Source organism: Saccoglossus kowalevskii, chromosome 22, assembly GCF_978046115.1.
Source record: "Saccoglossus kowalevskii chromosome 22, keSacKowa6.1, whole genome shotgun sequence".
In the NCBI taxonomy this organism is placed as follows: Eukaryota; Metazoa; Hemichordata; class Enteropneusta; family Harrimaniidae; genus Saccoglossus; species Saccoglossus kowalevskii.
This window is the reverse complement of record NC_140662.1, coordinates 4075184-4219362: the sequence shown is the minus strand read 5'-3', so window position 1 is coordinate 4219362 and position 144179 is coordinate 4075184. Positions and strand designations below refer to the sequence as shown.

Below are 144179 nucleotides of genomic sequence, written 5' to 3'. Positions count from 1 at the left end.
TTTTTTCACAAATTCAAGACAGTTTCCAGACAGGTTTCTAGAGTTCTACGGAACTAATATTTCATTGGATTGCGACACTAATAAAAGCAAAAGCGTTCGTAAAGATTGGGTTAAATCAAACAATGAATATTTCATAGAAACATTACTCATTTTGGGATATTAAAATAATTGATTAAACTATCAGATCGTTCACAAATATAATGCATGCTGTAAACAAATACTCTCCCTATATTTAAAAAAAAAATACAAATTGTTTTTTCCTGCATATATCACTATCGTTTGACCAATATGGCTTCAGTTTTAGAATATGACAGTCACTCTAATAAACGTCGACATTAGTATCACCGTAAAAAAAAAATATGGATGAAATTATTCACCGTCAAATTAATACAACGATACAAAGTACCAGCATTTCAAATATGGAATATTGATCTTTCAAGCATATATAAGCTTCAATCCATGAAAAGACAAACCCCATGTGCTGGTTTAAAACAATTATCTACCCCAATTTCCGTCTGTTTTTGCATTTTATTATAGTATTTGTTATATTGTATGGATCCAATATTTCTGTTAAACTTTACTTGCAATTTGACAATAGATTTGTTCATCATACCCAATTTCAATTTATAGATTTACAATTTGTATAAATCCGACGCTTCTGGTATTTCCAATATTAAAAGCTAGTGTCCTCTCTTTTACATTAATTTACTTCGATTTCAATATTATTTCAACTTAGTCAGAATAATTAACATTCGACATTGACATGTACATACAGTAATACTTAAAAACACATAGTATTACAATGAGCGTAAATTCGTATAATTTTACTGTAACTACTATTACATATTTCCCACAATTGCACCATTGAAAATATACTAGATATTTCCATATTCGACATGCCAATGACATTAATGCACAGTGCATACTCACAGTTCAGGCTGCAACAGGTTATAAAACGGTGAAACCAAACACCAGCACCGTTTCGAATATGGAATATTTTTAAGTTCCAAGCTGATGCTTAACCCCATGAAAGGATTAACCTCATGTGTTTGACGACCCCTAAGGCTGCACACAGTTCAAAATGCGGCGATACAAAGAACCAGCATTACAAATATTATCTACTATTAAATATGTCCAACCATTTATTTCGTTACACCTTTGACAATATACTCAGTATATATTTCCATCTGTACAGTTGGTTGAATCAATTTCAGATAACAAGTGACCGTGACACTATGAATAACTCTCACCAATAACTCTTGATGGCGCTAATCACCACATGTCTTGATCAATATTATATAGCATAGCATGCAGTAAATACAGAAAATAAAAAGGTTATTAATTTCCCAAAATGTTAATTTGTCCATAATATTGCAATATGCAAAAATGAGTATACATTTTCTACTACTATTACATATGTCCCGCCGTTTACTTTGTTGTACCTTTAAAAATATACACAGTAATTCCATTTTCGACATGCAAATGAGTAAAAAAAGTAAATGAACCCAAACGCGAATAATGTTCATCAATCACTTTCAATACACACGGCGTTATAAATAGTTCAACAACGAAGTTTAGTATCAGTGTATCAGTAACTCTTCTAGTAAAAGCAGATGTATAATGTAACATTCATTTTCCCGCCTTGTACAATTTCAATTAAGGGTTGAATCGTGCTATTTCTAATTTCTAATTGGGTTGCGAAGGTGGTACCTAACCATTATAGAATAGCCATCCAACATTCAGTCTGTTTAATAAATAATAAATAGGTTTTTCTCTATTTATACTCAGCAAATCTAAATTATCGATTTCAGTTTTCAATCTTAGCAGTAAATTCATGAGACAGATCTCCCTAATAAAAACTACATTACACTATAACACAGAAATGCCGAAAGATAAAGTGATTTGTATTCATCGGAAATACTAGTTAGATAGAATACATGACAATATGATTAAGATAATAACCTGGTTGGCCTAACTTTTTCAATTTATTTAAAAACAAAATTATTATTATTGTTTTTATTAGTATTATTTCATTCATAATTATTTATTTCTTTATTCGCCCTTTACAATAAATTTGCTGCAGCGGGATCTGAACAACTCGCATAGGAACTCTCGTTATAGTTTATACATGTGTAATATAGGAGGAAAAAACAACAGCCAGTTAAAGTGTCTGTAACATGTGCAAGATTACGCGACTGCAATATTTGTACTTTCGGTGGCCATTTTGTTTTTTAGTCAGCGAGAAGATTTCGGAGATGTTATTGGTAAATATATGAATGTATAGATTTTTTACTTGGTAAAAAAAATTGCCAACGTACAACTTTAATTAACCCGAAGTGCATGTATGATATGATAATGTGAAAAATTTAAAACAATTTTGTTTGTATTAATTAGTATTGATGGGTCTCAATCAATCATCTTTTGTAATTTTGCGTCGAAGTTACTATACTATACTGTACTATATTTACGAGGTTATAATTATATAAATTTATTTTATTTCGTTTATTACATTTATTTACCCTAGATTATTTACGCCATACTTTCTGTCCCGGAATTAATAGGTGATTGAGTGTATAATCTAATCGTTTATTTGTATAAAGCATTGTAGAACTGTGCTTTATAAACACTTTTTGGAGGAATTAGGCATTTGTTACAGTGTAAGGGATTTATTTGATGATGAGGGGCAGCACGATAAATCAGCAACAAAGGTTAAGCGATGCAAAAGAGTAAACTACTGCACGATATTATATCTTTATCCTAGAGGGAGGGAGGGGTAGTCGCACAGAAAAGGTGTACAGAGTATACAATTTCAAGATTTTGTTTGCGAACTTCTGAAATTGATTTTATTCGTCCTAAAAATTGGATTCATTCTCATAAGTTACAGCGTGCTGTGATTTTGTGGAAAGGGATTAAAATATGTTCGTTTTGTTTCGTTAAGCGATATGCGGTTGATTAAAATGAAATATAAGCGGGACATTGGGCGAAATTAGTAATAACTGTTGGGTGGAAAAGATGGCCGACTTCCGCCCGTGGCCAGTGCCCCCAGTCAAATAAGCATCACAGTATGTGTCATAGAGAATGCATTGCATCAACATATATTAAAACAAAATTTAATTTTGAGTTTATATTTTTAATTTTTCTACTTCTGTGCTTCGCGAAATTCCACGATTTCGATATGTTATAGATGTTTACATTAAAACTTCACCATTAATTGCCCAACTTGTCGTAAACCCAGATTATAAATCATACACTGGCCCAGTGCATTACCAATGGGCCATGTGTATTTTTGTGCCAGACTCTATTTTTAAAAATAGGAAAACGACGGGAGGGAGTCCAGAGAGGGAACAGCCAGCATCTCTTTTACGGGGAAAACGAGAAATCTCGACGGACTTTTTTCTCACGTGTAATATTAGGTTTTGAGGGCTTCAGAGTTTTATTCTTATAGTTTTATTATTTAGTCCAAAAAAGATGACTGAATTAAACCCAAAAGCATGCGTTTAGAGACAAACCTATGCAGAAGTTGGTTTGCCCGTACTTAATCTATTTTTAATACCTAGGCTACTCTATTGACATTGACTGTTTATTTCATGGACTTGGCACTTGAGATGACTGATAGGCCGTGTCAAAAACGTGCACAGAATGACCATTTTCTACACGTTTTTGACACGGATTAAAAAACAGTTGTAAGCAGATATTTTCATATGAAGAAGTTCGCTGATTTGCTGATTCGCTGACTCAGTTATTACGCCGTCGCATCGACCTCCGCTGCTCGTCGGTCTGTCTTCGTTCATACTTTGAGGTATCCTCGTATAACCTCATATGATGAATTTCAGATATGCCTACAGGTATAGATGTCATAACTGTAAGATGATATATAAACATTTTAACGGTATTATTGCCAATCAGATAACTGGCCATACCATAATATCAAAGCCTATGCAGAACATGTACAAGGAAATACGAAGAAGAGGACTTATTTGATTCAGATTAATCAGTTGAAATGTTTTCAATTGAACCTGCTGCACCGCAAAATCAAGTACCTTACAGTTTGTGTACATTTACATATTTGCTTAAGTGCTAATGAAGCACACCACCTTACTTGTAAGAAAACTGTAAGTGTTAGGGTGGGCATCACAATGAAGCCATGGACGGTTATGTGGAGATAGGCAACAGAGAAGTTAAGCGCATGTGTGAAGGCAATCAAACAAAACACTTCTATATCAGGCATTTTTGTATAGAGTCCAAATTAATGTGACTAAACATATTGATTCCTGCATAACCTTCGTAGGAGAAACGAAATACATAACGTATCCAACCGTGATCAAGACCTGAGGAAAATTGTGTAAGATTAAGTCAAGAATAAAGTTCATGTCTCAGGGAGGAAACATAAATGTAAACAATTTTTGAAGAAGCATTAGGGGACTCAACAATGAGCATAGGGGCTTACCTGATATGATATCACGGCATAAGCAACATACAAGCATTGTGATACACTGGTAACATGCATACTGCGTGCCACAGAAATGTAATACATGAGGTTTGCAACATGCAAAATTACACTGCAATTGTTGTCTAAGAACATTATTATTTCCATACGACGTTATAAATAGTTCAACAGTGGATTTCGCAACGTTGTATCACTAACTCTAACGACATTAGAGCAGTTGCCTGATATATATCATTCAGTTTCCTTTCTTGTACAATTTGAATCAAGGGTTGAATCGTGCTATTTCTAAAATTGGGATGAAGAAGATGGTGCCTAACGATTGTAGAGCTATAAAATGCGTGAATGTTGAATACCAATCCAACGTTCAGTCTTTGTAGACCAAATAATAAATAAGCTTTGTTCTCTTTTTAACCAAAAATTAAAGTTATCGATTTCAGGGTTCAATTCTAGTTTAGGCACTACATCTCCACTCATCAGACAATCTATGTAAATTGATATCTCGTAAATATTTCTTGCTTTGATCTCTTCGCCTTCTGTTTGGTTATGTAAATGAGCCATGGAATACTAATCCATACTGTTTTAATAATCTAAAATCACGCACACAGTACTTTTATGACCATGATAAATAACATTGCAATATAATGTATAAAAAATCATTTCCCGTTTTAAATCGTTTCTATCTCAAATATATAAAATCGGTTTGATATATTGATTAATAATAAAAGAATGTAATTGTATAAGAGAAAGAACTTTACCATGTACATTTGTTATACAAAATAAAAATAACTTTGGAATCTATGACTCATGATCTACATAATAATTGGTAGTATAGCGACTAATTACAATTTTAATTGAATGATGAATTTGACAAATGCCACACATTGGTGGATATTATTTCAAACGCAGTCTATCTATTTATTTATTTATGTGTATGTGTATATATATATTTATGATTATTGAACATATTTTTGGGGCTGCAATAATAATAACCAATAATAATACATGTTTTACAAAAAAACGACTTTGGCATTGCCATGAATGAGACTTTTACTGGCATTTGTCTGAAAAAAAATGTTGATCTGATACAGTTTTAGTGAATGGAATCGATTAATAAAACTACACAAACATTTCAGGAGAACATTTCCAATTTATAGAGAATGAAATAATTAAAAGAATAATGTTTACTTTTCAAAATTGTGTTTCATGCTGTGACATGCTCTACCGTTTCCTGTGCGTATATTGACTTTCATGACGGTGACGTTATTCACACATGTTTCTGGGATTGATAAAATATTGCAAGAGAAAGATACATACATGTGGTTTCAAAAATATGGATGGCTAATGACAGAGAGCGTCACACACATGTTATATATCAATACAATTTCAAACGATAAGTAGATAAGTCAGAAAAACTTCGACATAAGTATCATCGTAAAAAGGAACAAAAATATTATTACAATTTTTATGGATGAAATAGCCATAATTAATAAGTTGGTACGGTGGCCATACCATGATACATTATTCACAGTGAAATTAACACAATAACACTTAAGGCTGCACAAATGTCTAAATACAGCGATGCCAAGTACCAGCGTTTCAAATATGAAATATTTATGTTTCAAGCTGAAGCTTATCTCTATGAAAAGATTACCCTGTGTGTATGTGTCGACCTCTATTTTTTCTCTGTTAGCATTTTCTCAAAATATTGGCTAAATTGTATAGATCTAATATGTCTACTAAAATATTCTTGCAATTTGACAAATAGATTTGTTCATGGATTTGATGACGTATTCTCTGTTATTTGTCTCACTTGGAACCGTAATATAGCGTATATGATTCAAAATTATTATTTATATAATTACCACCTGACAACAAAAATGATGAGCCTTGTAAAAATTACTCGATCCGCGAATGAGAACACACTGCAAATTTTACGCTTGAAATATGCGCCATGCATTGTCCGTAATAAAGTCCATAGAAATGATTCCCCGATCAAAATCAAAATGTCGATTTTCCGATTTCTTATCAGAGACACCTGAAAGATTAGCTTGTTTGTAAAAAGTCGGCATGTACACTTAGACAGTATACAAATGTTCACCACAATAGAGGTGAACATACAGTTTTAGCGACCCGATGAGATTATTGTCAATCGAGGCGAAGCCGTGGTTGATAGTGGGCTCAGAGGGTCTATACAACTGTATGTTCACCTCTGTCGGGGTGTTTATTTGTATTATTATACCGAATAAATCCTAAAACGGAAATTGTGGCACTTAATCATGGAAATCTTCCAAGTCATCCTCATAGTGCTGAAGACATGAACACAATTGTACAATTTGAATGGTTACAATGACTGTCCAGTTTGTGCCAACTTGTTCCTCTATACCTTTGAATCATATAAGCTATATTAGGCTTCTCATTGAGACAGAATACATCTGTATCAACTTCGTAAAGCTATGTGAATGGAATAAAAACACTGCCGAGGATAGACAATTAAAAATGCAGTGTCAACTGTGGCTTTGTTTATTTCGCTGATATCGACGAGTAGCAGAATTCTTGTACTCGCTTCCTCGTCTGATGCATCGGTGTCGTCATCGTTTAAGTAATCTAAGTAATGAAAATCTTTCGCGTGGATCTACTCTTTCCATTAGTAATAGCCGTATTTTCTGTTTTTTTCACTTTTTACTTTAATTTACTTAGGTTTTGACGTGGTATGTTGGTTAAAATACGTTAAAGTGTAGACTACATTATGACTAAGTAAAATACTATTTACAGAAATGGCCATATACTTGAATAAAACTGAAACCGGAATATTGTAAAGTCCGTGTATGTCATTGTTAGGACTGTCGTATTACATCTTAGTCAGAATAATTAGCAGCCTACATTGACATGTACATCTTGTAATACATATGTAAATGAATATGTATAGTCAAATTTAATTCAATCTATACTGAGGTCTTTGTTTTAGTAAAATTATTTTCACATAAATTCAGTGTAATGGCACAGTAAACAGTGTACGCTATATCCACACCTTAATGACCCTAAAATTAAACTGAAAAGAACACGTGTGAAATCACTAAACACTCACCGTGTTTGTAAACCTTTATGACAATCAATTCTCAGTGAAACAGGATGCAATAGTAAAAAATCGGATCTCCAAGGCGTACATCTGTATTGTACATTTGGTTGAATCGATTTCAGATAAGAACTGACACTGAATCCCTTTCACCAATAACTCTTGGTGGCGCTATTCATCACATGTCTTTATCCAAGGGTACAGTGAATATTATATAGCATAGCATGCAGTAACCACTTCGTTGCACCTTTGAAAATATACACAGTAATAAATATTGTTCATCAATCACTCAAAACACACACGACGTTATAAATAGTTCAACAATGGATTTGGTAACATTGTATCACTAACTCTCTCAGTGAGAACAGTAGTATAATATAACATTCATTCTTCTGCCTTGTACACCATCGTAGAGCTATAAAATGTGTGAATATTGAATAGCCATCCAACATACAGTTTGTGTATACCAAATAATAAATAGGTTGTGTTCTATTTGAAACCAGAAAATTTGAATTATCGATTCTTTTTCAATTATAGTAAAAACAATTATTTTCTCGTTTTACATCACTGTAATTAGTATTATACAATTCGATATATTGGTTAATAATTTTAACAGTGTAACTGTTGGAATAGACAAAACTATACCTATAATTTAGAACTGAAAATGGATAGTAAATGTACGGTCTAATTAAGAAATATGTGATGGGCAGTTTACATATATTCGTCTCCCAGTCTGTATATTGAAATCTGTAATATATACCAAAATTAATATAAGATTATCAATCAATAACTCTATATGCACATAACCACAGTGGAATAAAAGCAACTTGTTGAAAATTTACATTCGTAGTATGTTGATTGCTATGAAAATGTTAACAAGTTTGTGTTTGAAAATTGCAATCTTCTTACTTTTATTTTATTCGTATTATCTATTTACGTTCTGATGCGTTATTATGACACCATCCACACATAACGTGAGTAATTATTGTTCTTCGATTCACTGCTATATTTGTTGTTGAATACGATTTAAACTATCACGAGTAATGAAACTCCACAACTGTTAATAATGTGTATTTGATCTGCAACATTTTTATTAGGCATTTACATTTCTCACAACAATTTATCTCCTCTGAACACATCTTCATAGTGATTGCAAAAGTATCTACTAAAAGCATACTGTCACTGGCGCAATTCAAAATTAGGTAAATTTATTGAATTCAACTACAATACAAGTTATTTCATTTTGGTCGCAACATTGTAGCCTATTGGCATCTCTTCTGTGTATGTTGGCATTCCAATTAAGCTGTAATAAGTAGTTGGCAGTTAGAGAATGATTGAACTGAGAGCAAACTGTCACAGTTAAAACTTTGAAATGATGCATTTATTTTGGAATAGCATTGATACGATCTTTTTGACCAGCTGTAATCAGGTGATCACAAAACTTCCCAAACACATTCAACGTCACTGCAATTATTTGATGGTTTAGATGACATGGATAGAGAAATTAGATGTACATGGAATTATATCTGATAAATCTCTACCACTACCATCTCTACCTCTCGGCGTTTTCATAACATCCAGAAACAATGCATGTAACAAAAACCTTAAATATTGTAATTTGCTCATTATTACTAAAGACTTTAATCCGACGACAAATACACACATATTTCAGAATTAAAAACAGAGGATCATTATGATATAATATCAGATTTGTGTCATTAATCAAAAATCGCCTTCACGATATCATTGTGTAAAATCTAAAATTCTGCGATCCCAAGAAAAGAATTGGTAATAATACAAATCTTACTTTTGTATTACAATCTATGGATAATGATAATTGTATGCGGTATCATCATGTTGTCCAACCTAAACTAAAAGAGATTATATTCTATGACCGAACTATGGGGTTTTATTCAGGGAAGTGATGATCTCGATAATCGCCAAAATTATCGTCATCACACAGATATAGTACCTTATATAGAGCTACCGAATATTACAGTTATTGCAGTTGTGTGACGACATGGGTGTAGAAAACATGACTCGTTTATTGTGGTATGTCGGAAGTAGAAATTGTAATTTCCGTTATATTTAGAAAGCATCAGAGCGACGTTACAATAGTATAAACAAGAGAAATGCTTTTATACCTTTTAGAGGGGGTAATATCAAACAGTCATTTAGAATTAATAATATTAAGAGAAGATTTACAAAGCTGGCACTGGTCAACAGTGAACAATTTAGCTGAACAAATATTTGCTAACCTGTTCTACCTTCAACGTCTTCAATATTACAATATTACATTACAGATAATTAGGTTTTTGGTTCTTGAAAAGGCACTATGACACAAGCGCCATCGTATTAAAATGCAATACCCTACCTTTGACCTGTTTTTTTAGTAATTCGGAAAATTATCACCACAACGCAGATACAATCGTGAATATAAAACTCAAAACTGTTCGTTCACTCAACATAGTTGTTTTATGCGTGTAATTGTTAATCTCTCTTGCCAATTCCAACCTAATTAGATAACCAATCTTTTAACTTTGATAAAAGGTCACTGCGACTAACGGTCAGACTATTAATGCACACCTTTCGATATGTCAAGTAACAAAGTCAGAGTGCAAACCTGCTCAACGGTGGTTATTATGGGAAACACACACGTGCTATTAGGTATACAATATTCATGAGATGACGACATCCTGAATATCGTGAAATTTTGCAATGTACATATTGTCACAATACGCAGAATCAAGGATATTTATTATGCATTCTAAAAATATCTTATAAAATACAACAAGAGTTACAAATATATTTCACGCTAAAATTCTATGACCTGAAAGATTCAAATGACATAACTGTCCATTGATATATGAAACCCCATGGAAAGGAGAAACACAAATTTTGGTTTACCAAGAAATAACAGCTGAATTACTTTGAATACAACGTATTTTGTTGCCGATGAGGGACCTCATTTAACAATTCACTATATAATTAGCATTCCAATAACTGATATGGTACTGGCCACAGTGTTCAGTATAGCAATAATACTCGAATATGTACACTACACAAAATAAAAACAGTAATAAATTACCCAGAGTACAGACGAAAAACTTATATTTACCTTTACAGACTGTTTAACATCAAGACAGCATTACAATAGAATATACCAAGATACGGAACCGATTTCACCTACAATTTACTGTAATGATCTGTTAAAGTACATGATCATTGCATCCCTCCGAATGATGAATTAGTGTTAAATAACATACACTATTTTGATATTTGGTGTATGTGCTATACAGCTATTACATCCATGGCCAATATCTCACAGTCAGATATTATTCTCCAAAATGAATTCTGGATAATAGATACATTTAGAAATTTCTCGCAAATATATTACGCATTGAGTCAGAGGTGTGTAGACTATATAATAATCTAAACGTAAATACAAAATATTATTCAATAATGAAACAGCTTACACGTACATTGTTTTTTCATATAATTTCATATGTGGTATTGGGCGCGCGTGAAACAAGCAACTATCAGCTTGATCATAGATTGTTTTCAAATCACATAAATTTGTACACTTATGTTTTTCTAGTGACAGATATGTCATGGTTATTTGTTATTGTTCGTTTATTTATATTTTGGTATGTATATATTATGCATATATTGTAGCCAGCATAATGAGATTCAAGGGTTGCTACTGGGCTAATATACACATTTATTAACGCAATAATTAGCCAGTCATAATCAGTTGCAAAAGTTAGTTGTTTAGTTAATTCGGCGCCGAACTTTTATTATCGACTACGAGTACACAGGTGAACAATCATCATTGCTATTCAAAAACGGGTTAGTCTCTTTGGCCCTGCAACATGTGAATCGTTGAATTTCGTTCTATATATTGCTTATCACTTGTCAGAGATGTTTCACCAGTCAGGTGCATTTATGGTAACTATTGTGAACGCTTGTACATACGCTTACCTGCCATGATATACAGTAATTCTTTATAAATATTGCTTATCTGGCTATTCGTAACAATACATTCGGTTATACCCCATTACCTAGTTTGCATTACATTTTACTAGTTTTGAAAATAGTTTAGTGGAAATAATGGTAAAAAATAAAAAAAACATGAAAATAAAGGTTGTTTTACCAACAGTTTATTCCTACTTTTTTAACCTACGTACATTTCATATTGTGCAATACATTTAATAACAATTATTTATTGATTTATTATATATTATGTCATGCAATTGGTAACTATTATGATATACGTTTTTAAATATGATGTCATACATTTATTAAACATTCTGTAATAGAAATGCTGACTGTTATTACATAAGTTCAGTAACTATTTTGACATATATCTATATATCATATCATAAACACATTGTAACTATTATGATATACGTATAGTAACTATTATGACATGCAATTGATTATATTGTTATGCCTTTAAATTAGCAACTATTATGGATTAGAATTATGTAAATCAGTGTTAGACCAACTCAAATATAATTAACAATACAACCATAAAATAACAACCCATAAAATAACACCGGACAAACTAGTAAAAATTTGTATATATTTTATATGTAATTTCCTGCAGTTAGTGAGAATTTTTGAATATAATATCAGTGTATAACTACACAAGAAATGGACTATCAATATATTCGACTGCATTGTCAACACTAGCACCTCCTTCTTTATAAGATTTTGTCTTTGTTTTCAGGATATGACCACATGTACTGTTAATGAGCAGATTTTCACCTTGACTGAAATATAATGAATAATTAAGGAAAATTAAGTATGTACAGGATGTGTTGAATAATATGTTTCGGTCTCAGTGATAATAAATTTAATACATTTTAAAACATAATTTGGACAAAACATGTTAAAACGTTGACTTAATAATAAATGGATAACTTATTAAACACGCATTTCCTACCTTATAATTGCAGCAAATATTCCAATTTCACTGACCGTTTCTCGATTTTCAACGTCTTTCCCACTTTGCACTATATAGTTCTTTACCACAGGCGGTTTTATTCTGTCTATCAAGACGTACTCGGCTCTTCTTTTGTCTTCACCCAGTTCATTCAGCTTGGATACTAAATCCTCATCATATAAGGTATCTCCTATTGTATGAAATATTAGAGCTCCTCATATAATTACAACTGTCGAACAATATTTATTTATTTATTTATTTATTTATTTATTTATTTATTTATTTATTTATTTATTTATTTATTTATTTATTTATTTATTTATTTATTTATTTATTTATTCAATACACAGTTCAACGGGCAAACACATTACATAACAAAAAAAAACAATACAACTTAAAAGTGATAAATGCTTCCTGCAATTGACTGATCCACAGTCAGGTTTAAAAAATGGTTTGTGTCTCAGACACCTATTTAGAATATAACAATAAATATTGGCAAGAATATCAGGGCAGTCATAAAAAGAATTAATAATTTTATATAAAAAGGGAAGATCAAGAATAGTTCTTCTGTTAGATAAAAGGGGAATGTTAATAAGTTTGCAATAAATGGGATAACATGAAATACTACAATGCACACGTAGCTTTCTACATAAATATTTAACAAATTTAAATTGCACATTTTCAATTTTGTTAGATAGCTCTTTTTGATGAGAGGACCACACCACAGAGCCATATTGAAGAATAGATCTGACATAAACAAGATACAAAGAAATAATTGCAGAAATATCATTAAAGCTATAACAAAAACGTTTAATAAAACGTTTAAGGCCCTAGAAACGATAGAATTGATATGATGATTGTATGACAGTTTAGAAGTTAAATGGATACCCAAGTCTTTAATGATTGAAACTTTCTGCAAGAGTATACCTTCCATAGAGTATTTATAGCTTGAAATAGTTTTTGTCTTAAGAGTGAAGGTAATAAATTTACACTTCTCTGAACTGAGTAATAATTTCCAAAGGTTGCACCACTCTACAAACTTATTAAAATCAGTTTGCAAAGTGTGACCGTCAGTTGGAGATGTAATAGACCTATAAAGTTTGGTATCGTCAGCGTAAAGACTAAGATTGGCAGAGATATAAAGGTGGGTGATGTCATTAATATAGTTGACATCTTTTTATTTGGCACAAGTATCACACGATGTACCGCCCTTGCCCGAGTTGACCTTGTTTCTGATATCACTGCCAACATGGACAACGGTTTTGTTACATTTGGGGTATTCATTGACTTAAAAAAAACATTCGATAATATTGGCCACAATATTCTCCTTAAAAACCTGGCTTATTATGGGATAAGGGGTCTCCCGCTTTCGTGGTTCCAAAGCTACCTAACTAATAGACACCAAACAGTAAACATTGGAACTGCATCCACATCCAGACAGATTCAATACGGGGTGCCCCAGGGATCAATATTAGGGCCTTTACTTTTTCTTCTCTACAAAAATGATATTAACCACTCTACTGATGCTTTTAATTTCCGCCTCTTTGCGGATGACACAAATTTATTTAAATTCCTACAAACTAACTCTATTGATCTTTCTAATATTAATAATGATTTTGAAAATGTTGGACAGTGGTGCAATGCTAATAAATTAACAATTAATGTAGAAAACACAAACTATATGATCCTGAAAACCCCGCAAAGAAAAGTAAAAGCGGAGGGACTGCTCGCTATCAATGATACGTTGGTAGAGGGCGTGTCTGAAGCCACTTATCTGGGAGTAACCATTGACCCAATGCTAAATTGGAATTCTCATATTGAAAAAAATGTGAAAACCATTAGTCCCAAAGTGGGCATTATATCTCGCATTCGTCACTATGTTCCCAGATCGATTCTCATCCTACTTTACAACACACTTATTCTCCCACACTTAATGTACTGTATTGAAATCTGGGGAAACACATACCCAACACTTCTTGAACAAGTTCTGCTCTTACAAAAAAAGTTGTGCCCCTTATCACCTTCTCGCACTTTAATGCACATTCTGCTTCTTTTTTTATCCAATTACGCATACTTGATATTCACAAACTTTGTAAATTACAAACCTGCCTATTTATCTTCGACCTTAAACACAACAAATATGCACATAGCCTCAATAAGTATGTTAATGATTACTCACATTGCTATCACACAAGTTCAGTGTCTAGCGGTAATTTGTCAATTCCTGCTGCTCAACTTACAGTTTCACAACATAATTTCAAATTTGCTGCAGTAAAACACTGGAATTCACTTCCAGACTCCCTCAAAAACATCAACAACAGAAACATGTTTAAATATGAAATGAAACATTATTTGCTTTGTTAAATTCCTCGATTACCTCCCATTTCTCTGCATTTTTTATTCTTTTCTTCTGCATATAAATTCGTTGTACCAGTAGTTCGTTTATATTATTATTACACATAATATTTTAGTCATATTTATATCTAAATCATAAAGATTACATTTTAATTTTCGTTATGTAAATAGTAATTTTCCTTTCCTTTACTAGTAAATTGTAAATTTCAACTTGACAGTCTGGGCCATGGACTGGACTAGTCCATGAGGACTATTTCCATGGTCCACGCCGGAATTACTACTATTGTATTTTGTTTATAAGTTCTGTTATAATGGTCATTCTGGTGAAATAAATAAATAAATGTACCAACTATAATTGGTGGAATAATGTCACATGGTTTTGTCCATGTAACGTCACATAACCCTAAATATAAATAATTATATTAAAGTAAATTATTTTTAGAGTTACCTTCAAGTTTTCTTGATTTTAACACGTATTTGTTCGGGTTTTGCAGAGCTTTTTGAACATTTTTAGACCCCTCACTATCCTGTAATAAAATCAAATTAAATAACCACAGTTCAGAGCAATTTCACAAAATATCAAGGAAATATACATAATGTGTCATATTAATTAATATTCATTATTTTTGTGTTCACATGTTATGTGTATTTTAGTTATACATATGGCATCTGATAGTATTTATATTGTCACAGGGAAATAAGAGGCGCTATTCCTTTCCTTTTATCATATCAAGTGTAAAAAGTCTAGTAAATGGTTTTATAATTTATTCATTGTATGGAAATAGAGGATAGCGTTGTAGCGTTTCATTTCCATCGTTTTATAAAGTAAATATCGTGAAGAATATGGTTCGATAATTGCATTCGTGGATGGAATAGCTGACACAGTAATACTGGTATTTTTCTGGCCATATCTTGTGTCTTAGGTGATAGAAGTGAACTTTATTCATCGGGAGGGGCAGATAATATTGTGACAACGATTTAGTCTAATTTTGCTTTTCGTTGATTGGTATATAGATTAACACGAATAGTTTTACCAAAGAGTTGATTCACTTGATGAGAATAGATGTTTTGGTAATAATGTTATGTTGGTCTTACCATATCAAGTGTATAAAGTCCGGGAAATAGGTCTCGAATTCGATTTATTGCATCTTCTCCATCTGGGAAATATTTTTGCAACCTTTCAATTGAACCACTTCTGAAGATTTCTTGTTTTAGCACAGTGATACACGCCAAGCGATAACCGATAGATGGGCATTTGATAGCAAGAGATTTCTCAATCATAAGACGTGCTTCCCATTCCTAGAATACAAAAAGTCATGTCACTATTAAATTTTCTAATACTTTATTAGCATCGAATGTTTTGCCTTCAGCAGCATAGCAACGTTTATTTAAATTAATCGTCCGTCAATATTTGAATACGCTAATGTAATAATCAACACATCTATCGCACACAATAAAACATGTGACGGATATGAAATATGAACAATAATAATACATTTGAAATATAATACGTGCTACCAAGATACACAAATTGCAATCTAAATTCTGAAATAAAAGCTCGGGAAAAAATTAAATGTACAAGTTTATCACCACCCACCTTATCTGTTGGGTAATGTTCAATTAAATACCCAGTCCTATAATACACAATTCCTATTTCATAATCGTCTCTGTTGAATTAAAACAATCAAACAAATAACATAATTAATAATGTTTTCAAAATGTTGTAAATTCAATATTAACATTTTTGAACGTTACGAGTTATGGTGTGGTCATTATATTCATTTTCACTGGATAAATACTTAATGTGAACATATGTTGTCAACATCATGTAGACACTGAAACACCCAGATGTATATAATAACATTCACATGATAAGTTTATTGTCCACTAGTTTGGCTCTTTCAATGATGTCTTTAAATCCTCTTCTTATAATCGGGATAGATTTATCAAGATGTCTTATTTCATATTCCAACCATCTTTGATCGGTGACAGTAGTAGAATTGTGTCTAATGATTAACATAATGGCAGCCCTGCAGGAAATTAATACAAATACATAAATGATAACTTGCACAAAACGCTACACTTACACAATACACAAACAAACTATACAAAAAGAGCACGACTGAAAACCATCTGTGGACTGACCAACAACAAGGGGTCAATGAAAGAAAGTCAAACACATTGATCGAAAAGACATTGGGGAAAAAGGTCTACACAACCTTGCTATGACAGTATTAGGCACGACACAATACAAGTATAAACAAATGACACCAAAACTTTCCTGACATTTTCAACATAATTTGAGTATATGATCAGCATAACGTACACAGTATTAACCAATACATGTATTCATTCCCCCAGGCATGGAAGAATGCTATGTTAAAGGTAGAGATGCAGGTTCGTTTTTTTTTTTTTTTTTTTTTTTTTTTTTGCTTTTTATTATCCAAACAGTCTTGGCATAGACTGTTAACATTTTGTAGAATTTTGAATAGTAGAACATACTCAAAAGACGATTTAATAATATAGATAACAGGTGCAAACATTCTCTCTTTTGAATGCTTAGCAAGCTCCTAGACGCGTTGACCTTTTGTTTAGAAATTTTCACAAATAATTGACATTGTGTTTATCTTCAAAACGCCGTCGGGGCATTGTTTCTGGTTGAATAGTGTTACAACAATCGTACAAACAACTAGCCTGGATGTTAATTTATTCACAAACTTGAAGTAGTGAAATTTGAGCTGCTGCCCTGCAAAATTGACAAGTGGTAGACAGTTCAAGACGGCACTTTCTTCATAAAAAAAATATGTACCCGTAAACCAATTTTGGCAGGAAACAGAAGCATGGTTTAGAAGCTAATTTTTTAAATCACTTTTGACCAAAATATCACATTTTTGTGCATATTTCAAACTACAGTGTTAAAAAAAAATACTTTAAAAAAATGTTAAAATTCATACAATGAGCTTTCCGAAAATATATAGTTTTGTGGACAAGGGAGGTCATCTTGGTTTCCTAATTAACTAATTAAAATACCTGTCAGGTAAACTGCATATTTACCTTAAGTGTTAGATTATTCAATTATAGAATTCAATTCGAGACAAAAACAGTACAAACCCAGTTAAAGTAGCATAATATTTCCTAATGATACCTCAATTTGCACATCATAACGGAGAACCATGTCTAATTTAAATGTATTTGAGCCACAACTTACTTTTTATTGCCATACATTCTCCAAGCTTCAGCAAATACTTTGGCCATATTTTCCACCGCTTTACATTCTGGCAAATTGGCTGCAATATCTTGTTTTCCGAGATTTTCTAGATTAAACCTGCAAATAATTTAATCGGTAAAATAGTTCAACTGATTATTCTATTTAGAAGAGTTTTTTAAATGGTATTGGAAATATACTAACCGGTGAAGACGAGTACATTGGGTTCCGAGTCCAGCCATAGAAGCGGACGTGACGAACAGTTTGACTTGTTTTATTTTAATGTTATTGTTTGAGATATTCTCCAGATCATCACAGTCCAGCACATAGTCACTTCGTAACATACCTAATATTATTGGCTGTAAAAGAAAGGGGATAATATCAATGTTTGGGTGTTATTCGTGTAGCATTGGTACTTATTTGACTGTACGCTGAAACTGTCTGTTATAAGCGACGGCTTTATTTAGAGATTTATCCTATGTTCGATGTGCATAAACCTTTGCATGTCTTGGTAAAAAATAAAATAGTATCGGGAACACGCACGTGTACTCTGTACAGTAATATTCTCATACCTGACATGGTGTGTTGTGTATGTACACCTCTTCATAAATGTCAAAGTGTCTTTTCACGAACTCCTCTTGTTGAATTGAACTATAATTTGATAAAAAAAACGAAGTAATCAACAATACGTACTTCGGGCAACTGGTATGTATCGATTTATATCTAATTAATGTTTGTTTCTGACGGTCAACCCAGTGGAATTACTATACCTCATCCGCCCAATAAATCCGACATCCCACCCATGGGAGGTCCTCTATATATTGAATGAAGTGGTTGGTGAAGGTGGATTGCGTATATATTGTGATTCGTGTATGTATAAACAATTACAAAATAAAATATTTGCTGATTATAATATATTTCATTGTCAATTCATTTTATATCAAGTATACTGAGATGTGGATAAATGTTGGTAGTTGGCCTTAAATGTAATTGTATTCATGCCAGTTATGTAAAACATTTATTATACTATATGTGTATTTAGAAATAAATCTGGAGTATAACAAAACTTTAATTTGGTAGTCAAAAAAATAAAACTATTTCAGGTTCCATATTTTGTCTTTCTTATTGACTAGTTACGCGAAATAACCTAGCAATATTTCAAACTCTTCCTGCATCCAACATTAATCCTTAACTACGTTTAACAATAATTTACCTTTTTAATACAGACTTTAGAAATTCATAATCATGACTCATAGCATGAATCAACAGATTGAAGTCATTCTGAATAGCCAAGGATTGATAAAACAATTTCTTTGGCACAGGAGATGGCACTAACGTATGAGGTGTGAAACATACAACATCTGATGAGGAAGGTGTCTCTGGTCTTCTCATTACTATCCCATGCATATTAGCAAAGTCTTTACTCCGAACCACTATTTCATCTAGAAGTGGTTTTTCCAATGGCAGTGAGATACATGCCTCCATTGTCTAACTTTGTTATCTGTAATGTGAGTGAAATTATGTAGGATTCCCTTACAATACTAATTTAAAATGAAATAAAAATGTGCTTTTCAATAAATACAGTTTTTGCCGAGTTGTGGCGAATATCCATTTTTCGTACCAAACCAGGTCATATGATCTGTCTTGCATGCAAACATACGAACGGTTTAACAAATCGCTTTGATTGTTAGCCAAATAAATCACGAACAAGAAATTGGTTTGATATCTGAATTAACACGAGAAAACCTAGTTGTACCAATCACTATGGTCTTTTATTGTATAACAAAATACAAGACAAAAAGTCATACAAATACTATAAACAATGGTGATATAATCAAATTGATAAAGGTATTTAACAAATCAAACCAGAACACAGACAAGGACAACAAAGTTTTATGCATCAAATAAATTAGTGATTACAATGCCAAACAAATTATTAATTTTATGTTGAATCTTCATTTTCGTTAAAAGTATTGTTATGTGAGTGTAATAATTTCTAAACGGGTGGGCTGTTTTATAGCATTTTAAATTACCTCATTGAAATGTTTTTGATTTGCTTAAGAAACTGGCATATTCTTTGATCTACTGTTGAATATCAATGGCACACACAAACACGTGCATACGTGTGTAATAACTAATAAGTAAAAGACTGTCAACATTAAAACTTAACCACCAACTTCACAATCGTGTTATGAACACTGGCATTGTGTTCGATAATCGGGGAACTTCGTCTCGCTTGGCTGGTGTCGCTTACACGTAGAGATTCGACCCAAATGAATACACATAAGTTCATTACATGTAGTCCAGCATTATTTACACAAGCATTCAGCTGAGGTAATCGTCTCTTACAAAATGTTATATTAAAACTTATATTTAAAGTGAAAGGCGTGGCAGAGTAACCATTTGACCAGCCAATCGCTGCAGTCGTTGGCACGAACACGTGATTACCAGGAATGTGTTTCACGGTTAAAGCCTTGCAAAGTTACCACTACTAAATACAATAAGTAAACAATATATTTATAACATTCCTGTAATATATGTTTATAATCTCCACCCTAAACATGCAAGTTATTGATTCTAAACAATAGAGTGACGACGTGTGAACCAAATGTGCGATCGTTGAGTCGCTATCACACCAATGTACTACATTAAATTATTTATTATCCAGGTCCTCATTCAAACAGTGGATTACAACTTGTTTTAAATTAACTTCATACTGCTTTCCTTGGTTGACAATGAGCTCTTCGGTACTCTAAAATTTGCAAGTCAGCCGCTGATGGGATCAAAATTTGTATAGTGTCGACCTGTTGCCATATTCGTATGCCTACTTCCATACGGGCACTTCCTGAATTTACCTTGTTCATGCCTTGCTTGTTTCAATTCCACATCAAATAAATATACTGTAAAAATGTAAACTAATGTTTCGACGCGAGGTCATATGTCACGTGGTATGCAGTGGATTTAATATATTAAATTAATACATTTAAATTTTGGAAAAATTTCATTACATAACTCGTATTACTACTATGTATTGTATATATTCGAAAATCGGAAACACTTACTTTATCAAATCAGGGAAACGCTGACAGACTTCTTTTTCGCTCAAATATGTATTTTGTATAGTGAGTTACGGTGTATTGAAAGTAAGGTTAGAACATTCATATTTATACAGATGGACATATGGTATAACGGTGCAAAATGAAACTGTCGATATGATATACGTTATGTGTGAATAGTTCATTTTTGCAGTGATAAGCCAGTACAAAAAATACAATAACTTGACTGGCAGCGTACCTCTATAAAAATACTAATACTGCATAAAAGCAAAATGTACATGTAGGAAATCGACAGATATTAACAGGTGAATGTATAAATATAAATACAACAGATGGCTATCAAAATAATAGATTTGTTTGTAGTAAGGGAGTCACGTGAGTACTGGGCATGATGTCAGCGCTGACTGAAACTGGGTAAACAGGTTAAATATACAATGATAATTACAGCCTGTCGTTTTTAATGTTTCTGGCAATTTGATGCATTGGTGCACGAATTATTGTAACACGGGGTATTGAATGATACCGGGTGAGCGTGATGTGTGTATGTTATATTGTTAAGACAAAACAACAACAGAGAGCTTGAGTGACATGATACCCCTATAGAAATCCTAATTCTACATCAATGCAAATTGTGTGGATAGGAAATGGGCAAACATTAATGGTAAAACCTGTCAAGTATGTACAAACAAATATAAATGTATATAAATATAACAAGGTGATTGAAATAATACGATAGGTAAGATATGAAATATGGGAGCAAAATGCGTACTAGAGAAAATGTAAGCGCTGGAACATCGTATTTTGGAGTGGCGGGGACGTATTAAATTGCCGATGCGTCTTGGCGTTTATATTGATTGGGTAGCTGAGACGTTTGTCACAATGAATTCATGGAGTTAATTGAAAGGGAAATACATTTTATATTGTTATTCAATGTGACCCACATTATAGTTTCATGCCTGCTGTTGATTTGATTAATTGTAATGTTTCTTTTCTCTGAGCTATCACTTGATGATCTCTAGTTGTAAAATATTATGTAGAGTAGTATGGTTTAATGTTATGTATTGTAGCGTAGTCCTGTGGAGTATGATAGTGTCAACATCTATTATTAGCTTTATCACTGCGATATATTGTGAGGCATAATTTAATGTTTCAGGGAATTCATGTTATTATTATTTAAAGGCTAGATGTGAATTACAAGCTGAAAATTGTATTTAAAGAAGATTGTGTGAGGGGTTGAAGATACAAGTGCATCACATTCAATTCTAGGTATGTCAATTGTAATGTTTCATTACTCTATGGTATCACTTTTTGTTCAATTCTGATCTGTTTCTGTTCTAACCACCCACCTATAATACAGCAATTATACAATAACAGAAGCATCGCAGCTATACTGTGAGCATATAAGTTCTGATAGACAGGGAAAATGGCGTTCATTGCAGTGTAATTTGTATTTTGTGAAGCTAACCAGTGATAACATATGGTACATAGGCTGAAAACGAAGGATAATTCTAAATTATAGTCTCCAGTTGCGCTGTTAAGTGGTGAGAATGAACATCCACAGAAAGCCACTGTAAACACGTTTACTGCCACGACCACCGTTTTAAAGTTATGTTATGTTGATGAGGTATGTTTGCCAATTAACTACGGGAATGCCAAATTCCCGTTAAATGCGAGAAATAGTTTTAGAACCTACATATTGGTGACAATATAGTTGACCAGTGTACATTCGAAATACAGTAACATACAAACACAATTTTTTTCTATGTTGGGAAAGTAAAATAATAAAATTATGTTTATTGTTCACTGACTTACAAATGTGATGTTCGCATCACGTGTGCAATTGTGCAGTAAATAAACAAATTATCCTAAACTTCGAATACGGTAAAATTTCAAGAGCTGTTGGATTGGATCGGATTTAAATTTGGCATTTTCCTCCGATTTGTGATAAACTTTAAAACTCGTTTCTCTTATTGTCTATCTTTATTTTCAAAATGGCTGCCCCATTCAATAATTATCGGTACATTTATCGCATTTATTTAGGCATCACTGGTATGTGGGTGGGGATCCGTTTTATTATGACGGAAAAATGCAATATATTATTTAGAACAAATTGTCGATATTGAAGATTGTTTCACGTATGTTTAGTGCTTAGATGAATTATAGAGAAATAACTGGGGAAAAAAACTCATTACAATTGCAAAACATTAGTTTCAAGCACACGCTTATAAAAGAAAGACCAGCTTTGATCTAAGTTCTCAGCATATAAAAATACAAGTGTCAATTAAAAACAATTAATTGTTTTTGTTATATTTAAAAATAATTACCATTCCGGTCTTCGGGCTTCGTAATTGTTCGTAATTTGCATATCCGTAACATTTTTAGTTTTAGAGCTAGCATCTATGACAAAAAGTCATCGGGTTACCGGCAACACGCATTGACTTGTTATATTTTTTGAGTATCGTTCAATAAAATTACAGAGATATTACACAATAACTTTACCACGTTGATATTTAGAAATAATTGATTAAATAATATATATCTGTGACATTTTTCATTTAATTGGGAAACAATAGTCAAAATATCATCATAGATGAAACCATCAATTTAGAACTATGGTTGTTTCAAGCACAATGGTAATTCAAACTGATAAAATAACATCAATTATGTCATTCCTACAGTCAATAATTAAATGTTAAATTCTGAAACAACGTACGTACTTAGATTCTGACTTAAATTTTCAAATCGCAGTAACATATCATCAAGAACCAGTTATAGCTATAATGCTTAATTACTATTCAGTATGTACCAAGTTTCTCACAGGTCAGTTTTAGGCTGACTATAGACCATTTCATTATGGTTTGGGTCAATTGTATGTGTTCAATATGCCTATAATTCGACCATATTCGTCACTTTTTGTCTCGCTAATAATTTGTTTTTCACCCATACTGACGGTTTACCATAATGTCTTTATTTTAGAATAATCAAATATATTCGAAAGTTCGACTGGCATTGATAAATTTCCCATATTACAGATGTCTATCCCATACAGTAAATATCGGTAAATTTGTTGCATTTATTTTGTTATCACTTGTACAGCAGCTGACTATTTCGGACATGGTTCACACAGGCGGAGGGGGTTGGTTTTGTTATAAAGGAAAGACGCAATCAATTGAGTGTTAACGTAAAGTAACTGATACAATTTTAGTAGTTCCAACTGTGAATAATTTTAAAACGCAGCATATACTTTCGGTTTGTGCTCCTTGTCGTAAATGCAGTGACAACAAGTACCAGCGTTTCAAGTATAGAAGATATTTACACCAGCTTCAGCTCAAATGTATATTCCCACGTGTCAATTCTCAACATAGTTTGTATTAGTTTCTTTATCAATTCAAAGTTAACAGCTTCACGTTAGTAAACCTTGTGGGAATCATATGCTTTTACGGGATTATTTGAATATCCGGAATTTTTTTTAGACTTTTCACCTTTTCACCCAAAGACTTCGTGTTACCGGAAACACGCATTTTTTTCAGGATTTGTGACGTAACAGTTGAAATATTGTTCAATATATTACTACGGAGATAATAACACAAGAACTTTGCCACTTTGTCTATTTAGTATTATCGATTAAATAATATAGTGTGACAGTAAATAGCTTTTGCTTTATTGGGAAACTATCACTCCATATAGTACCATAACTTCAACCCATCAATTTAGAACTACGCGAATAAATTTAAACTGATAAAATAACATCAATTAAGTAGTTCCCACTGTCAATAATTAAATGTTATATCTTGAAACTAAGTACATACTTAAGGTTCTGGCATCATCCATTTCCAAATGCAGTAACATATCAAGGACATTTCATTTCAAATATATTTCCAGTTGTAGCTCAAGACCTTAATCTCACATGTCAGTTTAAGGCTATTATAGATCTAAAAACTCAGTATATACTTATGTTATTTTGTTTATTCACATATCATCGACAGTTTACCATCATGAATCATCAAATATATTTGCGTTTTAGACAAGCATTCATATATTGTACATATACCAAACACATGACCACTAGTCTGCAATAAATTTTCGGGGTTAATGATTTATCAATGAAGCAACTACGATTCCTAAAAATCATGTCAGTACGGAATGTAATCAGTGTCACGTGATCGTATTGGTTGCCATATCATCGAACTTAGGTAATTCGTATATATTCGTATTTTAAATACACACAATGTTGCATTTTATTCTTAGGAAAATGTACTTTTGATATTGTCGTTAGTATCGATTAATATCCTATCCCTTATGCTTTCCATGCAATAATTAAAAATATAAAAATGCAATAATAAAAACATCAGATCTGCCCATTTGTCTAGAACTGTTCTTCAAGTGTCACTAATGTCTGTGTTTTTTTTTTGTGTGTGTTTATTTACTAGTGCAAAAGCTTTGAATTGTTATTCAGTGTGTACAAAGTACAAATGCGATATGTTGAGATGTTGTTAGCAGAATCACTGAAAAATCAATTATTATTTTGCAGCTTATGCAATTAATAATGAAACTGAAATGTTTGCTGATATAGGTAATGAAAGGTTGAAATTTCAGGCCACAATGTTTTCGGAAAGTAGTATTTTTGAACACAACAAACATATCATTGAAGTTAGTATGTTTTCTAAATTATTTTATTTAAAATAGTTAAATAACACATGTTGTAAGTGTCGATATTACTGACAATATTGAACTATCATTGTTCTGGTAGCCTTTTCATCTCCATGCAATAACCTTTACTTTGCAGGATGATGCCAAGAGGTACGTCGATATCTCCAGGTCAGGCGCTAGAACTGTTGACATTACGCGGGTAGTTATTCTAGTTTTTGACAGTAACAAAACGCTTTTAGTGCAGGAGCACTCCAATACAGTAGGAACTCAAAATATCAATGCTGTTAATTTTAGATAATTTCTAATTCAGCATCGTATCGAATCTACTCATACACAACATTAAACGGGAATGTACATGGAATGCATTGTAAAAGTTGTAATTTATACATAAGATTTGGATTCTTAGGGTATGTGGCTGCTGCCAGGCTACTGCAGACAATGGCCGAATGGTGGCCAGTCGCCGCCACGGGCACTCGAAATATTACTAGATTGTCGAATTTTGACCATATGCAATCACGTATTTTGGTGATTCATTCAAGTGTATACAAGAATAAATAATTAGATATTTTGTATTAAATAGATACTGTTCTTTTTGTATCGTTTGTGCACCTACATAGACATCCATTTCTCGAGTAGAACGATAGTCAATGGATTATGCAGTTGCCTGTGTTGACAGTTTTCTGAATAATTCTTTCCAAATATTTCAATAATTTGAAGTCGTGACATATGCAATTCAAAATGGCTTCGACCCATATGAAATCTCTCGGCGGGACATATTCATAATCAAAATCATAAAGTTATTATTGCAATTATTATTTATCAGATAAATTTGAATTTGTCTAATTATATTGTATTTTAGCGAAATGTTTTTATAGTGAAACAAAGAGATTGTCATTGTTCACCAATGCAATATGGAGACAACATTTCTTAAAATATGCAGACTAATGTTTTTTTCCTATTTTTATAATAAAATTGAATATAAAAAGAATCTGAAATGTGGATGCTGCTAAATTTGTCTTGTTTTATTTTAGTTTTGTTTTTTCATTGCTGTTCAAGTTCAAATTTGATTGTATTTTTTAATTTTGATGCGAAACTGACCCACACCGATATAAAGGCCCAATTCACTGACCCGGGCAAGTGTGAATTGGAAGTGTGGCTATGCTAATGAGTGTTGTTAATCACTTGCATAGCCTATGTTTACAGAAACCCGTAGTTTATTTACAAGCTGATAACACTAATCTCCGTGAACATCGATGCGTGTAACGGTCCAATCAGGTTTGCCTCTATAGAGCATGGACCTAAGCTACATAGGCATCTCGTAACGACAAAACTAATAACGCAGTTAATAAGTGACGTGTTACGAAGTGATGCGGCATTGATTCATGCTTATATCATTTTACCTCCATGCTTATAGCAGCAATAGCCTTCGTGTGAACTGCGGATTTATCGTATCATGTCATTTGCCATTCACGTACCGTTGAATTACGACGCCACGGCGATGACCGCGATGTCACACTGCGGTCAACGATAATAAAATACATTTGCTGTACGGCGCTAACTCTTTCACACTCATAAATGCTGCTACTGATGTGGTAATAGCAAAAATAACAAATTTGAGACGATGCCTCATTCCTTGAAATTCTCCTTTTTCAGAGTGCGTACAAATTGTGCCAGCCATATTCAAGATGGCTGCATTATAGTGAATTTTGGTGATTTTTTTGCATTTATTTTGTTATCACTGGTACACCAGCTGGCTATGGCTCTTTTGTGGTTCACACAGTTTGGTAGAGATCGGTTTTATTATGAGGGAAAGATGCAATTCATGATTTAGAACAAATTGTCGATATTGAAGTTTGCTTAACGTATAGTTAGTGTTTAGATGATTTAGAGAGAAATATTTGGGAAAAACACTCGACATATCATCATAATTTCAAAAAAATAAATTAAAACATGGCTGGCATATAGCACACGCTTATACATAAACATCTTTGACAAGTCATTGATAACAGGTTCACTTCGCGATTCGTATTTTTACGGGATAGTTAGAATATTTTTGAAATTTTTAGATCTAGCACCTATGACCCAGGGTCGTAGGGTTACAGGAATTACGAATTTTGTCATGATTCATGACGTTACAGGTATTACACAAATGACTTTATTTAGCTTGTGTTCGGTAATATGATGAGAGAAAAATGCAGTACATGGTTTTGAACAAATTACCAGTATTGACGATTGCTTTATGTGTGTTCAGATTTTTAAATGATTAATGGTTTGGAAAGAAAGCGAAAATGTAATTGAAAAAACAACAATGATATATTACCATAAATGCAAACCAACAATTAAAACATAGGTCATTTTAAGCTACATGGGTAAGACGAGATTAAATTTAGTTAAATTAAATTTAGTTCATACTGTCAATAATTAAATGTTATATCTAAAAACTCAGTATATACTAATGGCTCACCCATTTCAAATTAAAGTACCAGCAATTCAATAATATTTTGTACATTTCCAGCTTTAGCTCACATTCTTAATCTCACAGTTCAGTTTGAGGCAGCTATCGATTTCCATTTGTTGGAATTTCAATATAGTATCGGTCAAATTGTATGAATTCAATATGCTTAGTGGTTTCACGGTTACCTTCAAGTTGACAGTAAATTATTCTCGCTAGACATGCAGGCGAGTCTTCTTTTACAATCAATGAAGTTATAGAACATGTTTACTGCCACAACTACCATTTACAATTTTCTACGGGATAGTCTAATTCCCGTTGATTGCTAGAAAAATAAATTACAGCCTGAACCTTTCCCCCAAAGTCGGATTACCGGCGACTTTGTTGTTTTACCTTTCTAGTTTGATGACATTGCATTGTTAAATAGAACTACATGATCACAAAAATTGAATAATTATGATATGTGTATCGTTCACAAATGTGATGTTTGCTGTTACATTTTTCAGAATGCAAGCAAGCCGTATTCAAGATGGCTGCATTATAGTGAATTTTGGTGATTTTTGCGCATTTATTTTGTTATCACTGGTACACCAGCTGGCTATGGCGCTGTTGTGGTTCACACAGGTGGATAGAGATCGGTTTTATTATGAAGTAAAGACGCAATTTATGATTTAGAACAAATTGTCGATATTGAAGTTTGCTTAACGTATATTTAGTGTTTAGATGATTCAGAGAGAAATATTTGGGAAAAAACACTCGAAATATCATCATAATTGCAAAAAAAATAAATTAAAACATGGCTGGCATATAGCACAAGCTTACAAAATGACGATTAAATCGGGGGTCAAAATAAACAAATTATAAAATAACCACAAGTACATTTTAAAATCTAGTATATACTTACGGTTTATGCTCCGTGGTTTCAACAACTACGAATTGCAGTGTTCGAATACCAGCTTTTTGCATTGTATGAAAACCAGCGTTTCATATATAGAAACTGTCGCACCAGCTTTAGCTCAAATGCTTAATTCCACTTGTCAGGTCTAAACATTGTTTTTATTATTATTTTCAACGAACCGTCCGATTATATAATGGAAAACATAAACATCTTTGACAAGTCATTGATAACAGGTTCACTTCGCGATTCGTATTTTTACGGGATAGTTAGAATATTTTTGAAATTTTTAGATCTAGCACCTATGACCCAGGGTCGTAGGGTTACAGGAATTACGCATTTTGTCATGATTGATGACGTTACAGGTATTACACAAATGACGTTATTTAGCGTGTGTTCGGTAATATGGTGAGAGCAAAATGCAGTACATGGTTTTGAACAAATTACCAGTATTGACGATTGCTTTATGTATGTTCAGATTTTTAAATGATTAATGGTTGGGAAAGAAAGCGAAAATGTAATTGAAAAAACAACAATGATATATTATCATAAATGCAAACCAACAATTAAAACATAGATCATTTTAAGCTACATGGGTAAGACGAGATTAAATTTAGTTAAATTAAAATTAGTTCATACTGTCAATAATTAAATGTTATATCTAAAAACTGAGTATATTCTAATAATTCACTCATTTCCAATTATAGTACCAGCGTGTCACGTACAAGCAATTCAATAATATTTTTGTACATTTCCAGCTTTAGCTCACATTCTTAATCTTACAGTTCAGTTTGAGGCATCTATCGATTTCCATTTTTGGAATTTCAATATAGTATCGGTCAAATTCTATGAATTCAATATGCTTAGTGATTTCACGGTTACCTTCCAGTTGGCTGTAAATGGATTCACATTTTGTTTATAATTGTTAATTTCCATTCATCGATGAACATTCGGCACTTTTTGTCACACTGTTATTTTTTTTTCATCTATTACCGACAGTTTACCTTTATGAATTATTTTAGAATCATCGAAATTAACCACTAATCTGTAATTAAATTTATAGAAAAAAATATGCCAGGAATGAGCAACAAATTAACAGCAACAGAAAAAAATACGTCATCCAAAAAGCTGACTTTCTCCAACAACATTTGATAGATCATTCCCAAATTAGCTTTTAAATGAATGGAATATAATGTAAATAACTTTCTAAGAAAAACAAGTGAAGCTGAACAATACATTTACTGACGATATTATTATTATTATTATTATTATTATTATTATTATTATTATTATTATTATTATTATTATTATTATTATTATTATTATAGATATAGATGTCATGAATGTGCTATTAAGTTAATATAATGAACTACTGAATTATCCAGTCATTAAAAGACAATTTATACCTCATCATCAATGGAAAGTCTTAAATATTGTAGGATATCTAAAGACTGAGTCACAATTTACACAAGATATGTGCTGTACAATTATAGAATGATAATACAGTATAGTAAAATTGATAATCCTCTTAATTATATTAGTAACATCGTAGTTGGCGAACGCCAAAACACGCATATTCAGGTTGTCGCGAAGAGTAATAAGAAACTGGTTGCTTTTGTAATATGCGAAAAAGTTATGCTTTTTATAACCATACAATCATTAAGATTAAAATATTATTATATAATTAAGTATTTCAATACTTGTTAACTTATGAAACACATATAGTATATTACAAACAATTAATTGCATATTATTATTTTCAAAAATGATTTTCAATGAACCGACCGATTATATAATGGAAAACATGAACACCTTTGACAAGTCATTGATAACAGGTTCACTTCGCGATTCGTATTTTTACGGGATAGTTAGAATATTTTTGAAATTTTTAGATCTAGCACCTATGACCCAGGGTCGTAGGGTTACAGGAATTACGCATTTTGTCATGATTGATGACGTTACAGGTATTACACAAATGACGTTATTTAGCGTGTGTTCGGTAATATGGTGAGAGCAAAATGCAGTACATGGTTTTGAACAAATTACCAGTATTGACGATTGCTTTATGTATGTTCAGATTTTTAAATGATTAATGGTTTGGAAAGAAAACGAAAATGTAATTGAAAAAACAACAATGATATATTATCATAAATGCAAACCAACAATTAAAACATAGATCATTTTAAGCTACATGGGTAAGACGAGATTAAATTTAGTTAAATTAAATTTAGTTCATACTGTCAATAATTAAATGTTATATCTAAAAACTGAGTATATTCTAATAATTCACTCATTTCAAAGTATAGTACCAGCGTGTCACGTACAAGCAATTCAATAATATTTTTGTACATTTCCAGCTTTAGCTCACATTCTTAATCTTACAGTTCAGTTTGAGGCATCTATCGATTTCCATTTTTGGAATTTCAATATAGTATCGGTCAAATTCTATGAATTCAATATGCTTAGTGATTTCACGGTTACCTTCCAGTTGGCTGTAAATGGATTCACATTTTGTTTATAATTGTTAATTTCCATTCATCGATGAACATTCGGCACTTTTTGTCACACTGTTCTTTTTTTTTTCATCTATTACCGACAGTTTACCTTTATGAATTATTTTAGAATCATCGAAATTAACCACTAATCTGTAATTAAATTTATAGAAAAAAATATGCCAGGAATGAGCAACAAATTAACAGCAACAGAAAAAAATACGTCATCGAAAAAGCTGACTTTCTCCAACAACATTTGATAGATCATTCCCAAATTAGCTTTTAAATGAATGGAATATAATGTAAATAACTTTCTAAGAAAAACAAGTGAAGCTGAACAATACATTTACTGACGATATTATTATTATTATTATTATTATTATTATTATAGATATAGATGTCATGAATGTGCTATTAAGCTAATATAATGAACTACTGAATTATCCAGTCATTAAAAGACAATTTATACCTCATCATCAATGGAAAGTCTTAAATATTGTAGGATATCTAAAGACTGAGTCACAATTTACACAAGATATGTGCTGTACAATTATAGAATGATAATACAGTATAGTAAAATTGATAATCCTCTTAATTATATTAGTAACATCGTAGTTGGCGAACGCCAAAACACGCATATTCAGGTTGTCGCGAAGAGTAATAAGAAACTGGTTGCTTTTGTAATATGCGAAAAAGTTATGCTTTTTATAACCATACAATCATTAAGATTAAAATATTATTATATAATTAAGTATTTCAATACTTGTTAACTTATGAAACACATATAGTATATTACAAACAATTAATTGCATATTATTATTTTCAAAAATGATTTTCAATGAACCGTCCGATTATATAATGGAAAACATGAACACCTTTGACAAGTCATTGATAACAGGTTCCCTTCGCGATTCGTATTTTTACGGGATAGTTAGAATATTTTTGAAATTTTTAGATCTAGCACCTATGACCCAGGGTCGTAGGGTTACAGGAATTACGCATTTTGTCATGATTGATGACGTTACAGGTATTACACAAATGACGTTATTTAGCGTGTGTTCGGTAATATGGTGAGAGCAAAATGCAGTACATGGTTTTGAACAAATTACCAGTATTGACGATTGCTTTATGTATGTTCAGATTTTTAAATGATTAATGGTTTGGAAAGAAAGCGAAAATGTAATTGAAAAAACAACAATGATATATTATCATAAATGCAAACCAACAATTAAAACATAGGTCATTTTAAGCTACATGGGTAAGACGAGATTAAAATTACTTAAATTAAATTTAGTTCATACTGTCAATAATTAAATGTATATCTAAAAACTCAGTATATACTAATGGTTCACCCATTTCAAATTATAGTACCAGCAATTCAATAATATTTTGTACATTTCCAGCTTTAGCTCACATTGTTAATCTCACAGTTCAGTTTGAGGCAACTATCGATTTCCATTTTTGGAATTTCAATATAGTATCGGTCAAATTGTATGAATTCAATATGCTTAGTGGTTTCACGGTTACCTTCAAGTTGGCAGTAAATTATTCTCGCTAGACATGCAGGCGAGTCTTCTTTTACAATCAATGAAGTTATAGAACATGTTTACTGCCACAACTACCATTTACAATTTTCTACGGGATAGTCTAATTCCCGTTGATTGCCAGAAAAATAAATTACAGCCTGAACCTTTCCCCCAAAGTCGGATTACCGGCGACTTTGTTGTTTTACCTTTCTAGTTTGATGACATTGCATTGTTAAATAGAACTACATGATCACACAAATTGAATAATTAAGATATGTGTATCGTTCACAAATGTGATGTTTGCTGTTACATTTTTCATAATGCAAGCAAGCCGTATTCAAGATGGCTGCATTATAGTGAATTTTGGTGATTTTTTCGCATTTATTTTGTTATCACTGGTACACCAGCTGGCTATGGCGCTGTTATGGTTCACACAGGTGGATAGAGATCGGTTTTATTATGAGCGAAAGATGCAATTTATGATTTAGAACAAATTTTCGATATTGAAGTTTGCTTAACGTATATTTGGTGTTTAGATGATTTAGAGAGAAATATTTGGTAAAAAACACTCGAAATATCATCATAATTGCAAAAAAATAAATTAAAACATGGTTGGCATATAGCACAAGCTTACAAAATGACGATTAAATCGGTGGGGGGGGGTCAAAATAAACAAATTATAAAATAACCACAAGTACATTTTAAAACCTAGTATATACTTACGGTTTATGCTCCGTGGTTTCAACAACTACGAATTGCAGTGTTCGAATACCAGCGTTTTGCATTGTATGAAAACGAGCGTTTCATATATAGAAACTGTCGCACCAGCTTTAGCTCAAATGCTTAATCCCACTTGTCAGGTCTAAACATTGTTTTTATTATTATTTTCAAAAATGATTTTCAACGAACCGTCCGATTATATAATGGAAAACATAAACATCTTTGACAAGTCATTGATAACAGGTTCACTTCGCGATTCGTATTTTTACGGGATAGTTAGAATATTTTTGAAATTTTTAGATCTAGCACCTATGACCCAGGGTCGTAGGGTTACAGGAATTACGCGTTTTGTCATGATTGATGAACAGGTATTACACAAATGACGTTATTTAGCGTGTGTTCGGTAATATGGTGAGAGCAAAATGCAGTACATGGTTTTGAACAAATTACCAGTATTGACGATTGCTTTATGTATGTTCAGATTTTTAAATGATTAATGCTTTGGAAAGAAAGCGAAAATGTAATTGAAAAAACAACAATGATATATTATCATAAATGCAAACCAACAATTAAAACATAGATCATTTTAAGCTACATGTGTAAGACGAAATTAAATTTAGTTAAATTAAATTTAGTTCATACTGTCAATAATTAAATGTTATATGTAAAAACTCAGTATATACTAATGGTTCACCCATTTCAAATTATAGTACCAGTGTGTCACGTACCAGCAATTCAATAATATTTTGTACATTTCCAGCTTTAGCTCACATTCTTAATCTCACAATTCAGTTTGAGGCAACTATCGATTTCTATTTTTGGAATTTCAATATAGTATCGGTCAAATTGTATGAATTCAATATGCTTTGTGATTTCACGGTTACCTTCAAGTTGGCTGTAAATTGATTCACATTTTGTTTATAATTGTTAATTTCCATTCATCGATGAACATTCGGCACTTTTTGTCACACTGTTATTTTTTTTAATCTATTACCGTCAGTTTACCATTATTAATTATTTTAGAATCATCGAAATTAACCACTAATCTGTAATTAAATTTAGAGAAAAAAAATGCCAGGAATGAGCAACAAATTAACAGCAACAGAAAATATTACGTCATACAAAAAGCTGACTTTCTCCAACAACATTTGATAGATCATCTCCAAATTAGCTTTTAAATGAATGGAATATAATGTAAATAACTTTCTAAGAAAAACAAGTGAAGCTGAACAATACATTTACTGACGATATTATTATTATTATTATTATTATTATTATTATTATTATTATTATTATTATTATTATTATTATTATTATTATTATTATTATTATTATAGATATAGATGTCATGAATGTGCTATTAGGTTAATATAATGAACTACTGAATTATCCAGTCAATAAAAAACAATTTTTACCACATCATCAATGGAAAGTCTTAAATAGTGTAGGATATCTAAAGACTGGGTTACAATATGTATGTATGTGCTGTACAATTATAGAATGATTATAGAATATAGCACAATAGATAATCATATTAATTATATTAGGAACATCGTAGTTGGCGAACGCCAAACACGCATACGAACACATTTACGAATAGGAAACAATGGCGAACGGCATTTTATGAAATCAAACCTCTTCAGTATTTCTGTGCAATGCACATGGCATCACTAATGATCCAGATTCACTACATACCTTGCTAACTTTCTCCTCAGTATATAATTTCGCATACGGAGCAACTCTTGTACGGCAAGGTTTAATATTCATGTGGCGCTCGCCAATAGTGCAATATACCAGGATATAGACAATATCTTGCACCTATGCTGTTAGACATGTACATTTTATGTTAGGTAATGTGTTTGTTGTAATGTATGTTATTTAGAATAATAATAATAATAATAATAATAATAATAATAATAATAATAATAATAATAATAATAATAATAATAATAATAATAATAATAATAATAATAATAATAATAATAATAATAATATCAATGTTCACTAGGACAGTCACTGGTATTATCGCCAGTGATACGATTACATTTCCCAGAATAAAGTATCGATCTGTTGATAAACTTAAAATAGACATATCACTTTTAATAACTTTTCCATCCAATGTAGCAACAGTTAATTAAATATCATTTACACACCATAAATTCATATCTGATTGAGTTTTTAAAGATCCATGTTTGTTCTGTGTTATAAAAAAACAATATCAGCGAGAGGTGGTCTTACAAGAGATACTGAGACATAAAGCATTGTTCGTGCATATTAAACACAGCTGTAGTAGAATACTTACCGTGAAATGCAAACAAAGAAAAACGAAATCACCATAAGTAGAATAGAATGGAAGGACACAATTTTCATAATAACGTCGCGCCCGGCTTCTATAAATGGCTATTAAAAATAGAAAACTTTATTTAGAATACATATTTATTCTCATGATACGATGTTTGTCAGGTATTGTCTGGTACAATTGTTTCTATCCTAAAAAATGAGACGAATACTTACAACTGGTGGTTTTCCCAGTTATTACAGCCAGGTTACCAAGGTGCTGGCATTTACAAACAGCAATGTCATCGTGCATGATACTTACTTACTTACGTGACCAAATTCGCATTTCCATAAACCTAACCAACTTGAACAACGAAATATGGGTACCATTTATACAGGTTTAAGGACATGAATGTCGACAAGGTGATGTCCAAAGTGGAGAGGATTCTACAATCTTAGCAAGATATATTCCTCGAGGAAAACATCATCATCAGGACGGTATCTGTTGAAATGCCCCTTGGTGCAGGCAAGGAAGCGACAGTTTGATACGAAGATTGCAGACAGGTTGAAAAATTCCAAATCTGTCATTGAAATCGTTTCCAATGACCAGATGTGTTGCGCTAGAGCGACCGTGGTCGCCATGGCACACGCAACAAAAGACGAAAATCCACCATCGATGTGGAGTACTATGAAGAGGAAAAAACGGCGAACTACTCTATGCAAGCCGTTCGAGCTAGAGAACTTTTACGGAAAGCCAGAGTCGAACAGGGACCATGTGGCATCGAAGAGATTAAACAATTCCAGGGCGTGTTGACTCCATCATCTTTGTGGGCGATGCCGCAGAAGGTTCAAAAGACATATATCTGTTTCTAAAAGATAAACACTACAACGTCATCACAAAAATGACAGGTTTTCTGGGAAAGAAGTACTGTTGCACTAGGTGTGACAAGTCTTAGTCTCACCGTAATGATCACATGTGTCCGACTGGGTGTTTGAGTTGTGGAAATCAAAGGGACTGCGTGATTACACGATGGCAAAAATGCGGAAATTGTCACAGATTTTTCAAGAATGAAAAATGTTTCGAACGGCATCAAAAGTCGGTTAATGGGATAAAAACTTAGTTCAGTCAGTTAAACGTTGCGAAAAATTTCACAAACTCCTCAAATATCGTGATGGGTCTCACAAATGTAACGAAGTTTACTGCAAAACTTGCAAGTCTTTTCAGACATACGACCATCTGTGTTACATTCAACCACTCACAGGTAGAAAAAAGAACAAAGAATCTGACGAATCGATGGAATAATTTGAGGAGGAGGATGACTCTGACAGCCATGGTAACTACGTCTTTTACGATTTTGAATGCACGACCGACGAACATTGCACTCATATTCCAAATCTGTTCGTAGTGAGAATGCCACCGAATACGGAGAAAGTGTTCAATGGTCCACGTACCTTGGAAGATTTCTGCGAGTGAGCGTTAGAAAAAGAGCATAATGCAATGATTTCCATCGCACATAATTCAAAGAGGTATACAATGGAATTATGATTCTGAAATGCTGTCACGATCACAATATACTACCCGAAGTCATCATGAATGGTTCAAAAGTCATACAATTATACATCCGTCGTGCAGATATCAAATTCATCAATAGCTTGAATTTCCTGCCCATGGCTCTGTCAAAACTTCCTAAGACCTTCGGCATAGACGAGTTACCCAAGGGCTTTTTTCTCCACCTGTTTCCGAGAACCGCTGGAGACAATTACAGAGGATCGATACCCGGGGGTCGTTATTTTGACCCAGATGGTATGAAGGAGGAGGCTAGAAAGACATTCTACACATGGTACAATGGAGAAGTAGAAAATAACTTTGTTTATGATTTACGTAAAGAACTGCTCAAGTACTGTAGGAGCGACGTTCGCATATTCGAGGAGTGTTGTTTGGCATTTAGATCGATGATGATGGATCTCACCGAAGTTGACCCTTTCAGCCGTTGCATCACGATTGCCTCCGTGTGCAACATCATATTTCGAAAGAATTTCCTGACTCCTGATACAATCGTGTTAAAGTTATCTCAGTGCCCAAGATCAATCCGCAGATGCTATAAGATGGATGGAATACGAGGCACACGTCAATAACACGCGTATTCAACATTTTCGTAAATCCAGAAGAAAGATGAAACCTTATCTTAGGACCTTATCACATAGACGGATATGATGCTTCTACCGAAACCTTGTTTGAGTACTACGGCTGTTACTTCAATGGTTGCCCAAATTGTTTTCCTAGAAGGAATGAAACGAATCGCAAGAATGAACTCTATGAAAGACTACTGGCAAGGGAAGAGTGGTTGAAATCGAAAGGATACTCGCTAGTCACCATGTGGGAATGCGATTTCAAAAACCTGATGAAGAGCAATCACAAAGTCGGAAACTTAGACATCTCAAATCCTATCACAGGCAGGGAGGCTTTTCTTGGCGGTCGTACTAATGCCCTGCGTCTGTATTACGAGATTAAGGAAGGCGAAAAGATAGAATATGTTGATTTTTGCAGCTTCTACACGTCAATAAGACCTCGTGATATCCAGCTTGCCACCTGACAGTCGTAACTAAAGACTTTATCATCAAACCCACGGACTATTTCGGTATTATCAAGTGCGATGTTTTACCTCCGAGGAGACTGTATATACCAGTTCTACATTTCAGGGTGAACAACAAACTGATGTTCCCACTCTGTTCCAAATGCGCGGAAACAATGAATCAAGACAAATGTCACCACAGTGTCAATGAACGTCAACTGATGGGTGTTTGATGCACTCCGGAATTGGAAAAGGCTAAAGAAGTAGGGTATCGCATCACCAAGGTATATGAAGTTTGGCATTACGATGAGTCGGCAACCTACCACCTCGAGACTGGAGAAGGAGTGTTGTTCACTGAGTACAAGAGTCTTCCGGTTATCCTGAGTGGTGTCACACCGAGGAAGACCGAACCATGTACATCCAAATATACCACGAAAGAGAAGGTATCATCTTGTACAGAGGCAAGGTAACCCCAAATCCAGGCCTCAGAGCTCTCGCCAAGCTAAACCTTAACTGATTCTGAGGAAAGCTGGGACAGAGATCAAACTTTGGACAGAGCACATATGTAGAAATGGCTGTCAAACTGTTGGAAATGTTGATGGATAGTACAAAGAATGTCACAGATCTTTCTTTTGTCTCTGACGAAATGGTTCTTGTCCAGCACTGCGATAAAGAAGACTACATTACCGAAGCACCCAATATGAACGTTGTACTGGCTGCCATGACGATGAGCTATGCCCGACTTAAACTCTACAGTGTTCTAGAGAAATTAGGTAGTAGAGTCTTGTACTTTGACACAGATTCTATCATTTTCATCCAGCGAGCTGGAGAATGGGATCCACCAACGGGTGATTATCTCGGAGATTTGTTGAGAGAAATACCTCCAGTGGATAATTACATCACACATTTCGTATCGGGAGGACCAAAGAATTACGCATACCGACTACACAAACCGGACAAAAGTGGGAACCAAACGGTGTGTAAAATGAGAGGGTTTACCCTCAATTACAGAAATCAACTGGAAATTAATTTTGACTCCATGAATCGACTCGTTCGTAGAACAAGCGGCCCTCTACATGTCAAAGACCCCCGAAAAAATAACGCACAAGCGAGATAGAATATTCAATGGAGAAGAAGTTAAAATATACAGTTTAGTGTATGACAAACGGGTGATACAAGATGATTACTGTACCCTCCCATACGGCTTCTAAAACAAAACAAAAAAATATATAAATAAAAGCGAGATCGTCGTTTACCTTCATTCATCCATTTGATCCTTGAACAATCACATTGACATGGATTCTACCAAATCGGACATGGTTCTATCACTCGTCTATTCTGGCTTATGCACACTGCCTTATTTTGTTTTAAACTGGATGTTGAAAAAGTACATTGAAGAACGTAAAAAGAGACGCGATAACGATGGAGGTCCTATTATATCGTCATGGATGCAAGAGTGAATCACCCATTTACCTCTCTCGTGTGCGGTCCCACGCAGTCTGGGAAGACGTTTTTAGTCAAACAGATATTAGAACAATGTGACAGCGTCATATCTCCACCACCAGACGTTAACTATTGGTGCTACGGCGAGTTTCAGCCAGCCTATTTGGAAATGATGAAGACAGTGCCTCGAATTCGTTTTATCGAAGGGATACCTCCAGTTATTGGTAGAATAATTGACCCGTCTAAAAGAAACTAGAAACTAGTGATAGATGATCTGATGACAGAAACGGGTAAAGATAAACAAATCGTTCAGTTCTTCGCAAAAGGATCTCACCATCAAAATTTATCCGTGATACTGATTTTGCAAAATCTCGTTCATCAGGGCAAGCAATCGAGAACAATTAGTCTCAACACGCACTACATTTTTCTGTTTAAAAATCCAAGGGACGCATCACAAGTCAACGTTCTGGCTAGGCAAATGTACCCCGGAAACATTAAGTTTCTGCAGGAGGCATTCACCGATGCCACCCAAGAACTTCACGGTTACCTCTTCGTGGATCTGATGCCAGACACCCCTGAGGAAATACGCATTTGAACGAACATACTTTCATCTCAAGTACCGATAGTGCACGTGAGAAAAGTATAAAAATAGACAGTCTTTCACCATCAGTCATTTCATCATGTCAACCCGCATGCGAAAGAACGCTGATTTTCTCTCTGTATTGCACAAGGCCAACTCGAAACAACAAATGGGGATAATGGATGTAGCCTCTAGTGACTTGATACAGTGTCTGTGCAAATGCTCGCTCAATGTGTTGAAAGGGAACGTTCAGCTATCACCTAGTCAGAAAAGAAAACTAGCGTTGTACGTGAAACATCTCTGAGCACTGTCCCATAAGAAAATTCCAGTCAAGAAAAAGAAAAAAAAATCTGGTTCAGAAAGGGGGTTTCCTGACCGCCTTAATCGCTCCCTTAATTTCGAGCATACTCCCACCCCTACTCGGTCTTAAATAGATGGAATCCGTGAAGAAGTGGCTTTAGTCCCTGTTGAGCTATTATCTACCATCCAAAATCAGAATGCTCAAATGACGAGGCCTGTGGTGAAATCATTGACTTTGCTGGATAGAGACATGAATGACATAATGCAAATGGACGAGTTGCCTGAAGACGAAAAAGTCAAACTGTACCAACAAGTTCTGCACAAGTACTACGCTGTCACTGTAGCCGATCGGGAATTTCAACCCGACAAAGACGGTGTACCAGATCAAATTACATCCGAAGTCTTACAAAGTGTTCCCAAGAGCATGCAGAGAAAAGCGAAGCTTCTACTTGAGAAAGATAAACAGAACCAACTGGTCGACAGGGATGAAAACGGTGAATTAATCATTGACGGACAAACTGTACCAGGCACACACGCCAACGATTTACTCAATGATTTCTTACGTAAAAGGAAGAATTTCACCCCCACAGTTTGGAGAGAATTTGCCGAAGTTATGAAAATGTCAAATGTTCCTCAAGACCTTGTTGGCAATATGGATCGATGGTCTTACATGCATAGCAACACACTCAAGGTGGGAGTTCCGCAGAGACATGGACCCCATGTGGTTTCCACTCCCATTCATCCTCGACACACTTGGGTGACGTATTAAATAAAACCTCGTCGCATCCCCCCGATCTCACTTTGGTGCAGTCAGTCCTGATGGATCTACGTTGTCCCGCTTTGCTTTCATTTTTCGATCGTATCCACTGCCTCTGCGCGTGTGAAATAACCACACCCGTAAATAATGACGAAGAAGATGGGTACCATCCTAGACGAACTGCTTTACGATGTCCAAAGTTACGGGGGTTTGAATTCTCTTTACGCTGCCGTAAAACAAAACAAAGAGAGGAAAAAAGATAACCAAGTCGGACGTGGAGAAGTGGTTGAGTAAATAGAATACATATACTCTGCACAAACCCTCTAAACGGTCATTTAAAAGAAGGCGGGTGGTGCGAGCAGTGGGAGGCACATCTATGCGATTTCTCCTCGATATCCAGATACAACAGAGGATACAAGTTCTTATTGACGTGTATCGACGTTTTTTTTCGAAATATGCTTTCGTCGTACCTCTGAAAGACAATAGAGGGGGGAGTTTGGTCGAGGCATTTCGGAAAATACTTAAGAAGGGGCGTCGCCCCGACGTTTTGCACACGGACAGACTTTTCCAAAACTACCTCAAGAGCGAAAACATTAAGTTCTTTACTACAGGCAATGAGACTAAAGCGTTGTGTGGAGATATAACAGAACCATCAAGGGAAAAATTTTCAGATATTCCATGAAGAACAACACTTATCTACCTGTATTAGATGACATGTTACGTTCTTACAACAATACCCATCACAGAAGTATAAATACCAAACCCTCACTTGTTACCTACGCAAACTAGAAAAAGGTCAGAGACATATTGTATGGTGATTTAACCACAGAGAAAAAGGGGAGGAAGAAGATTTATAAACTCGGTGACAGAGTCAGAATCAGTAAAACCAAACACGTTTTCAAGAAAGGATACCTGCCCAATTGGACCGAAGAGGTATTCACGATTGTTGGACACCTCAACACGTAACCACCTGTTTACAAAATTTCAGATTACAATGGTGAAATGTTGGAAGGTACTTTCTACGAAGAAGAACTTCAGAAAATAGTAAAGGACGAAGATGCATTGTACGTTGTGGAGAAAGTACTGCGCAAGAGAAAATGTAAAGGCCACGTGGAATATTTCGTTAAGTGGCGTGGGTATGACGATTCGTTTAATTTTGGATCAGGAACTTAGAACGTTTATAAATACTTTTCACACACACGATGACCTGATTCATTTCAAAGATCATCGTGTCGGGGCAGGATTTCTTTTTGACGCTCCCTAGTAATGCCTCACTTGATGTGTTCCTAAACAACACGTTGACAAAATACACTGTCAAACTACTGAGAAAGCTTTCGTTAGATGGCAATTGGGAAGTAGCGTTGGCCGACATCCACTACCCAAATTCATGGTACAACATTGTACATGGCAAAAATAGGATTTTTTATGATGCCTCACCCAGTCTGAGAGATCACGAAGAACTGAAATTGAATCCGGGCTACTACAACTCGATCGAAATGATTTCAGACGTGATTCGAGAAAAAGGTCTGCCAGATGAAATAAGATGACATATAATTCGAGGTCTAGAAGAGTGACCGTAGCGGTCGAAGAAGGAGCTCGTGTACGTAATCTTGATGGGTGGATTGGCTGAACTGTTAGGATTTCCCTCAAATACAACAATTACAAACGAAAGACGCACTAGTCCCTACCTTGCCGATGTTAGAAGTTTGTATTCCCTCTACGTCTATTGCAAAATAGTCGAACACCAAATGGTCGGTGAAGTTTCCATACCTCTCTTGAGAATAGTCAACATTGAAGGACCCACAGAGATAGCGTCAATCATACTTACAACAAACCATACTTTCTCCTGATTCGAACGTCAACATTCAAGACTGTGGAGATTGATATAAGGTCTGATACGGGGGAGAAAGTGCCATTTCAACGTGGGTGATCGTGACCTGAGTTTTCGCAAAGCTCACCTTTGCTAGTGTGAAGAAAAAGAAAATGAACAGACATCAACCTTACACTCCTCACGTGGGGGTTTGTAGAAATTACTACATGAATCAGATTGGACAAGGATCTGTGTTTTCTGGCGCGAGACTGCAACGCGGATATGGAATCAGAAGTATATTTTCTGGATTGACGAGATCTGCCACACCTCAACACAAGGTCAGAAAGCAGTGGCAAAACCAGCGCTCAATGCCGGCTTGGGTATTCTAGGTGATGTTGTACAAGGGAAAAACTTTAAAAAAGTGACTTCGAGTAGAGCAAAGACTGCGGGTCGTCAAATTACTTCTTCAGTATTGAGCAATTTATTTGGAAAACCCTCTCAAACGGGGCGAGTACGCACCATCAAAAGGAAGAAGACAACAATGAGACATGTCATTTCTTCCAAAGGCTAAGAAGAGGAGAAGATCTCCGGATATATTCGACTGAACATCACTCCTGCGAATGTGCAAAGACGGAACTCGATCTCTTTACTATTCCTCCGACACAGACAAGTATTGAAAAGGAAGTTATGAAGAGGTAAACCCACTCACGAATATAGCCGATGGTCCGATCGAATTCGTAATACCTTCGGCTGGAAGTGACTACATCGATATTGGTTCTACGCTTTTGTACATCAAGGCTAAAATCACGAATGCCAACGAGAGTAATTTGGCTGTGGACGCCACTGTAGGGCCTGCAAACTTGTAGTTGCATTCCCTCTTCAATCAAATCTGGGACTCAAACGTTGGTACGCATATACATTGCTCAGAAAGACATGATCGGACGAATACACAGAGACATATTTTTTCAACGAAAGTATTTACTCAATGGGGTGGAAGTTAGACTGAAATTACATCGAAATAAAAATCAGTTCTGCTTGATCAGTTCAACCGAAAATCCCGCATTCAAAGTAGTCATCACCGATGCAACCCTCCTGGTGAGAAAAAATCAAGTTGAGCCCCAGCGTACAGCTGGGACACATCGAAGCGTTGAAACAGGATACTGCAAAATACCCCATCAATCGATGCGTTATGAAAATCGCTTCCATTCCAGCTGGTACAATGTCATTAAAAAAAGCTTTGATCTTCTTCGGTCAGTTGCCCAAAAAGATCATCCTGTGTCTGGTTTCTAATACGTCTTTCAACGGATCCTATGAAACCAATCCATTCAACTTCCAGAATTACGATATCACATCACTTATCCTCAATGTTAGATGGACTTCACGGCGGCTGGTGGTAGAAGTTACATCATGGCTTATTACACTCTATTTACCTGTACAAATAAAATGGGTCAAGACCAAGGCAACAGCATCACTCGAGACGAATATCACGAAGGGTACACAATCTTCGCATTTGACCTCACTCCCGACGAATCGGCCAGCGATTATCACCTCAATTTGATACAAGAAGGAAAGATTGGTCTTGAGATTCAGTTCAGACAAGCATTGACTGAGACTGTGTCCGTTTTGATTGATGCTGAATCCGACAACGTTATCGAGATTGACAGAGACAGAAACGTATTGACCGATTTCTAGCTGTGATGGACACGAATCAACTGAGTCGTATTCTGTCGACTAATCCATACACTAGAAATGTGTTCTTCAGCGTTTATGCTAGAAATCAACTGCCTAAGGCAAAAGTGTTGGAGTATCCCGCAGCGTTTGTATCAAACACCAATGACAGTAGCGGAGGCGGGACACATTGGGGGGCTTTTTATCTAAAGGATCCCTACCACGGAGAATATTTTGACTCGTACGGTTGTCAACCTTATTACGTGGAATTTAAGAGATTTCTCAATAAAAACGTTTGTACATGGATCTACAATCATCAAATAGTACAAGCCCTGTTCTCTACAGTGTGTGGTCAATACGTCCTGTATTACTTGCTGCGCAGATGTCGAGGGGAACCTATGAAGTCTGTAGCCGACTCTTTTATGCATAATAGACATTTGAATGACATTTATGTGAACAGATATATCGAAAAAGTGACCGGACTCAACCTGCCTATTTATGACAAATATTTTTTCCCACGCAGTTTTACTAGATGACTTATACTTTTGAAATTCCACATGTATATATAACTTATACCCTCTTTATATAATTATCGATTTCATATTATTTCTCTTTTTTTCTTTTCATCACAGATGAGCGATTCTGATTCTGATTAGAAAAAAGTGTGTATTGACTTTTCGATGTTACTCGTTTTTTCTCGTTTTTTTTATTATAATCGAATACTTAACCCCATTTGAAAATGTATGTATTTCAATGCATGTATGTATCTATGTATTTTCAACCTTCTTTAAAATGTCGTTTTTTTATTCTTAGTATTACTCCTAAGAATACCATTCTTATATTACTCCTAATAATATCATTCTTATATTACTCAGTGTGAATACTTAACAGCGTTTGAGAATGTATACCATTTCAATTTATGATTAATTACTTCAAAAAAACAACAAAACACAAAAAACAAAAAAACAAAAAATATATTTCATGTAACTGATCTTACTAGTTTTTGTCAAAATGTATACACTATGTATTTCAAACATTTTAAAATGTCCTGTTTTTTAATGTTAATATTCTTCTTTTGTGTAATAAACTCCGTTAGTTTTCAAAATGACGTGTATTTCATTGTGTGTGTGTGTGAGCGCCCTCTGTCGTTCGTTCCGAATTTTTTTTCGTGACGTCAATGGTTGTGAGCGCCCTCTACAGTGTGTTTAGCAAATTATTTCGTGACATCAATGCTTGAGAGCGCCATCTACAGTTCGTTCAGAAAATTCTTTCGTGACGTCATTTGGTTGTGAGCGCCCTCTACAGTTTTTTCATGGCGCTGTTCATGGGATCCCGTCATATAAATGATGTTAATTTATTCACACGACCCCATTGTGACGTCATCCAGGCGACACTATTGGTACGACCATGAGGGCGCTGTTCATAAGATGACGTCATAACGATGACGTCATATTGGGATGGGATGACGTCATCCCATGATGACGTCATGTTGGGATGGGATGATGTCATTCCATCCCAATATGACATCATTTTTATGACGTCATCCCATGAACCTATAGAGTCGTCTAAACTACTAACTGATTTCATCAATAGTTGATTACTGATATGCAAATTGCGTAGCTTCTTGGTTACTGATTTTCAAAATGCCCGAAGAAGGCACAACCACTATGCAACAGGAATACATAGGCAGATTGATTTCATTTGTGTTTCAATGACTGTTTAGTTTTCCCTCTTTTTCTTGTTTTGGCAACGTCTATTGCATTTAAATTGGTATTAGAATGTACATGATATATTGTTTTGTGAGTTTATTATAAATGTCCAATTATTTTGTACGGTTTTATAATTATTTGATTATAATATATATATGTTTCTATGTTTATATTTGATATATGAGATATGAAAAAAACAAGAATGGACTTATTTCGTTGAAGTATAAACTGGTGACTTGTTCTTCCATCGCGTACCTCGTCTTCTATGATAATTGGTACGTTTACTTTCAGATACACGGACCTCATAAAGGAGTGTTGCGAATGTTTGAAGCCATAGACGTTTTCGGCAAATCCATACACGGTCTGATAAGAGAGATGGGCGATACGTTATACGAAACAACAAAGAACATTGGTAATATGCGCTGATTTTAATTGAACTAATGTGTTATGTGTAACTGTAAATGGTAGGACAGTTTGTTCAGAAAAATAACATAAATACAACAAAGATCGTTAACTCACCAAAGGGCCTATGTCATATAGTTATTTAGACACAACACAATATAACACAACACTACACAACAAAATGGTACATATAATGAGGCATTGAAAAACACAATTTCAATGGTATTCATGAAAATCATTGAATTTTGCTACACCTAAAAAGTATTTATCCTTACGATTGCTTCTACCCTGTTGATATCAAAATAAAAAAATCATTTTATTATATTGACATAACCTTATATGTTTAATGAATAGAATCACCTAATTCATTTAGACAATGACCCCGTCTTGCAATATTGAAGAATTCTTTGAAAACATGTGTCTTTCAGATTGATTAATTATGATAAATCGGCAATAACTTTCTTTTTAATAATTCTTCCGACATATCAAATATGTCTGTTTTCCTAGCAACCGATTATTGCTCTCTCCAATCGAGTCAGGGCACACAATATTATTTCAATATATCTAATTATGATATGTTTTGTCCAAGACATGACTACTGAGTTTATTGGTAGATCTATGAATAATGACGTCATTGACAGCTCTTCTGTGGCTCTAGCTCATTATATTACAAATGGGAATGAAACAGGTAAATATAGGTCACTTATTTTGAAGGTACCATGCATTAATTTAAATAAATGCTTACTTCTGGTAGTTTCTATCATAGAAAGAGAAATGACACCGGTTATACGGCTAGGTAAATAATATTTAAAATAAAAATAAATATGGGCTCGGTTAAATAATTTCCTGGCTAATAGATGATTTCAGTTTTCAGTGACAAGTATAACATTATCGTTACACTCTCTGCTTCAAATTTGCTGGGAAATTGTAAGAGTACACGCTAATCAATTTGTGTTAGGAGCAAGATAAACAATTAGTGAAAACCCTGCAATTGTATTTAATAGCATGCAATGATAGATTATTTAACAATTTCACATTGATCAGTTGCCAACCTCACCAATGTAATATTTTTGCTTCATTCAGATCGACTGATGTGTATTCAATTCATTTATCAAAATCCGGGAGATATTCTGCTACCACCGATACAGATTGGCAAAAAGTGAGTATTTGTTTACGTCTATAATCGAAAACGTTTCCTTGTTTCACCACGCGTTTAGATTTTTCTTTAGTTTGAGTGAACTACGTAACATTGACGAGATCATGATTATTGACGTCACATCCGAAGGTTTTCTTTTATTGTATTGTTATTTCGCATCATATAATAATTACACACAGGAAGTGATTTATAATAAGTATCACTAATACCGCAATATATTGTAATACTGTAGATCCAAAAGAAGACAGTGGGTGACGTCTGTTACGAACACACGTAAAGTGGAGAAGGTAAATTCCGAGGTCATATCAGTGAGATTGTTCAGACAAGATTGGATTGAAATAACAGAATTAGAAGAACCTGTGATTATAACATTTGTCCATCAAAAGGTACTGTAACAGTATACTCCTCTGATGGTATTCGCGATTGTTGTTCTCTGTAATTGTTGCAACATTCCAAATTTGCAGACATGTTATTCACGCGACTAACAGGGTTTGCACATTTGCGACAATCTGTCTAAAGTGAAAATGAGAATACGTGTTTGCGTACGTCCAATATTGAACTACAAGAGGAATTTTCTTCAAACCCAGCCCCACCTGTACATTTTGAGGACAGCAGGTCAAAGGTTAATCAAGGTCACAGTAAGGGTTTATGTATGTTTATATAGTTATATACCTCGAAAAAGAAAACAGAAATTTACACCCTAATTTCACATGGAAATTAAAAGACCTTGTTAAATTTCATGATCAAAGAGCATCTAATACATTATTCAAAATAGTGACTTTGATTGTTGTTATGGATATTGACCACCTCTTTCCAAGGTTGGCTTCTCCGATGAGTGCGTGAATGTTTTTGCCAGTGGAGGAATTTCGTGCTGCAGATTGATAATTTGAGAAGCTTTTGCCCTTTGTCAACATTGTTCGCCCTTCTTCTCTCTTCACTTGTGAACACCTTTTAAAATTGTTTCCTACCTACCTGTTAATATTATGTAACTAGGTCGGGTATGATCCGAAGTGTGTATATATGGTATACGGCGACAGCACAGGGTGAGTTGAACACATTGAACTATCTATCACCTGATTATGATACGTGAGATGCGACGATGACTTCGTCGTCATCTATTTCTAATGGTGTGAAGTGGAAATTTTGCGTACACAAATCGGTAATATTTGTCTATTATCTGCATTGTCTATCAGGGTTTGGAATACGAATGGGTGCTGGGTTGATCGTATCTTGAACGAGCATACCACTGTTTGTAAATGCCACCATCTTGGAACTTTTGCTGTAATAACCACGATGGGGAAACCACCAGTCGTAAGTATTTACGACGATAACAACTATACAACTATATAACTAGCTGTCATTTATTTACGTGTTTTATTATAATGAAATATAATATGTTTAGATTCAATAACTAATTCGGTATGAAATATGACTACTGCCTGTTCTGTCGTTATATACAAAGTGACGTATGCTTTTGTTTATAGTCATTTCCAGAAGCTGCCCAAGACGTGATCTTGCAAATGATGAGCTCTCCCGCTTTTATACTTATGGGTCTCTCGTTTTTGCTCATTTGTGTCTCACTGTAAGTATTCCACTTCACGTACGTAAATAATAATAGCAGTGATATTACACTACAATGTTATTTGACGTCATTTGTACCCAAACTGTCGCAAGATCACTCACCACCGTACCACCCACATTATATAACTCCAAGCTAAATAATTAGCGCACAACCCTAATCAAATGTGCGTATATCTCCATCAACTAATATTTACTAACTGTAATGTTGCCGCAAAACTATATCGCTCACTCAAATTTATACGTCTATCTTTAGTTTATCCAACGACCGATACTTTGTCCTTGGAAATGTAATCGTGTCACTGATGATCTTACCAATGACTGTGATAGTGAATATGTGCCTGCAGCCGAGCAAGGTTTGTTTTCATGATACCGTATTATTCTACCATAAGTTGCGTATGAAAATTACTGATTATAACACTCCTCAACGATTGTGATACACTTACTAAAATGCTAACCATTTATAGTTCATTCATTTCACAGCATGGTTGCAAGGTATTGTCTGTTTTCTGGTATATGGCACTATTAACAAACGCATTATGGATATTAAATCATGCCGTCCAAGAGTTGCTACGTGTGCGTTATTATATACTGAATAGCCGACTAGCAAGGTATGTATTCAATATACGCTATATGTGTATATATGTCAGTTTGCATAATCACGCCATCCTCGTTGTTTGGCATCGCAAATAGGAAACAATAATATACTTGAAACGCCACATATTGAGTTGATATTTTGAACATGTATAATTCTGATTAACCATATTATGTGCATATTTTTTCATTCAGTGTAAATCTTTCAAAGCCGAACTTGATTTATTACTCCTTGTTGTCACAATAGTTTATTACTGTTTATATTTTAATATTTTATCAATTAGGGCAATATATATGATTACTGGATGGGTTGTTCCTGTAATTATAATCGCTTTCTGGATCGGATTCACTGAGATTAACTGGCCAAACGAAAGTGCCGAATCAAGGTAAGTGCATTGACGACACTATAACGGTTCATTGACAGTGTAAAATCATAACTTTCATCATCATAATAATAATCATAAAAAAACATCTATATATATATTTTAAATTTATCTGAACAATTCCAGCTGTGTTGATTCTCTTGCCGACACAGTTACTTACGCCACTTCGGCCGTTGCATTGGTCGTATACTTGGTAAGTGAATTCACTTTTTCACTTTAATCTAGATATGTGGATGCGTGTATTTCATATGATTATATAAGTGAATGTTCTATATGTGATTATGATCTTAACAATTCTATTAAATGAAAATTAATTATTTAATAATCACTATGATTATATAGTTTTCAAAGAATAATCTCTATCACGACTCCACTCATCACAGGTGTCTGTTATAATTATATGTAAACTATTCTCTGGATATGAACAATTGCTGATGAAATATGAACACGTGGAATTTCTGCAAATTTGGTAAGGCCAACATAACATGAAATATGACATTTTTTTTAGAATAACATTATTATACTTTGAGTTGCTACATAAAGTATATAAGCCAATTAATGAGTAAAAGCCATACTTTCTCACACGACTATATTCTTGGTTTGCAGTGAGGAAGTGCAATCGTTGTTTCTACTGTTGCTGGCAGTTACAACCAGTTGGGTGTTACATATAGTAGCGATCACAATCAATTCACTAGTGGTTGGATATATGTTTGCGTTTGCAATATTTTGTGAAGTAAGTACAATGAAAAGTCGTTTGTTTACATGGTTTCCAAGAATAACAATTCATATAGCATTGTTGTGAATTTGGCTTGGCTGGACTGTCGGTTAAGTCAGTATTCACGCATTTTAAGTACAAATTATACTTCATTGTAATTAAAACCGTAATTTTATTACAGGGGTCTGTTGTATTTCTGGCATTATGTGCGACAAATGTGGAGGTAAGAAACGTCTGTTTTTGTCACGTGTTAGACAAGATCAACTTGTAAGTGTAAGCATGAATTTGATGGTTGTGTTGTTGCCGAAAGTCATATACATCTAATGTCGAATGTGAAGTCACTGCAATATAAATATTTTCTGCAAAGTGTCAAATAGGGGTCAGCAGCCATGCTAATTCCATCAACTTAATACATATATGAATCATAGAGCAATAACTATGGTGTTGTCAATGCTCGCTAATACAAAATGTTCAATTATTTGAAGTTGTTGGTCGCTGTTAGAATACGTCTGTGTGGCGGAGAGCTGTACAATAATGCCTTGGAAGAAGTAAAACACGTGGATCAGATACGAGCCGATATGAGAAGACGTATACGTCAGGAAACTTCAGTCAAAATGTCAGAAGTAAGAAAACGAAAACAACTAAAAGCGCAGCAAAGAAATAGACGAGCAGAGGCCATATCACAAATATTTACCATGGTAAGGAAGTTATATCTGTTCAAGAAACATTATACTGCAGCGAACCGGTTTAGTGCAATCAAACGTTATGTATCACAATGTATTGTAAATTGGTGTAGTGCAGTTATACTTAAGTTAAAAAATAACCTGCATTTCTTACATTTGAATGTTTTGCAGGCCACAGAGAGGAAGTAATGGAGTGATATCGTCAACGCAATGTCTAGGAAAATTATTGTATAAATTATGGCGCTAAATGCCAATATACGTTTTAAAAAATTCATTTGTCACTAAGATTCATTCGCCACTGTGTGTCACAGTTAAAGTGAATATTTTAATAATTTTCATTACTCTAATATTGTAGTCACATTTGATTTATATTTATATAAATGCACGGTGATATATAATCTTTAGTTAAAACTCGATAACCCACATTTTGATGGGGGTCGAGTAAAGACTGACAAAAATACCCCAAAAAAGAAATAAATTGAATTGTATAGAATAAGTTCAGAAATAAACTGAGTGAAAAGAAAATTGGAAATAGAGCATGAAGGAATATTCCTGATATCATTGGGTACAAGTACAAAATGCACCATTGACATATTTATCGTATATATAGGTGTGTTTGGGACCCAGAATTATGTTATTGTTGGTCGGGTGAACGTAGATTTTTGGATGTATCACTTATTCAGAATAATCGATTACAATTTGCAACAGCTATTTGAAATCTCTCTAATTTAAATTTTAATGCTATGATTTCTTGTCCATGCAGATGATTCAGCATCAAACGTCTATTTCATAAAGTGCCTCGTTTCTTTATTATCATTAAAGCTAGTATCACTCAACACTACATTCGAATGCTGTTTCTTTGAACAGTAATATGTTTTTTAATGTATTAAATTATTAATTAATTTTAAATTGTGAAATATATTTATTATAGTACGATATCTAGACATTTCATAATGATCTTGTGTGTTAGGTTACACCTCTCATATATACTATATAATTTGATAAAAATCAACAAAAACCTCAGCATTCCTTTCCGATGAATGTTTCAACTTGAACATTTGAAAAATGACAAATAATTATACATGGATCATGAGTGATATTTGTATAAAACATATATAGTTTCAGAACGCCATCGTGGAATTATGACAGGAAAGACCACAAATCGGGGCAAAGTGTTATTTCGTGTGTAGCATGTACGACTTGAGCACTTTACATATTGTTTTTTGTATTTGCAATTGATTTCCCGGCTCTTCAAATGCACTTGCAAATGCAATTTCCTACAGTTGGAGTTTGATTTTACAAATCATCTTAACATTGCTAAAGGTCACATTGTTTAATGTTTTGAAGTCACAATTCAGGAATAACATGTATATTCAGTAGTATAAAATATAACGAGCTTTTGTAATATTTGAACACGATCAGTGAATGTATGTTTACAGGACGAACTCATGAAGATGAATTAACAGCACACTTTGCATCAATGGCCATTGTCACAAGGCTGAGTCAAGTGTAGCTACCAAACAAGACTGCCCTTGTGTTGTGGGTTCTTTCCCCACTGCTACATTTTAGCATTAATTGTGACTTGTATATTTGAAAACAACCAACAAACGATAACTAGTGACCCTGGTGTAGTCAATGTGAACATATAACAGACGCAATCGTATATTAGAAGTTAACGGTTTATTATGTATAACTGGAACAGATTAAAGGTCAATATTAATTAAGTCACACCGCACAAGGTTCAAATCCCAGTAGGAATACAAGTCGGACTAGAACTCTGTGCGTGTTAACCAATTCTCAACGAGTTACAGCCCGTACAGTAACATGGAGCTTACATCCAAGTGTAAACAATGTACGAATGAATCGTTTAACTGATGCCGTTCCAATCATTAAATATTGCCAAATTTCCAGCGTCTGACCAGTCTAATTGGGCAAAACACGTCAATAGAATGACTGCAAAGCAGTACAAAATTACAGCAGTTATATAATAATGTGATGAATTAAATAAATGAAGTGCACTTCAAAATATACACAACAATAAGCTCAAAATATGCATTAAATATGTAACCCTAACGTAGTGATACTGACCAGTATCATACGACGAATGTCAATTTCTCGTGTAGACGTTATCTATGCGCAGACGACCCGCTGACTTCCTCGGGGATACACAGACAGTAAGTTCCGTCGATGTGTTGTCTCAATATTCGAAGCTTTGCAGCCAGCAATGGTTAAAGTCAGTTCGCCGTAAAGTCAGTTCTAGGAGAAGTCCGTTGAGACTTGTAACTTCTCTGCATTAGTTGTGTTAAGACAATGATGCCCAACGTGGTTACGCTAGATGGAATAGCCTGAGTATGCGATGAAGGGGTAGTTTTATAGGTATCAATATCCAGGTGCACATACTCGATATTCAAATTCCCCGACAAGATGATCTGTTCTCTAAACCATACTATTCCATCAAAGGGTGTCTGGCCCATCATTTAAATAGACACTTAAATTAAACAAACATGAAATGTATCTAGGCGTCCGTACAGCATTTCTAGTCACCTGTGACAGTCATAAAAGATAGTTGAAATTTACAAGAAGATAAATAACGCAAGACTAAATTCAGTTACTTTTTCAGACAATTTTATCCCCTCCCGACATATTTATATCACCTGTATTTCTGACACTGAATACAAATACAACACATTAAATTGTGAACGAAGAAAGCGTCAACAGTAGGACGTAAAAACATATATACTGGTGTATACGTTGCCCACGTTGAGTACAAAACGATGCTGTCACGTGGTAGTCACAGTTACACAGAGCATCATCGAGAAGTATATTGCGTATAGGTCATTCGATCGCGTGTGATCATGCTTTTTTCACGTTTCGCATCAGGTTAATATTATTTTAGAGACTTAATAAAGACATTTACGCAAACGTTCAAAACGTAATGTCATGTAATTTTCTCTAATTGAACTTTAATGAGCGATATAAGGGAGTATCATGAAAGCCTCGAAGTGCGTCCCGATGATTATTGATTACCACCTGTTATTTAATGATGAAAATTAGAATTTCTTAAAATGACCTGATCAAACTACTACTAATTCAGTTATCTTTTACAACCGAAAATTGCAATTACTTATAATTATACACGTGATACACAGATGTGTCCATGACCTAGATAAATAACCTATACAATTTCTGGAATTGGATAAGCTGGTTTATTTATATTGTAATTTAATTATTTATTTATTCGTAATGGTTTTGACAAACAAAGAACTCAATTAAGGCCTTCTTTTTTTATTTATTTTTTTATTTTGTTTGAGGCTTTCAATATGTTGTTATGTTGCGCAACTTCGTCGGTTGTTAAATTAAATAAAGATTATTTTTCTAATGGTAAGATCTGTTATTTCAAGAACTCAATTTCCTCTACTGTTCGTCTATAAAAATTCAAGCCAGACGAAATGTAAACTTAGACAGCAGTCACTACTGAAATGTAACATCGAATATTTGTCCAAGAATAAAACTTAAAATGTATTACAATGTTCTGCGTTGGTTCATTCACAAGAAATGTTCACGAAGGCTTGTATTAATTACCACCATCAACGACGATGGATTATGTATACTCTAACGTACATACCAAATTGAACATGCAGTTCCTTACATTATATGCTCCGGCACGGAACTCAATAATCCTTGGCTAGACAGAATACTTGAAAACAAAGCTCACAAAATATTCATTAAACATTACTTGGACATCAAGTATTACAATTCACAAAATAGTATATTCTTTCTATCTAAACTTCAATCAAAATAGAGCGACGCCTCTGCAAAAAATAGTTTAGACAATCAACTATATTCTCACATACATTCCGGATCTTAATATCATATATACTAGCGAGTTGCCATGGATATCGAACTGCATCTCTGTACAGCTAATTTAGACTCGCAGCTTACGTGATGGAACATGTTTTGTGTATCTAAATAGCATCTATAATATCTGAAAATAGTTAAGATTTGCAACTATGTCATTTATTGAAGATTTAAGTAGTATCTATACTCTAGACTTGCTATCGATATCCCTATGATAGGAATACACTTCATAAACCCATATCTACAGATTGGATGTAATACGTTGCCTATATTCTACATTTAGTACATAGCATTATTGACAAACGCCATATTGGTATATAAACAATGCTGCACAAGATTTTATACGTATGGGCTATTATAAGCACGGATACGTCGTTTTTTCTTTCTCTCCGCTAAATAAACATTGAATAACCTGAATCGGAAACACACAAATTTTACGCAGTGTTTGAAAATGTATGATGAGTTGGCAACCTATCCGGAGACGGAGAGCGGGTGAATTGGGTTACCTGCTTACACCATTGCGGTTGGTCGGATATGAAATAAATGCTTGACTATCCCTGAGAAATTAACGTGTATTCATTTGGGTCTCTTCAGTGTGAGTGTTATCTTCCAAACAAAGCTTGCCTAGAGAGTTCAAGAATAAAAAATAAATAGTATTAACTATATGTATTATTATATTAAATTATATTTCTGATTTTGAAGTAAAACATTGATACATGGGGTTACTGTAACTTAATAATATTGTACACATGCATTATCCTAGCTCAACAGGTGTTATCAGATAGAACCAAATAATGTCATTCGTCTGTGTTATAACAACTAACTTTAATACATGAAAACCAACACAGGATCAAAGTTTATTTAGGCGACTTCATGTTGTATTTTCCGTATCATTCGAGAGCACTTTTATAAGCATTCTTATGTCTTATCACCATGCTCTTTAATTATGCGCTTATATTCATATAAAAAAAACATAAAATGCAATATTAATCGTGATGAGTCTGTCGATGCAATTAATATAATTACTCTCCTAGACGACTGCAGCTACTATGGTAACGATTAAACAATATAATATTGCGAAACGCGAGTGAACATTGATGGAAATAATTATTTCGTTTTGTTACCGGATAAATTGTTTTTATATATGCCACACTCACGGGCGCACTGTTCTGTTCAACCGGCCACAAATAATTATAATTCATCCACAAACATCCCAGTTGCAAAATAATTACAGATGTTACGTTTTGAATTTAATCAAGTAGAATTAGCAATTTCCTTCCACATTTTGTTTTATATGTTCATGAATATGCATTCTTGTCGCGGGCGAAATCAGCTTAACTAATGTAATATCTTTATTTTACGAGAGTACAATTCAAACATAGTGTGTTTCCTCATACATTATCATCTTTTAAAATTTAGGCATAGAAAAAAATAACTTCATTCGACAAGGTTCGTTAATTCCCGTGTGAGCAAATGCGGTACTGTTTATTCTACACTCTCAGCAGGGTACAAAACCAGGCCTGTAAAATTAGTTATGCACTTTTGGACTTGCACAGATACAAAATTGCCAGCATGAAATTGCAGAAAAACAGTATCTCTAAAACAATGTGTATTGCAAACATTGTACATATTTGTGAATTCACAAATCATTGCATAGTAGCAAGTTGTTACATATTTGAATTTGAATATACCATCGGTACTTAATTAGCATAATCATGACAACATATTGCGTAACTGATGGAAATAATGCTTTGAACGTAGTAGCAATGAAACCAGTTTTCGTTAAGCAACTTGATGTTTTTGGTAATTGAGTCTCAACGTTATAGAGACCTGATGTTTACGAGGCGATGTCGGAAATGAACTAGCTCAGTGGAATGGTATACAGTGAATACGAGGGCTTTGGCGATTGTATGTGGACTACCTTGCGGACAGAATCATTCATTCCAACAACTGCAACTCAGTTCATATATCAATTGTTGGATAAAACTAACAAGGAGAAACCGAACCAATATTCGTCAGCTGATTCTTTTCAGCATGATGTGGAATTTCACCACCATCGACCTTTTCACAGGGGTTACTCGGCAGATTTGCATTCGTACAACTCTCCGGGCCCTGTTCTGAAATGTCGACCATATTTGCCACGTGCCCTCTGCCGGGCTGACGTGAGATTTCACCACCAACAGTAGGCCCAGCTATCATGCGCGACGCGTGTTCGCCACTGGACTGACTGTCCCCTTGGGGTATATTATCTGTGACCTCCTTCAGGTCACCAGGAATTATACCTAAACCACCTGTATTAGAAACTTCGTGTCTGTCACAACTTTCAATCTTGCCGATTTCACATGTATGATTCACACAGAGCTCCTGGGGCCCCTTAACCTCAGGGATATAACCGATAACAAATCATACAGTAGATTACTCATACATTCTGCCTTTACAAGGCCAGTGTAATATGGTGTGGTGACGTGTACATTTGCCTTAGTTGCCATCATATATGAACCATCGATCATTAAACATTTACGAGTTGAACCATTGAACTGTGAGAGCAGTACCAAACTATTTCTGATAACTACACCCGAACAGCCAGTAACCCCCAAATCCCTGATCTTATGGCCATTCACAACACCCTCAGTGACTGGCATATTAAAATCTGACACCTCAGCTCGCACATCCTCGCCTACTACCCCTGAACACAGGCTGCAACAGTCTAACCCTTTCCAGTTGCAGAATGAGTCGCAAAACACTTTCACGTTGATGACCAAAACGACCACAACGAAAACATTTCAACTAATTATAACCACTGCCCTCCCTTGTCTGTGTTTGAAATTTATCTATCGGACTACCGCCATGTAACTTTTCTGCATTAGTTGTGTACGAGCTTCAGACAATGATGTTCAACGTGGTTACGCCAGATGGAATCGCCCCGAGCATGCGATGAAGGCTTAGTTTTATAGGTATCAATGTCTAGGTGCACTTACTCGGTATTAAAATTCCCCGACAAGACGATATGTTCTCTGGACTATACCAATCCAACAATGGATGTCTGACCCATCATTTAAATAGACACTTAAATTACACAAACGTAAAATGTATCTAGGCATCCGTACAGCATTTCTAGCCACCCCGTGGTAGTCGTAAAAGATAGTTGAAATTGACAAGAAGATAAATAACGCAAGACTAAATTCAGTCAGACAATTTTATCCCCTCCCAACATATTTATATTACCTATATTCCTGACACTGAATACAAATACAACACATTGAATTGTGAACGAAGAAAGCGTCAACAGTAGGACGTACAAACATATATACTGGTGTATACGTTGTCCACGTTGAGTACAGAACGATGCTGTTACGTGGTAGTCACAGTAACACAGCACATCATCGAGAAGTATATTGCGTATAGGTCCTTCGATCGCGTGTGATCATGCTTTTTTCACGTTTCGTATCAGGTTAATATTATTTTAGAAACTTAATAAAAAAAATTAACGCAAACGCTCAAAACGTGATGTCATGTAATTTTCTCTAATTGCACTTTAATGAGCGATATAAGAGAGTAACATCAAAGCCTCGAAATCCATCCCGATGATTATTGAATACCACCTGTTAACTACTGATGAAAATTAGAATGTCGAAAATGACTTGATCAAACTACTACTAATACTGTTATCATTTACAACGGAAAATTGCAATTACTTATAATTATGCACGTGATACACATATATGTCCATGACCTAGATAAATAACCTATACAATTTCTGGAATTGGATATGCTGGTTTATTTATATTGTAACTTAATTATGTATTTACTCGTAATGGTTTCGACAGACAAAGAACCCAATTAAGGCTTTTTTTAAATTTTGTTTAAGGCCTTCAATATGTTGTTAAATTAAATAAAGACTATTTTTCTAATAGTAAGATCTGTTATTTCAAGAACCCAGTTTCTCTACTGTCTAAAAAAATACACGTCAGACGAAATGTAAACTTAGACTACTGAAATGTAACATCGGATATTTGTCCAAGAATAAATCTTAAATGTATTACAATGTTCTGCGTTGGTTCATTCAAAAGAACATTTTCACGAAGGCTTGTATTAGTTACCTTCAACGACGATGGATTATGTATACTCTAACGTACATACCAAATTAAACATGCAGTTATCTACGTTATATGCTCCGGCACAGAACTCAATAATCCTTGGCTAGACAGAATGCTTGAAAACAAAGCTCACAAAATATTCCTTGAACATTACTTGGACGACACGTATTACAATTCACTACATAGTATACTCTTTCTATCTATACTTCAATCAATCAATATAGAGCCACGCCTCTGCAAAAAATAGTTTAGACAATCAACTATATTCTCACGTGTATTCCGGATCTTAATATCATATATACTACTGAGTTGCCATGGATATCGAACTGCATCTCTGTACAGCTAATTTACCCTCGCAGCTTACGTGATGGAACATGTTTTGTGGATCTAAATAGCATGTATAATCTCTGAAAAAAGATTTGCAACTATGTCATTCATTGAGGATCTAAGTAGTATCTATACTCTAGACTTGCTATCGATATCCCTATGATAGGAATACACTTCATAAACCTATATCTACAGATTGGATGTAATACGTTGCCTATATTCTACATTTAGTACATAACATTATTGACAAACGCCATATTGGTATACAAAGAATGTTGCACAAGATTTTCTACGTATGGGCTTTTATAGGCACGGATACGTCGTTTTTTCTTTCTCTCCGCTAGATAAACATTGTATAACCTGAATCACGCAAATTTTACGCAGTGTTTGAAAATGTATGATGAGTTGGCAACCTATCCGGGGACGGAGAGCTGGTGAATTGTGTTGCCTGCTTACACCATTGCGGTTGGTGGGATATGAAATAAATGCTTGACTATCTCTGAGAAATTAACGTGTATTCCTATGGGTCTATTCAGTGTGAGTGTTTTCTTGACTAGAGAGTTCAAGAGCAATCCGCTTTCTGCATTCGTATCAACTGCGCAATCATCATTTCAAGAATAAAAACTAGTACTAACTAAATGGAGTATTATATTAAATTATATTTCTGATTTTGAAATAAAACATTCATACATGGGGTTACTGTATCTTAATAATATTGTACATATGCATTATCCTAGCTCAACAGGTGTTATCAGATAAATCCAAATAATGTCATTCGTCTGTGTTATAACAGCTAACTTTAATACATGAAAACCAACACAGGATCAAAGTTTATTTAGGCGACTGCACATTGTATTTCCGGTATCATTAGAGAGCACTTTTATAAGAATTTTTATGTGTTATCGTCATGCTCTTTAATTATGCGCTTAAATGCTTATAAAAAAACATAAAGTGCATTATTAATCGTGATGAGTCTGTCGGTGCAATTACGATAATTACTCTCCTAGACGACTGCAGTTTCTATGGTAATGATTAAACAATATAATATTGCGAAACGCGAGTGAACATTGGTGAAAATAATTATTTCGTTTTGTGACCGGATAAATTGATTTTATATATGCCACACTCACGGGCGCACTGTTCTGTTCAACCGGCCACAAATAATTATAATTCATCCACAAACATCCCAGTTTCAAAATAATTACAGATGTTACGTTTTGAAAATTAATCAAGTAGAATTAGTAATTTCCTTCCACATTTTGTTTTATATGTTCATGAATATGCATTATTGTTTATGGCGAAATCAGCTTAACTAATGTAATATCTTTATTTTACGAGAGTACAATTCAATCATAGTGTGTTTCCAATTGCATTATCACATTTTAAAATTTAGGCCTAGAAAAAACATTACTTCATTCGGCAAGGTTCGATAATTTCCATGTGAGCAAATGTGGCACTGTTTATTCTACAATCTCAGCAGGGTGCAAAGCCAGGCCTACAAAGATACACAATTACAACCATGGAATTGCAGACAAACGGTATTTCTGATACAGTGTGTCTTGCAAATATTGTACATGTTTGTGAATTCACAAATCATTGCATAGTAGCAAGTTTATTATTATGTCACAGAGCGTTGAGGGATTATTGTTGTTCTTTGAATTTCCGCAATTTATAGGTAAGCAATTATTACAAGGGGGTACTATAAACAATTTTTCACTTCAAGCATATTATATTTGGATACAAGCTTAGGGAGACATTCATTGAGGTCTTTATTTATTAATTACACATATTTCTATCAGCAGTAGCCCACTGCTGGTACTCGAATTATTCATGGTATATTTCATAATGAAGTTATATTCTTATATTTTACTAACATTAATGAACATTAACAAATATTGTTTTTATTTGCTTCCTCCAATAAATATATTCAGTATTTAACCTGCTGGAATTTCAATGTTTAGATCATCAGCGGTGAAGTTATCAAAAGCGAAAAACTGTCCATCTTCTAACACTGGCGGCGATCTTGTATGTGCGTTTATCAGACTACGCCCGACCATGCTTATGAGCGCAAAGTCCTATACTTTTTATTTTATACTTTTGTTTATACTTAATATTTAATGAAGTCAAATTATTTACATTGGTTTCGGATAAAAGGTACGTTTACTTTGGTACGTTTTTTGGCACGCACACTGATGCAAAATACTATAATACTATATAATTCAAATAATATCATATACAAATTCATATACATGAAGCACTCATTGTTCACAATAACAAAAACATGCAACTCGTGGGTGGTACAGCTAGTTAATTTGTTAAACCTATGAGAATACCTGGGTTGATGACTATAGTTTCGTATGAAACTTACGTAACTACATAATTTCACCATGACCAGTCCTCATTCTGAAAAATAAACCCAGCTCCGCAAGTAGAAACAAGTTGCTCGTTTCGTAACCGCAATGTCCCGATGTTAAACAGTTTTTGATGTGACATTTTTGTGTACTGAATTGTTCAGTTAACAATCTTTCCGCACATCGCCACGTTTAAAGAACTGTGTAATCTACGACTACGTATTACCCATTTGTAATTCATTGGCATAATAATGAAAACATAATTAAGTAACTGGTGGAAATGATGCTTTGAACGTAGTAGTAATGAAATTGATCAAGTGAAACAAGTTTTCTTTAAGCATTTTGATATTTTTGGAAATTGAGTCCCAACGTTATAGGGACCTGATATTTACAAGGCGATGTCAGAAATGAACTAGCCCCGTGAAATAACAGGTATTCAATGAATACTAAGGCTATGACGAGTGTATGTGCACTACCTTGCGGAGAGAATCATTCGTTCCAACAACTGCAACTCAGTTCGTATATCAAATGTTGGATGAAACTAACAAGGAGAAACGAACTTTGCGAGTTTTTTTTTTGTAGGTAACATCTGAGTGGAGTAAATCCACAAATTTGGGATAATATTGCCAGAGGCCTGTCGATTTATTCGTGTGGTTGGTTGACGAAGGCAATACTAGGACCTCTAGGTCCATGGGGCCGAATACTGGTCTATCCGTAATAAATCAACAGGCCTATGACAGTGTCGGTTAATTCATAGGTTCGAATGAATAAAACTTTCGTTCTGGGCGTTGTAAATTGTGTGGTTCTGTGGTTTCGTTTCGTTTCTTTTTTCAAAGACATAACGAAAGTGGTTAGCATATGCATGTCCATTCTTTAATTTGATATTGATTAAATTTGAATCAACTGCCAGCCAGTTTTTTTCTAAAACTAACATCACAAAATTTGAATTTCTTTCACACGGTATTTTGTATTAACATATTATATAAACATGGTGGGCTACTGGTGTAGATCGTGAACTGTTTCTTAGGCATAGACGGTGAATAGACGTTTTTGCGCAAACTCAATATGAACATTACACGTGGCAGTATACTGATGAATAACAGTTTATGCATATGCACGTCGAATTGTATGCATTGATTTGCATTGGTTGTGTTAGTTGACAATATTTACATATGCAATCTTCACATATAACGCAACTGAACAAACTGAGTATGATATTTCACGGGTGTGTAGTTAGTGTCTCGTTTTTTATGAGAATGAATAAAACATTATTTTTGCCTGGGAACAAGTATTGTGACAAAAAAGAAAACCATCAGGTCACCTAAAGAATATAACCACGAGGAAATTAAAGAATTCGCAAATTTCCAGATGCCAAACATTCCCCTCGATAAATAAATTCAATGAATATAACAACATGACACAAATATAAGTCTGTTTAATTTTTTTTATTTACTACACATTTGCTAAATTATACTTTTCGAATATTTTTTTTCGATATTATCCTTCTATATTAATATGTATTTGTCTCTGATATGGTATTTACGGTATCAATTACATTTACGTTTACTAAATTATGAAGTAATGATCATATTCTTGAAATAAATCTCAGCACTTGAACATTATAAAGTTCATGCAAGTCAAAACAAATAAATATCCCGCGGTACATTTGAACAAAGATATTATACTGAAGAACAAATAGTAATTGTAATCAAACAATCATAATTAAATATAGCTATAAAGTAATATACATTTTCTTTAAAAACTATTATAAATAACAAATCATACATCTCCAATTACATAAATCAATGTTTTACGACTTAAATGAACGTGATATTCAACGACAATTGATTGAAATTACGGAGTTTAAATAATATTTAAATAAAAGAAAACAGGAAATGTTAATAACGTTAGCTCTAACAATCGCACTAACAATCACGGATGTTGTTATGAACAATTGAACAATAAAATTAGTCATACTGTAACTATATCACGAACCCCTTGAGTAAAATTACGATGTACTGTATCATTCATGTTCCACTTAATACGTGTTCATAACAATTAGAAAAGAGTATAGAGAAGAAAATCGTAAGGATTCTGCAAATGGGATGTAAGGTATGATGCTTAGCAGTTTTAGAGTTATAAAATAAATAAATAATGAATGCTAAATACCCATTCGATTCTAGTGTTGCAACTAATATCTATATCTAATAGTAACTGACAATATACACTCATTGATATTCTTTGACACGTCTCCTTACTGAGTCAGTTTAAATTATTCCCAGTATGTGAAACATGAAATTAGCTTTTTCACATGCGCCACATTAAGGTATAACGAGAATTTTCTACCATCTGACATGCACGTAACTATGACATTATGTATATTTGTATATAGGCAAGATATAGGTGAATACGATCGTGTACTTGTGATCGTGTAAGACTTTCTAGATTGTTTTTTTTTTCTCCGGGATTCAGTGTTTTCTGATGTTTATTCGATGTTTTCTTCTTTCTCTGTTATCTGAAAAATGGATCCAAGAATTTGTATGTATGGCCTAGTTCTGTAACTGTAGTCCGTCTAACTGTTGAGACGCACATTAATAAACAAATTACACGCTTATAAGGAACATATACAATTTTTCCCTGAATAGATATAATGGGATTTTGTTTGTGCATTAGTATGATGGAGGAAAAACTTGGTGAGCTGACATTGTCAGTAGTAACGATTGTCACACAGTCCTTAGGCCGCTTTTGCTACGCTCGCTATTGCCATGCACGTGAAATAACAACAACTTTTTTATTCGTTTCGTAGAAGGTTACTAGCTATACAACAGTGTTAACATACATTCAAAAACTAGCCATTGTCATTAATAAATCTAAAATCTAAGAATCTGTTTAAAATCGCTAATAATTGCGTTTAACATTCATATGTGTCATCGTTTATGTTCATCTTCGTAAAGTTCAAGAACTTTGATAACACAACCAACTAAATATAAACTTCCGGTGACAAGAACCTGTACATGGTCTGCTTCCACGATACTTTGTAATGGTGTTGGATCTTCGGATCTTGGTTTAGACATACGTAAATCTTTTCCACATGATATCCACTGTAGAGCATGCTTAACACAATCAAATCTTGGGGCAGTATCTGATTCAATTCTCGGAGGACGCGCTGGTAATGGCGAGAGTGAATCAAGTTCTACTTTCTCGTCTAAAATCTTCCACACTTGTCTGTTCTTTTCACACACATCATTAGCATACTCTAATGGCATTTTACATTCTACATCTAGAATATAAAATGGTGAAACATGGCCTATATAGAGAAATGCGATCTTAAACAGAAGTACATTAAATCTCAGAGAAACATTTTCTGTAGCAATCGACCAGATCCAAAGTAGTGTAGATATTTTGTTTTATGAACATAAAAATGTTAATAGTAGTTATGGCATATGCACCCTAATAGTGATAACCTGCAGGTCCTGGGTAACAATCGATGTCACTTAATATATGTTTAACAAACACTAAATGCAAATAACCATGCATTTGAACTGACTAATATAGCGAGGTCATGTGTTATATCATTATTTAGCAGGAATGCTGATATGGCAATGCAAAACAGATTGACCTTGTTCAATGCCTTTTCTTATTGAAGATGTAGTTATCCAATTACAACATCCATGAATTTTGACTTCTTTGTATATTTTGTACTGATATTTCGAAAAACAAATAGCCACAGGTAAATTCAAATTTTGTATTTTGGTTTGTATCAATCACCTCCTCACTATAATCTACTACTTCAAGGGTAGCTTTTGTTTTTCGAAATAAGTAATACTATTGTTACATTTACTCGTAGTTTGGAAAAATATTGGTCCAAGATCCGTGTAAAGAGAACAATTTAGTGATCGCTCACCCAATAATGGTTGTTTGGAGTTGATATCAACGATATTTGGACAGAAGGTAGCACAAGAGAAGTTACAATGATGTAGCGTTTCTATTAATTCTCTTGGGTCACGATCTCCGGTAACATTGAACAGCACCACTTTAACACAACGACTCCTTTAAAAACAAGTTGTAGAACAAAGTGCGATTGAAACATCATAGTTATGAAGAGACACTTGAATATGCGAATTTTAATCGACGAGATCTCGTTGAGCGCGAGCGAGCTACGAGACTTGTCTTTTATTTTCATTCACCATCGAGTCTACTATTTCAAATGTCTCGTTACATAGATCGAGGGAACTGTACGCATTACAGGTAGAAAGTGGTACACTGTTTCACGCAAAAAACGTAGTCGCAGATGTTTCACTTTTAACAAGGTTTCGTTGGCTAATTACGACGACTTATACAAAGTTACTATTTGTCAAGCCTGTCAATATGTATTATTAAAAACTTTCTAAGAACCATTGAGTGAACGGTAAAAATGTAGCTGTAGCTGATATTTACTCTACTTACCCTAGCAACGTTTCTTCTTCTGTTGCTGCTTCTTTAAACCATTCAGCACAAGCCTTGATACTAATAGGTGTATGAGCACCATCTAAATAGTACGTCACGTTTTCACGTTTTATAATCTGTGTACGTCCTGGCCACTGACAGTTTCGAAGACCTGTTCAGCGAAAAGTTGACATTTATAGTGAATTATTTAGATTACACATTAATTCAAGGTTTGATTTCTAAGAACATATATGGATGACTAAATCACTCTTGTATGATACGATATGAAATATTAAGTACTGAATTGCAACACGACCAGTAACTTAGTCTGACCATCAAATTGTGTTGTTGTTTTTTATTTCATCAGATCCCCCAAATTTGGTGTTAATCAAAAAGCATTTGACATCGGGACTGTACATATGGAAACGACGTGCTTTCACTATAACAAAATTCCCATGGCATTTTTGGAAAACTCTTTACAGGCAGAATTGATATCGAATCACGTATATAATACAAGATACATTGTTGATTATAAGGCTTGTCGTTTGTACATTCACATATTGGAAATATTTTTATTTTAGTATAAACATATATGTAATGTAATTATATGTAATTCTGTATTATGTATCACAGTGGTAGAGCAATGTCTCCACATTGACAACTGACTCAAACAAATAAATAACAGCTAAACTTACAAAGTACTGTATGGATAACTTGACATCACCAAATTAACATATTCCAATATTAGCCCAAAACATTATAAAATGGGACCTAACTGAAAATTGTAAATACAAGTACCGGTCTGCATGCATGCATGAAAACAAGCATGGCTTGAATATATCGACAATTAATTATTGGGAAAAACAATACAACTCTCACATAGTAGGCGACTATGTTTTGAAGCACGTTTTATCTTCCAAAATGTACCTATCCGCCAAGAACCATAACAAGGTAATAACAAGCTTTCATCTCTTGCTTGGTATTGCAAAGAACCATCGCAGTATATCCAGGCATTATAGAGCGAACCAATGGCCTCAGATATAATAAGACATTATCATTTGAACAAACGGAATCATTTTTGATTTGGTTCCAATAATTCATAAGCGTTACCAGCAAAATGAGAACGAAAGTACACGCCATGGCCACTGATAAAACATAGGGGACATCATGCAACCAATTTGTGATTATTTAATAAAAAAAGGAGCAGTTGTAGCTCCAAACAGTCCATATTGAAATGGCACCATATGATATCTGCTAAACTGTAATAAGTATAAAGTGATATTTGGGAGGTTATATTTACGTGTAGATACAGGACCCAATCAATAATACAATGGGAACCACATCTAAAACAACTCCCATATAAGAAATCTTTATCCTGAAACCATTAAGTCATTACATAGATATGTGAGATAGTTTGAATTGTCATATAGGGCAGGAATTAACTTAGTTTGTTCACTGAGTGTTGTTTACAAGTCATTCACGTCCATTTGCAACATTTGCAGTCATAACGAGTGATTTGCAGTAAGCTACATTTCTGGGTAAAGTCGTATCATTGTACGTAGTTTAATAAAATTCTTAACAATGCAGAGTGTACACACATATTATAGGCAAATGCAATATGGTGGAGATACATTTTAAATTTAAAGCACTGATATCAGTTTCACGTTTTTTAATACATTATGCAAGTAAAGTAATATATATTCGCTGAAATAAAAAAAAATCATTTGCTCACCGACTATAAATGCATCTGATAACTTGAATGCTGGAGCTGTTGGGTAACTATGTTTCAAAGTGTCATTGGTCTTTATATTTTCAAAACTGGTGTTGCCTAACAAAGATAATGTTATGGTTATGACATTAATAGTGTAGCATTATATTGCATTTTACATAGAATATATACGTCCAATTGAGACCTATGCCTGTCCTTTGTTTAAAGGTTATTCAGCGTGTGACTATGCAACATAGGAGTTGAAGGCTACAATGGTTTCAGTTTATGTGTATGTATGAAACAACATAATCAAAAGACAAGTTGGTAAAGTAAAAATAACATACTCTTCCATATTAATCATTAAAAGTCATATATTGAAATACACTCACAAGTCGAACACACGAAAAATCTAATATGATCTATAAAACAAGTGCATCAAGCAACATAATTTAAACCAGGAAGAGAAAGATACAAGGTAACATATAAGACCAGCATAGGACGACCGTATGGCATTATTGTTATGATCAAGTTTGTATTTTGTGTATTTTAATTAGTTACATAGATGATTGACTGGGCAACTTAAAAACACGGTGAGTGATTTTGCACATATTCCTTGTGCTTTTTATTTTTAGTGTCATCATTGCATACAACAAAGTATACAATTCTTACCGGATCGGATTTGTTTCAGAAAAGTCATTGTTTAGATGGCATATATTGTCTGCAGCGTTTTAAATATTATTACTTTTGTGTATGTATGCATATGGATAATATGTTTCATCGAAGAGTTACTAAACTCAGATTACAAGCATACATTGTATATAGTAATCCAGCCACGCAATATTAAATATGTTATATAGTTCAATTATATATGTCTTTGTATCTATTTTAAATACTAGAACGCCGTGTGTATGCTACATCAGTTGACATGTACGTATTTTATTTTATCGTTGTATTTATGATTTTGTTTATGTTAAATATTATTTAATCGTCTCATTGCATTCTTGATATATGAGATAAACTTTCTGATAATTTAATCGTCAAAAACTTGTTTCGTTATACAGCTAACTGACACTCTGTAAAACAGATAGACAAAAAAAAAAACGTATAAACAAACCATAATCCTCTTTGATCGAGATTAAATATGACGTTCAATGGTCATGCACTGTATAACACATGACAATATTAACATAATGGTATTATGCATTTTCATAATAATTGTATGTATCGGTAATGCTGTTGTGTGTATACCAGTTTATAAATAACCATTATAGGTAAAAGTTATGTGTAAATAACGCCTGAAGAATCATACGAACTTAGATCGCTATGATTATGATTATGGCAATCGAGGATAACTTTTATTAGTTTCTTTCTTGAAACAATTACTCAAAACACCATTCTAAAAAAATAAATAAATAAATAAAAAACAGTACTTACTTAATGTATGCTCTTCCATCCACGCTCTACATAACTGTATTGCTAAAGATGCATTGCGTTTCTGATGATCTCCTGCTATACCAAGCTTCATTGGATGCCCTTGCCAGTCGTATTCATCCAATTCAGGTACAAGCTGGATCGGTGCCTGTAAAGATACGTGTGTACATTTCTACTGGTTCACTACAATTGAAAAACTCAAGTGGTCCATTGACACTTACACGCCTTTTAAGATGTCTACGTTCAGCAATACTAGATCGTTTGGGGACTAACTGAATATTGAACAACAATAGTACTGGTAGAAATATTGTGCAGAACTGTAACCTCGCTTATTTATTCGTATAATACGACTTACTTTTAGCTCTTTGGCTCTAGAGAGTATGGTGTCCATGGCCTCCTTAGATTGTGTTATTGTGAACGCTGGTCTACCAGGCTGAATTAAAACATTTAACGGAATAAACGAGTTAAAATGTATTCATCCACTTTATACATTATATATTCTCAATACTCTGACATATTTGTAAACACAAATTTTGAGAAATATTGTATTGCATACTAATTTTGTGCTCCATATTCATTGTTGTCGTCACGAATACGTGTTATTTATATTATGAAAAAAAGCAGTCAGAAAATATTTGTACAATTTGCGTACCTTGCATATACCTGCTTTATGCCAAGCTATTTTATCTAGAGTGTCCCCCAAGTACTTTGTGTGATCGAAATCAATGAGGTTTATGCCAGTTACTACAGGACGTCGAATGACGTTAGTGTAGTCATATGTCCCACCAATACCAACTTCCATAATAACAACATCAACCTGCACATAAAATTACAAAAAACGAAAATGTAATAAAATAACTTAAATTACGTAAAAACCTATGATTTTTAATAAACTACAAAAAGTTAAGCGTCTTTAAATGTGAGATCTGTGACCACCCAGTGTATAAACTTACCGCAGATGTCGTGTGGATCGTTAGTAAGGAGTAGACTGTTAGAACAAATAACGAGTACATTTCTAGTAAATGCCAACGACGAAAACGAATGGAAAACGAAAACTGTCTGCTATCGAAAGTTAAAATCGTACCTACAATAAGTAGAGTAGTATAACTATATATTTAATTGTGAAACTAATCTCACATATACAGGTCGTCTAAAAGCAATAACTTTGAACATTACCCTTTTTTGTATAAACGCATGAAATGCAGTCATCGCTATGAGTCTTTGCCCATTTAAAATCTGCGGATTGTCTACTTTTTTGTACACATGGAAGAAATATTCAATGAACTCTTCCCTTGTCAAAGGTAAACCATTGATACGTATTCTCTCACGGTGTTCTATCAAAGCCGGGGAGCTGGAATGTAAACAAAATAACATATATTAACAGAACTTTGAAGATGAAACAAAACATATCTACAATAGGTTCAGTAGCATTCAGATGTACATGTTAAAAAGTTGCTGCTCACCTTAAAAATCCAGTTTTTAAATCATTTGCTCGTAATATACTTTCACAGAAAGCAGACACGGACCCTTTGCCTTTTGTGCCGCTTACGTGAATGATATTCAAACCATCTAAATCATCAAGCTGACAACAAAATAACAATAACATGTTACAAATTAGAATAATATTAGATTGGGAAACGATTTAGAACTGACCCACAATTCTTGTTTTTTGTCTACCAAGAACTGCATTAAATATTGATTCTCCCACTTAGCATACACAATTATGGTTTGCTATCAAACTAATATTAATAATGATGAAATGAAATGTTTTTTTATTTTCTCTCTAGGGACTGGACAGAACGTACAGGAGGGGTAGATCTGTGTTTTGGAAGAGTGGTCACTGATTTTCGTGCAAGTGTTGCGGGAAGGCTACGGTAATCTGTGCATTTTAAGGGAGGGTCGCAATTGTTTATGCAATGCAAACCTCATGGCACCACAGTAAAAGATTGTATGCACAGTCAAGTTGATTGTGTTGCCTCAACATTCAGCATTCGTATTTGCATTGAATGAAATGTTATAAACCTAACTTATGTATAGTTATGTATGTTATATAGTCTTGCAGTCGGATTTATAACCATTATGTGTATTTCGTATTTACACGGTACATATACAGTATCATACATTCATACATTCTTCTCAATGAGAATGTGTGAATGATGGGCTAACTGATTGTGTAGAAAAGTTCTAAGCTGTGTAGTAGAGCATCAATTAGTATGTATATACAGTTGTAATACATTTTGTACTTTTTTACACTTAGAAGGGGAGGGTCACAGTTTTTCATGCACTATTCGAAAGAGAGGTCAGCAAATTTCATGCAAATGTTTGTGAAGGGTCATATATTTTATACACACGACTCTCACAAATCACCGGCCTACCCTGTGTACTTTATGTTCAGTCCCTTAGTATATTTAAAAAATATTCATGTCTCTTAACTGATTGATGAAACATCCGGCCAATGTAATTTTTGGTTACATAAAGCCAAAAGTTGTTGAATGCTATATGTAATAGCCTGCCTAAATTTAATACCGAGACGCACAGCCATGCTTACTATTATTGATGGTGCTTTAAGTTTTGTTGCATCGTATATTAACAACAGATATCTCTGTAGTTAGCATTAGTACCCTGTTTTAATTTTTTTAATTTAAATACCGACCGGAACAGAAAGTCAGTAGAAAACACACGATTATATGTGATTATACGGTGCACGAAAGCATATATGTTAGACAGAAAATCCTATACATGTTCTTGTTTGTGATTGGTCCTTGCGACGTTTGGTGAATCGTGATTTATATATTCGTGTATATTTATCTTGAAGTGCAAACAATGCCGAAAATGTACAATAGTCCGATGCACCAAACATAGATATTCTTTTGACAAGAAAAAGGCGTTTTAAGTTTTTTTTCTACCATAAGACACATAGATAATACTGCCTTTTTTGAGCATTATGACACCGGTAATCGTCTTATAAATATGTAGCCTTAAAACTATAATAATACATGTTTCACAGTGTTTCTTTCTTTAAATTGAAAATAAAATGGTGAAATGATCAGAAATGTAGTGTACACTTCTCAGTATTTTGTACGACATATTAAACATATATTTCACATAATCAAAACCTCTTCTGTCTCTTTCCCTAACACCAAGTTAAAATTCTCTATCCTCTTAAGAACAGTCGTCAACAATTTACACGCTTCCACCCTTGTTGATGAGCATTGTACAAGACAAATAAACTGTTTCTAAATACATTATTTTCTTGCCTTTTTAAGGGCCAACAGAGAACAAAATATTAAAAAGTGTGCGTCTGATTTTATATCCTATCGAAGACACCAAACTAATGTCAGCACAATGCTAATCGCTATTCATCACACTTCAAGTATTTTCTTAAATATCCATTCACCCCACAAATGCGAAATCGCCACACTTAACCAATTCCGGCGTACCAAATGGGTCCTACCTATTTTACTATGTCGCACTGTTTTGAAATTTCATAGGTCAACACCCATCGTAAAACTTGTAATCTCACAAGGATATATAACATGTTTTATAAACACCAATATTTTGCATTAGCTAAAGAATGCACCTATTTCTCGTTTGCATAATTTCGGCCCAAAATGTATCACGTGTATTCACCATATGTATCAAGTTTCAGTTCTACTATAGGTTGGTAAGTCCATATAGGCACGCATACAATTAATTCATCCACAACTTGGAGCTTGACATAAAACTATTTTCCGAAGGTAATGTCATGACCGTTTCAATGTGCGTTGAAGTACATCACCTTCACCTAGTTGGTATATATACCATATTATTCCCTGGAATTTTAATTCAAATTTGTTAATACTGTTTGCATTAAATTGGATGCATTAGACCATAAGTTTCCTACCATTAAAACACATTCAATCACACATTTATTTACCCCCAGTTTTGTTTATTTTCAAAAGTGTATTTTTGTGTGTTTAAAATGTCTTTTAATTTTATCAAAAAGTGTTTCAATAACTCCCAAAAAACACTTTTCTATAAATCCTAAAACATTACTGTTTTGCGAGAAATATAGGTGTTTATAATATAATTCAGATGTTGTTAATTACAACAGTGGGCTTTGTATTTAAAACTGTGTGTTTTAATAAAAACATGAAAGTGCTTTTTACGATTTACAGTGTAGTAGGATACAATGATACTTCTACTGAATCAGTAATACTCACTGATATATCAATACTTTTAAGACTGTCTCTAAACTGTCCAATATTGTCATTCACATACCAGTCGTAATCTACTGTTTTTGGCAATGGCACATTACACAACCTCACGGCTTCCTATCAATTAATATATGATAGAGTATTATGTTTAATTGCATGAACCAAATTTGCCTGTATTGTCGATGAATGCATTTCAAAGAAACGAATATACATTTGCAAGATATTTGGAAAAGCATTCTTACCATATAATTTTCTTCCAACATTGCTCACCGTTTATATGATCCACACCGTATTGTTTTTTTTTTTCTTTTTAGAATTCTTTGAAGAAAAGCATATTAGTATAATGTTATAGTCAACTGTCCAATAACGGTGAATACTTACAGCGTACACTGATTAATATATATTTCCGATAAGTTATCGAGTATATCTTACTATAATTTCTTGTCAAGTGGAAGCACACAGCCTGGCTGCGCTATGTGTTTTGGATCACAATAGATGGGTGTTGCATTTCAGTGTTTATTGAGGCCAGTTATTAGGCATATTTTTGTGGATTTCTGGTGGTAAAATGATAGGCGCACCAAGAATCATACATTTTTGGAATTTTATTCATTCATAACTGAAAACACTATGTATGAAAATTTCAAGAAAAATTCAAGGATCAGGCAATTGCATGTTCGTATAGATGTGGATTGGATTTCTATAGCAACGAGAAAGTGTTGAATGCCTGTAATTTCGAAGGTGGCATCGTTGACCTGTTTGTTTATCAATATTAACTTGTACAGTCGATGTATTCTTGAAGTATAATCATTAATGATTGCTAAACCCCAAAATAATGTGAACAACTGAAATAGATCGAGGAGCTAAAAATTGAAAATGCCTTTTGATTTATGCATACCAAATAAAAAGACAAATGTTTACAATTGTGTAATTTGACCACAGTGCAGGTAGTGCTAAGGATTATTAATTAGGGACACATAGATGGCAACACAATTACAACTTTTTAACTAAGAACTACACATCAACATTATATTGAAGGCAATGATGCAACTGCATTGAATACTATCAGCAGGACACAGTTGAAATGATTCGTAAATTAATTTAAATTGTGAGTAATTGGACAACAAATACATCCCTAAAGTCACATCATTCACGAGTTATGCTGATCGAAACCTGGCATATCGCGCCGTACCGATATAAGCAAGTTATTATTTATTTCTGTTCCAGTACTGCTATCATGTTTGGCGTTCACTTGACCAAAGGGGCAACCTAATTAAAATACTTACAAATTTAAAAAGCTGAGATCAATTTGCTATACAGAGAACAACTCGAGATCATGTGTGCATATCATAATTTTGACGTTAACGTTCGATTTAATGACTTGATGATACCCCAAGATGCTGAAAACTCATTCACAATTTAATTTTAAGTGATGTTCGGCTATTGGCAATGCAGACATTTTACAACTAATTATTTACTTAACATATCGAGGAAGCAATAACATATATTTTGGACAGGAAAACACATCTGAATCTTATTTTTCACATAAATACAACCACTTCAAGCTGGCTGACCATATTTATAGATGGTTCCAAAAATTGGCACCTAAAGGATTGTAAATTTATTATTTTGCATTTATATTTTACAATGACAAGACAGATACACATTCATTATTAGACTGATAATACAACCTGATATAGCTGGATAGGGAGGAGCTGGATGGAAGCGCATGTCATTATGGTAAGATATCATTGGATCACTACTATTTTTTTGTGTTTATTCAGTAGCGACTATACTTTTTTCAAGATTAAATTCATACGAAACAGCAAACTGGTCTATGTGTAATCCTATGTAATTGTGTTTCCCAAAAACATAAAAAGACAATTATGGGTCATCAAAATTATTGGCTAGGTGCATTTATTATTTTTTCACAAATTCAAGACAGTTTCCAGACAGGTTTCTAGAGTTCTACGGAACTAATATTTCATTGGATTGCGACACTAATAAAAGCAAAAGCGTTCGTAAAGATTGGGTTAAATCAAACAATGAATATTTCATAGAAACATTACTCATTTTGGGATATTAAAATAATTGATTAAACTATCAGATCGTTCACAAATATAATGCATGCTGTAAACAAATACTCTCCCTATATTTAAAAAAAAAAATACAAATTGTTTTTTCCTGCATATATCACTATCGTTTGACCAATATGGCTTCAGTTTTAGAATATGACAGTCACTCTAATAAACGTCGACATTAGTATCACCGTAAAAAAAAATATGGATGAAATTATTCACCGTCAAATTAATACAACGATACAAAGTACCAGCATTTCAAATATGGAATATTGATCTTTCAAGCATAAGCTTCAATCCATGAAAAGACAAACCCCATGTGCTGGTTTAAAACAATTATCTACCCCAATTTCCGTCTGTTTTTGCATTTTATTATAGTATTTGTTATATTGTATGGATCCAATATTTCTGTTAAACTTTACTTGCAATTTGACAATAGATTTGTTCATCATACCCAATTTCAATTTATAGATTTACAATTTGTATAAATCCGACGCTTCTGGTATTTCCAATATTAAAAGCTAGTGTCCTCTCTTTTACATTAATTTACTTCGATTTCAATATTATTTCAACTTAGTCAGAATAATTAACATTCGACATTGACATGTACATACAGTAATACTTAAAAACACATAGTATTACAATGAGCGTAAATTCGTATAATTTTACTGTAACTACTATTACATATTTCCCACAATTGCACCATTGAAAATATACTAGATATTTCCATATTCGACATGCCAATGACATTAATGCACAGTGCATACTCACAGTTCAGGCTGCAACAGGTTATAAAACGGTGAAACCAAACACCAGCACCGTTTCGAATATGGAATATTTTTAAGTTCCAAGCTGATGCTTAACCCCATGAAAGGATTAACCTCATGTGTTTGACGACCCCTAAGGCTGCACACAGTTCAAAATGCGGCGATACAAAGAACCAGCATTACAAATATTATCTACTATTAAATATGTCCAACCATTTATTTCGTTACACCTTTGACAATATACTCAGTATATATTTCCATCTGTACAGTTGGTTGAATCAATTTCAGATAACAAGTGACCGTGACACTATGAATAACTCTCACCAATAACTCTTGGTGGCGCTAATCACCACATGTCTTGATCAATATTATATAGCATAGCATGCAGTAAATACAGAAAATAAAAAGGTTATTAATTTCCCAAAATGTTAATTTGTCCATAATATTGCAATATGCAAAAATGAGTATACATTTTCTACTACTATTACATATGTCCCGCCGTTTACTTTGTTGTACCTTTAAAAATATACACAGTAATTCCATTTTCGACATGCAAATGAGTAAAAAAAGTAAATGAACCCAAACGCGAATAATGTTCATCAATCACTTTCAATACACACGGCGTTATAAATAGTTCAACAACAAAGTTTAGTATCAGTGTATCAGTAACTCTTCTAGTAAAAGCAGATGTATAATGTAACATTCATTTTCCCGCCTTGTACAATTTCAATTAAGGGTTGAATCGTGCTATTTCTAATTTCTAATTGGGTTGCGAAGGTGGTACCTAACCATTATAGAATAGCCATCCAACATTCAGTCTGTTTAATAAATAATAAATAGGTTTTTCTCTATTTATACTCAGCAAATCTAAATTATCGATTTCAGTTTTCAATCTTAGCAGTAAATTCATGAGACAGATCTCCCTAATAAAAACTACATTACACTACAACACAGAAATGCCGAAAGATAAAGTGATTTGTATTCATCGGAAATACTAGTTAGATAGAATACATGACAATATGATTAAGATAATAACCTGGTTGGCCTAACTTTTTCAATTTATTTAAAAACAAAATTATTATTATTGTTTTTATTAGTATTATTTCATTCATAATTATTTTTTTCTTTATTCGCCCTTTACAATAAATTTGCTGCAGCGGGATCTGAACAACTCGCATAGGAACTCTCGTTATAGTTTATACATGTGTAATATAGGAGGAAAAAACAACAGCCAGTTAAAGTGTCTGTAACATGTGCAAGATTACGCAACTGCAATATTTGTACTTTCGGTAGCCATTTTGTTTTTTAGTCAGCGAGAAGATTTCGGAGATGTTATTGGTAAATATATGAATGTATAGATTTTTTACTTGGTAAAAAAAAATTGTCAACGTACAACTTTAATTAACCCGAAGTACATGTATGATATGATAATGTGAAAAATTTAAAACAATTTTGTTTGTATTAATTAGTATTGATGGGTCTCAATCAATCATCTTTTGTAATTTTGCGTCGAAGTTACTATACTATACTGTACTATATTTACGAGGTTATAATTATATAAATTTATTTTATTTCGTTTATTACATTTATTTACCCTAGATTATTTACGCCATACTTTCTGTCCCGGAATTAAGAGGTGATTGAGTGTATAATCTACTTGTTTATTTGTATAAAGCATTGTAGAACTGTGCTTTATAAACACTTTTTGGAGGAATTAGGCATTTGTTACAGTGTAAGGGATTTATTTGATGATGAGGGGCAGCACGATAAATCAACAACAAAGGTTAAGCGATGCAAAAGACTACTGCACGATATTATATCTTTATCCTAGAGGGAGGGAGGGGTAGTCGCACAGAAAAGGTGTACAGAGTATACAATTTCAAGATTTTGTTTGCGAACTTCTGAAATTGATTGTATTCGTCCTAAAAATTGGATTCATTCTCATAAGTTACAGCGTGCCGTGATTTTGAAGAAAGGGATAAAAATATGTTCGTTTTGTTTCGTTAAGCGATATGCGGTTGATTAAAATGAAATATAAGCGGGACATTGGGCGAAATTAGTAATAACTGTTGGGTGGAAAAGATGGCCGACTTCCGCCCGTGGACAGTGCTCCCAGTCAAATAAGCATCACAGTATGTGTCATAAAGAATGCATTGCATCAACATATATTAAAACAAAATTTAATTTTGAGTTTATATTTTTAATTTGTCTACTTCTGTGCTTCGCGAAACTCCACGATTTCGATATGTTATAGATGTTTCCATTAAAACTTCACCATTAATTGCCCAACTTGTCGTAAACCCAGATTATAAATCCTACACTGGCCCAGTGCATTACCAATGGGCCATGTGTATTTTTGTGCCAGACTCTGTTTTTAAAAATAGGAAAACGACGGGAGGGAGTCCAGAGAGGGAACAGCCAGCATCTCTTTTACGGGGAAAACGAGAAATCTCGACGGACTTTTTTCTCACGTGTAATATTAGGTTTTGAGGGCTTCAGAGTCCAAAAAATATGACTGAATTAAACCCAAAAGCATGCGTTTAGAGACAAACCTATGCAGAAGTTGGTTTGCCCGTACTTAATCCATTTTTAATACCTAAGCTACTCTACTGACATTGACTGTTTATTTCATGGACTTGGCACTTGAGATGACTGATAGGCCGTGTCGAAAACGTGCACAGAATGACCATTTTCTACACGTTTTTGACACGGATTAAAAAACAGTTGTAAGCAGATATTTTCATATGAAGAAGTTCGCTGATTTGCTGATTCGCTGACTCAGTTATTACGCCGTCGCATCGACCTCCGCTGCTCGTCGGTCTGTCTTCGTTCATACTTTGAGGTATCCTCGTATAACCTCATATGATGAATTTCAGATATGCCTACAAGTATAGATGTCATAACTGTAAGATGATATATAAACATTTTAACGGTATTATTGCCAATCAGATAACTGTCGTCCATTCCATAATATCAAAGCCTATGCAGAACATGTACAAGGAAATACGAAGAAGAGGACTTATTTGATTCAGATTAATCAGTTGAAATGTTTTCAATTGAACCTGCTGCACCGCAAAATCAAGTACCTTACAGTTTGTGTACATTTACATATTTGCTTAAGTGCTAATGAAGCACATCACCTTACTTGTAATAAAACTGTAAGTGTTAGGGTGGGCATCACAATGAAGCCATGGACGGTTATGTGGAGATAGGCAACAGAGAAGTTAAGCGCATGTTTGAAGGCAATCAAACAAAACACTTCTATATCAGGCATTTTTGTATAGAGTCCAAATTAATGTGACTAAACATATTGATTCCTGCATAACCTTCGTAGGAGAAACGAAATACATAACGTATCCAACCGTGATCAAGACCTGAGGAAAATTGTGTAAGATTAAGTCAAGAATAAAGTTCATGTCTCAGGGAGGAAACATAAATGTAAACAATTTTTGAAAAAGCATTAGGGGACTCAACAATGAGCATAGGGGCTTACCTGATATGATATCACGGCATAAGCAACATACAAGCATTGTGATACACTGGTACCATGCATACTGTGTGCCACAGAAATGTAATACATGAAGTTTGCAACATGCAAAATTACACTGCAATTTTTGTCTAAGAACATTATTATTTCCATACGACGTTATAAATAGTTCAACAGTGGATTTCGCAACGTTGTATCACTAACTCTAACGACATTAGAGCAGTTGCCTGATATATATCATTCAGTTTCCTTTCTTGTACAATTTGAATCAAGGGTTGAATCGTGCTATTTCTAAAATTGGGATGAAGAAGATGGTGCCTAACGATTGTAGAGCTATAAAATGCGTGAATGTTGAATACCAATCCAACGTTCAGTCTTTGTAGACCAAATAATAAATAAGCTTTGTTCTCTTTTTAACCAAAAATTAAAGTTATCGATTTCAGTGTTCAATTCTAGTTTAGGCACTACATCTCCACTCATCAGACAATCTATGTAAATTGATATCTCGTAAATATTTCTTGCTTTGATCTCTTCGCCTTCTGTTTGGTTATGTAAATGAGCCATGCAATACTAATCCATACTGTTTTAATAATCTAAAATCACGCACACAGTACTTTTATGACCATGATAAATAACATTGCAGTATAATGTTTAAAAAATCATTTCCCGTTTTAAATCGTTTCTATCTCAAATACATAAAATCGGTTTGATATATTGATTAATAATAAAAGAATGTAATTGTATAAGAGAAAGAACTTTACCATGTACATTTGTTATACAAAATAAAAATAACTTTGGAATCTATGACTCATGATCTACATAATAATTGGTAGTATAGCGACTAATTACAATTTTAATTGAATGATGAATTTGACAAATGCCACACATTGGTGGATATTATTTCAAACGCAGTCTATCTATTTATTTATTTATTTATTTATTTATTTATTTATTTATTTATGTGTATGTGTATATATATATATTTATGATTATGAACATATTTTTGGGGCTGCAATAATAACCGATAATAATACATGTTTTACAAAAAACGACTTTGGCATTGCCATGAATGAGACTTTTACTGGCATTTGTCTGAAAAAAAATGTTGATCTGATACAGTTTTAGTGAATGGAATCGATTAATAAAACTACACAAACATTTCAGGAGAACATTTCCAATTTATAGAGAATGAAATAATTAAAAGAATAATGTTTACTTTTCAAAATTGTGTTTCATGCTGTGACATGCTCTACTGTTTCCTGTGCGTATATTGACTTTCATGACGGTGACGTTATTCACACATGTTTCGGGGATTGATAAAATATTGCAAGAGAAAGATACATTCATGTGGTTTCAAAAATATGGATGGCTAATGACAGAGAGCGTCACACACATGTTATATATCAATACAATTTCAAACGATAAGTAGATAAGTCAGAAAAACTTCGACATAAGTATCATCGTAAAAAGGAAAAAAATATTATTACAATTTTTATGGATGAAATAGCCATAATTAATAAGTTGGTACTTTGGCCATAGCATGATACATTATTCACAGTGAAATTAACACAATAACACTTAAGGCTGCACAAATGTCTAAATACAGCGATGCCAAGTACCAGCGTTTCAAATATGAAATATTTATGTTTCAAGCTGAAGCTTATCTCTATGAAAAGATTACCCTGTGTGTATGTGTCGACCTCTATTTTTTCTCTGTTTGAATTTTATCAAAATATTGGCTAAATTGTATAGATCTAATATGTCTACTAAAATATTCTTGCAATTTGACAAATAGATTTGTTCATGGATTTGATGACGTATTCTTTGTTATTTGTCTCACTTTGAACCGTAATATAACGTATATGATTCAAAATTATTATTTATATAATTACCACCTGACAACAAAAATGATGAGCCTTGTAAAAATTACTTGATCCGCGAATGAGAACACACTGCAAAATTTACGCTTGAAATATGCGCCATGCATTGTCCGTAATAAAGTCCATAGAAATGATTCCCCGATCAAAATCAAAATGTCGATTTTCCGATTTCTTATCAGAGACACCTGAAAGATTAGCTTGTTTGTAAAAAGTCGGCATGTACACTTAGACAGTATACAAATGTTCACCACAATAGAGGTGAACATACAGTTTTAGCGACCCGATGAGATTATTGTCAATCGAGGCGAAGCCGTGGTTGATAGTGGGCTCAGAGGGTCTATACAACTGTATGTTCACCTCTGTCGGGGTGTTTATTTGTATTATTATACCGAATAAATCCTAAAACGGAAATTGTGGCACTTAATCATGGAAATCTTCCAAGTCATCCTCATAGTGCTGAAGGCATGAACACAATTATACAATTTGAATGGTTACAATGACTGTCCAGTTTGTGCCAACTTGTTCCTCTATACCTTTGAATCATATAAGCTATATTAGGCTTCTCATCTGTATCAACTTCGTAAAGCTATGTGAATGGAATAAAAACACTGCCGAGGATAGACAATTAAAAATGCAGTGTCAACTGTGGCTTTGTTTATTTCGCTGATATCGACGAGTAGCAGAATTCTTGTACTCGCTTCCTTGTCTGATGCATCGGTGTCGTCATCGTTTAAGTAATCTAAGTAATGAAAATCTTTCGCGTGGATCTACTCTTTCCATTAGTAATAGCCGTATTTTCTGTTTTTTTCACTTTTTACTTTAATTTACTTTGGTTTTGACGTGGTATGTTGGTTAAAATACGTTAAAGTGTAGACTACATTATGACTAAGTAAAATACTATTTACAGAAATGGCCATATACTTGAATAAAACTGAAACCGGAATATTGTAAAGTCCGTGTATGTCATTGTTAGGACTGTCTTATTACATCTTAGTCAGAATAATTAGCAGCCTACATTGACATGTACATCTAGTGATACATATGTAAATGAATATATATAGTCAAACTTAATTCAATTTATACTGAGGTCTTTGTTTTAGTAAAATTATTTTCACATAAATTCAGTGTAATGGCACAGTAAACAGTGTACGCTATATCCACACCTTAATGACCCTAAAATTAAACTGAAAAGAACACGTGTGAAATCACTAAACACTCACCGTGTTTGTAAACCTTTATGACAATCAATTCTCAGTGAAACAGGATGCAATAGTAAAAAATCGGATCTCCAAGGCGTACATCTGTATTGTACATTTGGTTGAATCGATTTCAGATAAGAACTGACACTGAATCCCTTTCACCAATAACTCTTGGTGGCGCTATTCATCACATGTCTTTATCCAAAGGTACAGTGAATATTATATAGCATAGCATGCAGTAACCACTTCGTTGCACCTTTGAAAATATACACAGTAATAAATAATGTTCATCAATCACTCAAAACACACACGACGTTATAAATAGTTCAACAATGGATTTGGTAACATTGTATCACTAACTCTCTCAGTGAGAACAGTAGTATAATATAACATTCATTTTTCTGCCTTGTACACCATCGTAGAGCTATAAAATGTGTGAATATTGAATAGCCATCCAACATACAGTTTGTGTATACCAAATAATAAATAGGTTGTGTTCTATTTGAAACCAGAAAATTTGAATTATCGATTCTTTTTGAATTATAGTAAAAATAATTATTTTCTCGTTTTACATCACTGTAATTAGTATTATACAATTCGATATATTGGTTAATAATTTTAACAGTGTAACTGTTGGAATAGAGAAAACTATACCTATAATTTAGAACTGAAAATGGATAGTAAATGTACGGTCTAATTAAGAAATATGTGATGGACAGTTTACATATATTCGTCTCCCAGTCTGTATATTGAAATCTGTAATATATACTAAAATTAATATAAGATTATCAATCAATAACTCTATATGCCATAACCACAGTGGAATAAAAGCAACTTGTTGAAAATTTACATTCGTAGTATGTTGATTGCTATGAAAATGTTAACAAGTTTGTGTTTGAAAATTGCAATCTTCTTACTTTTATTTTATTCGTATTATCGTATTTACGTTCTGATGCGTTATTATGACACCATCCACACATAACGTGAGTAATTATTGTTCTTCGATTCACTGCTATATTTGTTGTTGAATAAGATTTAAACTATCACGAGTAATGAAACTCCACAACTGTTAATAATGTGTATTTGATCTGCAACATTTTTATTAGGCATTTACATTTCTCACAACAATTTATCTTCTCTGAACACATCTTCATAGTGATTGCAAAAGTATCTACTAAAAGCATACTGTCACTGGCGCAATTCAAAATTAGGTAAATTTATTGAATTCAACTACAATACAAGTTATTTCATTTTGGTCGCAACATTGTAGCCTATTGGCATCTCTTCTGTGTATGTTGGCATTCCAATTAAGCTGTAATAAGTAGTTGGCAGTTAGAGAATGATTGAACTGAGAGCAAACTGTCACAGTTAAAACTGCTTTTTGAAATGATGCATTTATTTAGGAATAGCATTGATACGATCTTTTTGACCAGCTGTAATCAGGTGATCACAAAACTTCACAAACACATTCAACGTCACTGCAATTATTTGATGGTTTAGATGACATGGATAGAGAAAATAGATGTACATGGAATTATATCTGATAAATCTCTACCACTACCATCTCTACCTCTCGGCGTTTTCATAACATCCAGAAACGATGCATGTAACAAAAACCTTAAATATTGTAATTTGCTCATTATTACTAAAGACTTTAATCCGACGACAATTACACAAATATTTCAGAATTAAAAACAGAGGATCATTATGATATAATATCAGATTTGTGTCATTAATCAAAAATCGCCTTCACGATATCATTGTGTAAAATCTAAAATTCTGCGATCCCAAGAAAAGAATTGGTAATAATACAAATCTTACTTTTGTATTACAATCTATGGATAATGACAATTGTATGCGGTATCATCATGCTGTCCAACCTAAACTAAAAGAGATTATATTCTATGACCGAACTATGGGGTTTTATTCAGGGAAGTGATGATCTCGATAATCGCCAAAATTATCGTCATCACACAGATATAGTACCTTATATAAAGCTACCGAATATTACAGTTATTGCAGTTGTGTGACGACATGGGTGTAGAAAACATGACTCGTTTATTGTGGTATGTCGGAAGTAGAAATTGTAATTTCCGTTATATTTAAAAAGCATCAGAGCGACGTTACAATAGTATAAACAAGAGAAATGCTTTTATACCTTTCAGAGGGGTAATATCAAACAGTCATTTAGAATTAATAATATTAAGAGAAGATTTACAAAGCTGGCACTGGTCAACAGTGAACAATTTAGCTGAACAAATATTTGCTAACCTGTTCTACCTTCAACGTCTTCAATATTACAATATTACATTACAGATAATTAGGTTTTTGGTTCTTGAAAAGGCACTATGACACAAGCGCCATCGTATTAAAATGCAATACCCCCTACCTTTGACCTGTTTTTTTAGTAATTCGGAAAATTATCACCACAACGCAGATACAATCGTGAATATAAAACTCAAAATTGTTCGTTCACTCAACATAGTTGTTTTATGCGTGGAATTGTTAATCTCTTCTTGCCAATTCCAACCTAATTAGATAACCAATCTTTTAACTTTGATAAAAGGTCACCGCGACTAACGGTCAGACCAAAAAATGCACACCTTTCGATATGTCAAGTAACAAAGTCAGAGTACAAACCTGCTCAACGGTGGTTATTATGGGAAACACACACGTGCCATTAGGTATACAATATTCATGAGATGACGACATCCTGAATATCGTGAAATTTTGCAATGTACATATTGTCACAATACGCAGAATCAAGGATATTTATTATGCATTCTAAAAATATCTTATAAAATACAACAAGAGTTACAAATATATTTCATGCTAAAATTCTATGACCTGAAAGATTCAAATGACATAACTGTCCATTGATATATGAAACCCCATGGAAAGGAGAAACACAAATTTTGGTTTACCGAGAAATAACAGCTGAATTACTTTGAATACAACGTATTTTGTTGCCGATGAGGGACCTCATTTAACAATTCACTATATAATTAGCATTCCAATAACTGATATGGCACTTGCCACAGTGTACAGTATAGCAATAATACTCGAATATATACACTACACAAAATAAAAACAGTAATGAATTACCCAGAGTACAGACGAAAAACTTATATTTACCTTTACAGACTGTTTAACATCAAGACAGCATTACAATCGAATATACCAAGATACGAAAGCGATTTCATCTACAATTTACTGTAATGATCTGTTAAAGTACATGATCATTGCAACCCTCCGAATAATGAATTAGTGTTAAATAACATACACTATTTTGATACTTTGTGTATGTGCTATACAGCTATTACATCCATGGCCAATATCTCACAGTCAGATATTATTCTCCAAAATGAATTCTGGATAATAGATACATTTGAAAATTTCTCGCAAATGTATTACGTATTGAGTCAGAGGTGTGTAGACTAAATAATAATCTAAACGTAAATAAAAAAAAATAGTATTCAATAATGAAACAGCTTACACGTACATTGTTTTTTTCATATAATTTCATATGTGGTATTGGGCGCGCGTGAAACAAGCAACTATCAGCTTGATTATAGATTGTTTTCAAATCACATAAATTTGTACACATGGTTATTTGTTATTGTTCGTTTATTTATATTTTGGTATGTATATATTATGCATATATTGTAGCCAGCATAATGAGATTCAAGGGTTGCTACTGGGCTAATATACACATTTATTAACGCAATAATTAGCCAGTCATAATCAGTTGCAAAAGTTAGTTGTTTAGTTAATTCGGCGCCGAACTTTTATTATCGACTACGAGTTGCCAGTTGAAGTACACATGTGAACAATCATCATTCCTATTCAAAAACGGGTTAGTCTCTTTGGCCTTGCAACATGTGAATCGTTGAATTTCTTTCTATATATTGCTTATCACTTGTCAGAGATGTTTCACCAGTCAGGTGCATTTATTGTAACTATTGTGAACGCTAGTACATACGCTTACCTGCCATGATATACAGTAATTCTGTATAAATATTGCTTATCTGGCTATTCGTAACAATACATTCGGTTATACCGCATTACCTAGTTTGCATTACATTTTACTAGTTTTGAAAATAGTTTAGTGGAAATAATGGTAAAAAATAAAAAAAACATGAAAATAAAGGTTGTTTTACCAACAGTTTATTCCTACTTTTTTAACCTACGTACATTTCATATTGTGCAATACATTTAATAACAATTATTTATTGATTTATTATATATTAAGTCATGCAATTGGTAACTATTATGATATACGTTTTTAAATATGATGTCATAGATTTATTAAACATTTTGTAATAGAAATGCTGACTGTTATTACATAAGTTCAGTAACTATTTTGACATATATCTTTATATCATATCATAAAAACATTGTAACCATTATGATATACGTATAGTAACTATTATGACATGCAATTGATTATATTGTTATACCATTAAATTAGCAACTATTATGGATTAGAATTATGTAAATCAGTGTTAGACCAACTCAAATATAATTAACAATACAACCATAAAATAACAACCCATAAAATAACACCGGACAAGCTAGTAAAAATTTGTATATATTTTATATGTAATTTCCTGCAGTTAGTGAGAATTTTTGAATATAATATCAGTGTATAACTACACAAGAAATGGACTATCAATATATTCGAATGCATTGTCAACACTAGCACCTCCTTCTTTATAAGATTTTGTCTTTGTTTTCAGGATATGACCACATGTACTGTTAATGAGCAGATTTTCACCTTGACTGAAATATAATGAATAATTAAGGAAAATTAAGTATGTACAGGATGTGTTGAATAATATGTTTCGGTCTCAGTGATAATAAATTTAATACATTTTAAAACATAATTTGGACAAAACATGTTAAAACGTTGACTTAATAATAAATGGATAACTTATTAAACACACATTTCCTACCTTATAATTGCAGCAAATATTCCAATTTCACTGACCGTTTCTCGATTTTCAACGTCTTTCCCACTTTGCACTATATAGTTCTTTACCACAGGCGGTTTTATTCTGTCTATCAAGACGTACTCGGCTCTCCTTTTGTCTTCACCCAGTTCATTCAGCTTGGATACTAAGTCCTCATCATATAAGGTATCTCCTATTGTATGAAATATTAGAGCTCCTCATATAATTACAACTGTCGAACAATATTTATTTATTTATTTATTTATTTATTTATTTATTTATTTATTTATTTATTTATTTATTTATTTATTTATTTATTTATTTATTTAATACACAGTTCAACGGGCAAACACATTACATAACTGGAAAAAAAAACAATACAACTTAAAAGTGATAAATGCTTCCTGCAATTGACTGATCCACAGTCAGGTTTAAAAAATGGTTTGTGTCTCAGACACCTATTAAGAACATAAAAGTAAATATTGGCAAGAATATCAGGGCAGTCATAAAAAGAATTAATAATTTTATATAAAAATGGAAGATCAAGAATAGTTCTTCTGTTAGATAAAAGGGGAATGTTAATAAGTTTGCAATAAATGGGATAACATGAAATACTACAATACACACGTAGCTTTCTACATAAATATTTAACAAATTTGAATTGCACATTTTCAATTTTGTTAGATAGCTCTTTTTGATGAGAGGACCACACCACAGAGCCATATTGAAGAATAGATCTGACATAAACAAGATACAAAGAAATAATTGCAGATATATCATTAAAGCTATAACAAAAACGTTTAATAAAACGTTTAAGGCCCTAGAAACGATAGAATTGATATGATGATTGTATGACAGTTTAGAAGTTAAATGGATACCCAAGTCTTTAATGATTGAAACTTTCTGCAAGAGTATACCTTCCTAAGAGTATTTATAGCTGGAAATAGTTTTTGTCTTAAGAGTGAAGGTAATACATTTACACTTCTCTGAACTGAGTAATAATTTCCAAAGGTTGCACCACTCTACAAACTTATTAAAATCAGTTTGCAAAGTGTGACCGTCAGTTGGAGATGTAATAGACCTATAAAGTTTGGTATCGTCAGCGTAAAGACTAAGATTGGCAGAGATATAAAGGTGGGTGATGTCATTAATATAGTTGACATCTTTTTATTTGGCACAAGTATCACACGATGTACCGCCCTTGCCCGAGTTGACCTTGTTTCTGATATCACTGCCAACATGGACAACGGTTTTGTTACATTTGGGGTATTCATTGACTTAAAAAAAACATTCGATAATATTGACCACAATATTCTCCTTAAAAACCTGGCTTATTATGGGATAAGGGGTCTCCCGCTTTCGTGGTTCCAAAGCTACCTAACTAATAGACACCAAACAGTAAACATTGGAACTGCATCCACATCCAGACATATTCAATACGGGGTGCCCCAGGCATCAATATTAGGGCCTTTACTTTTTCTTCTCTACAAAAATGATATTAACCACTCTACTGATGCTTTTAATTTCCGCCTCTTTGCGGATGACACAAATTTATTTAAATTCCTACAAACTAACTCTATTGATCTTTCTAATATTAATAATGATTTTGAAAATGTTGGACAGTGGTGCAATGCTAATAAATTACCAATTAATGTAGAAAACACAAACTATATGATCCTGAAAACCCCGCAAAGAAAAGTAAAAGCGGAGGGACTGCTCGCTATCAATGATACGTTGATAGAGGGCGTGTCTGAAGCCACTTATCTGGGAGTAACCATTGACCCAATGCTTAAATTGGAATTCTCATATTGAAAAAAAATGTGAAAACCATTAGTCCCAAAGTGGGCATTATATCTCGCATTCGTCACTATGTTCCCAGATCGATTCTCATCCTACTTTACAACACACTTATTCTCCCACACTTAATGTACTGTATTGAAATCTGGGGAAACACATACCCAACACTTCTTGAACCAGTTCTGCTCTTACAAAAAAAGTTGTGCCCCTTATCACCTTCTCGCACTTTAATGCACATTCTGCTTCTCTTTTTATCCAATTACGCATACTTTATATTCACAAACTTTGTAAATTACAAACCTGCCTATTTATCTTCGACCTTAAGCACAACAAATATGCACATAGCCTAAATAAGTATGTTAATGATTACTCACATTGCTATCACACAAGTTCAGTGTCTAGCGGTAATTTGTCAATTCCTGCTGCTCAACTTACAGTTTCACAACATAATTTCAAATTTGCTGCAGTAAAACACTGGAATTCACTTCCAGACTCCCTCAAAAACATCAACAACAGAAACACGTTTAAATATGAAATGAAACATTATTTGCTTTGTTAAATTCCTCGATTACCTCCCATTTCTCTGCATTTTTTTTTCTTTTCTTCTGCATATAAATTCGTTGTACCAGTAGTTCGTTTATATTATTATTACACATAATATTTTAGTCATATTTATATCTAAATCATAAAGATTACATTTTAATTTTCGTTATGTAAATAGTAATTTTCCTTTCCTTTACTAGTAAATTGTAAATTTCAACTTGACAGTCTGGGCCATGGACTGGACTAGTCCATGAGGACTATTTCCATGGTCCACGCCGGAATTACTACTATTGTATTTTGTTTATAAGTTCTGTTATAATGGTCATTCTGGTGAAATAAATAAATAAATGTACCAACTATAATTGGTGGAATAATGTCACATGGTTTTTAAATATAAATAATTATATTAAAGTAAATTATTTTTAGAGTTACCTTCAAGTTTTCTTGATTTTAACACGTATTTGTTCGGGTTTTGCAGAGCTTTTTGAACATTTTTAGACCCCTCACTATCCTGTAATAAAATCAAATTAAATAACCACAGTTCAGGACAATTTCACAAAATATCAAGAAAATATACATAATGTGTCATATTAATTAATATTCATTATTTTTGTGTTCACATGTTATGTGTATTTTAGTTATACATTTGGCATCTGATAGTATTTATATTGTCACAGGGAAATAAGAGGCGCTATTCCTTTCCTTTTATCATATCAAGTGTAAAAGTCTAGTAAATGGTTTTATAATTTATTCATTGTATGGAAATAGAGGATAGCGTTGTAGCGTTTCATTTCCATCGTTTTATAAAGTAAATATCGTGAAGAATATGGTTCGATAAATGCATTCGTTGGGTGGAATAGCTGACACAGTAATACTGGTATTTTTCTGGCCATATCTTGTGTCTTAGGTGATAGAAGTGAACTTTATTCATCGGGAGGGGCAGAAAATATTGTGACAACGATTTAGTCTAATTTTGCTTTTCGTTGATTGATATATAGATTAACACGAATAGTTTTACCAAAGAGTTGATTCACTTGATGAGAATAGATGTTTTGGTAATAATGTTATGTTGGTCTTACCATATCAAGTGTATAAAGTCCGGGAAATAGGTCTCGAATTCGATTTATTGCATCTTCTCCATCTGGGAAATATTTTTGCAACCTTTCAATTGAACCACTTCTGAAGATTTCTTGTTTTAGCACAGTGATACACGCCAAGCGATAACCGATAGATGGGCATTTGATAGCAAGAGATTTCTCAATCATAAGACGTGCTTCCCATTCCTAGAATACAAAAAGTCATGTCACTATTAAATTTTCTAATACTTTATTAGCATCGAATGTTTTGCCTTCAGCAGCATAGCAACGTTTATTTAAATTAATCATCCGTCAATATTTGAATACGCTAATGTAATAATCAACACATCTATCGCACACAATAAAACATGTGACGGATATGAAATATGAACATTAATACATTTGAAATATAATACGTGCTACCAAGATACACAAATTGCAATCTAAATTCTGAAATAAAAGCTCGGGAAAAAATTAAATGTACAAGTTTATCACCACCCACCTTATCTGTTGGGTAATGTTCAATTAAATACCCAGTCCTATAATACACAATTCCTATTTCATAATCGTCTCTGTTGAATTAAAACAATCAAACAAATAACATAATTAATAATGTTTTCAAAATTTTGTAAATTCAATATTAACATTTTTGAACGTTACGAGTTATGATGTGGTCATTATATTCATTTTCACTGGATAAATACTTAATGTGAACATATTTTGTCAACATCATGTAGACACTGAAACACCCAGATGTATATAATAACATTCACATGATAAGTTTATTGTCCACTAGTTTGGCTCTTTCAATGATGTCTTTAAATCCTCTTCTTATAATCGGGATAGATTTATCAAGATGTCTTATTTCATATTCCAACCATCTTTGATCGGTGACAGTAGTAGAATTGTGTCTAATGATTAACATAATGGCAGCCCTGCAGGAAATTAATACAAATACATAAATGATAACTTGCACAAAACGCTACACTTACACAATACACAAACAAACTATACAAAAAGAGCACGACTGAAAACAATCTGTGGACTGACCAACAACAAGGGGTCAATGAAAGAAAGTCAAACACATTGATCGAAAAGACATTGGGGAAAAAGGTCTACACAACCTTGCTATGACAGTATTAGGCACGACACAATACAAGTATAAACAAATGACACCAAAACTTTCCTGACATTTTCAACATAATTTGAGTATATGATCAGCAAAACGTACACAGTATTAACCAATACATGTATTCATTCCCCCAGGCATGGAAGAATGCTATGTAAAAGGTAGAGATGCAGGTTCGTTTTTTTTTTTTTTTTTTTTTTTTTTTTGCTTTTTATTATCCAAACAGTCTTGGCTATAGACTGTTAACATTTTGTAGAATTTTGAATAGTAGAACATACTCAAAAGACGATTTAATAATATAGATAACAGGTGCAAACATTCTCTCTTTTGAATGCTTAGCAAGCTCCTAGACGCTTTGACCTTTTGTTTAGAAATTTTCACAAAAAATTGACATTGTGTTTATCTTCAAAACGCCGTCGGGGCATTGTTTCTGGTTGAATAGTGTTACAACAATCGTACAAACAACTAGCCTAGATGTTAATTTATTCACAAACTTGAAGTAGTGAAATTTGAGCTGCTGCCCTGCAAAATTGACAAGTGGTAGACAGTTTAATACGGCACTTTCTTCATAGTAAAAATATGTACCCGTAAACCAATTTTGGCAGGAAACTGAAGCATGGTTTAGAAGCTAATTTTTTTAAATCACTTTTGACCAAAATATCACATTTTTGTGCATATTTCAAACTACAGTGTTCAAAAACAAATACTTTAAAAAAATGTTAAAATTCATACAATGAGCTTTCCGAAAATATATAGTTTTGTGGACAAGGGAGGTCATCTTGGTTTCCTAATTAACTAATTAAAATACCTGTCAGGTAAACTGCATATTTACCTTAAGTGTTAGATTATTCAATTATAGAATTCAATTCGAGACAAAAACAGTACAAACCCAGTTAAAGTAGCATAATATTTCCTAATGATACCTCAATTTGCACATCATAACGGAGAACCATGTCTAATTTAAATGTATTTGAGCCACAACTTACTTTTTATTGCCATACATTCTCCAAGCTTCAGCAAATACTTTGGCCATATTTTCCACCGCTTTACATTCTGGCAAATTGGCTGCAATATCTTGTTTTCCGAGATTTTCTAGATTAAACCTGCAAATAATTTAATCGGTAAAATAGTTCAACTGATTATTCTATTTAGAAGAGTTTTTTAAATGGTATTGGAAATATACTAACCGGTGAAGACGAGTACATTGGGTTCCGAGTCCAGCCATAGAAGCGGACGTGACGAACAGTTTGACTTGTTTTATTTTAATGTTATTGTTTGAGATATTCTCCAGATCATCACAGTCCAGCACATAGTCACTTCGTAACATACCTAATATTATTGGCTGTAAAAGAAAGGGGATAATATCAATGTTTGGGTGTTATTCGTGTAGCATTGGTACTTATTTGACTGTACGCTGAAACTGTCTGTTATAAGCGACGGCTTTATTTAGAGATTTATCCTATGTTCGATGTGCATAAACCTTTGCATGTCTTGGTAAAAATAAAATAGTATCGGGAACACGCACGTGTACTCTGTACAGTAATATTCTCATACCTGACATGGTGTGTTGTGTATGTACACCTCTTCATAAATGTCAAAGTGTCTTTTCACGAACTCCTCTTGTTGAATTGAACTATAATTTGATAAAAAAACGAAGTAATCAATAATACGTACTTCGGGCAACTGGTATGTATCGATTTATATTTAATTAATGTTTGTTTCTGACGGTCAACCCAGTGGAATTACTATACCTCATCCGCCCAATAAATCCGACATCCCACCCATGGGAGGTCCTCTATATATTGAATGAAGTGGTTGGTGAAGGTGGATTGCGTATATATTGTGATTCGTGTATGTATAAACAATTACAAAATAAAATATTTGCTGATTATAATATATTTCATTGTCAATTCATTTTATATCAAGTATACTGAGATGTGGATAAATGTTGGTAGTTGGCCTTAAATGTAATTGTATTCATGCCAGTTATGTAAAACATTTATTATACTATATGTGTATTTAGAAATAAATCTGGAGTATAACAAAACCTTAATTTGGTAGTCAAAAAAATAAAACTATTTCAGGTTCCATATTTTGTCTTTCTTATTGACTAGTTACGCGAAATAACCTAGCAATATTTCAAACTCTTCCTGCATCCAACATTAATCCTTAAATACGTTTAACAATAATTTACCTTTTTAATACAGACTTTAGAAATTCATAATCATGACTCATAGCATGAATCAACAGATTGAAGTCATTCTGAATAGCCAAGGATTGATAAAACAATTTCTTTGGCACAGGAGATGGCACTAACGTATGAGGTGTGAAACATACAACATCTGATGAGGTAGGTGTCTCTGGTCTTCTCATTACTATCCCATGCATATTAGCAAAGTCTTTACTCCGAACCACTATTTCATCTAGAAGTGGTTTTTCCAATGGCAGTGAGATACATGCCTCCATTGTCTAACTTTGTTATCTGTAATGTGAGTGAAATTATGTAGGATTCCCTTACAATACTAATTTAAAATGAAATAAAAATGTGATTTTCAATAAATACAGTTTTTGCCGAGTTGTGGCGAATATCCATTTTTCGTACCAAACCAGGTCATATGATCTGTCTTGCATGCAAACATACGAACGGTTTAACAAATCGCTTTGATTGTTAGCCAAATAAATCACGAACAAGAAATTGGTTTGATATCTGAATTAACACGAGAAAACCTAGTTGTACCAATCACTATGGTCTTTTATTGTATAACAAAATACAAGACAAAAAGTCATACAAATACTATAAACAATGGTGATATAATCAAATTGATAAAGGTATTTAACAAATCAAACCAGAACACAGACAAGGACAACAAAGTTTTATTCATCAAATAAATTAGTGATTACAATGCCAAACAAATTATTAATTTTATGTTGAATCTTCATTTTCGTTAAAAGTATTGTTATGTGAGTGTAATAATTTCTAAACGGATGGGCTGTTTTATAGCATTTTAAATTACCTCATTGAAATGTTTTTGATTTGCTTAAGAGACTGGCATGTTCTTTGATCTACTGTTGAATATCAATGGCACACACAAACACGTGCATACGTGTGTAATAACTAATAAGTAAAAGACTGTCAACATTAAAACTTAACCACCAACTTCACAATCGTGTTATGAACACTGGCATTGTGTTCGATAATCGGGGAACTTCGTCTCGCTTGGCTGGTGTCGCTTACACGTAGAGATTCGACCCAAATGAATACACATAAGTTCATTACATGTAGTCCAGCATTATTTACACAAGCATTCAGCTGAGGTAATCGTCTCTTACAAAATGTTATATTGACACTTATATTTAAAGTGAAAGGCGTGGCAGAGTAACCATTTGACCAGCCAATCGCTGCAGTCGTTGGCACGAACACGTGATTACCAGGAATGTGTTTCACGGTTAAAGCCTTGCAAAGTTACCACTACTAAATACAATAAGTAAACAATATATTTATAACATTCCTGTAATATATGTTTATAATCTCCACCCTAAACATGCAAGTTATTGATTCTAAACAATAGAGTGACGACGTGTGAACCAAATGTGCGATCGTTGAGTCGCTATCACACCAATGTACTACATTAAATTATTTATTATCCAGGTCCTCATTCAAACAGTGGATTACAACTTGTTTTAAATTAACTTCATACTGCTTTCCTTGGTTGACAATGAGCTCTTCGGTACTCTAAGATTTGCAAGTCAGCCGCTGATGGGATCAAAATTTGTATAGTGTCGACCTGTTGCCATATTCGTATGCCTACTTCCATACGGGCACTTCCTGAATTTACCTTATTCATGCCTTGCTTGTTTCAATTCCACATCAAATAAATATACTGTAAAAATGTAAACTAATGTTTCGACGCGAGGTCATATGTCACGTGGTATGCAGTGGATTTAATATATTAAATTAATACATTTAAATTTTGGAAAAATTTCATTACATAACTCGTATTACTACTATGTATTGTATATATTCGAAAATCGGAAACACTTATTTTATCAAATCAGGGAAACGCTGACAGACTTCTTTTTCGCTCAAATATGTATTTTGTATAGTGAGTTACGGTGTATTGAAAGTAAGGTTAGAACATTCATATTTATACAGATGGACATATGGTATAACGGTGCAAAATGAAACTGTCGATATGATATACGTTATGTGTGAATAGTTCATTTTTGCAGTGATAAGCCAGTACAAAAAATACAATAACTTGACTGGCAGCGTACCTCTATAAAAATACTAATACTGCATAAAAGCAAAATGTACATGTAGGAAATCGACAGATATTAACAGGTGAATGTATAAATATAAATACAACAGATGGCTATCAAAATAATAGATTTGTTTGTAGTAAGGGAGTCACGTGAGTACTGGGCAGGATGTCAGCGCTGACTGAAACTGGGTAAACAGGTTAAATATACAATGATAATTACAGCCTGTCGTTTTTAATGTTTCTGGCAATTTGATGCATTGGTGCACGAATTATTGTAACACGGGGTATTGAATGATACCGGGTGAGCGTGATGTGTGTATGTTATATTGTTAAGACAAAACAACAACAGAGAGCTTGAGTGACATGATACCCCTATAGAAATCCTAATTCTACATCAATGCAAATTGTGTGGATAGGAAATGGGCAAACATTAATGGTAAAACCTGTCAAGTATGTACAAACAAATATAAATGTATATAAATATAACAAGGTGATTGAAATAATACGATAAGTAAGATATGAAATATCGGAGCAAAATGCGTACTAGAGAAAATGTAAGCGCTGGAACATCGTATTTTGGAGTGGCGGGGACGTATTAAATTGCCGATGCGTCTTGGCGTTTATATTGATTGGGTAGCTGAGACGTTTGTCACAATGAATTCATGGAGTTAATTGAAAGGGAAATACATTTTATATTGTTATTCAATGTGACCCACATGATAGTTTCATGCCTGCTGTTGATTTGGTTAATTGTAATGTTTCTTTACTCTGCGCTATCACTTGATGATCTCTAGTTGTAAAATATTATGTAGTGTAGTATGGTTTAATGTTATGTATTGTAGCGTAGTCCTGTGGAGTATGATAGTGTCAACATCTATTGTTAGCTTTATCACTGCGATATATTGTGAGGCATAATTTAATGTTTCAGGGAATTCATGTTATTATTATTTAAAGGCTAGATGTGAATTACAAGCTGAAAATTGTATTTAAAGAAGATTGTGTGAGGGGTTGAAGATACAAGTGCATCACATTCAATTCTAGGTATGTCAATTGTAATGTTTCATTACTCTATAGTATAACTTTTTGTTCAATTCTGATCTGTTTCTGTTCTAACCACCCACCTATAATACAGCAATTATACAATAACAGAAGCATCGCAGCTATACTGTGAGCATATAAGTTCTGGTAGACAGGGAAAATGGCGTTCATTGCAGTGTAATTTGTATTTTGTAAAGCTAACCAGTGATAGCATATGGTACATAGGCTGAAAACGAAGGATAATTCTAAATTATAGTCTCCAGTTGCGCTGTTAAGTGGTGAGAATGAACATCCACAGAAAGCCACTGTAAACACGTTTACTGCCACGACCGCCATTTTAAAGTTATGTTATGTTGATGAGGTATGTTTGCCAATTAACTACGGGAATGCCAAATTCCCGTTAAATGCGAGAAATAATTTTAGAACCTACATATTGGTGACAATATATTTGACCAGTGTACATTCGAACTACAGTAACATACAAACACAATTTTTTTCTATGTTGGGAAAGTAAAATAATAAAATTATGTTTATTGTTCACTGACTTACAACTGTGATGTTCGCATCACGTGTGCCATTTTGCAGTAAATAAACAAATTATCCTAAACTTCGAATACGGTAAAATTTCAAGAGCTGTTGGATTGGATCGGATTTAAATTTGGCATTTTCCTCCGATTTGTGATAAACTTTAAAACTCGTTTCTCATATTGTCTATCTTTATTTTCAAAATGGCTGCCCCATTCAATAATTATCGGTACATTTATCGCATTTATTTAGGCATCACTGGTATGTGGGTGGGGATCCGTTTTATTATGACGGAAAAATGCAATATATGATTTAGAACAAATTGTCGATATTGAAGATTGTTTCACGTATGTTTAGTGCTTAGATGAATTATAGAGAAATAACTGGGGAAAAAAACTCATTACAATTGCAAAACATTAGTTTCAAGCACACGCTTATAAAAGAAAGACCAGCTTTGTTCTAAGTTCTCAGCATATAAAAATGCAAGTGTCAATTAAAAACAATTGTTTTTGTTATATTTAAAAATAATTACCATTCCGGTCTTCGGGCTTCGTAATTGTTCGTAATTTGCATATCCGTAACATTTTTAGTTTTAGAGCTAGCATCTATGACAAAAAGTCATCGGGTTACCGGCAACACGCATTGACTTGTTTTATTTTTTGAGTATCGTTCAATAAAATTACAGAGATATTACACAAGAACTTTACCACGTTGATATTTAGAAATAATTGATTAAATAATATATATCTGTGACATTTTTCATTTAATTGGGAAACAATACTCGAAATATCATCATAGATGAAACCATCAATTTAGAACTATGGTTGTTTCAAGCACAATGGTAATTCAAACTGATAAAATAACATCAATTATGTCATTCCTTCAGTCAATAATTATATGTTAAATTCTGAAACAACGTACGTACTTAGGTTCTGACTTAAATTTTCAAATCGCAGTAACATATCATCAAGAACTAGCTATAGCTATAATGCTTAATTACTATTCAGTATGTACCAAGTTTCTCACAGGTCAGTTTTAGGCTGACTATAGACCATTTCATTATGGTTTGGGTCAATTGTATGTGTTCAATATGCCTATAATTTGACCATATTCGTCACTTTTTGTCTCGCTAATAATTTGTTTTTCACCCATACTGACGGTTTACCATAATGTCTTTATTTTAGAATAATCAAATATATTCGAAAGTTCGACTGGCATTGATAAATTTCCCATATTACAGATGTCTATCCCATACAGTAAATATCGGTAAATTTGTTGCATTTATTTTGTTATCACTTGTACAGCAGCTCAATATTTCTGACTTGGTTCACACAGGCGGAGGGGATTGGTTTTGTTATAAAGGAAAGACGCAATCAATTGAGTGTTAACGTAAAGTAACTGATACAATTTTAGTAGTTCCAACTGTGAATAATTTTAAAACGCAGCATATACTTTCGGTTTGTGCTCCTTGTCGTAAATGCAGTGACAACAAGTACCAGCGTTTCAAGTATAGAAGATATTTACACCAGCTTCAGCTCAAATGTATATTCCCACGTGTCAATTCTCAACATAGTTTGTATTAGTTTCTTTATCAATTCAAAGTTAACAGCTTCACGTTAGTAAACCTTGTGGGAATCATATGCTTTTACGGGATTATTTGAATATCCGGAATTTTTTTTAGACTTTTCACCTTTTCACCCAAAGACTTCGTGTTACCGGAAACACGCATTTTTTTCAGGATTTGTGACGTAACAGTTGAGATATTGTTCAATATAACTACGGAGATAATAACACAAGAACTTTGCCACTTTGTCTATTTAGTATTATTGATTAAATAATATAGTGTGACAGTAAATAGCTTTTGCTTTATTGGGAAACTATCACTCCATATAGTACCATAACACTGGGCAAAATCGTTGATATACGATTGTATACGCAGATATACATTTTGTGTATATTCGCGGTATACGTTTAGTATACGCAGATAGGATTACGTATACAAATCGTGGAATATACGTACATATGCGCTACGTATGTTTATGGTTTCTTTCACACATGCCCGCATTGGGTGGCATGCAGCGTATACGTACGTATTTTACATGCATTCTCGTAGTACAATTAAAGTTGTTTTACGAAGTCTGTATATTTACGCATACGTGGAGAATACTGTGCGCGTGGAATTGTCCGGTTTTATTTGGGATCGCGGCCGCCAGTACTTATAATAACAATTACCGGAACTGTCGACACGCATGGCGTCTTGAATCGTTCTAAAAACGTCTCCTGTTTTGCCGAGTACATGCAATTGAGAAATGGCTATGTACAGGTACAATTTAGAAACGGTTGTTACTAATTTCTAAAAAAAAAAAAAAAAAACATTTCCTGACTGAAGTGTACCATCGCTTTGATATTAACGTGACGTCTTCATTTGTCTCACTATACACTTGTGAATTCGAACACAAGACAGGGAATAGAGTATACGTTGATTAATTGCAATATCATTCGCAAGCCTGAATGAATGCGAACAATACAGGTGTGAATATTTTGGCGAGTGTTAAAATACTTTCCATTCGGGTCGTGTGCGTGTTTCTCGGGGCCGGCTTGTGGTCTCATACACGTGAATGTTGGCCGATCGTCATTTTGGTAAGAATAGCCACAAAGTCCATACCAAGAAGGTGAAATGAATTCTCACTGAGACACATGTAACAAAATTGGTCGAATTTGCTGTCATCGCCATTTCTAGAGATCGTTTGATTACGGAGTTTCATTTCTATTCCATTTACCATCGTACGCTGCGTTATTTTCAGAATACGATCTATATCACCACAGTCACTCTACTAGTATAGTGACTGTGATATCACCACATACACTCGGAACACATAAAGTGAACAACGCTAAACATCGCATTTTCATTTCAAACAACTATGGATATTTCTGGCTAGTACTCTTTGCAGTGACGTTTCAGATTTGCGAACACAATTCTCATTGTCTTCGTTGAACCATAAACAGTCTATGGTTGAACCTGCTATGTGGTACTTGGCAACATATTAGGAACTGTGTAAATGTTTGTGAAAACTAGACTGACGATTCATGTTTTAGTGCATTCACATCACGTGACATCGATTGACATCAGTTAATTATTCGTGCTTAGCAGCGCAACGGTTTACCGGTTCATGTTTTTTGTACCTTTATTCAACAAAATCTTAATTTTAACTTTAATTATTGTCATAAATACAACATTGAATAACTGCAGTGATATTCATAGCCACATACATCTACTGTTTACTGCAGCGAGAATTGCAAAGAAATAATTCATATTGTTTAGAAGCCTGTTTATACTTGGGTCACGACGATCCTTTTCCGAATCTGTCTGTAAACTTGTATTTTGTTATCAGGTTTCATTTATAAATTTAAATAAATGTTTGTCTCTTACTATCATTTGAATTCCTAAATACATTTTACTAGAAATTTTTCGTTTTCCATAGTCTATGGTATACGTGAGAGATACTCCAATGGTGCAGTCTCTCGTTCGGGTATATATATATATTCATTTCATCTTTGTGGTAAAGTGTCCCACAACTCTTTGCGCGAACAGGCGTCCGTAGAACACTGTCCAAAATAATGAGGGCGCAATACACTGGTTGGACGTTATCATTATGGGCTGAGTTGGAACCGTCGTCACTAACAAATCAAACACTATGTTTTTAGTACGTACAGAATAGTAAAATAACAAATATCTATATTACTGGTGGAAATAAAATAATAATCGAACATGATGAAACTGTGAAATGTCGAATTTCGCAATCGCACACCCCTACTAACAAAATGCTATATGCTAACGTGACTGAAGTGATGAGCCCTTTTGAAATCAGTTACGTAATTGTTGCATTAATCCAGGAACAAGATGTCCCATTTCCATCGTAGTTGTCGATTGTCTGACGTTCAGCGTTCAGGCTGATCTCAATCCCCATCTCATCTTTACCAAGTCAAAGTTTATTCGGAAGTTTTGATAGATCTCGAACACAGTCTTCAAGCATCTCGGATCACCAACATTATGCGATCTTTAGTTACAACAGTAAATCGTTTGCGCAAGTAAGTCATGGCGGACACATCAAAACAGACAGAAAAAAGCGTGCTATTTTAAAAACCGACACCAAGTCACCACAAGAGAATGATATCAACCATTTTAGGAATGTTCTGAAAATCAGCGTGTCCGGATTTACCCTGCAGTATTTGTGTAAGTTGTGTTTAACTTTCAGTCGATGTAGCGTGTCTAGCTGTGTCATTTCAAACACGCATATAAAAGTCACTATTCAATTTTTCACACTTAGTTCATACCATTTCATTGTAACTATTATAACTTGTATTCAGTGGATCGATTTTGATTACAGCCTGTAAATCCCTATATACGCAATTTTATTTTATGTGTCAGAAAAAACGTAAGTATGCGAAAGTCGAAAATTGATGTCCAATCTAATTAATTGACCTCTTCACCCAAATTACTAGTAATTCATGTTGGCCTGGTTATGCCATATGATGTCCGTTGTTCCATGCTTTTGTCTGATCCTTCATTGTTTTCAAAGGGCTCTACTCAAATTGACAAAGGGCTCTGGCTGTTCAGCAATTAACCGATACAGGCTAGTGTAAAGTGGGCGTTAGACTGGCATACAGTCTCTTGTTTTATTTTTTTATTAAATAAAATATGGTAGTGTATACATGGCGATAGCGGTAACCCAACTTTCGTGGTAACCCGGCTCTCGCCATTTACACGCTCCCACTACCAACGAAGGAGCTATGACGCGATCCTCGAAACGTTGCCTGAACCAATCACAAACAAGAACAGACAATGAATTTTCGGATTAACACCTGTGTCCCCCCCCCCCCCACGCTGACCAACGTTTCCCAACACTAACGAAAAAATCTTTTGTCTTCTTCTGACTTCCTGTAAGCAAGTGTGGGTGGATGTAGTCATATAGCACTAATACTTCATACCAACTTGCATTTTAACAACAGTTTTATGTGGCATAATATTTGAGGCAAACATTTGAAATCACGGGATATGACCATTGCAATTATTTATTTTTTTCACGCTGTCTTATTTATATTTTTTTTATTTTTTCTTGAATGTGTCAACGTTTGTTCCAGCTACAGCTCGCGTGCATTTTTTATTCTTGGTGATTGGCTTGTGTTTTCTTAACAAATGTTTCACCCCTATAATTTTAAATATAAAATACATAAGTTATTATTACAATGATTAGCACGTTTTCATTTCGAGCGAGAGGTAGGTTTGAATCTCATTGCCCACTGTTGAGTCGGTAATATATTGAGTAAAAACTGTCCAGGTCACCAAACATTATAATACAACACCTCTTCCTATTCAAATTTGCTTGACAAATCTCAATTAAACTGTTACATATTCTATTTTAGGTACTGTTACCAGAAAATGACAGAGAAAGACGAGAGTGTTTTTATACAGCTTGGAAAACACAAATAAAGAACCAAGGAGGAGATGAGTAAGTGTTAATTTATAGTTTTTATAATTTTGAATTCGTTTTATTCAAGCTTGTTAAAATAGCAGTAATAATAAATATAGTGTTAGTTATAAATAACATTTCTATCATTGCAGCTGACGGAATGTCGGGAAAAGAGGTTAAAGAGGAAGAACAAGAGATGTGGGAGATGGTGACGAAAGTTGTGGACCTTATGATGTCAGATGAGGAAGACGGCGAAGAAGATCGGAAAGGAATGTTCATTGTGAGGTCTCCGACATTCAGGTCATGGCACTGAACGACTTGATTTTGGATTAAGACAACCGAGTGGCAAGGATGCTCCAGAAATAAGTAGGACCACCATGTACCTGTCAAACCCCACGTGATTGCCATTTCGTGAAACCCTTTCAATATTTTTAGCTTATAACTGGAATTTTATTTCTTTTGTTTCATTGGATTTATAAATTACTTGACTATAAATGCATTAATTGTTGAATTTCGTTATTTCTGTTAAAGAAGTCCACTAAATTTAAACCAGTTGAAATGAACTTATTTTTCACCTTCAATTAAAATGAAATTAAAACCCCATATGATTTATTTATGTATGTCGAGGAAGATGCTGGTCCTGTGTTCATAAAAAACGTCTGATCACTGGGATGGCCATGGGTGTGGCAATAGCCATTTCTTTATCTTTACATGTATATGATTGTAACAGGAGCTCGTGATATTGCTAGGTTGTTGTATTGTGTTTATAAATAAATGTGTTGCGGTAGCAAACACGAGTAATACTATCGATACTTTATTTATAAACAAAATACTAGTACCTAGAAAAATTACAAGCACGTGCGGCGCCCAAGAACCAAATTACGACGTGAATGATTAACCGGAAATGAAGCATGACCTAAAATATGTGACCTGTATGCAAATGTTCCTGGAAAATCAGCCAATAGCATGCGCTTTAAATATGCCGAGTATACGCAAAATATACGTAGATCTACGCCGATGTTAATTGTGTGCACTGGTTTATTGCGTGACCGTATACGCTACGTATACGTCGATCTGCGTCAGTATAAACTCTGTGCAGTGGTTTATCACGTGTCCGTATATACTACGTATACGTAGGAATACGTTAGACAGCATTGTTCTGCATTAGGTGTATACGAAAGCCGAGAGGGGCCTTCCTACTTCACAGTTCCAACTTCCGAGTTCCGACTTCTAACTTCCGAGTTCCGACTTCTAACTTCCGAGTTCCGACTTCTAACTTCCGAGTTCCGACTTCTAACTTCCGAGTTATTATTGTTTGAAACCGCAGGAGCAAAAAGTACCGTCATCTGTAGTGATGAAACTACATAGTAGTCTATCATTTGTGCACAGAATTGTTTTGCATACAGGTTATGGGGTGAGATCAGCGCTAAAATTACTTTTATTTTTTATAATGCATTGATATATTCCTAGAGGCCTGCAATGAGAAGCACGGAGTGGCAAATCTGAAGTCTGAAGAGAGAACTCTCAAGTTCGAATTCAGAAGTGAAAAGTGGAAATGTGAAGTCGGAATTGAGAAGTCGGAAATTGGAAGTGAGAATTTAGAAATTGGAAGTAAGAATTTGGAAGTAAGAAGTCGGAAGTAAGAAGTCGGAAATTGGAAGTCAGAAGTAAGAACTTTGAAGTCGGAAATATAAAAATGTGTAAATATAGGAGTCTTGATATATATATACATAAATATATAAGTTAAAGCATAAAATCTGAGATTTCGGGGAAAATATGAAACATAATAAAGTGAAAGCCAATTTCATGATAAATAATATATCTATCGAACCTAAAAAAATGATAATTAATGTCATTTAGTGGAACCAACGTTCCTTGCACTTTCTCCATACCTCATGTCCGAAAAAAATAAGTGAATGTCAGTGTCCGTCAAGTATAGGTGAGACTGATGATTAATCTGTTTGGGTAAGAATAAAGGAATTACAAGGGAACGTGTCACAAAGTAGAATATAACCCGGGCATATAATCAAGCGACTTGTCCCCAGATAGATCATAATCAGTGGACTTTTCTTAACTAAGGTAGATCACAATGAAGGGTCCATGGGAAGAATAGTATCAGGTCACTTTTTCCAAGGTAGAATATATTCAAATGCAAAGACAATATAAATATGGTTAGACAATGCCAATGATAATGCAAAACAATTCTGTGCACAGATGATAGAAACTACTATGAAGTTTCATTACTACAGATGACGGTACTTTTTGCTCCTGCGGTTTGCAACAATAATAACTTGGAAGTTAGAAGTTGGAACTCGGAAGTTAGAAGACGGAACTATGAAGTTAGAAGTCGGAACTCGGAAGTTGGAACTGTGAAGTAGGAAGGCCCCTCTCGGCTTTCGTAGGTGTACGTTAATGTGCGCACTGTATACTTCCGGTCTGCGTAAATATACTGCTGTGTATATTTACGTATCAGTATGTTCCGAATGTGTGAATATACGTTGCGTATTCCCCGTACATACATTGAATGTACGTATGCGCCGACCAACGTATATCTACGAATATCGGGAATATACGCGTGCGAATACGCTAATGTACCCGCCGTATACCAACGATTTTGCCCAGTGTAACTTCAACCCATCAATTTAGAAGTACGCGAATAAATTTAAACTGATAAAATAACATCAATTAAGTAGTTCCCACTGTCAATAATTAAATGTTATATCTTGAAACTAAGTACATACTTAAGGTTCTGGCACCATCCATTTCCAAATGCAGTAACATATCAAGGACATTTCATTTCAAATATATTTCCAGTTGTAGCTCAAGACCTTAATCTCACATGTCAGTTTAAGGCTATTATAGATCTAAAAACTCAGTATATACTTATGGTTCACCCATTTCAAAGTATAGTGACATGTCACGTATCAGCAATTCAATAATAGTGTGTACATTCCCAGCTTTAGCTCAATTTTTTTAATCTCACACAGCTCAATTTGAGGCAACTATCGACTTCCATATTTTGGAATTTCAAAATAGTATCGGCTAAATTTAATATGCCTTGTGTTTTCACACTAACCTTTACTTTGGCTGTAAATGGTTTCTAGATTCTTTTATAAATGTCAATTTCAATTTATCGATGTACAGTTTGTCTATATTCGGTACTTCTTGTCCTGCTGTTATTTTGTTTATTAACCTATCATCGACAGTTTACCATCATGAATCATCAAATATATTTGCGTTTTAGATAAGCATTCATATATTTTACATATACCAAACACATGACCACTAGTCTGCAATAAATTTTCGGGGTTAATGATTTATCAATGAAGCAACTACGATTCCTAAAAATCATGTCAGTACGGGAATGTAATCAGTGTCACGTGATCGTATTGGTTGCCATATCATCGAACTTAGGTAATTCGTATATATTCGTATTTTAAATACACACAATGTTGCATTTTATTCTTAGGAAAACGTACTTTTGATATTGTCGTTAGTATCGATAAATATCCTATCCCTTATGCTTTCCATGCAATAATTAAAAATATAAAAATGCAATAATAAAAACATCATATCTGCCCATTTGTCTAGAACTGTTCTTCAAGTTTCACTAATGTCTGTGTTTTTTTGTGTGTGTTTATTTACTAGTGCAAAAGCTTTGAATTGTTATTCAGTGTGTACAAAGTACAAATGCGATATGTTGAGATGTTGTTAGCAGAATCACTGAAAAATCAATTATTATTTTGCAGCTTATGCAATTAATAATGAAACTGAAATGTTTGCTGATATAGGTAATGAAAGGTTGAAATTTCAGGCCACAATGTTTTCGGAAAGTAGTATTTTTGAACACAACAAACATATTATTGAAGTTAGTATGTTTTCTAAATTATTTTATTTAAAATAGTTAAGTAACACATGTTGTAAGTGTCGATATTACTGACAATATTGAACTATCATTGTCCTGGTAGCCTTTTCATCTCCATGCAATAACCTTTACTTTGCTGGATGATGCCAAGAGGTACGTCGATATCTCCAGGTCAGGCGCTAGAACTGTTGACATTACGCGGGTAGTTATTCTAGTTTTTGACAGTAACAAAACGCTTTTAGTGCAGGAGCACTCCAATACAGTAGGAACTCAAAATATCAATGCTGTTAATTTTAGATAATTTCTAATTCAGCATCGTATCGAATCTACTCATACACAACATTAAACGGGAATGTACATGGAATGCATTGTAAAAGTTGTAATTTATACATAAGATTTGGATTCTTAGGGTATGTGGCTGCTGCCAGGCTACTGCAGACAATGGCCGAATGGTGGCCAGTCGCCGCCACGGGCACTCGAAATATTACTAGATTGTCGAATTTTGACCATATGCAATCACGTATTTTGGTGATTCATTCAAGTGTATACAAGAATAAATAATTAGACATTTTGTATTAAATAGATACTGTTCTTTTTGTATCGTTTGTGCACCTACATAGACATCCATTTCTCGAGTAGAACGACAGTCAATGGATTATGCAGTTGCCTGTGTTGACAGTTTTCTGAATAATTCTTTCCAAATATTTCAATAATTTGAAGTTTGTCGTGACATATGCAATTCAAAATGGCTTCGACCCATATGAAATCTCTCGGCGGGACATATTCATAATCAAAATCATAAAGTTATTATTGCAATTATTATTTACCAGATAAATTTGAATTTGTCTAATTATATTGTATTTTAGCGAAATGTTTTTATAGTGAAACAAAGAGATTGTCATTGTTCACCAATGCAATATGGAGACAACATTTCTTAAAATATGCAGACTAATGTTTTTTTCCTATTTTTATAATAAAATTGAATATAAAAAGAATCTGAAATGTGGATGCTGCTAAATTTGTCTTGTTTTATTTTAGTTTTGTTTTTTCATTGCTGTTCAAGTTCAAATTTGATTGTATTTTTTAATTTTGATGCGAAACTGACCCACGCCGATATAAAGGCCCAATTCACTGACCCGGGCAAGTGTGAATTGGAAGTGTGGCTATGCTAATGAGTGTTGTTAATCACTTGCATAGCCTATGTTCACAGAAACCGGTAGTTTATTTACAAGCTGATAACACTAATCTCCGTGAACATCGATGCGTGTAACGGTCCAATCAGGTTTGCCTCTATAGAGCATGGACCTAAGCTACATAGGCATCTCGTAACGACAAAACTAATAACGCAGTTAATAAGTGACGTGTTACGAAGTGATGCGGCATTGATTCATGCTTATATCATTTTACCTCCATGCTTATAGCAGCAATAGCCTTCGTGTGAACTGCGGATTTATCGTATCATGTCATTTGCCATTTGCGTACCGTTGAATTACGACGCCACGGCGATGACCGCGATGTCACACTGCGGTCAACGATACTAAAATACATTTGATGTACGGCGCTAACTCTTTCACACTCATAAATGCTGCTACTGATGTGGTAATAGCAAAAATAATAAATTTGAGACGATGCCTCATTCCTTGAAATTCTCCTTTTTCAGAGTGCGTACAAATTTTGCCAGCCATATTCAAGATGGCTGCATTATAGTGAAGTTTGGTGATTTTTTTGCATTTATTTTGTTATCACTGGTACACCAGCTGGCTATGGCTCTTTTGTGGTTCACACAGTTTGGTAGAGATCGGTTTTATTATGAGGGAAAGATGCAATTTATGATTTAGAACAAATTGTCGATATTGAAGTTTGCTTAACGTATAGTTAGTGTTTAGATGATTTAGAGAGAAATATTTGGGAAAAACACTCGACATATCATCATAATTTCAAAAAAATAAATTAAAACATGGCTGGCATATAGCACACGCTTATACATAAACATCTTTGACAAGTCATTGATAACAGGTTCACTTCGCGATTCGTATTTTTACGGGATAGTTAGAATATTTTTGAAATTTTTAGATCTAGCACCTATGACCCAGGGTCGTAGGGTTACAGGAATTACGAATTTTGTCATGATTCATGACGTTACAGGTATTACACAAATGACTTTATTTAGCTTGTGTTCGGTAATATGATGAGAGAAAAATGCAGTACATGGTTTTGAACAAATTACCAGTATTGACGATTGCTTTATGTGTGTTCAGATTTTTAAATGATTAATGGTTTGGAAAGAAAGCGAAAATGTAATTGAAAAAACAACAATGATATATTACCATAAATGCAAACCAACAATTAAAACATAGGTCATTTTAAGCTACATGGGTAAGACGAGATTAAATTTAGTTAAATTAAATTTAGTTCATACTGTCAATAATTAAATGTTATATCTAAAAACTCAGTATATACTAATGGTTCACCCATTTCAAATTAAAGTACCAGCAATTCAATAATATTTTGTACATTTCCAGCTTTAGCTCACATTCTTAATCTCACAGTTCAGTTTGAGGCAGCTATCGATTTCCATTTGTTGGAATTTCAATATAGTATCGGTCAAATTGTATGAATTCAATATGCTTAGTGGTTTCACGGTTACCTTCAAGTTGACAGTAAATTATTCTCGCTAGACATGCAGGCGAGTCTTCTTTTACAATCAATGAAGTTATAGAACATGTTTACTGCCACAACTACCATTTACAATTTTCTACGGGATAGTCTAATTCCCGTTGATTGCTAGAAAATTAAATTACAGCCTGAACCTTTCCCCCAAAGTCGGATTACCGGCGACTTTGTTGTTTTACCTTTCTAGTTTGATGACATTGCATTGTTAAATAGAACTACATGATCACAAAAATTGAATAATTATGATATGTGTATCGTTCACAAATGTGATGTTTGCTGTTACATTTTTCAGAATGCAAGCAAGCCGTATTCAAGATGGCTGCATTATAGTGAATTTTGGTGATTTTTGCGCATTTATTTTGTTATCACTGGTACACCAGCTGGCTATGGCGCTGTTGTGGTTCACACAGGTGGATAGAGATCGGTTTTATTATGAGGTAAAGACGCAATTTATGATTTAGAACAAATTGTCGATATTGAAGTTTGCTTAACGTATATTTAGTGTTTAGATGATTCAGAGAGAAATATTTGGGAAAAAACATTCGAAATATCATCATAATTGCAAAAAAATAAATTAAAACATGGCTAGCATATAGCACAAGCTTACAAAATGACGATTAAATCGGGGGGTCAAAATAAACAAATTATAAAATAACCACAAGTACATTTTACACCTAGTATATACTTACGGTTTATGCTCCGTGGTTTCAACAACTACGAATTGCAGTGTTCGAATACTAGCGTTTTGCATTGTATGAAAACCAGCGTTTCATATATAGAAACTGTCGCACCAGCTTTAGCTCAAATGCTTAATCCCACTTGTCAGGTCTAAACATTGTTTTTATTATTATTTTCAAAAATGATTTTCAACGAACCGTCCGATTATATAATGGAAAACATAAACATCTTTGACAAGTCATTGATAACAGGTTCACTTCGCGATTCGTATTTTTACGGGATAGTTAGAATATTTTTGAAATTTTTAGATCTAGCACATATGACCCAGGGTCGTAGGTTTACAGGAATTACGCATTTTGTCATGATTGATGAACAGGTATTACACAAATGACGTTATTTAGCGTGCGTTCGGTAATATGGTGAGAGAAAAATGCAGTACATGGTTTTAAACAAATTACCAGTGTTGACGATTGCTTTATGTATGTTCAGGATTGTAAATGATTAATGGTTTGGAAAGAAAGCGAAAATGTAATTGAAAAAAAACAACAATGATATATTATCATAAATGCAAACCATCAATTAAAACATAGGTCATTTTAAGCTACATGAGTAAGACGAGATTAAATTTAGTTAAATTAAATTTAGTTAAAATGTTATATCTAAAAACTATATATTAATGGTTCACCGATTTCAAATTATAGCACCAACGTGTCACTTACCAGCAATTCAATAATATTTTGTACATTTCTAGCTACAGCTCACATTTTTAATCCCTCAGTTCAGTTTGAGGCAACTATCGATTTCCATTTTTGGAATTTCAATATAGTATCGGTCAAATTGTATGAATTCAATATGCTTAGTGATTTCACGGTTACCTTCAAGTTGGCTGTAAATGGATTCACATTTTGTTTATAATTGATAATTTCCATTCATCGATGAACATTCGGCACTTTTTGTCACACTGTTATTTTCTTTTTTTCATCTATAACCGACAGTTTACCGTTATGAATTATTTTAGAATCATCGAAATTAACCACTAGTCTGTAATTAAATTTAGAGAAAATAATATGCTAGGAATGAGCAACAAATTAACAGCAACAGAAAAAAGTTGGTCATCCAAAAAGCTGACTTTCTCCAACAACATTTGATAGATCATCCCCAAATTAGCTTTTAAATGAATGGAACCTAATGTAAATAACTTTCTAAGAAAAACAAGTGAAGCTTAACAATACATTTATTGACGATACTATTATTATTATAATACTTGTCATAGATATAGATGTCATGAATGTGCTATTAGGTTAATATACTGAACTTCAAACAGCCAGTCAATAAATATAATTTATACCACACCATCAATGCAAAGTCTTAAATATTGTATAATATCTAAAGACTGGGTTACAATTTACACAAGATATGTGCTGTACCATTTTAGAATGATAATACAATACAGTACAATTGATAATCCTCTTAATTATATTAGTAACACCGTAGTTGGCGGACGCCAAAACACGCATATTCAGGTTGTTGCGAAGAGTAATAAGGAACTGGTCGCTTCTTTAATATGCGCATAACTTCTGCTTTTTATTACCAAACAATCATTAAGATTAAAATATTATTATTTAATTAAGTATTTCAATACTTGTGAACTTATGATACACAAATAGTATATTACAAATAATTAATTGCATATGTAATTGAATTAATGTGAATTTAAAGAATGGTCTGTCATATCACATGACATCAATTTTGTACAGTTATAGGGTTCTTTAATATGCTCATTAACTAATAAACTATCAATTACAAATGACTTAATATAAAATTATTATTCCTGCTATCACAAATGTTAAGTACACGTCGGAAAGTGTAAGCATTAGCAAAAATGATTGGTTTACAATGTTTGTACATCTCGTATTAAATAAATAATTATTATTACATTTAGCTTTTTATTAACATGATTCTGAAAGATGCAATATAATGCAATCAAAGACTATATACATTCAAATAACGTATTCTCAATGATCAGTGTTTTACTCAAAATGTTTTTCCGTGATTCAATATGCACCTCAGCTTTTACATGAAACTCATCATCTAGCTGACCCAAATACCGATGCAATCTTGAAATACCTGGTCAAACCTAAACAAAATTTTCAGCTAAACGACCTACCAAACCTGTTTGGAGAAACTCGGACAATGATGGGCGTCACCCTGCTCCTCAGTGAAATTAATATAAACTAACAGACAGGCAATGTCTTGAAGATGATATATCTAGATGATATATAAAAAAAGATTATTCCTTCGCTGTCGCCTGTGAAAATATAAAGTGGAAATACCAAGTTGAGGTAGTTATAAATTAATGTATAACAACATTACGCTGCATAGCGGTACGCGACACACCAAACACACATTATACTCACTGGACAATATAGCCACATAAGATGCATTATTGTAACACAATATATTACCAGTGTAAATATTTTGTTTATTGCATCTGCTCGATGCTTTCTTTCCAGGGCATGTTGCTGTTTCCGTTTCTTGATTTCTAACGTTTTGGCCGATGAGAACTGCGTTATACGTCTTCTTATATCGGCTCGTATCTGATCTACGTGTTGTACTTCTTCCAAGGCATTATTGTACAGCTCTCCGCCACACAGACGTATTCTAACAGCGACCAACAACTGCAAATGAGAAAACAGTTCATACTAGTGAGTGCTGAGAACACCGCAATATTAACTGATATTAAGTATTACGAAAACATATACATTAATAGTTGCTAATGTGTAGCTGTTATACATTAATGCAACTCGTGGAATAAACGCTTTTCTAAATTTGAATATCATAGCCTTTTTTGTGGAAAAATACAGCCCATGATCAGTATACAAACAGCATGACTTTACAATATCAACTAGTAATATTTCACCCTAAACGTCAAAGCTGAGAATTGTATGCACCATGGTCATGTAATGGTTATAAAAATAACATTCCAGAAAGAGAAGTTCATTACCTCTACATTTGTCGCACACAATGCCAAAAATACCACTGATCCCTGCAATAGATATACAATTATTATTATGTTGAAATCGTAGTGGTGTAAACAGTGCGATATACGTGAATACGGAACATCTTATTCATCCAGACAGTATTGATTCACAACACTGTAATTACGTACCTCAAACATTATTGCCAGGGCGAACATATACTCAACAATTAAATTATTTGTTGTAATTGCAATTATATGTATTGCCCAATTACTCATCAGCGCCAACTTCAGCAAAAACAGTGACTGAATTTCCTCCCTGAAAAACGAACAATACGCTGATTTGAAACAAATGAATAGAGTCGTGAGTTTTAGTTTATTTATATATTAACAATATTCCCACAGATTGTGTATCACTGATACACTGAATGATGTTGTTCCATGCACTGATATGTTATATACAATATTGAACATCACTGAATTATGTTATACTCACCTTATTTGGAAGAATTCCTCTACTTCGTACTTCATCATCGCATGTTCATAGCCACACACTAATTTACATGTAATTATACCAGACACCTGTGAGCAGAAATATACAGAAATAGCAGCAGTAATGCCGAAATGAACAAAATAAATTACATTGATTTTACAAAGACTTCATATTAGAAACATACATCTGACTTCAGATGTAATTTACGTCATCATGTTGATTCACAGTTAAATGTAGTGCATTACAATACAATACACTAATTCGAATTAAATAAATATATAGATAGATGTAGCATGAACGTCAAGACACTTACCAAGTATAATACCAATGAAATGGACGCTAAGGCCTGAAGATATTTTCCCGCAATTGATTCAATACATCTAGATTTTTAGGATAAAGATTAATTTGTGTTCACACACTAATATATTCTGTTTTTGTCGTTGATAATGGTGGTAATGATAACAAAAGTGTAAGCTCAATAATTTATAGTGGTAACCCGAATATAGATGTTTATTAACATAATTATAATGCATTCAATATTAATATCATTATATACACTCACCTTGATTCTGAACTTACGTCTAATCCGTTATTCTCGGCTAATTCGACACAAAAAACTATTATAATTATAGGAGCAGGCCATCCAGTAGTCAGAAATATTATCCTAAATGATGAAACATTTATAAACAATGTAGGGAATTTCTCCCAAAAAAATCTCCCAATTTTAGTGTCATATGTAAGTGTGTTGTTTATACAACATTGTGTTACAATGACGGACATAGATGTGTACTTTGCTATAACTATCAAGGTGTTTGTGCGTGCATGCATGCGGGTGTGCGTGTGTAATACGCAACACGGGATCCACTGAGTTAGTAATACTCTAAGATGTTTGACTTTTGTTGGGTTGGTTTTAAATTTCATAGCTGAGTCGAACTCGTGGTATATGTAGTTTTTTCTGTTTCGAACAGAAATCATAAAGTATTAAATGCAGTTTGCATTATGTACACTGCAGGTTGCTTTTGCGGGTTTACGAATAGGAAAACCTCGCGAACGGCATTTTATGAAATCAAACCTCTTCAGTATTTCTGTGCTATGCACATGGCATTACTAATGATCCAGATTGCATGTCGCATGTTGAGTATATTCACTACATACCTTGCTAACTTGCTCCTCAGTATATAATTACGCATACGGAGCAACTCTTGTACGGCAAGGTTTAATATCCATGTGGCGTTCGTCAATAGTGCCATGTACCAGAATATAGACAATATCTTGCACCCATGCTGTTAGACATGTACATTTTATGTTAGGAAATGTGTTTGTTGTAATGTATGTTAGTTATAATAATAATAATAATAATAATAATAATAATAATAATAATAATAATAATAATAATAATAATAATATAGGTTACAGATTTAAAAGTAAATCAGAAATGAAGACCCCAGAATAAATCCACTATCATTGTAGAAAGCGTCATATATTACTCACGTGTCCACCGATGACACGTTTTCACTAGTAAAATTAGATGCCGATTGTGAAAACAAACCTTGCTAGGCTGCAGATTAATGTTCACTAGGACAGTCACTGGTAGTATCGCCAGTGATACGATTACATTTCCCAGAACAAAGTATCGATCTGTTGATAAACTTAAAATAGACATATCACTTTTAATAACGTTTCCATCCAATGTAGCCATAGTTAATTAAATATCATTTACACAGCAAACATTCATATCTGATTGAGTTGTGAAAGATCCACGTTTGTTCTGTGTTATAAAAAAAACAATCTCAGCGAGAGGTGGTCTTACAAGAGATACTGGGACATAAAGCATTGTTCGTGCATATTGAACACAGCCGTAGTAGAATACTTACCGTGAAATGCAAACAAAGAAAAACGAAATCACCATAAGTAGAATAGCGAGGAAGGACACAATTTGCATAATAACGTCGCGCCCGGCTTCTATAAATGGCTATAAAAAATAGAAAACTTTATTTAGAATGCATATTTATTCCCATGATACGATGTTTGTCAGGTATTGTCAGGTGCAATTGTTTCTATCCTAAAAAATAGACGAACACTTACAACTGATGGTTTTCCTATCGCAGTTATTACAGCCAGGTTACCAAGGTGCTGGCATTTACAAACAGTGATGTCCTCGTGCATGATACGATCAACCCAGCACCCATCTGTACTCCAAATCCTGATTAACATAAATCGAATATCTCAATTAGAACACGACATCTCACAAACTGGTTTAAAAAGTCAACGATAATACAGCCATTCTTTATCAAACATCGCACGGTATACTTTTGTGATATATGATGTAACATAACCATGTCTGGATACCATCCATATACAAACAAACATCCACTCACCCTGTGTTGTCGTCGTAGACCATAGATACACATTTCGAATCATACCCAACCTATTCATATATTAATAACATTAAAATAAGTTTGGAAGTTAGCAGTATGAGTACAACACGCTTAATTTCACAACAAAGATTGATAAAAAGTTGAAAATATTTAAAAAAAAGAAAATTAAATAAAACAGTATGTGATGAATGACAGTGATAGAGAAACTTAAAAAAATAAAATTGACCCTCATGCACTACACAATGGTCATCCATTTGTAGCTAATACCAAAGAAAGACAAAGCTTAATTTGTTGTACGCAGCCATAGAGAAATATGAGCTGAGGCCACCATAACAAAACTTTGTTTTTCCACCTTCAATGAAATTGACACTGTACATGATGGCGTAGTTTTTTATTTATTTATGTCTGAATGAATGTTAAGCGGATGATGACACTATTTAAGAAAAGCTATGGAAGAGATAGTATTAGTATACGTTTGGTAGCTTGAATAATAGTAATAAATGCATTTGACGTCAGTGATTTGAATTAACATGATGTTAACGTTATGATTAGCGAGTACGCCCAACATCAGAGGGATTGCGTGTTGGAATCTCATGGCCAATTGCACAACAATCAGGTTCGTGTCATTCAGTGTGTAATTATGGTGTCCTGTCAGAAGGGATTGAAACAGTGAGTCCTGGCTCTCCGAATAGTGGATTGCCGTGCGATGATTTGACAAAAATATGTATATAAATATTCATCTGGAGATTGGCATCGCTTTTGGGTTACAGTGCATTTAAGGACAACCATGGCTTATTCAAACAACCTGGCAATATAACTAAAATACAATATCGAGACTAGTTGTTGTAAATACACATTCGCTTGCAGTGGCGCGGCGCAAATAATATTGCACAAAATACCTTCTGGTGGACATATTTGAATGTCAGCGATTCATCTAATCTTCTTATTTCACTCCCATCATCTCCAAACAATCTCACAGAGACAACTTTAGAATTGACCATCTCTATTTTACGTGTAGCTGTGACTGACGTTACCCACTGTCTTTTATTGGATCTAAATAACGTTAGAAGGTGGATATATACAAGTGTAATATATGAATATGAAGGATGACATTATTATGTAACGTGCAATAACATATGAACTCACCTTTTTCCAATCTGTATCGGTGGTAACAGCATGTCTCCTGGGTTTTGATAAATAAACCTAATACAAACCAATCGATCTAAATAAAAGAAAGGTACAACAATATTAGCTAGAATACAAATTACTTATCATGTTAACACATCCTTATGATTAGGGTGATAACATTTCAAGAAATATCCTTAATGGAATACATAGATTTCTAAACTTATTCGGGAATTACAATTATTATTACAAACATATTGTTGCTATTATGACAATATATTCTCCAGAAGGGATTTAAAAGAAGATTATTAATATTTTTAGAAGAAGTTTAAAAGAAGTACTTTAATAAGGCATTTGCCTTACTTCCAATTTGGAGATGCTAATTAATTGCTAATTTGTTTTAAATCATGATCAATGTGTGATATTTTTAGAAGATTGTCGCATGAATTCTCACTCTTTTACATACCTATCTGTTTGTCAATAACACGGATCATTTTCCTTGCTACATATTGCACTATTAATATTCCAAAGTCTAGAAAGTAGCCAATGCGCTTTTGAAATATGCACCACACAGCCGTGCAGAGCGCATGAACTTGGAAATGTGTACCCCGGTGGTAGGAGAGACTGGGATACTGCTGTGAGGCCGTGAACAGTTAATGACGGTACATTTTAAATTTTTTTTTATACAATCTCGTAGAAATATTCGATTCAAATTCACGACACATGTCTAAAGATCTAAAGAAGCATATTCTGGGCATATTCGTTTGCAATGCGGATTGTTATCCTATTAATAAACATATGTTATGGAGTATAGTAACTGTAGTAAAATTTAGCAAAATCATGAAAAACGAAAGTATTGTTTGCTATAGTAAAATTGATAACTACCGACATTCTGGTTAATATAGCAAAACGCACATGCAGTCATTGTAATGCAATAATTACAACTATTTATTCAATTCAACCATGAATAGTTAATTAGATGTTAATTTGAGGCGCAACTATAATGTCTATGAATACTGGTGTAGTGCTTTAGTAATGTCTGCACAGCAAATTTACGTGGTATTTACCTGTTTCATTCTTTTTTGTAAAATATTGAGACAGCTCTATGCATGTGTTATTAATTATGTCTTCATGCACAGATCGCTTCTTAGTTGAGGATCCACCAATGAACTCAGAAGTCATGTCTGTGATGTAAATCAGATGTATTTATATTTGAAATATTCTTGGTCAATAATTGAATTTCGGGTATAATACTACAAATTGGCAACAATGTTTAAACGACGTGTATCTATAAAGTTAAAATGAGTTTAATCACTATAAAAAGAAGTTAGAGACTTAACGAACACGCACATCATAATTCCACAAATTATACATTACGTAACACACATAATAGTCAGCTTATTTTACCAATGTTCTTTGTTGATTCATTGATAGTGTAACCTGTCTGTCGTATAAGTGCATGTACAGATTTGCTGAACGTGTCCATGGCTTTAAAAACCCGTAGCACTCCTTTATGAATTCCATGAACCTGCAAACCAAAGCAGTATCATTTAGACAATCAACCAATCATTTAAACAATCAACCAATTGATTAAATGTACATTCATGCTTAAATACCGGGAATCGTGCATTGCATAGACGTTTCCTCTCGCTCTGTTTGGAATTGATAGAAATCATGGCATTTCCGGTCGTTAATTGTGTATATATATTACAGTGACATTGTATCATCTTCCATCGTTGTGTTTAAAAAACGAGTAGTAAACAAATCATTAGATGCATAGGTAATGAAGCTAACGACATTACCAGTCACTTGTGGGTGACACAGGACGTTTCGGGTGCGGCATTGCTGCTCGTACTGGTGGCATTCATGTTGCGTGTTATGTAGACCGCTCAAGCTGTTGTTTAGTGAGTGGTATTTCCAGAGGAATAAAAACTGCTTGTATTTTCCCCGGCGTCTACTGCTATTATCTGCAGTAAGGGTCACGATAGAGAGCTTCAAACTAGCCGCCATAGACACACTTGCACAAATTACATATTGTTTTATGGAAAATCATTTGGAATACTTGCACACAATCTGAGAACAATATATTTTGCAATAAAATGCGTTGAAATTTGTTGGAAAGAGTTGAGTTTATTTATTCTGTCCAGCAGTTCTATTTCCAAAACCAAATACTTTCATTTGAAACACTACATATATTATTACTTCTATAACAATAAAAATCAGCGCACTTGAATTAATGCAAACGTATATTGGCATGACCGTTACATAACTTAAACAACTCGCAACTCAACTACAATAACAATGTAGCACGCGTGATCCGATAACTTACATTATGAATGGCTTTCCACATAGTCTCCATTTCGTCATCTAACACTTTGCTGGTCAATTCTAAGAAACCCTAGGGTATTTAATTATGCAAGAAAGAAATATGTAAATAACTATGCGTTATGTATTTTTTTTATAATTGCTTTATTAATTTTAGATCAAATGGTCATAATTTCTCATTTTATACAGGTCCTAATCAAAATCTTATGGAAAATATATAAAACAATTAAGTGGCATAATTATGTGAATGTGGAAAAAAACTTACAGTGCAAAGTAACAAGTTGAAGAACGTAGATATGTCAAAATCATTACAGTATGTACATGGTTAAGGAAAAGGGAAAAACATAAAGAAAAAAAACCAGTGCAGCATTTTACCAAGATTTGTGCAACAAATGTGTTCAATATCGAAGTCACAGGTAAACATAGATTGAATGGCTACGATAATCATACCTCAATATAAAGCCTTTTTAATCCTTCTTGTGCAGTAAAAGCCAGTGGGTTCATATCGACGATATCCGTGAGAATTGATGCCGTCATAAGTATATCACCACCAAAAGGAGCGCCGGTATCGATAAAGTCACTGACAGTCTCGATATTGTAATTAGCATCTGAGCTTGAGTTTATGCGATTAACCTTTAAATGGAAAAGATTGATAATTTACGCAGCGTGTTACCTCAAATATAGGTAATCACCAGTATTTGTTATTTTTCTAGTAATAAATTTGAATTCAAAAACTCTATATCATTGAATCTACAATTGAAATAACAGTGCCTAAATGGGTGATCATCATTATATTATAGCTGACACTTTACCATTGTGTACTGTAATTTAAAGTTAAAGCGCGAACTCAAGTTGATAAACATAATTGGAAAATAAGTATCACAACATTTGAATGATTTGTTCATAGGACAATCATGACATACCGCATTAAGGACTTCCATAATTACCAACGATTTACACGCAGTTGTGTCAGGCTGTAACCACTTTCCGTCAATGTCACATCTTCTACGCATCATACCTTAGAAAGTTGAAATAACAAAAACGCGCACGACATCAAAATTCATAATCATAAAAAATTACAAACACAAAACAATAATCGAAAAAAATCAATAAATGAAAAAACTACGTAATATCGATATACATGTGAAATATCTCGGGGTCTCGATGTCGAATGCATTTCATCAAAATCGCAGATACTATCAAAACATTCAAAAAGTGGATAAAAGCTGTAGTTGAATATTTAAAAAAAACTACGTTATGAGTATTGCAACTCATATTAATGAGATTAGACTGGAAACTTGTCCTGCAATTGACATATGATTCGCACACTTTTCTATACGACATATTGTGCAAAATTACTTTTGTTATAATATACGATATATATTTTAGTTTATATTAAATAATATTTTTTATTTTACTAGTACAACAAAAAAGTTGATAAAGTTGTTTAGTTACCAAATGAGTCATTTGGACAAGAGACCCATTCTGTAGTGCAGTCGCTTATTGTCTCTGGCCACTCGATATTAAAGTCAGCATCCATCTCGGAGAAGCAACTTATTTGATCTATTCAGAAATGAATAATAAATTAGCTTTTCAGATTTCAATGATATCGTAATGCCTTTTTTACATGACATATACAATAAAAGAATAGCAAAATTGCGCCAGTTTATTGAAGATCACCATTTACCTGTAACGCTTTCAAAGCATCGATCTTCTTCTTGTCCTGGAACACTCGGCACACATCTCCCATTATTTGCCACATAACCACTTATGCACACACACTTATAACCTCCCAGAGTATTCACGCAATAATTATTTGTCATATCCTCATCGCAGTCATGTGAATTGTCCTCGCACTCGTCGATGTCTGTTTGATATTAATAATTCACAGTATTGTATTGTTGTATATCTAGCAAACGTTAATAGTGTGCTGAAACCCTCTGCTCTACAGTTTCTTCTTCTCGACCATTGTACTATTGTCATCGAAATGTTTATGGTGTATAATATATATTGTTGTGCTTGGGCAGCAATGATGCGGTTCATACGTGATCGTATAGATGAGTGATACGTAGATGCAATTGTTAAACTAATTGTTTGTTTTTTTTCAAATATACTCAATTAACTAATGATATGAAATGAAGTGTTCAATTCCAGTGCATTTAGTACTGGACAGATTAAAGTAGTGCGGTAATGAGATGTGTTATATCACCTTCGCATTCTAACAGACGGGGTTTCCATGTTCCATTATGACAAACGTTGATATTGGCACTACGGACTTTATACCCTAGTTCACATTGTAGTTCAATACACACTCCATTAGGCACATGCATGGCAGCGTTCTTCGTCATACTTGAGTTTTCAGAGATAACGCATGGAAGGACAACTGAACAAATATTTATTAGGTTGACAACTAAAACATTGGTATTCCATAAAAGGAAATGTCCAGGCAACTAATAGAAGATCACCAAAATGACATACGGCACTGCTGTTTAAAACGTCCTGGGATACCACCTAACTCTACATCCAGGCAACATTAGTGTTTTAGGTCTTATAAGATGTCTTCTAGTGGGAAAATGATGTTATCTTTATAAACGTTTGAATGAGTTCCTCGATTTGCACAATGGCACGGAACAATAAAGCAATTGTTTTTAATAATAAACATGACTAATATTACAAAGAGGGCTATTTGCAGATATGACATATTATTTTCCAATGACAAAAAGTAATATTTTACTTCACGTAATTCTTTTAGTTAATTAAAATACAAATGTAATCATTGAAAAAAATGTAGAAGACTTAAAAAAACAAAAATCAAATAAATACGAGGTAGAATTAAATCATTGGTAATTTTCATCATTAAACGCAATTGCGTCATTTTTATACAAATTAGGTGTGTGCCATCCCAACCGTTTTCATTGATAACAATAGTTTTCCATTATTGACATCATATGTGACCTAGACAAGGTGGCTAGGATATAGGTGTGTATGGTAGTCGTACGTATTCAACACATAAACAAACATAGTGTAATTAGTTTCATACAGCAGTCATTTTGTATTTATGTCACATATCAGTAGTTTTTAATGCACTATAGGTACGACCATGAGGGCGCTGTTCATATTCGGATGTGTTGACGTCATACGGGTGGGATGACGTCAGAGTGGAGATCCGTGCATAAATTAGCATAAATGAGTGTACATGGCCGTGAAGGGGTGATTTGAATGATGATGACGTCACTATATGATAATGTGAATACAGTTGCATACATAAAATAGATTTGAATACGAGATCATAACGAGGTCAACGTGAATACATTTGTATAAATTACCATCTATTTTTTATTTTTTCAATTATTTTAAAATTGGATGAGCATGAACATCACGTACGATTTGTCAGAATGTATCGTAGCGGGCGCACACGCTAATAAATACGTGCCATTTTGAAAACTAGCGGAGTTTATTACACAAAAGAAAAGTAAAACTAGATCAGTTACATAGAATATAATTTTTTTGTTTTGTTTTTTGTTTTTTGTTGTTTTTTTTTGAGTAAATGTTCCAAAAAAGAATGAATTAAAAAACTGAGTAATATATAAGAATAAAAAAATGACATTTAAAAATGGTCGAAATACATAGAGTATACATTTTGTAACGTGATTAAGTATTCGATTATGAAACTGACAAAAGATGGGTAAAACTACTAAGATCAGTTACATGGAATATAATTTTTTTGTTTGTTTGAGTAAATAATTAAAAAAAAGAATGGATTAAAAAACTGAGTATTATATAAGAATAAAAAATGACATTTTAAAATGGTTGAAATACATAGAGTATACATTTTCAAACGTGGTTAAGTATTCGACAAAAGAAGGGTAAAACTAGTAAGATCAGTTGCATTGAATATAATTTTGTGTTTGTTGTGTTTGAAATGCATAGCAATTTTACCACTATCAATTTTGGACAAAACTTGGTCAATGTAGAGACGAATTTCATTAAACTGACACACCCAATTGGCTTGCATGATACGACGTACTTATCAGCTTATCCAATGCTTTCCTGTTGCCTGTGAAAAAATACAAAGTAAATATCTATATAACATTTCACGCATAATAATGTTAATCACTGGTAAACGTTTAGCAGATTGAACTGTTTTTACAGCAGTCTCAAAAGTTTCAGTTTGCAAACTCGCAAACGAATTGACTAAACTGCCTGGATTTTGATAGTCACCCCACTCTTGATGAATCTATATAACAGCAGGGGGAGAGAAATCATACGTCCATCTTTTAGTCTCGTCCACTCTGGACGAATCTATATAACAGCAGGGGTAGAAGGTATTTGGGTGTAGAAATAAAAAAACGTACCTAACAACGCTGTTGATTTGTGGTAAAATGTCATTGACATCTCTGAACAGTTTCATGGTTAAGAATACACCGCGCTTGGTGGGGTTGTAGTTATAATACTTACGAAGATGTACATAGTTTGTCCGCGAAAAGAATTTACGGTGACATACAGATTGTTGATGCGACATAACAGACGGATGAAGATGTTCTTACCTCTCGAGGACATCCGGCTGTTGGAACGTTACATTGTCGTCAGATGATGTAGTTGTAGCGACTTTGAGTCTTTTAATATGACGAGTTCGTTCGACTGGTGTAGCAGAAGTGGTAGACATATTTTGTCATATTTATAGAAGTGTTGAAAAAGACAAGCCACAAGATACAACATTCCACAGAAAATTAAACTTGGTGATGACATAGATAAACGTCCCAAGGAGGGAAGGGTATGTCTTTTGTCATCATTTCTTGTATTAATTTCCATTGCACAAAAAAGCAGCAAATACTGTTACTGAAGCACAGAATTTGCATAAATGTTTCTACCAGTAATTCACGTAAACTGCAAATCAAGTTTTTTACCACATCCAAACTTGTTGACACTTTGTATCCGCTTTGATGAATGTATTGTGACATATTTTTACATCGCTACATTTACTGCCCTTTCATACCAGTTCAATTTCCTTTCATTATTTCATCCATATTCCGTTATATTTAATATTTATAACCAACCTTTATTTCACAGTCACTCTAGTTTTCACTTTTCAAAAATTATTTTTCAAGAACGAAGAATGTTTCGAATGGCATCAAAAGTCGGTTGATGGGAAAATAACACTTTGCCAGTCAGTTCAACGTTGCGAAAAATGTCACAAACTCTTCAAATATCGTGATGGGTCTCACAAATTTAACGAAGTTTACTGCAAATCCTGCAAGTCTTTTCAAATATTCGACGACCTGTGTTACATTCAACCACTCACCGACAGAAAAAAGAACCAAGAATGTGATGATTCGATGGAAGAATTTGAGGATGACTCTGACAGCCATTGTATCTACGTCTTTGACGATTTTGAATGCACGACCGACGAACATTGCACTCATATTCCATATTCTGTGCGTAGCGAGAATTCCACCAAATACGGAGAAAGTGTTCAATGGAAAATTTCTGCGAGTGGGCATTAGAAAAAGAGCATAATTGGATGATTTTCATCGCACATAATTCAAAGGGGTACGATGGGATTATGATTCTGAAACGCTGTCACGATCACAATATACTACCTGAAGTCATCATGAATGGTTCAAAAGTCATGCAACTATACATCCGTCGTGCAGATATCAAATTCATTGATAGCTTGAATTTCCTGCCCATGGCTCTATCTAAACTTTCTAAGACCTTTGGCATCGACGAGTTACACAAGGGCTTTTTTCCCAACCTGATTTCGAGAACCGCTGGAGACAATTACAGAAGACCCGGGGCTCCTTATTTTGACCCAGATGGTATGAAGGAGGCTGCTAAAAACTGCTCAAGTACTGTTGGAGTGGCGTGCGCATACTTGAGGAATGTTTATGGCATTTAGATCGATGATGATGGATCTCACCAAAGTTGACCCCTTCAGCCGTTGCATATTGATCGCTTCTGTGTGCAACATCATATTTCAAAAGAATTTCCTGACTCCTTACACAATGAGAGTTGTGCCTGAGAAAGTTTACCTCAGTGCCTAGAATCAATCCACAGATGCTATAAGATGGATGAAATAGGAGGCACATTTCAATAACACGCGTATTCAACATGTTCCTAATTCCAGAATGGAGATGTAAATAGGACCTTAATATGTAGACGGATATGATGCTTCTACCGAACCTTGTATGAGTAATACGATTGTTACTTCCACGTTTGCCCAAAGTGTTTTCCCAAAAGGAATGAGTTGAATCGCAAGAATGAACTCAGTATGACCTCACTATACGAAAGGCTACTGGCGAGGGAAGAGTGGTTGAAATCGAAAGGATATTCGCTAGTCAGCATGTGGGAATGCGATTTCAAAAATCAGATAAAGAACAATCACAAAGTCAAGAGGTTTGTCGGAAACTTAGATATCTCAAATCATATCAGAGGCAGGGAGGCTTTTCTCAGCGGTCATACCAATGTCCTGCATCTGTATTACGAGATCAAGGAAGGCGAAAAGATAGAGTATGTTGACTTTTGCAGCCTCTACCCATACATCAATAAGACCTCGCGATATCCAGTTGGCCACCCGACAGTCGTAACTAAAGACTTTATCGCCAAACCCACGGCCTATTTCGATATTATCAAGTGCGACATTTTACCTCCGAGGATATTGTATATATCAGTTCTACTTTTCAGGGTGAGCAACAAACTGATGTTCCCACTCTGTTCCAAATGCACAGAAACCATGAATCAAGACAAATGTTACTACGGTGTCAATGAACGCCAGCTGACGGGTGTTTGGTGCAGTCCAGAATTGGAAAAGGCTGAAGAAGTAGGGTATCGAATCACCAAGGTATACAAAGTTTAGCATTACGTTGAGTCAGAAACCTACAACCCAGAGACTGGAGAAGGAGGGTTGTTCACAGAGTACATCAACATGTTTCTGAAAAATGCAAGAGTCTTCCTGTTATCCATAGTGGTGTCGCACCGAGGAAGACCGCACCATCTACATCCAAAGGTACCACGAAAGTGAAGGTATTGTCTTGGACAGAAGCAAGATAACCACCAATCTAGGCCTCAAAGCCTTCGCCAAGCTAAATCTCAACTCGTTCTGGGGAAAGCTGGGACAGAGATCAAACTTTGGACAGAGCACGTATTTAGAAACGCCAGCCAAACTGTTGGAAATGTTGATGGATAGTACAAAGGACGTCACAGACCTTTCTTTTGTCTCTGACGAAATGGTTCTTGTCCAGCACTGCGATAAGGAAGACTACATTACCGAAGCACTCAATACGAACATTGTACTGGCTGCCATGACGACGAGCTATGCCCGACTTAAACTCTACAGTGTTCTGGAGTAATTAGGTAGTAGAGTCTTGTACTTTGACACAGATTCCATCAGCGAGCTGGAGAATGGGATCCACCGACAGGTGATTATCTCAGAGATCTGATGAGATAAATAACTCCAGTGGATAATTACATTGGGAGGACCGAACGATTACGTGTACCAACTACACAAACCAGACAAAAGGGGGAAACAGGCGGTGTGTAAAGTGAGAGGGTTCCCTCTCAATTACAGAAATCAACTGGAAATTCATTTTGAGAACAAGCAGTCCTCTGCATGTCAAAGACCTTCGAAAAATAACACACAAGGGAGATAGAATATTCAATAGAGAAGAAGTTGAAACGTACAGTTTAGTGTATCACAAACGGGTGATACAAGATGATTACTGTCCCCTCCCATACGGTTTCTTAAAAAATCTAAATAGAAGAGAGATCATTGGCTACCCTCCATCCATCCATTTGAACCTTGAACAATCACATTGACATGGGATCTACCAAATCGGACATGGTTCTATCACTCGTCTATTCTGGCTTATGCACACTGCCTTATTTTGTTTTAAACTGGGTGTTGGAAAAGTACATTGAAGAACGTAAAAAGAGACCCAATAACGAGCGAGGTCATATTATATCATCATGGATGCAAGATTGAAACATCCATTTACCTCTCTCGTGTGCGGTCCCATGCAGTCGGGGAAGACGCTTAGTCAAACAGATATTAGAACAATATCTCTACCGCCAGACTTTATCTATTGGTGCTACGGCGAGTTTCAGCCAGCCTATTTGGAAATGATGAAGACAGTGCCATGAATTCGTTTTATCAAAGGGGTACTTCCAGGTATTGGTAGAATAATCAACCAGGCAAAACGAAACTTGTTGGTGATTAATGATCTGATGACAGAAACAGGTAACGATAAACAAATCGCTCAGTTCTTCACAAAGGGATCCCACCATCAAAATTTATCTGTGATACTGGTTTTGAAAAATCTCTTTCATCAGGACAGGCAATCGAGAACCATCAGTATCAACAAGCACTACATTTTCCTGTTTAAAAATTCGGGAGACGCGTCACAAGTTAGTCTCATACCAAACAACCCTGAGGAAGTAAGCATTCGAACAAACATACTTTCATCTCAAGTACCGATAGTGTACGTGAGAAAGGTATAAAAAAGACAATCTTCCATCGCCAGTCATTTTATCATGTCATCCCGCATGCCAAAAAACGCTGATTTCCTCTCTGTATTGCAAAAGGCCAACTCGAAACAACAAAAGGTGATAATTGATGGAGCCTCTAGTGACTTGATACAGTGTTTGTGCGAATTCTTGAAAGAAAGTTAAACAGAACCAACTGGTCGACTGGGGTGAAAACGGTGATTTAATCATTGATGGACAATCCGTGCCAGGCACGCACGCCATTGATTTAGTCAATGATTTCTTGTGTAAAAGGAAGAATTTCACCCCCACAGGTTGGAGAGAATTTGCCGAAATGTTATGAAAATGTCAAATGTTCCTCAAGACCTTGTTGGCAATACGAATCGGTGGTCTTACATGCATAGCAACACACTCAAGGGGAGAGTTCAGCAGAGACCCTGTCCCCATGTGGTTTCCACTTCCATTCATCCTCGTATTAAATAGAACCACATCACATCGCCTCGACCTCACTTTGGTGCAGTCGGTCGTAATGGATCCACGTTGTTCCACTTTGCTTTCGTTTATTGAACGTATCCACTGCCTGTGCGCTTGTGAAATAAGCATACGTGTAAATAATGATGAAGAAGACGGGCACCGGTTTAGACGAACTGTTTTACGATGTTCAAAGTCCTGGAAGTTACCAGGGTTTGAATTCCCTTTAAGCTGCCGTAATAAAAACAAAGAATGGAAAAAAGATAACCAAGTCGGACGTGAGGAAGTGGTTGAGTAAACAGGATACATATACTCTGCACAAACTCTCTAGACAGTACTTTAAAAGAAGGATGGTGGTGGTTTTCCAAGTGGATGAGCAGTGGGAGGCCGATCCATGCGACCTCTTCTCGATATCCAGATACAACAGAGGACACAAGTTCTTATTGACGTGTATAGACGTTTTTTCTAAATATGCTTTTGTCGTACCTTTGAAAGACAAGAGAAGGGCAAGTTTGGTCGAAGGCATTTCGGAAAATAATCGAGAAGGGGCGTCGCCCGACGTTTTGCACACGAACAGAGGAACTAAATTTACCAACAGCCTTTTTAAAAACTACCTCAAGAGCTTGAACATTAAGTTCTTTACTACAGGCAATGAGACTAAAGTCAGCGTTGTGGAGAGGTACAACAGAACCATCGAGGGCAAAATGTTCAGATATTTCACGAAGAACAACATGTTGACTTATCTGCCTGTATTAGACGACATGATACATTCTTACAACAATACCCATCACAGAAGTATAAATACCAAACTCTCAATCATTACCAATGCGAACCAGAAAAAAGACATATTGTACGCTGATCTAAGCACAGAGAAAAAGGGGGGAAAGAAGAAGATGATTTATAAACTCGGTGAGAATCAGAAATACTAAACACGTTTTCAAAAAGGATACTTTCCCAATTGGACTGAAGAGGTATTCACGATTGTTGGACGCCTCAATATGCAACCACCTGTTTAAAAAAAATTTCAGATTACAACTAGGAAAGGTACTTTCTACGAAGAAGAACTTCAGAAAATTGTAAAGGACGATGATGCATTGTACATTGAGTTCTGTTCTGTGCAAGAAAAAACATAATGGCCGCGTAGATTATTTAGTTAAGTGGCGACGGTATGACGATTCGCTTAATTCTTGGATCGGGGAGTTGGAACGTTTATACATATGGTTCACACACACGATGACCCGATTCATTTCAAAGACCAACATGTCGCGGCAGAATTTCTTTTTGACACTCCCTAGTAATGGCTTGCTCGATGTGTTCCCGAACAACACGTTCACAAAATACACTGTCAAACTACCAAACTGTCAATGCTTTCGTTAGATGGCAATTGAGAAATATCGTTGGCTGACATCCACTACCCAAATTCGTCGTACATGACGAAAATAGGATCTATTACGATGCCTCACCCAATCTGAGAGATCACAGAGAACTGAAATTAAATCCGGGCTACTACAACTCTATCGAAATTATTTTAGACGTGATTCGAGAAAAAGGTCTGCATGATGAAATACTGATGACATATAATTCGAGGTCAAGGAGACCATGGCGGCCAAAGAAAGAGCTCGTGTAATCTTGATGGGTGGATTGGCTGAACTGTTAGAATTTCATTCCAATACAACAATAACAAATGAAACAGGCACTTGCCGACGTTAGAAGTTTGTATTCCCTCTACCTGTATTGCAATATAGTTGAACACCAAATGAATGGTGTCGTTTTCGTACCTCTTTTGAGAATAGTCAGTGTTGAAGGAACCCACGGAGATAGCGTCAATCACACTTACAACAAACCATACTTTCTCCCGATTCAAACTTCAACATTCGAGACTGTGGAGATTGATATAAGGTTTGATATGGGGGAGAAGGTGCCATTTCAACGTGGGCGTTTGATCGTGACACTGAGTTTTCGCAAAGCTTGTCCTTCGCTAGTGTGAAGAAAAAGAAAATGAACAGACATCGACCTTACTCTCCTCATGTGGAGTTTATATAAATTACTACATGAATCAGATTGGACGAGGATCTGTATTTTCTGATGCGAAACGAAAGTATGTTTTCTGGATTGGCATGATTGGCCAGACCTCTGTTAACACAAGGTCTGAAAGCAGTGGCGAAATCAGCGCTCGATGCCAGTTTGGGTATTCTAGGTGACGTTGTACAAGGGAAAAACTTCAAAAAAGCGGCTCCGAGTAGAGCAAAGTTGTGAGTCGTCAAATTAGTTCTTCAGTATTGAGCAATTTATTTGGAAGACCCTCTAAAAACGGGGCAAGGATGGTCCATCAAAAGGAAGAAGGCAACAACGAGACGTGTGTTTTCTTCAAAGGCTAAGAAGAAGGGAAGATCTCCGGATATATTCGACTGAACATTGTAGCTTTTGTACACGAACTCCTGTGAAATGCACAAAGACGGAACTCGACCTCTTTACTATTCCTCCAACACAGACAAGTATCGAAAATAGAAGTTACGAAGAGGTAAACCCACTCATGAATATAGCCTATGGTCCGAGCAAATTCGTAATACCTTCGGCCGCTTTTGCACATCAAGGCTAAAATCACGAATGCCAAAGGACGTAATTTGGCTGTGGAGGTCACTGTAGGGCCTACAAACTTGTGATTGCATTTCCTCTTCAATCAAATCGACGTGTACCTGAATGGAAACTAGATTTCGTACGCATCTCCCACCTATTCTTACATAGCCTTGATTGAAACGCTATTGAATTATGGAGGGGACGCCAAATCAACGCAGATTGGTGCGGCGATATTTGTGAAGGACACCGATGGAAAAATGGATGTCGCTAACCCGAGGGCCACTGATGATGACGCTAACATGGGACTCAAACGTAAAACTGGGACACGTTGAAGCATTGAAACAGAGTACTGCAAAATACCCCATCGTTCGATGCGTTATGAAAATCGCTTCCATCCAGGCTTCCATCCAATGTCATTAAACAAACTTTTGATATTCCTCGGTCAGTTGCCTAAAAGGATCATCCTGTGTCTGGTTTCTAATGCGTCTTTCAACGGATCCTACGATACCAATCCGTTCAAATTCTAGAATTGCGGTATCACATCACTTGTCCTCAAATTCACGGTGACCTCGTATTCAAATTTATTATATGTATGCAAATGTATTCACAGTATCCCATTGAAATAGCACATATTTGACAATAAAATCTCTATTAATAAATCACGTATTGGGCAAACCCGACTGAACGGCGCACTTTAAATCATTCCATTAACATTCTATGTTTTGCATTGACCACATTACAATCAACTTCCATTGACAAATACATCTTTAAAATTGTTAATTTGAATGGTGTATGCCTCATTGTTGCAGAAAAAAATAAATGAGGATTGTGAGAGTTGGGATATTTTTTCCCCAAAGCAAAGTATTGCGCATAGTTAACAGGGAATAGCGTACAATGCACCTACATTTAAGTAAACGTCTGGTATTATAAATTGCTATCACCTGACCTCACCTGATATTCCATTGATAACTGGGGTTGTTGATGCGCTTACTGTGGTGAAGTGCGGAACTGTAGTTGCCGCCGAGATAGATGTAGATGATATAGCTTGTTGTGTGGTCATGTGATTCGATGAGATATCGGCGGTGAACTCTGTTTTAGTGGGATTTGTAATTGTTATATTCGAAATGCTCAGTGTGATGTCACCTAGAAATCAAACGAAAGTCATTACTTTTAACTGGCGGAAATAATTGATATACACAAACAAACAAGAAATTGGTTAGGTAAGGACAAATGAATTGAATTTCTTTTGTGTTATCACGCCTATGACTTAATACAATTACAGTCACGTTATGCGTTATGAATACCAATCAACCAATATCAAATGTAGTAATTAATGTCAAAGCATTGCATTGGTGATTATTTTAAAATGGAATTTATACTTAATAAAAAACATGAATCAAGTCTCAGGAAATGTGTAACTAATTATTATCGTTCTAATTTGTTTAATAAATACAATGGTGTAACGTATTTGTTTTTTAGATATGATCTTTAATTATTTTCTTCGTAACGTACATTTCAGTCGTCAAAATATAACAATAATTGGGCACATTATTATAGAGCTTCATTAATTGGACTTTATTGTTTACTGCATAAATACAAAATAAAGAAGAAATTATAGTTATATTTTGTTAGGGTTTTTAACGACTGGGTCACCTTAGTTACTGTGGAAATGATGTTTAAAAATTGCAGTCACCCGATTTTCCATTTTTAAGTGTGGTGGTTGATGCTCTAGTAGCTGTAGTACGTATTGTAGATGCATAGAATAATGTGGGCGTCTCTGTTATAGCAGCTGCTGGGGTTATTGTATCCAAAGTGCTAAGTGCGTTATCACCTGGAAAGGAATGTATTGATTTAAGCTCCAGTATAATTGACGCAGATGCTTGAAGACAGTGATGTTATAATTTTCAACTATGAATTAATTGTTTACTACACCTTATTTCCATATGACGTTACCTGATTTCTTATTCGTGAGTGTGGTGGTTGTTGCGTCTATAGAAGTAGTTGCCGATAAGGAGCTTGTGGACGCTGTTGCTTGTGCTGTTGGTGTATGGATTGACGTGATCATGGTGGACGTATCTGTCGGGGTTATAACAGCCGAAGTGCTAAGAGTGTTACCATCTGAAAAGAAATTGATTGTTTTTAAGTTTTAATGTAATTGACGCAGATACTTCCAGGCAGTGATATCATAATTTTCAATTCTGAAATATTCATTTATCACATCTTATTTTCATGTGAGGTAACCGCACCTGATTTTGCACCTTTGAATGTGGCAGTGGTTTCCCTTTTAGAGGAGGTCTCTAGACTTGTAATCGCCAACGAGGTGTTCGTTGGATTTGTATCTTGTGTTGTTGGTGTATGGGTGGTTGTGATCATGGTAGACGTTTCTATCGTAGAAGCTAGGATAGAAGTTGTCACAAGCAATGTGTTAATTACACTGACTAGGGCTAATAATATTTTGTTTTAATATTTGAAATAGAAGTTAGATATCAAAGACGTGAATCACTGAAATAAATTAAAATAAATTAAAATAGCATGTTGGGAGACATACTTTGACAACCCGAAAAAATATAAACAAACAGACAAATTTATTATGTTGTGAGTGTAATAAAGCTCCGTTCTCATTATGTGTACAACAAGTATCTTGGATGGAAACCCTAAACAAGTTTAAGGGGTCGCACGACGATCACAGTATCAACTGTCGTTAACTGCTAAACAGAGACGATGAATAAACGTGAGTCATATAAATGAGTGTGTAATGTTTCTGAGAAACATCAGAACCATAGTCGGAATGCAGTTGGTTGCATGCATTTAATTATTATTTGATATGGTTTCTAGAGTATATATCGAGCCATGTGCTTCTACATACTAATGAGGTCGCATAATCATATATAGCCATATCTTATGTTAGTTACATATTTTGTTCAATGTCTTCTTTGTCACTTTAGTTTTATGTCTGCAAGTATTTCAGGTACCACAGTTATACATATTAATGGGATCTCTTGTTCAATGCTTTTATAGGAGCAAAGGTCGCTACTAGATATCACACTAGACATGTGATTTTCCAAAAAAAATGTACATCACCAAAGTGATCAATCACTCCAACACAGCACACGTAATTGCACAATTACGTTTTTGACCAAATCAAGGATGGCGAACAAACCACGTGATCAATCAAAATCATTTTATATTTCTTGTAAAAAAAACCTTGGCTATACATACTATATAAAAATAAGAAGGTGATCGATTTATGCACTCATGAACAACAAATGTCAGAAATTGAGATAATTGTTGCCAAAAAATCCAAGATTGCGGTCAAAACCAAGTGCCTGATAAACATTATATTATTTTTCCCGTAAGGAGATATAGCCATACATGTTTATAAATAAATAAACGCTGCTCGGACTGATAAATATGATATATAGAAGATAATATTTGGTAATCGTAGTCCTAAATAACTATTAAAAATAGCTAGACGTTTCGAGCAATGGCTCTTTATCGATAGCATAGAAGAAAATGTTAAAACGTACAGGTAGAGCATAGGAAGTAAGAACGCGCATGAACGATAAATTCCACAATAAAATCACAAAAAATTCCACAATAGAACAAATAACGGTATGTGTTGTCAATGGCAACGAAAATCAGGTCAGGCGTGTCGAGGAGGAAACTATATTTCGCCTTGGAACTAAAGAACCCCATGGAATTAACAAACAGTTCAACTCATTTGTTGAGCTCACTACCTAAGGCGCGTTATTTGTTCTATTGTGGAATTTTTGTGAGTTCATGCGTGTTCTTACGTTCCTATGTTCTACCTGTACGTTTTAACATTTTCTTCTATGCTATCGATAAAGAGCCATTGCTCGAAATGTCTAGCTATTTTTAATAGTTATTTAGGATTACCAAATATTATTATCTTCTATAGCCATACATGTTATATACAAAATATCAAGTTGATTGGTTCTAGCATTCATGTGAACCAAACGCCTAAACTTTTGGTAATTTTTGACACAAATCAGAAATGGCGGCCAAACCATGTGACTGATCACAATTGTTTTTAATGGAGAAGCTTCATCCATACATGCAGGATTTCGTTGATCGGCTGAAGCACCAATTAGAAACATTCATGGCTCTCGAGGTCACGTGACCACTGAAGATTTTATTGCGAATTATCATACAATATGATATGCAATTATGTCAGCCTCCCTTGACCCTCACAACAGAAAAAAGTAACTTCTGGGGTTTTTTTCTAAATTCAAGATGGCGGCAAAAGTTTGTGACCAATTAGAATAATAAAAGATGTAGTTAAGGTGAGTATCTATGCGCGCACTTATTTTCAAAACCTTAGTTGCAATGATGCAAAGAATACCCACAATGCGTCATGATGGAATATTTTAATCAACTTATTACATACAAGTATGTATATAAAACCAGCGAATAAAATCAATCCTTTTCTGTCGAGCGTCAATGAAACTAGAAATTCGTTATTTGCTTAATTACACATTAGCGATGTATGTCTAAAAGTGTGTAATTTGATATTAACTTAATATATAATTAACAAGTGTGTAGTCTAGGTAATTATAATGTTTTTACATATGAGATAACATCGAGGAAACGAATCTTTTGGGAATGTGTCGTGTAGATGATCGTCGTTTAAATTAATGAAACGTCACAGTGATGGAAACTATTGTTTGCAGCTAATTATATGTGCACTGCTTTACTAAACGCGCTATGTTTCATTTCATAAAAAATAAATTGAAATTGTATTTCGTATTAAAAATACATATGACATGTGAAAATGTAGTAATAACTACATAATATATTATATGTAAACATTCGATATATTTTTTTAAATAATTTCACTAATATTTACATATCGACTTTGCGCGCCCACTTGTTATAATACAGCAAATACTTCGAAGCAAGAATAATTTCGTCATCTTAATTGTTGTCAACAAGCATACACAGTGTTTTAAAATGGCATTACCTATTTTGTGATTTTTTAAACGACTTATGTTTTAAAAAATGGATTACATACAAAACTAATAAGCTTTAAGCGAAATATGCATAAAGTATTCTCAGATGGTATGAACGTCACTAGTCGAATACACAAGATTTATACTTAATTTGATTATTGCGTTTTGTGAATCGTTTGTTTAAGTATGTGCGTTTTAATTTTGAATATGGATATTGATAAACTAAAGTCGTACATAGAACAACTGGAAACATAATTTGGCAGACCATCGTGGTCCCACCATCATGCTAGCTGAAGCTAAATTCATGAAAGGTTTATGTAAAGACACTACAGCAACGTCTGTGTGTGTTTTTCACGTGCATGTAAACATCAATATAAGTCCTGATATACAATGTTAGCATCTAAATGTGATTCGTTTATGAGTATAAATTTGCATAATATCAGTCATATATAAAACGAATCACATGTTTCTATAACTACATAACTTACTGGTGCAGAAACATCCTTAATATATGAACATACCTTTTTCGCATATACCGGGTCTACGGTCGCCACATTTTTTTAATCGCATACCGTCCGTTTTCAGGGTAGCGCATTTATCAGCGTCTGTTGGCACATTATTATCTTTCCACATAATACTCAGCGGTTCAATGTCTGTATTGTCCCATCTCCAACGTACAGCACTATCGTCATCGGTGTATGATTTGGCCCCCACCCAGAACTCGCCATCATTCATTTGATTCATGATAAAATCAAACTCATCCTTTGTTTCCATTCTCAAAAGTGATCCTTTTCCCTTTTTCTCACATAATTGAGCAATGTCGATCGCACTTTCTTCAATGCATGTTTTGTAATAATTCGATGTTTCAGGGTACTGGTTGTCGCAGTTACCTAAGCATTATAATTTTATAAAAGGGTAACATCAGTAATTGGTAAAACCCATGTTATAGCTAATCGTGAGCTTTACAAGAATGACCAAGTCTACTCATGGTAATACTAGACTTACATCGTCGTACGGGTGGCTGACATTTGTACGTCCACTACCCAAATATCCACTGCCATCGATTCTTCTATTGGATGGGCAACGAATTAATGTGAACTGATTTGTTCCTGTTTTTAAGCTTGAACAACTGTAACTTTAATAAATATTTCGTCTTCGCAGACTAAATCAACAATGTCGGTGATGTATAATATCAGGGATGTTTACTTTATATTAAATGTTCACTCAAATCTAAACCTTGGTTATTCTGTTATCATATTCAATAAAAACATCACAAGTATATTAATTTAAATATTAATTTAAATAATGTCAGCTTTTTCATGAGATCACAAACGAAAGCACATCATCCCTGCAAAAGTTGTGTTTCCTATATGATATGTTAAATAACCACGAGTTATAATCACTGACCAGGGATATATAATGCACAAATGAACCACAAACGATATGCAACAAATTCATAACTCTTATGCGCTACTTGTCAACTAATACACTCAATACGTGTATATGCCTTACCTTTTGCGGCATATCGTGGTAAGATTATCAGGAGCACCACGAGGTACATGGTTGTAGAACTGAGCTGCGCATATGAACGACGTTGATCACGACTCTGTAGTTAAATTGTAACTATGTGACACAGCACATCATCGCAGGTATTGTATTCGCAGTATACTAAGTCATGCGTGAGTGTTTTCTACCATGCAAAGTGGCATTCATTGCATGTAATCAATAAAGTTTAATTGCGTCAATAACAGAATTCTAAATTACACTGTCATAGCAATTACGCTAATTACATATCTACTTAACTAATTGGAAAAGTTTTGAGGCAATATAATCAGCATTATCGGCGCCTCATTGGTCCGTATTATCACAACGTATTACAGATTGACATTTTTGAACATATTCGACAAAGCTAACATTTATTCTGTAAGATTAGATTATACAAATGCGCGTTAATATAACAGTTTCTCAGTTTCAAGTCATATGTAAATATATACATGTCTACTAATGGGCCCCATGTATCATCTTATGTTACTTATGTACATGTAATATGACTAAATGTGATGATTATAATCCCACATGCATGGATACTATAAAAAACAAATAATTGGCAACATGGACGTGCACCCATATCAAAGTTTTTATAATTTTGATAGAAAGCCCTGTTTATCTGCAAGGAATTATTCTGCATACATTTACAAAAGCAACAGTACATTTACGAGACCGAACCATATTTTTCTGGGTTTCCTCTTTCCCTAGTATGTATCAAAAGGAAATGGAAAGGGAAGACCCAGTGAAATATGGTTCTGTCCCATGTAATAGACCCAGGTGTAATACTTGTCCTTTACTCTAGTCGTATATTTGGTTCCAAGGGAGATATTATGGTCAATAATGCTTTCAGTTGTATTACCATGAATGTTGTTTACTGCCTTTCATGTAAATGCGGAAACTTAAAATTGGTTCTACAGTTCGTCGATTGGATGATCGGTTTGCTGAGCATCTACGACTAACTAGACAGGAAAATCGTTTTTAACTGGTTTCACTTCATTTTAATTCTAGGGGACATAACATAACAGATATGTCAATTACTGGTTTATGTGTTGTCAGTGACAACGAGAATCAGCTTAATCGTGTCGATGAGGAAACTATACTCCGTCTTGGAACTTACGAACCTCATGGAATTAACAAACAGTTTAACTCATTACTATCTAATACGCGTAACATGTGCTATTGTGGAATCATTTAGTGATACTATTTTAAAGTTGTTGTGTGTGTTCTTACGTTCTGATGTTCTACTTTTACGTTTAAACATTTTCTTCTATGCTATCGATAAAGAGTCATTGCTCGAAACGTCTAGCTATTTTTAAACGTTACTTAGGACTACGATTACCAAATATTATCTACTATATATCATATTTATCAGTCCGAGCAGCGTTTATTATTAATATTACAATCCTGTTGTGATGTGATCGTTGTATTGTCAGACCTCTGACTGATTGATACAGTGTTGAAATAGTGGATTAAACACTATAATTGAGTTACTAAGTAGTTCAACAATAAATGCACTCATGTTCAAGTAATTTATTGATAAATTGAGCAATAAGGAAAAGTGTGTTTTGAAAGAATTTGATACATATCAGAATTGAATACTACACAATATTCACATTATTATACGGCTGTATATAGATCGGGTCTTTGTTTATAATGAGGCTTGCAACATTGTTATCAAACTCCACAAATGTAGGAGAATGAAATTTACAGTTTTTATATATCTCTTTTCATTCTCTATGAATTCAACTTTTCATCAGTATTATGTAGTCCGCCATCTTGATTCCACAGCAAAGGATTATGGGTAAAGTGTGACATCCTATCCTCTGTTTTCAGAAATTTAGAAAATATTTCAGCTATAATATGAGAAATACTGCCATGACAACTATTTGATAAGTATGTTTGGCACAAGTACACGAATGCTACCATGTTCTAAACTTTCAGCCAATTTGAAGTTCAACTTTTAATGTTATAGATGAAATCATTTACTCAATTTCTGACAACAGAGGATATGATGTCATACATTACACAAAATCCTTTGCTGAATAATTATTTTAGGCTGAATAGGCAAATGAGGCTAACATATTTTCTCATCACTGCCGACTTTCTGAAGTTATTATCTATAATAAATGAACGTTTTCATGTTTTTATATGACAATTTAATCTCCATAGATGAAAATGTAGCATACTTGAATTGTAACCATGGTGACAAACCTTCGTTCTTTGTTACGATGCAACAGTATCATGCAGTACTTTATGACCATGCTCAACACAATTGATGCTTTATTACCAATAAGTTTAATTATATCAGTAATTATTTATTCATATTATCTGAATGATATTTGTATAAATTAGAATGTAATAAATCTTCTACAGAATAGAATATGAGGCGGTAATATTTAGCATCTCCTCCTCCTCTCCTTTTAATATATTTTACCCTATATCATCTAAAATACTACATAGCGAAGTCCTAATACCACAGTTGGAGCGCCTATATTTCCATTCCTTTACGCATGACCAATGTTCCTTTACCATACATACTTTTACATTTCTACCCGTCATGCTACTCAAGCAACAGCCATAAAATAGATCACAAAATATTATTCACATCGACCATTATCCACCCACCACTATCACAGGGTAAACCCGTACGCTAGGGCAAATACATTTCCGTTGTCAATGATTTTTTTCCATCAAGGTGTTATGATATACTTGATGGTAGACGTATGTGATGACGGCAAGCGTTGCCATAGCTACCACGAAGTTTTTATTCAACTATAACCAATAATGAGTGTATTTGCGGAATTTTTAATTATTTGCTATTCGAAATTGGTATGGTTGTTATGACAACAAATTACCAGTCGTGTTGCCACAGAGACAAATATCACGAGACCGGAGTCATTGGCAACATGCGGCTCACTTGATAATAGATAAAAATGATGTTAGATCACGGCAGATTATCTCACATTTTTTAGACCATCTAAAGTGTGACACCTCGACTTTCTATATATGTTTTTCCTGTAAAGTAAAGAGGTCGGGAAGTCTTCATTCTGAAGACGAAGCAGGAACGCAAAAGCAGTTAATGGTTAAGCCTGGTTCTATACTTTGACACTTTGAAACTTCTACTTGTTAATAAAAACTCAGGTACTTTACGTACATACATTGCCGGGAAGCCCTACAAGGCGAACGGCGTATGTTATATGTACGGACAGATGCAAAAAGTTTTATATCAACAAATGTTAGTTTACTATCTGTTTTGGGTAAATATATCGGCAAATCAAATCATATAAAGTTTGACAGTAACCTCTACATCAAACATCTTATTTTTTTATTAAAATATAGCTTTTGTTTTGTTTTGTTTTGTTTAGTTTTAAACCACTCTGTTTTGCTAGTTTATTGAGGCAAGTTTGAGAATTAATATCATCAGCAAACAGTGTGCAGTTAATTGCCTGAAAGAATATTATTTAATTATAAAATAATTTTGTATAGCGACAGACTTATAAGTAAATACTTCATATACCAAAGAGCACATTCCTTTCTCGAGTACCACTTTGACAGAAAATATATTGTTTGTCAAAATTGAACATTAGTAACCTAGTTTTGTGTAATAAATTGTGTCACTTATATAAGTTCAAGACATTTAACAAATAATTAATAAATTACGCTGGTATATAATTCATAGCATAATAAAATAGAGACATGCAAACTGCGCAGCCTTGCCTAATTTTAAATAGTCCACCGTATTTCACATTTGAGCAAGACGTAGCAAAATTGCCTGGCATTTGGTTTTATCACAGATCAGCTGACTGGTGAAGATGACTCGGTGGGGGCCAAATCATACACCGATGACGATAGTGTTGTACGTTGGAGATGGGACAATACAGACATTGAACCGCTGAGTAGTATGTGGAAAGATAATAATATGCCAAAATATACTAATAAATATGGTACCCTGAAAACGGGCGAAATGCGTGAAAAATGCCAAGAAGTCGGGGAAAAAGAAAAACACACAGGCATAAAATATATATTTTCTAAAACATCGTCATGCCCCAATTATCTTTTACTGTATGTATACACTGGATGGCACTACGCATGTTCGGAAACAACTGACTCATTACTTAGTGTACTGCAAATAGAAAACCTACATAATTGCAAATTAATTACGGAGTCGTGATAAAGGTCACCAATATACGAAGCTCTGTTGTACAATCATGTATTCAGTGGTGCTCCTAGTAATCGTACAGCCATTTGCTGTAATAGGTAAGCAGCTGGCATGCTCATGTAATGTCTATACATTATTGGTACACATTATCTTACTGTACAGTATTAATTCGTGGTTATTACCATATCTAAACACGACAAACACGAATGTTAGCTTCAATTCAGCAAGGTTTCTATGTCTTTGTTTGTGATCTTAAGAGAATTGCAGACATTATTTATATTAATGTGTTATATAGTTTGTAATACACGTTGTATTATTGAATGTGGTACAAGAGTAACCAACAACAAATGAGTGAACATTTAGCAATATATGTTGTCATTCCACAGAAAATGTCGTTATATCACCTTCATCTTATACA

The 144179-nt window shown here is 34.1% G+C and overlaps 5 protein-coding genes across 7 annotated transcripts in view; 1 reads left to right on the top strand and 4 right to left on the bottom strand.

Annotated features, from left to right (window-relative positions):
* LOC146728638 (folylpolyglutamate synthase, mitochondrial-like) overlaps positions 1–7665 on the bottom strand; it is a 19892-nt gene extending 12227 nt beyond the window's left edge. Inside the window, exons 1-2 of one of the 2 annotated variants that reach the window (XM_085495561.1) lie at positions 7533–7665; positions 931–3839 (exon numbers count right to left, since the gene is read on the bottom strand). The gene's annotated coding sequence lies outside the window, so the exon portion shown is untranslated. The remainder of the gene's footprint in view (positions 1–930; positions 3840–7532) is intronic. The other variant, XM_085495562.1, reaches the window with a different exon arrangement.
* Positions 7666–11664: 3999 nt separating this feature from the next.
* LOC146728637 (glutathione synthetase-like) lies at positions 11665–29191 on the bottom strand. Its single transcript, XM_085495632.1, has 11 exons — positions 29091–29191; positions 19242–19529; positions 18601–18679; positions 18233–18387; positions 18032–18148; positions 16692–16853; positions 16421–16490; positions 15919–16122; positions 15272–15350; positions 12469–12658; positions 11665–12295 (listed from the first exon to the last, which is right to left on the bottom strand). Exons 2-11 carry the CDS (start codon positions 19511–19513, stop codon positions 12166–12168), a joined length of 1458 nt encoding a protein of 485 aa, XP_085351758.1. The 5' UTR covers positions 19514–19529; positions 29091–29191; the 3' UTR covers positions 11665–12165.
* A 35317-nt stretch (positions 29192–64508) lies between these two features.
* Positions 64509–84402, bottom strand: LOC144355290 (folylpolyglutamate synthase, mitochondrial-like). Of its 2 annotated transcripts, none has more exons than XM_085495676.1 (12): positions 84270–84402; positions 75083–75158; positions 74847–74957; positions 72108–72226; positions 71821–71995; positions 71297–71461; positions 71000–71077; positions 70648–70792; positions 69238–69333; positions 67527–67677; positions 66985–67130; positions 64509–66360 (listed from the first exon to the last, which is right to left on the bottom strand). In XM_085495676.1, exons 2-12 carry the CDS (start codon positions 75101–75103, stop codon positions 66008–66010), a joined length of 1560 nt encoding a protein of 519 aa, XP_085351802.1. In that variant the 5' UTR covers positions 75104–75158; positions 84270–84402; the 3' UTR covers positions 64509–66007. The 2 variants fall into 2 exon arrangements, with proteins under 2 accessions (XP_085351802.1, XP_085351801.1); XM_085495675.1 differs by lacking the exon at positions 84270–84402 and adding an exon at positions 77687–78714.
* A 3997-nt stretch (positions 84403–88399) lies between these two features.
* LOC144351903 (glutathione synthetase-like) lies at positions 88400–112326 on the bottom strand. The gene is made up of 11 exons (XM_085495674.1): positions 112269–112326; positions 95940–96227; positions 95300–95378; positions 94933–95087; positions 94732–94848; positions 93390–93551; positions 93119–93188; positions 92620–92823; positions 91973–92051; positions 89204–89393; positions 88400–89030 (listed from the first exon to the last, which is right to left on the bottom strand). Exons 2-11 carry the CDS (start codon positions 96209–96211, stop codon positions 88901–88903), a joined length of 1458 nt encoding a protein of 485 aa, XP_085351800.1. The 5' UTR covers positions 96212–96227; positions 112269–112326; the 3' UTR covers positions 88400–88900.
* A 15500-nt stretch (positions 112327–127826) lies between these two features.
* On the top strand, positions 127827–128904 carry LOC144351911 (uncharacterized). Its single transcript, XM_078009169.2, has 2 exons — positions 127827–128396; positions 128521–128904. The coding sequence occupies exons 1-2, from the start codon at positions 127827–127829 to the stop codon at positions 128902–128904; spliced, it is 954 nt and encodes a 317-aa protein (XP_077865295.1).
* Positions 128905–144179: the final 15275 nt, after the last annotated feature.

Coding starts and splice junctions, on each gene's coding strand:
- LOC144351911 (XM_078009169.2), top strand. CDS start 127,827: ATGACCTCACTATACGAAAGGCTACTGGCGAGGGAAGAGTGGTTGAAA. Junction 128,397..128,520: donor TAGGGTATCGAATCACCAAG/GTATACAAAGTT, acceptor TGTTATCCATAG/TGGTGTCGCACCGAGGAAGA.
- LOC144355290 (XM_085495676.1), bottom strand. CDS start 75,103: ATGTTGGAAGAAAATTATATG. Junction 74,958..75,082: donor TGTTGGAAGAAAATTATATG/GTAAGAATGCTT, acceptor ATTAATTGATAG/GAAGCCGTGAGGTTGTGTAA. Junction 71,462..71,820: donor ATGCGTTTATACAAAAAAGG/GTAATGTTCAAA, acceptor TTTTATGTGCAG/GTTGATGTTGTTATTATGGA.
- LOC144351903 (XM_085495674.1), bottom strand. CDS start 96,211: ATGGAGGCATGTATCTCACTGCCATTGGAAAAACCACTTCTAGATGAA. Junction 92,052..92,619: donor GACTTTATACACTTGATATG/GTAAGACCAACA, acceptor ATTTTATTACAG/GATAGTGAGGGGTCTAAAAA. Junction 89,031..89,203: donor ATATTTGCTGCAATTATAAG/GTAGGAAATGTG, acceptor ATTATATTTCAG/TCAAGGTGAAAATCTGCTCA.
- LOC146728637 (XM_085495632.1), bottom strand. CDS start 19,513: ATGGAGGCATGTATCTCACTGCCATTGGAAAAACCACTTCTAGATGAA. Junction 18,388..18,600: donor TACACAACACACCATGTCAG/GTATGAGAATAT, acceptor TTTCTTTTACAG/CCAATAATATTAGGTATGTT. Junction 16,854..18,031: donor AGAATGTATGGCAATAAAAA/GTAAGTTGTGGC, acceptor AATTTCCTGCAG/GGCTGCCATTATGTTAATCA.